Source organism: Myotis nattereri (assembly GCF_964212035.1).
Source record: "Myotis nattereri genome assembly, chromosome: 11".
NCBI classification, from domain to species: domain Eukaryota; kingdom Metazoa; phylum Chordata; class Mammalia; order Chiroptera; family Vespertilionidae; genus Myotis; species Myotis nattereri.
The window spans coordinates 37,382,233-37,526,411 of NC_138086.1; the positions used below are offsets into that span (position 1 = coordinate 37,382,233).

At 36.1% G+C, this 144,179-nt stretch overlaps 1 protein-coding gene and 1 pseudogene across 2 annotated transcripts; one reads left to right on the forward strand and one right to left on the reverse strand.

Annotated features, from left to right (window-relative positions):
• Positions 1–12,148: 12,148 nt before the first annotated feature.
• Positions 12,149–116,133, reverse strand: LOC308526758 (cadherin-related family member 4-like; the record flags this gene model as incomplete). Its single annotated transcript, XM_081101991.1, has 19 exons — positions 12,149–12,283; positions 27,000–27,253; positions 27,430–27,571; positions 54,645–54,790; positions 55,277–55,498; positions 56,252–56,357; positions 64,003–64,159; positions 66,774–66,954; positions 73,400–73,545; positions 74,234–74,346; positions 78,872–78,963; positions 84,818–85,000; positions 86,185–86,330; positions 88,981–89,084; positions 96,067–96,189; positions 97,899–97,993; positions 109,563–109,733; positions 114,748–114,915; positions 116,049–116,133. The coding sequence occupies 19 exons, from the start codon at positions 116,131–116,133 to the stop codon at positions 12,149–12,151; spliced, it is 2,769 nt and encodes a 922-aa protein (XP_080958117.1).
• Positions 104,240–105,691, forward strand: LOC308527269 (F-box only protein 31-like; annotated as a pseudogene). Its single transcript has one exon. The product of its transcript is annotated as an F-box only protein 31-like (transcript).
• Positions 116,134–144,179: the final 28,046 nt, after the last annotated feature.

Here is a 144,179-nt window from a genome sequence, read left to right on the forward strand (position 1 = left end):
CTTGATTATCTACTTTGAATTGAAGTAATTGCTTCTAGGAGATCCTAGCCATAAAAACACATACTCTGAAAGGAGCTTCCCTAAATAATTAGTATAGTACATATGTAAGCATCAGTTGAGATCATTCTTGCCTATACTGAGAGAAGAAGACAGGGAAGGAAATATTACAACCAGAGCTAGGGACTACAAGGAAAGATAGATTGGCACAAATTGACAGCTTAGGAATTCAGTGATCTGAATTCTTCTGTCATCTTTGACAGCTAGAGGTCAAAAAAAGCCAGAATCAGACCTAGGATATATTTACTCAGAGTAATGGAACTTTAGTGAAAAGTGAATTCAGGTCTATGGTAAGTCTGCTCCACCAATGTCAGGACTTTGGGGGAAAAAAGTAAAATTTGGAGTCAAGACATCTGGGATGATACACTTAATAAACTTTAAACTAGTTCTCCGCTGAACTCTGGACCTGTTGAGGATGAGTGCTCCCCATTGGCTTTAAGACAACACCTAGCTCTCACAGCCAGTTGGCCTGGAGGTCAAATCCCTCCCCCCCCAGTATTACCTACAACAATCAAGGCTTAACTACAACAAGACTGCACAAAAACCACAAGGGGGTGCACCAAGAAAGCATAAAAAATGCGGAGACAAAGAAACAGGACACAACTGACAGAAATGGAGGATATAGAGTTCAAAACCACACTTTTAAGGTCTCTCAAGAACTGTCTAGAAGCCGCCGATAAACTTAGTAAGGCCCTCGAAAAGACTGGTGAGACCACCAATAAATATAGTGAGATCCTCAAGAAATCTAATGAGACCCTCAATGTTGTGATAAAGAACCAACTAGAAATTAAGCATACACTGACTGAAATAAAGAATATTATACAGACTCCCAACAGCAGACCAGAGGAGCGCAAGAATCAAGTCAAAGATTTGAAATGTGAAGAAGCAAAAAACACCCAACCGGAAAAGCAAAATGAAAAAAGAATCCGAAAATACGAAGATAGTGTAAGGAGCCTCTGGGACAGCTTCAAGCGTACCAACATCAGAATTATAGGGGTGCCAGAAGATGAGAGAGAGCAAGATATTGAAAACCTATTTGAAGAAATAATGACAGAAAACTTCCCCCACCTGGTGAAAGAAATAGACTTACAAGTCCAGGAAGCGCAGAGAATCCCAAACAAAAGGAATCCAAAGAGGACCACACCAACACACATCATAATTAAAATGCCAAGAGCAAAAGACAAAGAGAGAATCTTAAAAGCAGCAAGAGAAAGAAACTCAGTTACGTACAAGGGAATACCCATAAGACTGTCAGCGGATTTCTCAACAGAAACTTTGCAAGCCATAAGGGAGTGGCAAGAAATATTCAAAGTGATGAATACCAAGAACCTACAACCAAGATTACTTTATCCAGCAAAGCTATCATTCAGAATTGAAGGTCAGATAAAGAGCTTCACAGATAAGGAAAAGCTAAAGGAGTTCATTACCACCAAACCAGTATTATATGAAATGCTGAAAGGTATCCTTTAAGAAGAGGAAGAAGAAGGAAAAGGTAAAGATACAAATTATGAACAACAAATACGCATCTATCAACAAGTGAATCTAAGAATCAAGTGAATAAATAATCTGATGAAAAGAATCAACTGGTGATTATAATAGAATCAGGGACATAGAAAGGGAATGGACTGACTATTCTTGGGGGGGGGGTGTGGGAGATGTGGGAAGAGACTGGACAAAAATCGTGCACCTATGGATGAGGACAGTGGGTGGGGAGTGAGGGCGGTGGGTTGGGTGGGAACTAGGAGGAGGGGAGTTATGGGGGGAGAAAAGAGGAACAAATGTAATAATCTGAACAATAAAGATTTAATTAAAAAAAAAAAGACAACACCTAGCAATTTAACTTGTAGGTCATTTAGAATCAATCTCCACCTTCTCTCCTTGCTTCCAGACCAATAATGAGGGTCAAGCCAAAACATAACTCAGCTGATTCTGCCAGGGGAAGGAAAATGCCTATGCACCAGAGAAGCTGCAGAACCTCATGGGTTGGTATGCTTAAGGTGCTATAACAAAATACCACAAATTGGGTAGTTTACAAACAACCAAAATTTATTTCTCATAGTTCCGGAGGCCAGGAAGTCCAAGATCAAGGCACAGACAGATTCAGTGTCTGGTGAGACCTCACTTTCTGGTTCACAGATGCCTTCTAACTAGAACCTCACATTGTGGAAGAAAGGGTTTAGGGGGCTCTGTGGGGTCTCTTTTATAAGAGCACTAATCCCATTCATGAGGTCTCCACCCTTATGATCTAATCACTTCCTAACAACCCCACCTCCTAACAATATCATTATGAGCATTATGTTTCAACATATGAATTTTAGAGGGTCACAAAAATTTAGATCACAGCATCCAGCTAACATGTACCAGTACAAGCTGCCAAAGTGTATATGCCATTGAATCCTGAGGTGCTGAGGTTGATGGATCTAGAATTCTAGAACATAAAATTGATAAGGCTCAATCCTATATAATAAAAGCCTAATATGCAGTGTCTAGTTGCCCAGTTGTCCATTCAACCAATCAAAGCATAATATGCTAATGATATACTAAGGCTGCTCAACTGCTTGCTGTGATGTGCACTGACCACCAGGGGGCAGACAGTCGACCCATCAACCAGTCTCTATGACATACACTGACCACCAGCGGACAGACGCTCCAACCGGTAGGTTAGCTTACTGCTGGTGTCTGGCTGATCAGAACTGAGCGAGACGGGCCAGACATGCCCTGGACCCCTCCCACAGTCTCTCCCTGGCTGGCCAACCTCCCGCATCCCTTCCAGCCCTGATTGTGCACCAGTGGGGTCCGTTGGCCTGGCCTGTGCCCTCTCACAATCTGGGACCCTTTGGAGGATGTCAGTGAGCCAGTTTCAGCCTGATCCCACAGGCCAGGCCGAGGGACCCCACTGGTGCACTGCCAGGGTTCTTGTTCTGGCATCAAGAAGGGTTCAGGAAATCTGGAGAAGGCTGTGCGTAGATTAAATAGGAGTCCAGAGACGAAGCATAATTTTGAAAGGCATTTGGGGGTCAGAGGAGCCTAGTTTAAAGGAAACTAAGATCTAAATATTCTAAGTTCTCCTCATCTCAGGACCCCATACTTTTTATTAACACAATTTGTCCTGAGGTGAGGTGGAGATATACACTTCAAAGGGTCAGGGATTTTGTATACAAAGGCATTGTCAGAATGGGGCAATTAGCCTATGGCTGTTCAGGTGTTTGGCCAGTAGGAGGCAATAACATGTAGATTAAGATGCCCTGAGCTGTCTGGCAGCCAACAATCAATTTAATGTATCCTATACAGGTTTGGGGAAATGCCATCAGCCATTTCCAACAGGTGACTACATTTGTGAGTCCCCAAGTTCCAACCTTTTGATGAAACTCTTGAAATTATGACATGTTAGAATTGGCTTCTGGCAGTGCACAAATTTGTGCACCGGGCCTCTAGTTTATCAATATGATGATGATGAATAATAGTTTGTCGAGGACCATGGGAAACAGTGTTAACATATTCCTGGAAGCTTAGAAAAATAAAGAGCTATACTAAAGGAAGTAAAAATTGCAGAATATTCATAGCAGATGGTTTAGGAAGGAGTCAAATGGCTCACAGAAATGGTCTTCTAGAGAAAATATTATATATGCATAAGGGTAAAAAACACCACCTCCCAACTGTTCTCCACAAGAGGACTCAGAGAACACTGAATTTTCTACATCAGTAAGGAATCCATTGGTGAGAATGGCATCCCATTGAGAACCTCAATGGTAGCTGTTTTCTGTAGGCCAGAGCTGATGGTAGTGTTTCTGTTACAGAATTTAGCACACTGATTGCCATGGAGATAATAGGATACCAAAATAAGAAAAATCATGTACTTAAGAGTCTGAAGCAAAAAGAATTGTGAGCAACATGGTCAGAGTAGCAGCTAAAAATGCCTGGCACATCGAGAGTTATGGAGATGGTTATTTGGATACATGATTCCATATACAAGTCAGATGGAAAGCCAACTAGGTTATTTCACAATTTATATAATTAAGAGAAGTCAGAGATTCATAATCCAAGACTTAGGGCATTCATCTCAATAAAAAGTTTGATCCCATGCTAGTACCCAGAGCTGATATATTTTGAAGACTCAGAGGGGCATCTGGGTCCTTATGAAAAAGAAAAATACCCATTAATACAACAGAATGTGTATGTGGCAGTACTTTCTCTAGTAGCCTTTCCCCAAGGGAAACTTAGATCATTTTCTTCTATAAGTGATCAGTGTAAAAAGGGAAATAGCAGACATTTGACAACTGTTGGATACAGGGTTCAAGTTGAAATTGATTCATTTGGTCTGAAGCATTGCCATGGCCTGAGTCTTAGGGCTCCTGGAGGCCAGGTAAAAATAGATGAAGTCCCCTCCCAGGTTCCCTTCACTGTCAGCTTACTCAGCTCACACTCCATCTGGAAAGCATTTCCACAGTGCCTAGTGTATAATTGGCATGAACATACTTGGTTGTTGGAAGAATTACATCATTAATTCCTTGGCCTGTTGCAAAAGCCAAAAGTTAGTCTCTGAAACTGCCCCTCCCTGGCAAAAATAGTAAATATAAAACAACAACAAAAATAGTATAATCTAGGAGTAGATGAGATGTGACAGGAATTAGTGGTACCCTTGAAGATATAAAGGATGGTAATAGTTTCCATATAAGCCCCATTTAATTCACAAGTCTTTCCTCCACAAAAATTAGAAAGTTTCTTGTGGATGAGAGGAAATTATCAAACTCAACCTAATTTCAGCTCTTGGGTTAGATATGCTCTAGTAGAGCAAATCAACACAGACTCAGGTAAATAGTATAAAGACATTGTTTGTTGAATACATCATGTTTATCCATATGAGAAATGGGTTTATATTCCTGGAATGGACAATAATATATATTTAAGGTCTTGCTCGGATTTAAGTTGATTCTCTCACTTTTTGTCATAATATCATCCAAAGGATCCAGGATTGACTGGATATAACATCACATCATTTCATTATATCTATGCCATTATATTAATTGTATAGATGAGCAAAGTGGTAAGAAATATGAAGGTCTTGGTTGGACACATGCACATCAGAGGATGGAAGATGAACCTACAAAGATTCAGAGACCTACACCTTAGTAATATTTTTTTTTTTTTAGATTTCCCATGGTTTGGGGTAACTTGGGCATTCCCTTTAAAATAAAGGGAAATTGTTTCACTTTGTACTTTCCACTTGTTAAAATGGAAGCACAACACCTGGTAATAATAGTACACTGATCTATCTATTAGGTGACATTAAAATCTAACAAATTTGAGTGGAGCTCAGAGCAGGAAAGGGCTCTGCAGCGAGTCTAGCTTATAGAGTAAGCAGCCCTGCCTCCTGGGCCATGTGACCCGGCAGGCATCTATAATACTAAGGACTCTGGCGAGAAAGGCATCATATAGATTTTCAGGAAAACAAACCCAAACACAATAAAAGAATGATAATGTAAACCCACAGGTTTTAGTGGCAAGGCGATGCCATCTACAGGAGAGAGCCCTACACCATTCTAAGAAACAAAACCAAAAAACCAAAAAACCCAGCTTCTGGTGTGCTAGCAATAAGCTATCTGACCACGGAATACTAAGTGACCATGTGGCTACAGCTGCCCCTCAGGAGCCAGGTTCTATCAGACTAATAAAATGAAAACTTGACCAGGAGGAGGCAACAATAACTCAGGGTAAAACCGAAGTACACCTGGAATGGTGCATGTTCGGTGCCAGAGCACACAAGTTAGCTGCATGACGGGTGGCCCAGATCTCTGTGTCTTTCATTACTGCTGCACTGGCATTTCTCCCTCAGCTCACATCTATGGAACAGCGTATCCACGTGTTGGAGGAGGAAAGAGGCTGAGTTTGTTTCACTGGTGAGCTGGCTTGATATTTGGACGCACACAGAAAAGGGGCTTCTGTTGCAGCTGGTCTGAAACAACACTGCTATTTCAAATCTCCTTTCCCTACTGCATAGTTTAGATTCCTTTCACTCCAGGCTAGAACCTCAGATGGATCCTCTGTTGTCCCTGTATCACAGATCTGCCTGATTCTGCTCTCAGGACCTTAGGTGCTGGTTCTCAAGGCCTTCCTGCAGGCAAATTGCTGCCTGAGAAATTATTTTTTTCAGGGAATCTGACCTAAGACACTATCTGACTTGGGGTTACACTTGGGAAGAAATTTCATCAAGTTCAAATTTGTTTTTTACTTCAATATTACTATCTATTTTTGCAGAATGCTTAAGCTATTGAGGCATGTTAGGATATTAGAATTTGGTAAGAATATGACATGGTTCATTGTTGAAAAGGTATGAAGTTGTTTACCACTTAGATATTTGATATTTTCTTTTGAAAAAGTGAATCAAATCCAGTTTCTGAGTAGTTTAATAAAGAATTCAGTCTTATTTAATGATATTCTTTTAATTTACATATGATTTCACATTAATGATCTTTATTTTTAAATGTCTTAATTTGATGTTAATTATTGAAATACAAATACAATCTGAACACAATTAGAATCCTCAATTTATTATTCTGTTGGTGATCAGTCTATCATTGTAAAATTTTAAACTAAAAACAAACATCTCCACATCAAGTAAACCTTAGCATCATTGCAACAGAAGTCAGACCTATGAAGATATGTGACAGGTTACACAAAAGTATCTCCTTATTTCGAAATAATAGGTACAGTTTTATTGTTAGAAGCTGTATTTGTAAAAGACCTTTTCAAATATAGCAAGTGATGTGAAGATGTGGTGACCTTTATTCTGGTTAAAGTCAAATGTCTTCCACCAGAATCACTTTTTTTTTTTCTTAATTGCTCAACATCTTGACTTCACCTGTCTGACTGTTGAATAAATATTGCATTCCTGTTACTGAAGAAAAAGAAACAAATACTTGTTAAAATATTTATGCAAACTTGAATGACTGTTAACTATTGAAGTTATAATTTGATCAATAAAAGTTAATAGAATGAGAGATATTTTATAATGGTAATACTTGGGAGAGATAACTTTTATCATTAATCTTTGGTTCAGCAGGTATATATACATTTCAAAAAACCTTGATTGATTATGGTTTTCTGATTCTGGTGGGGAAAAAGAAGATTACTGGTAGAAATAAAACAGAAAGGTAGTGCAAACAGAATCCACTCAATGAAGTCCTATGCAAAAGAATAAAGGCATGACATATCATGACAGATTAGTAATCTATACAAGTGGTGTTATGCTAGAATTAATGGCATATATTTGGGGTTGTATATGTCTGAGAATAGTGAAGATCATGATTGTTTTATTAGCTAAGGATTTTGGAATTTTGGCAGTATGAAGTTGGCCCCCCCATATCTGTTTCCTTATAGGTTAAAATTGGAATAATAATATTACGTCCTTCTTGATGGTTTCATGACAATTGCATATTAAGATTTTTTTCTGGCACTACAGGCCTAGTAGGTAATACATATTCACGTAATGTTGCCCATATTTTATGTTGTTTACATAGTAGCAGTAGAGGCAGTATTTGAAATGTTGAAGAAAATGCAGGATAGAAACAGTGAGGCCAATTAGGAGCATTAAGCATAACCTTGACAGGCAAAAGTGATTAATTAAGGCTATTTAAGTTGGAATGGAGATTAATGGGAGATAACAGTGGCATTTGAATCTACTTGGGACGAGGTTTGTAAATTTTCAGAATATAGGTTTCAAAAAAAGTATCTCAAACATTTAGGAATCATTGTGATTAAGAAAAAATTAAATAATGAATTTTTGAATAGCAGGACAATTTATTATTACAATGCACTTGATCTTTAAACAAAAATAAGCATTTGTAATTTCCTTAATTTATGCATAGTTTGCATAATTAAAACCTGACACCGCATTAATTAATCACTCCATAATTCTTCTCATTAGTATTGTGAAACCTTTTCCATGCTTTTAGAACACTTTTAAACATAGGAACATTGGTATTGTCTTTTATTCTTACCAGGATCAATTGCACGCCCATCATAAACTCTTGATGGCTAAAAAAAGATAATTTACAATTATTATTCTGTTCTAAATTTATTTATATTTCTATATGTAGATGCTGACATTATAAATGACCTTGTATTCCTAATGGGTTTACTATTTTTCAATTTACACTCACTCTACCAGAGTCCTTTTATGTAAGAAATTTGATAACTGATTAAAATTATTGTCTTGTTAATCCTATTATTCATGTATTAAGTAAATATTTTTATAGCATACTGAAAGCTTCCTTATAGTTTCATAGCAATTTACTTGTTGATACTAAAGCTTAACTTGGGCATATCCAAGATACTGGTCAATATTACACTTTGTGCCATGGCAGCAAGAAAGAATATGAAATGGTACCTGTCTATCAGCTCCTGAACAATGTGTTTAGAGAAATCAGAATTAGGCCATATCTCCCCTCAATAGTGGGTCATTTGAGACATGGATAAAGGACCATTTCAATTGAATGATGGAAAATAATTCCTGTTTGGAATGAATGAGTAAATATTTGGAGGCAAGGAATTACATATAGCCAGGCTAGCTAATTTTTTAAAGGTGTTATAAAGAACAGAAATGGAGTGGTTACTGAAGAGAAAAATGGGGTCAAGGGAGGCACTTTGAAAGTAGAATATTATAAGTCATGTCAGGCAATGTGAATGATCTAGGAGAGAGAGGGAGAGAATTTTCCCCATGATAATACCAGAGAGATAGGTACCCGAAGCATAACTGAAAGGATAGCTTTGATAGGAGCAGGACTTGGGAAGGTCAGGCTGTATAGTACTGATGCAGGCGGGTTTGTGGAGTTGGTTCTAGAAGTCTGAGAGAATTTAAAAATCTAATTATTTTGTTTTATGAATTGTGATGAGATATCACAGCTCAGAAGAATTGATCATATGGAGATTTGAGAAAGCAGGAAACTTTGAAATTGTCATCACTGAAAATGGTAAAGTGAATTTATTAGGGACGTGTTGACAGGTGTAGATGTATCGAGCTACATTTGAAGCATAGTCGTAAATCTGAAGTAAGATCAGAATGCATAGTTGTGTCATTGTCAACAGAATCATACTGGTGCTTAAGTGCAATCATAGAGCAGCTCATACTTGGATTTAGAGTGAAGGACAAGAATAGGGCAAGATAAGTTAGAAGTGATCAGAAATGATATTGGTGGATCATTTTGTGAAAGTTCAATATGGCATGAAAAATGGCAAGCAAAGTGGTAGGAATAATCCCTGTGAGCCAGAAATAAATGTCATTGATGAATTCGAAGATAATAATGACAATAATTACTGTTAAAACTAGTGATACCCCAAAGGGCAGCAATTTGTGAAGATGGAGGGAAACATGGTAGAAGAGGAAGAAATGGGGAACAAGTCACTTATTGCATCTCTAGGCTCGCAGATATTGGGGTGTGTTTGGAAAAATAACTTCCACAGTAGTGTTCTTTAACAAAAAAATTATTAGTGCAAGGAGGTGAAAGGAAGAGCATGGAGGGAGAGACTGACACACATGTATTATAGTACAGTGCCATATATGCTGTGATGGAGTACATGTAGGTTTCTGTAGATGCATCTAACTTTGAACTACATCGTGGAATTGGAGAGGGTGGCAGTGAGGATATGAGCTCAGTTCCTAAGTATTAGAAAGACAGAGAAGAAGGGAAACCTGGTCCTTGTGGACAGAAAACTTGTGAAAAGGCTTGGAGTTTGTACACCTTGCTTTATCTCAAGACTGTGCAACCTCTTCTCATTGTTCTCCATCTATAAAAATACAAATTTTCTTCATGTGAACCCCAGTGGTAATTCTTTTTCAAAGTTTCCTCTGACTGGTCTACCTCATAAGGACCTTGATGTTCTTGGAGTCCGTATGGGGATATACATATTGACATAAATTAATATACTACCATACATTACTCTCTACCATATTTTACTTGTATCTTTTCCCAACTGGAATATGGGTCTTGACAAGTGCAGACCATGTTTTTTACTTCTTTACATTCTTTTATTTTTTTGGCATGACTGGAACATATCTTACCTATTCGAAAACATTGGGCCAAATATAGTTTTATGTAAAAATTAGTTCTGAAATTCACTGAAATGTTGTGCTTTGATTTTAATATTTTAACTCCAATGATATTGTTGATATCATCAATGCCAACCACTTAAAGTTGAAAGTTAGGTCTTTACCCCTCATTTTCCATTTTTCACTTTCAACTGATATGCATAAGTCCTCCCTTTTGTCTTTTAGTAATAATTCATTATAGTAATTTATTTGCAAGTGCTTTTTTGTCTGTGTTATAAAAAAATAAGAGAATAAGTATTGTAATACCTATGAAATGATTTTCCCCTTTGTCCTTACCTGATGATTTCCAGGCAGCAAGTTTGACTTTGTGCTTGGTTTTGGGTCACTATTCAAAAAATTGCCATAGCTATGAAAATATTAAAGAATAATGAAAATATTTGTTTTAATCTCTAATACAAAAATATATTTTAGTGCATATAAATAGTTCAATAATTTAATTTGTAAGTAGGTAAACAAGCACTGAATAATGCTATATTTAAACAGACCTTCAATTGGCCCCTGAGAGCCTCTGTCTGATAATAAATCATAATCATGTTATTAAGCACAAAGGGAATTATTTGTATTATATTCATTTTAGATAATAGTTTTTCAAGATAGAGATCATGGATCTTGATGCTGTTCTAAGACAAAAATTTATAAGTTTCATCTTAGATTTTTGAAAACAATTGTATTTGTCCTCATTCTTATGGCATTTATGCCTCCTCATTGTGAGCAAACAAATTCACTTAAAAATAGGGATACCATTATACAGTTGGCAATAGAATATCAGTAGTAGATCTTAATGATTATTTGTACCAGGTAAATATCATTCCACTCTATGCCGGAATAGTATTACACGGTTAATAAGAATTGTTGAATGAATATAGGACTACTTAAAAATTATTTTGATAAATAACTTAAGGATGACATTAAGCCTTTTAAATGCCAAACAACATTTTATGATTCTAAACTTGAAATTTAGTGAAGTGCTAGGGACCCTAATCTTAAAGCCTAAAATTTTGTTCTGTCAAGCATCAAGGCCATCCCTACCTTGGTACCTGCCCAGGCTCCTTGGTCGTAAGCTTTGGTAGGCTCTGCTGATGTTTGTGACAGTGGGGAAAAAATCTTGAACAGGAAGGAGCACTACAGATAAAGGAACAAGGAAAAAAAGAGATATAAAGTTTTTAAAAAAGAAACAGTGCTTATTTTTTCATCAAAATTATCAAAATTAATTCCCTGCTTTGACATTAATCAAATAGCATTAAGTTACCTTGTTAACAAACACTACAGACACACATAAATAATAAAACTTAATCTAAATAAAATGCTAATTGATATTTCTTTTGTATATGGAACTGAAGATATCTTTAAACCATTTCAATAAAGTTTCCGTAAAAAAAGATTAGATCTTTGGGTACTCAAGATATTTCATATTACTCTGCTATTTTTATTCAGAAAAAAAAAAAAACTATGAGTAATGTAGATGACTTTGGGTTACCTGGGAAGAACAAATACTATGTAGTAGCATTTTATAGATTGCTACATGCTCCTCTTAGCAATAACACATCAGACATCCCTTTCCATGGCATATAATTTCAGATCAGAAATTGATTATAGAGAACAGCAGGATATGGGTTCAGCACAGGCTTTTAAACCCACTTATTACACTTTCTTAGTTTGCTATATTTTTCAGATAAATGTTTTTTGTTTTGTTTTGTTTCTTAGCTTGAACCATTTGATTGATTGCTTAGGGATAGAGCATTAGCTTTATAACCAGAAGATTGTGGTTAACATTCTGTTATCCAAACCTAAAAAGCGATGCTGTTATCTATTGCTCAGCTTTGTTGTGATTATCAGCAAGGATAACACCAGTAAAGCATAAAAGTAATAAATGATCAATACATTTTTCCTAATCTCTTTCTCCCCCTCCATCATGGCTTTTTCAAGGCATTCTTGATGAACTTTATGAACAATGAATGAATTCAAATAGAAGCAGTAATTCAAATCTTACTCTTTGAAGAGGCACCATGCAATAGCATAGAGACACATCACAAAAAGAACTCCCGTTAGAGTTAACACTGCAGGGATCCAGTTATCGGGGCTCCAATAATATGAAATCTTTATTAAGACAGAAGTTGTAATCTGATAAATAGAACAAATATTTGTTAAATATTAATAGCAGTGCTGTTGACAAAATTATGAACAGTTTAGGCTGACATTTGACTTTGTTTCTTTTTATATTATTTAAATAAGATTATCATCTGATTCTTATATGAAACATTAAAAAAACACAGATACAGCAAATTATAAGACATAATAAATGAACACCTCTTTCTGCCACTAAAAATAAATGTATTTCTTTAGAAGCAAATGTCTTTGTTCATAATATTGCTTCTGGCCAGAATCACCTTTCCTGTCATGAAGAACTCCAGGTGAACACTTGTCCACTTATCAGTGTTATGCTCCATTGGTGCTTTTGCAAGAGTCGACTTCTTGGTAGAAATTACCATGTCTCCTTGTTCATATTTCTACTGTAATATCTAGAGCAATCTACCGCAATTATTTCATTTAATTCTGATCCTTCTATTAGGGAAAAACTTCTGTTAAACAAAGACCATTAGTTGCTCATGTATAAAGATATGGATTCTTTGTAGTTCTTGCCACAGAGAAGATGTCAATGAGTGTTGGCTAAATGACAGACTAAATGAATCGGCAAGTTGTTTACAGGACAAAGTATTATTTTGAAAATGGGTTGTTGCCCTTTTGAGTTCCCTATTATGAAAGCACAAAACATGTTTTGTTTTGTTTTCCTCAGGTAAATTCTCATCTAAAATGTTACCATTTAAAAAGCAAGTAATATAATTTAATGTATTTCAATTTCTTTGGCTAAGTAACATTGTATTCCAGCAGATGGCAGCATAGGATAGAATACGTTTTGTGAACATGAACTCATTAGGTACACCATTTCTTAAGGCAATGTAAGACATGGAGCTAGTTTCACAGAAATGAAAAAGGGAGGAAATAAACCTTTGCAAATAAAGATCAATCAATAGAGGTGGTAGCAGAAATAGTACTCCTTATATAATTCAGTGACGGGAATCCTGATTACTTTGTTGAATATTGGTAGTTGTTGAGATTAAGTATTATATGACTAAGCATTCTATTTTATGCTACAGCAACCTGGGCATGTCTGGGCAAAGAAAGATCAGGACATCCATGTTCCAGCAGTTTTCGTTGAAATACTGCAGCCTTGTTTTCTTAAATAAATAATATACTTTATTTCCAAATAATAAACAGACCAAAAGGATAACAATTTGGTCATGTCATTTAATCATCTTGCATCTAATGTCATTCAGTTCATTAAAATAATATATCTCCACCAAATACATTTGGCAAGAATGCCACTACTCATTAAAAATAAGCCCTAACCGGTTTGGCTCAGTGGATAGAGCGTCAGCCTGCGGACTGAAAGGTCTCAGGTTCAATTCTGGTCAAGGGCATGTACCTTGGTTGCGGGTGCATCCCCAGTAGGAGATGTGCAGGAGGCAGCTGATCGATGTTTGTCTCTCATGGATGTTTCTAACTCTCTATCCCTCTCCCTTCCTTTCTATAAAAAATCAATAAAATATATTTAAAAAAATAAAAAAAAATAAAAATAAAAAAAGAAGACTCCAGGCCTAACCCTATTAAGTTAACTAGCAAACTTCCTTTTTCTTTCTTCTTTTCCTTTTTCTTTCTTTCTCTCAACAGATATTTATTAAACACCTGCTTTATCCCAAGACATGTACATCAAAATAACTTTATAAAGGAAATTTAAAACTGAAAAGGGTACGAGTAACATTTATTCAATAGCCACTGTGTGCTTTTTAGCTATAGTATATCAGTTTCCCCTGATGCCAATCCAAAAAGAAAGGTGTTCACTGCTTCCAATTTACAAAGAAGGACCGAGGCCCAGGACGTTCTTTCCTATGCCACCTACAGTTGCACAGTTACTAAGTGGCAGAACTGGTGTTCACATACAGACTTGTGTGTTTCTAAAGACCATGTTCTTCCTAATAGTGCTACCTGCCGAGAAAATGAGGACAATGTGGAATTTTGAGGGGGAAAAATTAATTCCTATAAAACATTAAAGTCACTGTAACTTTTTTTCATGAGAATTCAACTGTATAGATCCAATTCAAGGTGTTTAAAAATTGTTTAGTGGTAAGAGGAAAGAATCATCCTTATTTCTTGTACTTGGTTTGCCTGACAAACAAGGTGGATGTCTCAGTTCCTTCATTCTCTTTTTCCTTCCTTTCTCATGCACCCACACCAAAAATATCTAAAGCTTTTATTTAAAAAAACTAGAGGCCCAATGCACGAAATTTGTGCAAGCATAGGCCCTCACAGCCCCAGCTGCCTTGCAGCCCTGCCCCCCTGCCCACTGGTCATTCTGGAAGGTCATTCGGAAGGTCGTTCCAGAAGGTTGTTCCACCGTCTGGTCTAATTAGCATATTAGTTCTTTATTATATAGGATAGTGCATCTGTTTTTTTATATATATATATTTCAAAATCTAAGACAAGTCAGACTATTACTTTTCTTCAGGAATTGATGTTTAAAAAGCAAATTTTTATACAGGAATTAAATATAATATTACTGACTTGTGTTTAAGTAGCATGTTTATTTCAAGAGCTTTCATGTCTCATTTCATTTGATCCTGGCAACATCTTTTGTACTATACACACAGTTATTTTAATCTTTTCAGTAATCCATGTACAGTACACAGAGTAAATATTTAAATATGTATTTGTTGCAAGCTTTGGCTCTCTCAAGTATATATTCTTTCAGTTGCTGATTCAAAACAATTAAAAAAAAACAAATTTGGGTATTAGCATTTGATACTCCATAGCTTACTACATTATCAGTTGATATTTTAGTTGTTTATAAAATTTTTGGAATCCCCAATAGATAAAAACCATGAAGGCAAGGACATTCATTCTTGCCTTACTTCTTGCAATACTGACCTAACTGGTCTTCTTTTCCCCATTCTATCCTCCCCTCTGCTGGTATACTTTTGTCCTAAAACTATTAATTTCTACTCCCCAGGAATCTAAATTGCTTTTGTATTGTCTAAAACAAAGTTCAAAATCCATATTTTTGATGCTAGCCCTGTGTCAATCTATATAACATCTACCTTTCTGGGCTGGTCTCTGGCTGACCCTCCTCAAACGTTCTAGACACTCTTGGCTTTAATTCTTTCAATACCATGTATTCTCAAATCTGTATTCCTTAATTTCCACTATTTCTAAAGGTCTTTGCTTCTTGTTCCAGCCATCAAAGGCCTACATAAAATTCAAATATCTCTTCTTGGAACTTCTCATATTCTCCAAGCCAGAATATTTAACATTGTCTGTACTACAATACAGTTAATCTTCCTTTATAGCACTTGTCATAATGACCTATAATTCGACTGATTTAAAATAAATCTATATGCTTATTGTTGCTTATAAGTAATTGCATGATATAAACCCAGTCTCTTTACTTTATTTCACTCTTTTCTCTAACTCACCACATTCGTCCTCAACCATTTCTCTACCTTTTTGCCAGTCTTCTTGGTTCTACTACTTACTAAGTCTGTGACTTTGGGAAAGTTATTTAAATTCCTGGAATATCAATTTTCTTCTTTGTACCAAAAAAAAAAGTAGTTAAAACTTTGATTTTGAATAAATCATTTTTATTTAATTGGTGTGACAGTTCAATTTGATAGATTTGTAAATATAAATTTCATGATTAGCAAGGAATTTTTTTAACATATGGATATAATTATCTTCTCATAGGAAAATTATGAAAATTTGATGTAATTATATCCTAAAATTCCTAGAAATCATTTTAGCTCATGTATATACTATTGTGTAACATATTCTCTTTTAAAAAATTTATCTTCATTGTTGAAAGTATTACAGTGTCCCTTTTATTTCCTCCATTCCATTGACCCCCTCCACCCTGTCCCGGCCCCCTACGCAGGCCTTCACCATACTGTTGTCTGTGTCCATGGGTTAAAATATTCTCGTTTTATATTTAAATTTTAATTATGAGCCCTAACTGGTTTGGCTCAGTGGATAGAGCGTCGGCCTGCGGACTGAAAGGTCCCAGGTTCGATTCGGTCAAGGGCATGTACCTGGGTTGCGGGTACATCCCCAGTAGGGGGTGTGCAGGAGGCAGCTGGTCGATGTTTCACTCTCTTCGATGTTTCTAACTATCCCTCTCCCTTCCTCTCTGTAAAAAATCAATAAAATATATTTTTTAAAAAAATTAATTATGGGTTGAAACCTTTTTTATTGCTTACTGCTTGCTTAAGCAGAACCCATGAAGATACTTTTATAGTTGAACAGTTGAGCAGTTACTTCTCTCTGGAATGAACATGAGGAGTGATATAATGAATGGCTAAAGATTGACAGGACACTGGACTATGTATGTCATCAGATATTTATCTCACCATTAGGTAAATCACCAGTGAAAACAAAAGAATTTCCCATCTGTTATTTGGTCATGTACTAAGCTTCTTACAGCTGTTTGCAGTTAATTTGGTTTGATTTCTAGCCTTAATTACTTAACTTGTTATATTTTACAGAAAAGACAATAATAACATTCTTCCCTGTCATAAAATCTTTCATCATTGGTTATTAGGGTCACAGCAGTTGTGCAAGGTTATAACCCAGCAGAGTACAATTTCTATATTTCTGCTGACTTTCAGAATATTTCAATTAACTCTTATTGAGGAAGAATTTTTAAAAGTTTGCCAATAAGAAATTCTGGTTCAAGTTTATGTGATAGTTGCTTTTCATGCTGCCTCAAATACTTTAAGTATACACCAAATTTTTATAGAAAATAAGTAATTTTTAGTAGTAAAAAATTGAAAATTTAAGTGAAAATGCTGATGTTCCTCTTTTTACATAGATATACCAAAAAATTAATATTAGCAACTGCATTTCAAAATGTTAATATTATAAAGAAAACATGAAAACTTTTGTTTTCCTTAGAGGGAACTACAAATAAGAAGTAGAGCATAGAGGAGGAAAAATAATTTTCTCTCTATTCTTCTAGGTTCTTGACTGAGAACCCTTCCCTCCCCCTCACATACCCACTGCCTCCTAGTAAAAGATTGACAGGAAAACAAACAGAAGCTTAATAACATATATAACTCTTTGAAATGGTCTAAGCTACCACTTTAAATACCTTCTTCAAGTAAGACAAAAGAAGATATTGAGGGTGGGAGAGCAAGTTATGATAGACAATCAGGAAAAACACAATAAACAAGAGTAAGGTTGTTATGCAGATTTAGGTCCTTACCTTTTCCATAAATTTCTAGAGTTTGGGTCATCCTCCTCTTTCTGGTACAGAATGGGAGACACCCTGCCAAGTGAAGATTTCCCTTATAAACGTAAATGTCTCTTACAAAAGGGTCATTTTTACTCCAATTTCAGAACTTTGCCTGTCTGCTGTTTCTTAAAAATAATCAGCCGAAAATAATCCTTAGGTCAAATAGGCATATCTTGTAGGGGCAAATTCTGCTCCCCTTCAAGGAGTTTGTAAACCATGTCAGTCATGACGTTTGCCTAATGTTTTCATACAAACTGTTTCTGTGTTTTTAGTTAATTGATAAACATCTATCAATTAACTAATATAATGCTACTACATATTAATCACCTCCTATGTTCTGGGCACTGCACTAGGAGAGGCTTATGAAATACCTTTTAATAGTCACTATTGACACATTAGAAACTGAGGCATGGACATGGTAAATAACTCAGCCCAGGCTGAAGGTTACTGAGCAGAAGACCCAGGATTCAAACCAAGATCTGTTTTATTCCCCATGCCACTCTCTTTCTGTTGTGCGTGAAGATTGCCTACTGTCTATTTAAAAACAGTTTTGACAGAATCTATGTGAAATTATATCAATAGCGTTTCTTTCATTTCAAAATTGCATTTGAAAACTTTACTCCCTTTGCATTAAAAGGCCTGGTCATACTATGTGAATGAATGAGTATGGGGAGAATTTAAAAAGGAATGCTGTCATAATGTTTTCTGGGCATTTAGTTATTCTTTAACAATTAACTTGTTTAACCTTCTGTTATGATATTACTCTTAGAGCTTCTTATTAATCCTCATATCTGAGAGGTTAATTAAACTAGTACATATTATACAAATGAAAATAAATGCTAAAAAAGAAAAGAAAAATAAAACAAGGAAAATTGATTCAAAAGTATAACATTTAAAGTATAAAGACAGAAATTTAAAGTTATTAAATGCCTAGCCATGATTTTCTAAGATTGAAAGACAGAACCAATTAGCAAAAAGACATTATTAGAAATGCTAAATAAATAAGTAAACAAATAAATAAATACATTTCCTAAGTTTCTTTAATCAATTTGTCTCACTTTTATTACTCATTTGTTACTTGTGAAGGCATTGTGACCTACTTTATATTTTATAAAGTAAATAGATTACTAGTTTCTAGTTTCTAAATAACTTCTTGAAATAAATCAACTATACTAAGAAACTTATATTCTATCTTAAAATGTGGTAGCATTAAATCTGAGATCCAAGATGGCAGCTGATGGGACAGCAGGCTGCAAGATAGTGTGTAAGAGAACAAAAGGAGAGTGCGTGGACATGTGGGGAGTGTCTTTATTTGTGAGTGAGGGACAGCTATTTTCCACAGGACAGTTGGGGACTGGCGGACCAGGCTCCCCTGGCCAAAAAGCCTCTACTACTGCTGAAATCTCTCCCGGAGTGGCTGGCTCTGCCACAGAGACCACGTCTTCTTGAAAGGGAGACCGGCTGTGATCAGAGGCCCAGCCTTACCTTCAACTGGGTAGACTTCGGATACCTCCCGAGACACTATAACCATATCACCCAGGGACCAGCTGCCTCAGCTGCGAACCTGTAAACACCAAAACTCCAGCCTCCCTGGCCACAGACACCTAAAAAGTTTGTCCAGGGGGAGACAAAGTGGTGCCGAATACGCGGACGGGCCCTGCACCTTCTCACAGAGCAGATAGAAGGAACAGCTGAATTGAACAACCTCCACCTGGAACTGGTGAATTAAACACAGCTGGTGAGGCAAACCATGGATGGAATCGTAATGTAAATATCTGATATGCAGGATGTATTTTCATTGCTACAAATTGAACATAATTAAAGCATTGTGATTAATCACAAAACAATATGTAATTATATATGTGTTTTCTAATGGTCCTAGGCGACCCCTGTGAAAAGGTCACACCCAGAGGTTGAGAATCGCTGGCCTAGAGAGAGCTCTGCCTCCTCAGATTCAGCTGGGTGTTTGTTGTTTGGGTGCTTTTTGTTTGCATATTTTGGATTAGTTATTGTTTGTTGTTTGCATTCATCTCAGAGTGTTTGCTGTTTGCATTTTTTGGATTAGCTGTTGGATTTTTGGCATTTTCTTCCAATATACATATATTTTTTTCCCCTTCTTTTTTCTTTTCTTTCTTTTCTCTCTTACATTTTTTCCTTTTCTCAATATCATTTTTTCACTCTTTCTCTCCCCTAATTCTCCTTTCTCTGGCTCTCACCTTTATTTGAGGTTATTGTTATCATGAATACATTTGTGTTTGGTGCCCTGTGCATTGTGTCTTGTCATGTTGTATTTTGTGCCTTTAAGTCAATGCAGGAGAGAGAAAAAGCTACATAACCAGACACCCTGAGAGGAGTGAACATGGGGAGACAAAGAAATAGCCCCTGTACAAAAGAAAAGGAGGAATCACCAGAAAAGGAAGTAAATGAAATAGAGGCAAGCAATATGTCAGAGAAAGAATTCAGAGCAATTGTCATAAGGGCACTGAAAAGGATGGAAGAAAAATTCAACAATATATGTAAGAACCAAGAGGAAATGAAGAAAAACCAAGAAGAAATGAAAAATGACATCGCTGCAATAAAGAACACAATATAAAGCATCAACAGTAGACTAGAAGAGGAGGACCGCATCAGTGAGCTAGAAGACAAGGTAGGAAAAAATAACCAAGCAGAGTAGTGACTGGAAAGAATACTTAAAAAACAGGAGGAGAGCCTAAGGGAACTTTGGGACAACCCAAAATGAAACAACATCCACATGATTGGGGTCCCAGAAGAGGAAACTGAGCAAGGAATAGAAAACCTGTTTGAAGAAATAATGACAGAAAACTTCCCTGATATCGGGAAGAAGAAAAAACTAACACAAGTCCAAAAAGCTTACAGAGTCCCAAACAAGATGAACCCCAAAAGACTGACACCAAGACACATTATAATTAAATTGACAAACACCAACGACAAAGTAAGAATCTTAAAGGCTGCCAGAGAGAGACAGAAAGTTACCTACAAGGGATCTTCCATCAGACTATTGACTGATTTCTCAACAGAAACACATCAGGCCAGAAGGGAATGGAATGAAATATATAAAGTCATGCAAAGCAACGGTCTGAATCCAAGAATACTGTACCCAGCAAGGCTATCAATAAAGTTGAGAGTGAAATCAGGAGCTTCACAGACAAAAAAGTACTAATGGAGTTTATTACCACCAAACCAGCAATGCAAGAAAAGCTAAAGGGACTGCTGTAAAAAGAAGAAATAGGAAGGGAAGAAGGAACACAGGTATAAAGAATAAAAATGGCAACAAACAAATATCTATCAATAATAACTTTAAATGAAAATGGATTAAATGCCCCAAACAAAAGACATAGGGTAGCTGAGTAGATAAGAAAAGATGACCCATATATCTGCTGTCTACAGGAGACCCACTTCAGATCAAAGGACTCACACAGACTGATGGTGAAGGGATGGAAAAGGTTTTTCAGGCAAATGGAAATGAAAAAAAAGCTGGGGTAGCAATACTTATATCTGACAAATTAGACCTCTCAAAGTGAAGGCCATAACAAGAGATCAGGAAGGCCACTTCGTAAAACTAAAGGGAGCAATTCAACAAGAAGGTATAACTCTGGTAAACATATATGCACCCAATACAGGAGCTCCCAAATACATACTTGGAGGCTAAATAGCATGCTATTAAACAATGACTGGGTTACCAGAGAGATCAAAGAAGAAATAAAAAGCATCCTGGAAACAAATGACAATGAAAACACAACAATCCAAAATCTATGGGACACAATGAAAGCAGTCCTGAGAGGGAAGTTTTTTGAGGGCCTACCTCAAAAAACAAGAAAAACTGGTAATAAATGATCTAACCATACAACTCAAAGAGTTAGGAAGAGAGCAACAAGAAAAGCCCACAGTATCCAGAAGGAAGGAAATAATAAAGATCAGAGAGGAAATAAATGACATAGAGACAAAAAAAAAAAAAAACAATACAAAAGATAAATGAAACCAAGAGCTGGTTCTTTGAAACTTCTGGAGGATATCAAGGGAGAGATTGACAGCAATACAGTCATAGTAGGGCACTTTAATAACCCACTAACACCACTGGAAAAATCCTCTAAACAAAAAATCAGCAAAGAAACATCAATCCTAAATGACTCACTAAATCAGGTGGAATTAATTGACATCTTCAGACATTTCATCCCAAAGCCACAGAATATACATTCTTCTCAAGTGCACATGGGTCATTTTCAAAGATAGACCACATATTGGGTCACAGGAAAAGTCTCTTCAAATTCAAGAGGATAGAAATCATATCAAGCATCTTCTCAGATCACAATGGCATAAAATTAGAAATCCACTACAATAAAAACAATGAAGAAAAATTACATGGCTTATAGATATAGATTGAACAGCAGAATGGTTAAAAATATGAAGCAAATATTTCTGTGTACCCTCATAGGTACAAGAGGACTTTTATTGCTGTGTCACACAAAGGTAAATACATACATCATATCTTATAATACACTTCTGTACTATGAGAGAACAGATAAAAATAAGTGTGTTTCCCATTTATATGTTTCTTTATATTCTCTCTGCTTCTGCCTACTACAAGAGTATTATATTCATCATTGTCAACCTATTATATATAGGTCTCTTTACTGATTTGCTCTTAGAAATTATCTAAGAGAGGGGAATATGTTATAATTCTCTTACTACATTTAAAAAGTTATAATTTAATATATTTTTCCTCTCTACTTCTTACAAAAATAAGGTGAAAACTAGTATGAAGACATCATTCATTTGAAACACAGTGTTGAAGGAGAGCCATTTGAAATATGAACTGTTGAGGACAGGACATTGAGAACATCACTCACTCATAGGGACACAGGAAGTCAGAGTCAACTCAGTAGCACATAACACATGTCAGGCTGGGTGTATGGGAGTTTTTTTCTGTAAAAGTGGTACATGGATTAATCAAGCTTAAAGAATACAGTTGTAGCCTTAGCCGGTTTGGCTCAGTGGATAGAGCCTGGGGACTAAAGGGTCCCGGTTCAATTCCAGTCAAGGGCACATGCTATGCCTGTGTTGTGGGCTCAATCCCAGGTAGGGGATGTGCAAGACGCAGCCAATCAATGATTTTTCTCCCATCATTGATTTTTCAATCTCTCTCTCCCTCTCCTTTCCTCAATAAACATATATTTTTTTTAAAAAAGAACACAGTGGTAGTGGAAGAAAAAGACAAAGAACAAGAATGGAATTTTAGTTCAGAAGTGTTATGTAGTTGGGTGATGTAGCACAATGAACTTTACTTCCTAGTCCAGTGATGGCAAACCTTTTGAGCTTGGCGTGTCAGCATTTTGAAAAACCCTAACTTAACTCTGGTGCCATGTCACATATAGAAATTTTTTGATATTTGCAACCATAGTAAAACAAAGACTTATATTTTTGATATTTATTTTATATATTTAAATGCCATTTAACAAAGAAAAATCAACCAAAAAAATGAGTTTGTGTGTCACCTCTGACACGTGTGTCATAGGTTCGCCATCACTGTCCTAGTCATACAAGGCAGAGAGAGTGTTAAAGCACAACTCACATATTTCCCTAATTTATTCAGTAATTTGGATATATATGTAGATTCATATATATGGATGAATCAAGAAAAAGTACAAGTGGCTTTCATGGATACTCTGACCTATTAAAGTGTGTAGCTACAGTGCTATATTATTCTTTGAAATGAGGCGTGAGAAAGTAAAGTAATTGCTCTTTCATTTTTTTAGTGGCTAAACTTTTGCTTATCATATATAAGTTTTTGCTAATCTCTCTTAAATATCTTTTTTTAAAAATATATTTTATTGATTTTTTTATAGAGAGGAAGGGAGAGGGATAGAGAGTTAGAAACATCGATGAGAGAGAAACATCAATCAGCTGCATCCTGCACACCTCCTACTGGGGATGTGCCCGCAACCAAGGTACATGCCCTTGACCAGAATCAAACCTAGGACCTTACAGTCCACAGGCCGATGTTCTATCCACTGAGCTAAACTGGTCAGGGCTTAAATCTCTTTTTTATTCACTTGAAATTTGTTCTGCCTTTCCAAGTGTCTGTTAAAGAATAAGGTGGGCAGGTTCAGTAGTGTGCTAGTGAATTAACTCTAAAAAGAAAAAAAAAATATCCTGTAGCATTAACCAATTTTCATAGTATTAACATTTCCACCATGATTGAATTCAAACTACTACTGTCTTAGCAATCAGCCTACAAAACTTCTGAATATTTAACATAGACTTTCCTTAACTTAAATTATCGAGTGCCAGCAAACCACTGTTCTAAATTTTCAGCTGAACACAAAGTTTTAGGCACATATGATTGCAAATTACCTTGTGACATATATGCTAGTAAATTATTGCTCTTTGATGAGTCGAAGTCAGCCTTGGGAAAGTATTATGCCTCTGCAATGAGCATAACAGTGTAGAAAATATGGTTAAAAAGACAGAACCCCTTGTCTCTCAGGATATGTTTCTAAGCAGCCATAGGATCCTTAAGATTAGTCTCTGAAGTTGCGATTAAGTGAAAGACACTAAACAATTCAAATTTTGTCATTCTATAGATCGAATGCCTCATTTCTGTTTTCCATTGATGGATTAAAAACCTTTTAATTGTACTAATACACAATATCAAACATGGTTGGTTACCAGGATGAATCAATGGAAAGATTAGACAGTTATTTATAGAGACTCTCTCCTTTGTACTCTTTTATCTATGCACTGTTTATGTTGAAATCAGAGTAAAAACATAGTTTTAAATTAGTATGATTTAAGGTTTCTATTATCTTCTATATTTTGAAAATGGATATTAATTCTGAGCTTTTTATTATGGACTCAATTTGTTGAATGCAGATAGTTTCAGGAATTTTGATTCATAATTCTTTAGGGATTTCATTTGCAGGAAATGGTGTCTAGCCAGTTACCTCATTGTCTCTTTAGCCAATCTGCACTTAAACTGGAGGAGTTCAGTTCAGTTCATGAAACATGACCGTTTCTTCTCTACCTGCCCTGAGAGGGACCTCTGAATAGGCAGGTAGGGATTCAAAGACAAAGGTTAATTTGGAGACAATTTACAACCATTCTGTTTATTTTAGCCTAGGGTTGGGCTTATTTATTATTAGCTTTGTTGATTAAGTCATTCTACATTAAAGATAAAGAATTTTTTTTCTATTTTTTCCTTCCTAAGCCTCAAGGTATTAGTTTACTTATGGTAATATATATAAAAACATGCCAAGTGTTAACGTATTTAAGAAATATATTATGTAAAATTTTCTCTATAGTTATTTTTGTGGCTTCTATTACTTTGTTTAATTCATAATAAAAATATACTTTGCTCATGAAATACTTTTTTACTAATTCAGAAGCAGTAATAAACCTTTGCTTTTAGTCAAGATTTCTTAACCTGGGATCCAGGGATGGGTTTTACAAGCCTCTAATGTTGAATATAAAAGTATATGCACATATACAGTGTACATTGTTCTGGAGAGAGAGAAAGACCATAACTTTCATCAGATTCTGCAACAGTTCATAAATCCCTCTTCCCCCAATTAAGAACTATCACATACCTTTTATATAACATGTGGCATTGGTCCTTTTACTTATCAAGTACCATATTTGGCATTGTAAAGTATGCACGGGTCTTTATTGAATGCCTTCACTAGATTACAATTTATGGGATGGCCTATATTTTTTTCAATGTGAAAAAAATCTACATTTATAGTAAATTTCATGCTGATGATGTCTCCTGTAATATTTATTATATAATTGAGTTTATTTGTAATAACTGAGTTTTTATCCACAGGTCATATTTTTTTTATAACTCATAAGCACACATTGTGAGTAATCTGGCTTTAAAAATGCTCTGTGTTGTAATGGGGTTTAAAGTTATATTTAGAAGCAGAAAAATCCTGGCAGTAGATTCTAACCACTTAAAAATATTTTTAAGTTTTTATATCTCATTTAATATTCTAAAAAGATCTGCCTAGTAACAATAATATTAATAATAATAATAAAACCTAAAGTCTAATAATGGCTAATCCTAAAATAAATTAACTTTCTCACAATATATTGTAATACACAAATTTTAAACATAATAAATAGTGAATTTTATTGTTTGCATAAATTTCAAATCTCGCACTTCATCTCCACATAATCTACCACTGCCTTATTTTAGGATACCTAATTCTCTTTTCTGAATTAAATGATTCAGAAAATAATTCAAAGCCCCAGAGATAATATGAATTTTCTTCTGCTAGGCACTTAGGAACATTACCAGTCCTATATCATTTTAGTCCACCTTATTGTTATCTTTGCACCCAGAATATTCAAATTGTACTATGATGATTTTGTATAGCTAATGTAAAACTTCTGGACCATGAAGCCAAGCAATGGGAAGAATTTTCTATAACTTATTAACAAATAGCTATTTTAATTGAAATATATTTCATTGTGTTAGCTTGGTTATTTGGAGAACATCATAACAATGTTAGTGAGGGCCTGGATATGAATACCTACTTGACTGTTTAAACACCACCTATTTGAAATCAAACAGCATATTCCACATAAAACAGTCCTATCACATCATTGATTTTCCTTTTATTCCCATATTTGCAAAGTTTATAAGGCATCGTGAGGTGTTTTATGCTGCAAAATTGTTATAATTTCATATATTCAGTAATCATTCAAAATCTCATCTTTACATTCAAGATGTTCCATGCACACATATTTTACATATCTACCATGAACTTCATTTTTCCTGACACAAATCTAGCCTCCAGCTTCACTGTTTTCTCAACATTTCACAGAATATATTATACTCTTCCCAGGGGTAATTCTATGCCTTCTTTCTGCAAAGCTTGACTTCTCTTTACATAAAAATATCTGTCTTTAAAGAACTACATTATTATTTTTCTCCTCTATTTACAGAGAACTTACTGCCTGTCTCAACACGGATTTACCTTATTTGAAACCTCAAGGTGAAATAACAGATGCACTACCATTTGGCACTATCTAATATTTTTTTAAAATTGTTTTAAGTATATATCCTGTCTTCCAGTGAGATTGTTAAGTTTTTCAAGGAAACAAGCTTGCCCATTATTTTTGTAAGCCTTAGATGGTGCTATGTGCATAACAAAACCTACATGAGTATTCATTTAAATGAAGAAGCACACTATGATTAGAATTAACTTAATTACTAGACATCTAAGTTAAATACTAACAAAAGTCTATAAAAATGATTAACATTGATATATTTACCTTGACTTAAAATTAATGACTAACAGCTACAATATATTCTCCTTATTCTGATGATGGAAATTCTAATGTATTAAACCAACTGTTTCACTCATCTCTTTCATTGCCAAAATATGAGGATAACTCCTGTGAGAGTTCCCAAATACCTTCTATGTTTATGACTAATTCAGACTACTTTAGAATTCTATTTCATCACCAAGTACTTACTGTAGTTGTAGTTGTTTCAGTGGAAGAAGTTGGCTGTGTTGTGGTCCAGGGAAACACATGAACTATGACTGTTGTAGTGGCTGACAGCTGACTAGCTTTATTCCCACCTAATTCATCAGTAACTTCAATAAGTAGCTGGAAAGTCAGAGGGTCCTGAATCCCTTGAAATGCATCATCCTGGGAATTTTGAGTGATGGTCAGAAAAGGAGGATCAACGCCTTGTCTCCAAAGTGTGAATTGATTGTTTGTGTTTCCTGAGGATGATGAGGTAATAAAATAGAAGTAAAACAACATTGTCTATTGTTATTTCTATTGTCTTAAATTATTATTTAATAATACGTTTTATAATATGTTTTTGACCATTATAAAATATCTCACATGGTTATCTTTTAAATAGCATAGACGTGACTTATTTGAAATCATGTCTTACCTCTTACAATTGAATAGCTCAGCTGTCCCTGTGGAGAATCTTTGTCTGAACATTTGAGCTGAATAAAAGGAATCCTGATGCTGGAATAAATCTGAGTTTCCAAATGTGGTGGATTGCATACAGGAGGCTCATCATTCATATTCTATAACACAAGAATAGTAGCTAGTTTAGAGTCTGTCTTTCAAATAGTACCCTATCTATTTAGTTAATTGTTTAAATTTTATTTCTCATTGTTTTCACCTTCACAATATTGTTCAAACATACTTTTACAATGCATCTTAATCATTTTACATTTAAAGGTTATATTTTAGTGTTTCATCAGATAATCTTTGTTGTTTTGGGTTATCCAGGAGTATAGTTCATGTTCCATTGTTAATTTTATGAATGTGGAATTAATTTTTAACAAATGTTTATTTCCTACATAATATTGCTGAGACAGGTATTCAGACAATCATAAAATTATTTTATTGAAATTAGATTGAAAACTAAATGTTATATACACTAAACACTTCCCTTAAATCTAGAATATATATGTCATCAAGTCTCCTCTTAAAAAATTCCTCACAGAAAGTACTCTCTACCAATTTTACTCTTGGATAGTTTTCCTTGTACAATTCATTTTTATTTATTTCAATTTTTGACTGAAAATCCAACCTATTCTTCCTAGTTTTTGTTCTAAAGAGACTTAAAATCTAGTAGGACATGTGACTTATATTTTAAACATGTGGGGGATTCCAGCAGTTAAATTGAAAGGGTAACTATATTATCTCTGGAGTATTCAAATTCTGAGATTCTTAGAATCTATAATCTAGTATAAAAAGTGTCTGATAAACTACTTGCCACTATCCTCTTTCTCCTTTTCACCTGTCACAGATATGGACAATTACTAAATATAGTAATATCTAGGTTAAAGTTATTGTTATCACAAAAATATTTTTCTTATAATAATCTGTATCATTGAATATTCTTATATTCTGACTTTTTTCCTGACTTTTCTATAGTTGATGACTTTTTAAAAAACTGCTTTCCTTAGCTATTGTAAACTGTGCTGCTATGAATATAGGGGTGTATATGTTCTTTCTGATTGGTGTTTTGGGTTTCTTAGAATGTATTCCCAAAAGTGGGATCACTGGGTCAAAGGCAGTTCCATTTTTAATTTTTTGAGACAAACACATACTTTTTTTTCCCGCAGTGGCTGCACCAGTCTGCATTACCACCAATGGTGTACTGGAGTTCCCTTTTTTCCACATCCTCACCAATACTTGCCATTTGTTGATAAAAGCCATTCTGACAGGTATCAGGTTATATTTCATTGTCGTTTTAATTTGCATTTTTCTGATGATTAGTAACTTCGAGCATTTTTTCCTATGTCTCTTGCCTTCTGTATGTCCACTTTGGAGAAGTATCTATTTAGATCCTTTGCCCATTTTTCAATTTGATTTTCTTCCTTTAGTTAAGTTGTATGAGTTCCTTATATATTTTAGAAATTAACCCCTTATTGGATGTATCATTGGCAAATATGTTCTCCTATGCAGTGGACTCTCTTTTCATTTTGTTGATGATTTCTATTGCTGTGCAGAAACTTTTCATTTTGATGTAGTCCCATTTGTTTATTTTCTCTTTAATGTCCTTTACCTTAGGAGATGTATCAGTAAACATATTGCTATGAAAGATATCTGAGATTTTGCTGCCTATGGTTTCTTCTAAGATTTTTATGGTTTCACAACTTATTTGAGACTTTTATCCCTTTTAAGTTTATTCTTGTGTATGCTGTAAAGTGTCCATCAGCAGATGAGTGGATAAAAAAGCTGTGGTTCATTTTTACATAAGGGAATACTACATACTGTAAAAATGAAGGGACTCTTACCATTTGCAATAGCATGGATAGACCTAGAGAGTATTATGCTAAGCAAAATAAGCCAGTCAGAGAAATATAAGTATCACATGACCTCACTCATATGTGGAATCTACTGAACAAAATAAACTGATGAACAAAATAGATCCAGAGACATAGAAGCATGGAATAGACTGACAAATTTCAGAGGGAAGGTGGGGTTGTGGGAGAAGTGATTAATAGGAGAACTTATAAGCATACGAGGGGCCCAGTGCACGAATTTGTGCACCTTGAAAGGAACTGTGGGCCACAAGGCTGTGGTGGGCACAGGGGCAGGTCTAGGCCCATCCTCCACGCCCCTGCCTGGCCCCTTCTGTCGCAGCCCAGGTCCCCTGTCTGCTGGCAGCCCCGCTTCCACCACTGTTGCTCCCACCTGGTGATGGCACTGGCCCCACTAGCACCCACTAACTGCGTGGAGCTATTGGGGCTGGCGCCAGCAGAGGGTGCAAGCAGGGCCAGCACCATCTGTGGGTGTGAGTGGCAGCTGCTGCCCAGATTGCCCCTCAGGAGCAGGGGGAGGTGGAGAAGCTCTCAGGGGCAATTGGGGCAGGCAGCTGCCACTTGCACCTGCTAACAGTGCCAAGAGATCGAGACCGGTGCTGGGCGCTGGCAGTGGGTGGGACCAGTGGCTCTGGCACTGGCTATGGGTGTGAGCAGGGCTGGCACCAGCAGCAGACGGGACTGTGTACGTGGGAGCAAAGAATTTTTAGTAACCACCAGAGGCTTGCCCTGATGACAGCTACTGGCGCCCCGCCTTGGTCTGGCACCCCCACTAACCTGTTCCACTATCCCACTATGGCCCATGTGCACCCCCTGGTGGTCAGCATATTAGTGTTTTATATATAGATATATAGATATATAGATATATAGATATATAGATATATAGATATATAGATATAGATATAGATATGCATAGCCCATGGACACAGACAGTAGTGTGGTGAAGGCCTGAGATGGGTGGGTATGGGGTGAATGGGAGTCCATGAGGGAATACGGGGGACATCTGTAATACTTACAACAATAAAAAAGAAGTTAACCTAATACTGAAATTTATATAAGTGGTTACATTTAGTGCTTATTAAACTTTAGTATGCTTTCATGAGGCTTTGAAAGAATAAGAGCATGGTCAATTTTAAAAGACTAAAATCTCTAACAATACATTCTTTTTTTAAAGAAAAATAAATAAATAACTGCTTTCATTATAGTTATAGAGAATATCATATTAACGCTTATTTAATTAACTCATGCCCTTAACATTTGATTATTTTCCTTGTACCCACAGAGTGCTTTTTCTTTTCTTAATTACTAAACAATTTTAATTGTGTCTTCATAAATCAAACTATACCTGTAATGATCGTACTCTATTACATATATGTATATATATATATATATATATGTATATATATATATATATATATATATATGTTGTTTTCATCAGAGTACACAGAACTCCACTCAGTAATAGCTATTATTGTCATGTGTAATAAAATGTGTTAATCAAGTTTTATATTATCCTTAAGATCCATATTAGGAAGATTATATTCCTTTCATTATATTCCTTATTAACCTAACATGGAGTAAACAGAGAGAGTCCTTCAGGGAAACATATTATCTGGACCAAGTGGTTTATGCAGTGAGACTGCTCAGTTATGCTGTAGATACTTTGATGCAAACTATACATAGTACCATCACTGCAGGTATAGTTTGAACTTACGAAAACACAATTAAAATTGTTTAATAATTAACCATTATAAACTTTTGAACAATAATAGATACAGAGGCAGAGCTGCCTCAAACAGATTGTCAAACTGCAGCGGGAAGGCCGGGGAGGGTTGGGGGGCAGGAGGTAGGGGGGTAAGAGATCAACTAAAGGACTTGTATGCATGCATATAAGCATAACCAATGGACATAAGACACTGGGGGATAGGGGAGGCTAGGGGACTGTCTAGGGCGGGGGGATAAAATGGACACATATGTAATACCCTTTGTAATACTTTAAGCAATAAATTTAAAAAAAAAAAAAGAGCTATTGTTCTGAGAGGTACAAAATGCTCATTGTAACTCCTGGTGGCCAATATGAAAATTGCCATCATTTCTCTTGATAAAGCAGTCTACTTAATAAAAGTGAGCTTGGTGGTTTTTCTGAACACAAAAAAAAAAAAAAAAAGAAAAAAAGAAAAAGCGCTCTATGGCTATAAGGATAAGAATCAAATGTTAAGGGCATGAGTTAATTAACTGAGTTGAAACTACTCATGAATTTTCTTATATTTTCCTTTAAAAACTAATCCATTTCAGCCAGGATGGTGTTGCTCAGTGGTTGAGCATAGACCTATGAACTAGGAGGTCATGGTTTGATTCTTGGTCTGGACACATGCCTGGATTTCAGGCTCAATTCCCCAGTCAGGGGCATGCAGGAGGCAGCTGATCAATGATTCTCTCTCATCATTGATATTTCTATCTCTCTATCCTTCTCCCTTCCTCTTAAAAAAAAAATAAGGAATACATGTCACAACTTTAATGAAGAATTAACAAACCTAAAAAGAATAAAGCATCACTAAAAATGATAGGAATAAGGACAAACAGTTTTCAGATAGTAATTGTCTAAAAACTTTCTGTGAACAAGGTAGCTTCCAAGTTCAAATCTTGACCTTATTTTCCAGAGCTGCAATTTTCAAAAAGCTTTTTAACATCTTCCTTATGTTTTTAAAGTCAAAGAACATGTTGGAAGGAGGAATTCTTCTTTCTCCAACATTGTTATGACCCGCTTTTAAGCTAGTCTTAACATTGAGCACAAGGAGAACCTGCCAAGCTTGAATCATCAGCTCCTATTTCTGGGGTGCTGTTCCTATGGGTTGGCATTTAATATATTATGACAATCTTGCATGTCAGAATTACTTTTGGCAAGAGAACATCATTATCCTGATTCACGAATCTCCAATTACAGGATAACATAGCACATTCACTTCTCTAAATGTTCCCAATTAAAATATTAAAGTATAACTCTTGGATTATGGAAATTTGCTCAATATATATATACAATGTCTATAGAAGAGGAAAAAAATAAGTTTTAGCTGTTTATACATTTTAAAAGTGTAGAATTATTAAATTTCTAAACTGCTAGTAGATAAATAAAAAGCTCTTTTCACTAAGGAAAATAGGGTGGGTATGTTTCACTTAAAGGTTAGACTTCCCCAAATCCTAGAAGAAAACATAGGCAGTAAAATGTACATTTCTTGTAGCAATATTTTTTCTAAGATGTCTCTTCAGGAAAGGAAAGCAAAGAAAAAATAAACAAATGGGACTATATCAAGCTGAAACATTTTTTCTTAGCAAAGCAGACCATCAGCAAAATGAAAAGATAAGCTATTGAATGGGAGAACTTATTCCCCAGTGATATATCTGATAAAGGTGTAATTTATAAACAACTTATATAGCTCAACACACACACACACAACAATCCAATTAAAAAACAGGCAAAGGAGCCCAGCCAGTGTTTCTCAGTGGTTGAACATCGATCCATGAACTAAGAGGTTACTGGTTCGATTCCCTGTCAGGGTACATGTCTGGGTTGCAGGCTCAATCCCCAGTAGGGGCGTGCAGGAGGCAACCTATCAATGTTTCTGATCGATCTTTCTATCTCTCCCCCTTCCTTTCTTTCTCTCTAAAATCAATAAAAACATATTTTAAAAAATAGGCAAAGGACCTGAATAGACATGTTTCCAAAGAGGACATACAGATGGCCAAAAGACATGTGACAATATGTTCAACATCACTAATCATCAGAGATATACAAATTGTAATTACAATGTTGAATCCCCTCACACCTATCAGACTGGCTGTCATCAATAAATTGATAAACAACAGGTGTTAGCAAGAGTGTGGAGAAAAGGGAACCGGCATGCACTATTGGTGGGAATGCAGATTGGTGCTGTCACTGTGGAAAGCAGTGTGGAGTTACCTCAACAAATTAAAAATGAAATTGCCTTATGTCCCAGTGATTTCTCTTGTGGGAATTTACCTGAGAAACTCAAAACACTAATTTGAAAGAACATATGCACCCTTATTTTCATTGCAGCATTACTTACAATAGCCAAGATTTGGAAGCAGCCCGTGTCCATTAGTAGATACGTGGATAAAAACTGCTATGATAGATTTACACAGTGGAATACTACTCTGCCATAAAAAGAAGGAAAATTTTCTGTATGTGACAGCATATATGGACCTAGGGAAAATTATGTCAGGTGAAATAAACCAGTCAGAGAAAGACAGGCACTATATGATTTCAGTGATATGTGGAATATAATGAACAAAAATGAACTAGAAAGCAAAATAAAGACAGACTCATAGAGAGAGCAGGCTGACAGCTGTCAGGAGGTGGGGTGCTGGTTGGAGGTGCAGTGGAGAGTTTGAGCAAAATAAAAATGGAGAAATAACTCTGATGTGGACAACAGTGTGATGATTATAGAGGGGAGACTAGTGGTGGAAGATGGAGGAGAGTACAGGGGGACTAAATAGTGATGGAAAAAAATAAAATAATATAAATTTTAAAAATTAAAAAAATTGAGATGCACTGATACTACATTATTAATGTTAATATTTTAAATTTGCACTACTAAAATTTTGCTTCATACTACTGATACTTTTGAAATGTAATATAGTAGTTTAAAGGTTATTTGATGGAATAAATGCTCAGAGAATAAACAAATTTTAAAAAATAAATAAAATTTAATTAAATTAAGTAAATTTTCTAGTAACCATGCTATCCTAGCATGGATACTATACACTGATTCTGATTATGCAAAACAGAGTAGTACATATAAAATAATGAAATTAAGAATTTTCTCTGAAAAATCAGTGGTGAGCTTTTAGAACACAGTTTCTCAAACCCCTTCTAACTACTCATATCTTCTCATCCACTAAAATTTTATGTGTGATACTAAAGCCTTATTTCAAAAAATACTTCAACATGTTAAACATCCAAAAGGAGGTATTATATATATAGATAGATGTATATATGCAAATGTATATATTATATATATAATATATGTGTGTGTGTATATATATATATATGTATATATAATATATATATATATATAAAATTTAAAATTCTAGTTTCTATTTTAAAGGCATGGGACAATTAAGTAGAGGAGATGCTTTTGTGCAAAAGCAGGGTAAGGCCCTTCTCTTATTTCTCAAAACAAGCAGAGAACATTAAACTCATTATAACTGTATGTGAGGATAGCTCTGTATCTCTGGAAAGGAACATGAACTAGGACTTGGAGAGAGAAAGGCTATGCCAGAAACCATCTGAGGTAGAGGGTACATAGCTCAAACCAACTAATTCTCAAGCTCATAAACTGAACAATAATTGTGTAATTTTGTTGTTTAAAGTAGTGTGTTATTCTATAAATTAAAAAATAAAATTTAAATGTAATTGCTGTAGTTTGTATGTAATTATATAGATAAACAATCAAAAGATTGTCTAGTAAAAATCACCCTTATAGACTTAGTCAAAATTGTTCTAGAAATTGTGTAAAAACAATGATATATGTCATTAGGACCTAATCCCAAGAGGCTAACATTCTACCTATGAGATACAATCTTGATGTATTAAACTTACAGAAAATAAGTATGCTAAATTATGAGGGTCTGCTATAGGCTTTTAGAAGACAGGGTGATAATATTTAGAAAAGAATTTTTATAGAAAGTAGTGAAGGAGAGGAGAGAACCAAGATGGCGGCATAGGTTAACGCCAGAGTTTGCTGCTTTGAACAACTACTTCAAAAGTGAAACCAAAAAACAGAAGGGACATCACCCAGAACCACAAGAATGCTGGCTGAGTGGAAGTCCTACAACTAGGAGGAAAGAGAAATGCATACGGACACTCAGAGGAGGCGCAGTGCTGAAGTCAAATTCTGAGGTGCAGAGTGCACGGAGCGGGCTGGCGGCAGAGGGCGCGGTTGGCGTTTTCAATAGGGAGGGAGTCGCAGACTCTGAGCTCCAGATCCGGGTGAGTCTTTAGGGACCCAGGCCCCAACGGGAGAAGCGGGACTGTCTGGCTTCGGTCAGAGCGAGTGCAGCTTTCTCTCTGAGGTTTGCAGCCGCTGCTGGGACTCAGAGAGGCAGAGCCCCTGGGGACAGGACTGAGAGCCGCCATAACTGCTCTCTCCGGCCCACCCTGTTGATCCTGTGCGACCCGCCCCGCCCAAGCCCTGCACAGAGGCATTTGCCGGATAGCCTCAGGCAAAGGCTAGATTAGCACCTCCCTAGAGGACAGAAGTTCTCTCACTGCAGACACAGCTGATTCTCATACCCACTTGGCCTGGAGGTCAAACTCTCCCTGGTATTAGCTACAACAATCAAGGTTTATAAGACTGCGCACAAAGACCACTAGGGGGTGCACCAAGGAAGCATAACAAAATGTGGAGGCAAAGAAACAGGACAAAATTGTCAATGGAAGATATAGAGTTCAGAACCACACTTTTAAGGTCTCTCAAGAACTGTTTAGAAGCCGCCGATAAACTTAATGAGATCTACAAGAAAACTAATGAGACCCTAGATCTTATATTGGGGAACCAACTAGAAATTAAGCATACACGGACTGAAATAACGAATATTATACAGACTCCCGACAGCAGACCAGAGGAGCGCAAGAATCAAGTCAATGATTTGAAATGTGAGGAAGCAAAAAACACCCAACCGGAAAAGCAAAATGAAAAAAGAATCCAAAAATGCGAGGATAGTGTAAGGAGACTCTGGGACAGCTTCAAGCGTACCAACATCAGAATTATAGGGGTGCCAGAAGAAGAGAGAGCAAGATATTGAAAACCTATTTGAAGAAATAATGACAGAAAACTTCCCCTACCTGGTGAAAGAAATGGACTTACAGGTCCAAGAAGCGCAGAGAACCCCAAACAAAAGGAATCCAAAGAGGACCACACCAAGACACATCGTAATTAAAATGCCAAGAGCAAAAGATAAAGAGAGAATCTTAAAAACAGCAAGAGAAAGAAACTCAGTTACCTACAAGGGAATACCCATACGACTGTCAGCTGATTTCTCAACAGAAACTTCGCAGGCCAGAAGGGAGTGGCAAGAAATATTCAAAGTGATGAATACCAAGAACCTACAACCAAGATTACTTTATCCAGCAAAGCTATCATTCAGAATTGAAGGTCAGATAAAGAGCTTCACAGATAAGGAAAAGCTAAAGGAGTTCATCACCACCAAACCAGGATTATATGAAATGCTGAAAGGTATTCTTTAAGAAGAGGAGGAAGAAGAAGAAGGTAAAGATACAAATTATGAACAACAAATATGCATCTATCAACAAGTGAATCTAAGAATCAAGTGAATAAATAATCTGATGAACAGAATGAACTGGTGATTATAATAGAATCAGGGACATAGAAAGGGAATGGACTGACTATTCTTGCGGGGGAAAGGGGTGGGGGAGATGCAGGAAGAGACTGCACCTATGGATGAGGACAGTGGGTGGGGAGTGAGGGCGGAGGGTGGGGCGGGAACTGGGAGGAGGAGAGTTATGGGGGGGGGGGAAAGAGGAACAAATGTAATAATCTGAACAATAAAGATTTAATTAAAAAAAAAAAAGAAAGTAGTGAAGGAATATACTACAGAATTAATCACAGGCCAGAGAAAAATAATGTTGTTGTTTTTTTGCTTTTATGAATGAACAGATTAATAACCCTTTCCATAGTTATGATTTGATTTTGATTTTATTAAAAATAAATATAAGTTCAATGTTGGTTAATGCAGAATCCAAATTATATCATAAAATTTAAATGTGAGAATTAAATTAAAGTCATCTAGTTGGGAGTTCTCAGATTGTTTATTTTGGAATTACCTGAAAACCTTAAAAATTAAAGATACTCAGTTTCCATCTCCAGAGATTTTGAATTCATATGTCTGCAATGAGTTCCAAGAATGTCTACTTTGAGCAGGCTACTCATGGGATTGTGGTGTGCACAATTGTAAGAGACTATGATTCATAAAATTGTTAAATAAATCCTAGAACACATAATTGAAGATTTGATGGAATATTCTCAGTCATCACAGTAGGGTTCTAGTTTAAAAACATAGCTACAAATTCCTAAGATTTCTTGTTTCCTAAATTAGATTTTATATTTAAGATTTTTCCCCATTTATTGTTTATGTGCACTCTGTATTTGTCTATTATTGAGTGACAGAATTTTCAATATAAACTATAATTGGTGAGTACTTTGTGACTTTATTTTTTGTAGTGCTATTTTAATGGATGACATACATTTATAACTTACTGTAAAAAATTTTTATTTCTAAGTACTAAAAAGAAGTTTCTGGAACAGTATTGAAATATCTCATTATATGGGTACATGTCAAGTGTGAATGTTGGACATTAATAATCTACATCAAGAAAAGCTATATTAGCAGAACTACTATTTACCTGACACTTTTCATTTAGGATAAGTAAAGTTTCAATAGAGTCCTGAAGTGAATGATTTGTTATCCCCATAAATGTATAACTTGAATTTGGCTTCTTATTCTTACTAAATTTAATACAAACTAATTTTTTACCTACACGGCAAAATATTTAGGTAGCGATTGAAAAATTATCTGGCACATGCATTAAAATAGTAGCATATTGCTAAGTTCCATGCATATGGCTGTGAATCATTCTGTTTGACTGCCATATAGTCATTTGCCCAAGTTCTACTTATCTTCAAGATCCTGAGTATTATTTTGTATGATTAGCTTGAAGGTACTAATTATATTATTAAAAATGACTAATAAAAGCAGGCCATGGAAGAACAATGATAAAGTTATGGATGAAGGATTACAGAAGTGTCCCAGTTTGTAAACTTGATATAAATTTTATAAAATAAGTGAAAAGGTCCTTCAAAATTTCCAGAAAAAATGATAGTAACATCTTCTGCTACAAATTGCCTAAAATGCTGAATTTGATTACGGAGATGAATTTATAGGGGAAAAAAGGAAAACTATAGGTGCCACCAATGGAGAGGAAATTGAAAGGCAGAGCAATAAGAAGGATCATCTGATTTGCACATGGACAAAACAGTAAGAAGCTTGGCATAAAAGTCTGCAGAGGGAGATGGGAGAATAGGCCTTGAGATTGTCTGAGGGAAGGAGTTAAAACCAACAAGTCTGTATAGAATCAGAATTCATGAAAACTGGTCATTTCACTGGAAGTAAGATACATGCATTCTGTCCACAGCAAGAAAAAATTTCTCACCCCAGGGCTTTAGAAAGGAAAAAAGTAATTTTTAAGTTATATGTACTAAATAAACACTATGTCCTGGTGTTTGTTCTAGTGTGGCATTTGAATTCATCCTATTTTTATACTAATGGGATCCTAAAGAAAAGATTTATATAAAGTTTGATCCAGAATACATGATATTTATTGAATGCTGAGCAGAAATAAAGGCAAATCAGTTCTAGGGGAGTGTTTTACAAGCCAATGGACTTTATTAAAAATAAAAATTCCTGCAAAAAGGTAAGAGCACAATAAAAATTTGCAAAACATAAATGGAAGTAATATTCCAGGAAGTGATAATATTATCTATAAGAGACAATAAAAGTTAGTATGCTTAGATTTACTAAAGTAAACATCTTAAATATTATAAACCACAAGGAAAGTGTAAGGCCTATTTAATTTTCTGTTTCATTTGGAAATAATAGTAAAGGCCATATAAAAACATTAATATAAAGGATTAAGTTTATGTCAACTGTAGTTTATAATCTCACCATGGAACTATACTCTGCCTTACTAATTACAAACAAATAAAATAAAAAAATAAATTTCCAAGTACAGATAACTATTTCTCCTATATATTGGGTAACTCCTTACGACTTAAAGTAAATTTGCTACCATCTTACAGCTTTTTTTGAAAGGAAACACAAAAACTAACCCAAAATGCAATATAATACAGGAAACCCATGAAAGTAATTATATACTCTTCTCTTTCTCAAAACTGGTTTCTTTTTTGCAAATAACAAAACAAGATAGCACTCTGTATAAGGTTTTCTAAGAGAACAAGAAATGATACTTGAGTTATTAGTCAAATCTTCCCTCTTAATACAATCTTTTTTTTTTTTTTTTTTTTTTTTTTTTAGGACAAAAGACAGGACTGTACCCTTTAACTGGAATAGTGGAATTCAAAAGTTATTCTTTTATTATGTTTTTCTTGTAGTTTATGGGATCAATTTTCCATATGGTATTTGTAGTTCTTACAAGAAAGTTGTATTTTGGCTTTCTCTCTTGGAAAAAAACATGTTATTGAGTTCTTGGAATAGGATTGAACATCCTCTGTCTCAGAGGATGCCCGGAAGGCCATTTTTATGTTATCTCTGGGGTTTCCACACACAGCCTCAAGCCAGAGACTGGACCTTAATCACTTTAACTTAGGAGGGCTATCCAGTTGTGGGTGGGCATAGATATAATTTTCCCTTTGTCTTTTTTTTTCACAGTTTCTTTGAGCCAAAATAACACAAAAAAGTAATAATAATGGTTCCCACTCATATTTTCATCATGCTGTTAAGATTTGCTTTATTGTAAAAAGAAAAACAAAGTAGTTTGGATTAAACAACAATATTGAAAAAATAGAAGAAAACTCATATTCAAACAAATAACACAAATGAAAACCCAAACCCCTCAGGCTTTATTTCTGCATTTGCTTCTTTTAGCCAAAGAAGAAAAAGTGAAAACGCAGGAAGAAAAGCTCACGTAAGGCTATGTGCATCCAACATTGTTGTCATCCTAACTAATGTTCAGAATCTCATGAGAAATTTTGGTTTCCATAGTGAGTGCAATAGCATGTCTGACACACGGCACTCATACAAGATGTTATGAATGTTGACACACTATAAAGAAAGCAAAATGGCACTGAAGCCAATATAAGAGGATCTGCTAAATCATGATCTGGAATTTCCTTTGTTATGGTCTGGCAAGTGTCCCATTATCAAATAGTGTAAATATAGTAGTACTACTGGGGATTATCCAGTGTTAACTTGTCCAAATCTTTTCCTTGCCCCTTAAGTTTCCAATATTCATCTCTTCTTTCTTAGATATGACTGCATCTACATTGATGAAGCAATCAAAGGTATTCAAGATTAAGTCACTTAATTTTTATCCTCTACACTAAAAATGTCTGCTCCTTTGTCCATTTTGTATAAAATATGTTACATATCTATCCTAATTTACCTTTTATGATGTATAATTTCCTAAGTAAACTTCACAATAGCCCTAGAAGTTAGATGCGAAAGAAAACCTTGTGACTATTTGATGAATAAGGAAACAGAGGTGCAATCTGGTAAGTGATCAGAAAGGCCCCCAGTCACAGGCTTCTTTCTGCCAGCAGCACACAGAACCCGGAGTCAGAATTTTGGGTTAAATTCCTATCTCCATCACAGGTTCGTGGACAAGAAATCTTTCAGGTTTTTTTTTCTTATTGAATAAGAATTTAAAATTCCTGTATTTTAGACTTTTGTGAGAATTAAAAGATACATTAAAGGCAAAGAATTTAAGATAATACCTGTATCATCCTTAATAAATGTTAGGTATTATTATTATTTCCTGAGAAATTGTTTTCTTTCATTCTTTTGAGCCCTAACACACCTACTTATATTCTCTTTCCCATTCTGGTCTATAACTATCTTCCCCCATTTAAATCGTCACTCTACCCTTTCTCTACCTTGGATCTCTTTCTTTCTGTCTGCCAACACAGTCAATATATTTTTCTTATACTCAAGAAAGTAATACCTTGATCAATAAATTTTTTAAAAAAGAAAGCAATCCTTGTTAGTCTCTTAAGTATCACCTTTTTCTCTCTCCATTCCCCTATTTTTTTTTAAGAACCAAAAATCTTTTAATTTTTAAACTGGAAATGATCTTCTAGTTTCTCACTCTTGTTTAAGACATTGGGCACACGGAGCTCAGAGAAGCCAGCCTTCTGAGCAAGGAAAGAAGGCACCACCTTGAAGGAGACCAAAGCCCCGACCTGTCAGACCTCAAGAAAAAGGGGCTCTTTCTCACTCCCCCACTCTTCCTGCCCCCATTTCTACAATTCAACTAACTCATCAGTGTCCTGCCTTTTGGATTTTTGCTCCAACAACTCTCCTAAAAATGAAGACTTTGGCTTGCTTTCTTCAGCATGTAAAATGATTTCCTTTTATTTCTCTACCTTCCAATACAATACTCAATACTGAGTTTTATATTTTAATTCTCCTTTTCAAATGCATTCCTTTTTTTAAAAAATTGTTCTTACTATTCAAGAGAGATGCCCTACCCAATTTTTTTCAGCCTTATTTTCCCACTAAACTTCTACTTTTGGTGGCTGAATTCTCTCAATGGGCTTCAATCATAATATCACTGCAAGTCGTTTTCAAAATGACTTCCTCAGTTTAACCTACATTTTTGAACCAAATGAGACAGGTCCTGTGCCACACACTTGGTATGGAATGAAAAGAGAGAAGATCTGGTCATTCCTAAGCCTCAGAGAACCGACAGACTGGGGAGCTGCTATGTAACGACTGAACTCTACACTCCTGCCCAAAGGGCAGAGTGGGGGGAGGGGGCAGAAGCAATAACAACACAAAACAACCCCCCTCCAAAAAAACCCCATCTGATTTATAGAGATTGCCAATTGTATGGTGTAAATATTTTGCAAATACTCTGGACATAGCTGACTTCAAACTCCTGTGAAGATGGTTATTCAATGGGAAGTTGGGGAGAGACACTAAAACAGTGAGCTATTGCAATGTAGAGCTGTCTCCAGCATAGCAGTAAAGCTATGGACATCAAACGTAAAAACCCAAATAATAAATACTTACAAACTACATAAGAGCTGTATCCAAATGTGACTTCTTTCACAAGTATTTACAAAGAGCTATGGTTATCTTTTCCATTATAGATCATAAATCCTCACAACACTTATGCTATATTTGTATTTTTCTCATTCTTTTAGGGGAAAACACCAAACAGCTAAGTTTAAAAAAATACAATTGTTACTACAACTATTATTTGGAAGTAAGTCACCCCTTGATCTGTGAGGAATTTTTAGAAATAACTAATAAGCCATGTGTTTCAGAGCAGTTTAGGTTTATACCAAAATTGAATACAAGGTACAGAGAGTTCCCTTATAAATCCTGCATCAGCACACACAAAACCCCCCTCACTATCAGCATCATGTGGTATGTTGTAACAATTGATGCAGCTACACTGACACATCAATATTACCCTAAGTCCATAGTTTACATTACAGTTCATTCTTGGTGTTGCATATTCTATGGGTTTGGACAAAGGTGTGATTATAAGCATCCATCATAGTAGTATCATACAGAATACTTTTCCAACCCTGAAAATCCTCTGTACTCTACCTAGTCATTCCTTCTTCCTCCATAATCTTGGAAAGCAACTGGTAATTTTCCTGCACCCATGATGGGAATAATAGTTTATAGTAGTTCCCAAATTCCCTTTCCAGGATGTCATATAGTTGGAATTACATAGGATGTAGCCTTTTCAGGTTTGCTTCTATCACTTAGTAATATGTATTCGAGGTTTCTCCATGTCTTTTCATGGCTCCATAGCTCACTTATTTTTAGCATTTTACATTTAGATCTGTGATCTATTTTGAGTTAATATTTTATCTATTTTGAGTAATGTCTCTGTCTAGATTCACTTCTTTGCATGTATATGTCCAATTATTGCAGCACCATTTGTTGAAAGGAATATCTTTGCTCCATTATCAAAGATGAATTCACATATTTATGTAGATCTATTCCTGAGATCACTATTTTGTTACATTGATCAATATAGCTCTTATTTCACTACTGCCATGCTCTCTTATTTACTACTAGAGGCCCGGTGCATGAAAATTTGTGCGCTGGAGTGGTCTCTCAGCCCAGCCTGCCCCCTCTCACAGTCAGGGAGCCCTCAGGGGATGTCCTACTGATGGCTTAGTCCCATGGAGCTGGACTAAGCCTCAGTCTGGCCTCCCTCTGTGGGAGGCGACTGGCCAATCAGGGGAAGGCAATGCCCCCATCACCCCCTCACTGCTGCTGCCTCTGGCCTCCCTCTGTGGGAGGTGACCAGGCCAATCAGGGGAAGATGATGCCCCCATCATGCTGCTGCTGCTGCCACTGCCACTGCCAGCCACAGCTGCTGCCTGAGCCTTGGCCTGGCCCTTGCAGCAGCAGCCGCCATCCGCCGCTTGCCTGAGACTCAGCTGCGAGGGCCGAGGCGCAGGCAGCTGCTGTGGCTTTGTCTGGGAGACACTGGGTCTAATTAGCATTTTACCCTTTTATCAGTATAGATGGCTTTATAATAACTCTTCATGCCAGTTACTGTCAGTCCTTGGAAGTGCTTAGCATGGAAGATGATTGTGCTGGCTAATCTAAGTCTTTTAACCCTCAATATAAACTTTAAAAACCACTTTATTGATATCCATAGAATAACTTTATGGGATTTTGATTGGTATTACACTGAATCTATAAATCAAGTTGGGTACAACTAACTCTTAACAATATCGAGTCTTCTGACCAAAGCATTTTTATTTATAAGTTTTAGTTCAAATAATTACAAGAGCAAAATCCCTAAAGTTAATCTCCAGGATACTATAATAGATATATTTTAAAAATGTATTAATAGTAAAAGTATATGTCTAAGATATTAGATTGTTCACTAGTATTTGGATAATTTAAGCCACACTATTATACTGAAATTTATTTTAACCTCAATCACATATTACTTGTTGTACATTATTTCTCAATGCATGATCTAAGGAGCATAACTTTTCACAATATGCCATATGGACAGAGTTTAGGAACTACTATCAACCATTATTCCCATTGCCCTCAGAGATTCATGTGCATGTTAGTTTACTAAATACTCTGAGAACCTGAGTAGAGGATTAAAAAAGTTGATTATAGTATTGATTCTTTATTCTCCTGTCTATCTACTTATCTATCTATCATCTGTTTATTTACATTTTGGTTTCATTCTAAATGAATTATATTACTGAATTCTGATCAAATTTTTAAAATAACTTTTACCAAGTATATTTATTATGTTAACTAGGTAAATCCATATGATATTATGGATAGAATTTCAGTCCTTGTGAATGGAACCATTCAATGAAAGTTAGTTGGAATTCAGAAGTCTTAGTAGCAGCCAAAACAATGAGAAACACTAAGCTGTAATTTGTATTTATATCCCTAGAACTGGGAGTATGAATCATCTCCCAAACTTCTGAAGTGACTACTATCATTAGCATGTATTACTTGTGAGGAAACTAAAGCCCCAAGAATTAAGTACTTTTCATAAAGTGTACAGTCCATGCAGGCAAAATGGTGATTTCTAATAGGTTAATCTGCTAGAATTCATGTTTATAACTACTATTTTAAACTTTCTTTCCAAAATAGAAATTGAATTGACTAAGATGACATGTGTAATTATTATGGGTTGAATTGCCCACCCCTCAAAAATATATGTTCAGCCAGGCCAGTGTAGCTCAGTGGTTGAGTGTCAACCTATGAATCAGGAGGTCATGGTTCGATTCCTGGACAGGGCACATCCCTGGGTTGTGTGCTCAATCCCAGTGTGGGGCATACAGGAGGTAGCCTATCAATGATTCTCTCTCATCATTGATGTTCCTATCTCTCTGAGATCAATAAAAATATATTTTAAAAAGACATGTTCAAGTTCTATCCCTTGATATCTGTAAATATATATATATATATATATATATATATATATATATATATATATATATATATATATTTTAAATATAGTCTTTCAGATGGAGTTAAGACCAAGTCATATTGGAGTAAAGTGGGCCCTTAATCCAATAATAAATATATATATATATGCCTCAGTGACTGTTCAACCATCTGACCAGTAGCTATGATGCACACTGACCACCAAGGGGCAGACACTCAATGCAGGAGCGGAAACCACAGGCATGGAAACATGGAACAGACTGATGAATCTCAGAGGGAAGGGGAGAGTGGGGAGGGCGGGAAGAGATTAACCAAAGATCTTATATGCATACTAGAGGCCCGGTGCTCGACCTGCATCCTCTTGCAATCTGGGGCCCCTTGGGGGATGTTGGAGAGCCAGTTTCAGCCCGATCCCCACAGGCCAGGCCAAGGGATCCCTCATGCACCGGGCCTCTAGTATCCTTATAAGAAGAGGAGAATAGACACAGAGAGAGATAAGTAGAAATAATACCATATGATGACAAAGGCAGGGATTATAATAATGCATCTGCAAGCTAAGGAATGTCAAGATTTGCTGGAGCCAGCAGAAGCTAAGAGAAAGGTGTGTAACAGATTGTCCCCCAGACATTTAGAGAGAACATGGCTCTGGTGACACCTTGAGCTTCTATCTTCTTGACTGAGAAAATATATTTTTGTTGCTTTAAGTCACCCAGTCTATGGTACTTTGTTATGACAGTCTTTGAAAGCGAACAGAGAATATATATATTCTCTGAACCAAGCACTAACAGAGAATATTAAATTCAGTACTTAAAGCTAACAGGATATACAAATTTTCATATTTGCAGACAAGCTTACATTGATACAGAACATGTCACATTCCTGAGACTGCAATATAATTTAACATAATTAAAAATATTTTCAAGTTTTAATTAAAATAATATACTAATTCTCATTCAGAAAATATATGTATATTTTTCATTTAAAATATATATACATGTTTTTATTTTAAAATATATATGCTTGTTATGAATTTTGCTCAAATTCAAATTATATAAAATATTTTGCATTTCTGGTTCACAATATATTGCAGGGAATAATTCCTGTGATTTACTTCTTTTTTATTTGCCAATGTAAATACTCAGAGAAGAATTTTTAATTGTTAATACAGAAAACGTCGTTTTATATAGTTCATTTTTATGTCTTTTATGGTTTTTGCTTAAAATGATCATCAAATCCATTCTCTCTCTCAGCTCTCACAATTGTGTTTTCCCAGAAATATACTGGTTTTTGTAATCATATATAATAATCTTGTATAACATTGAGTCATTACCCTCAGGACAATTGTAGTCCAGTACAAATAAAAGATGAGAACAGATTAGAGAAATGTTAATCTTAAGAAGTGGATCACACAAATCACTTAATATTGGAATAAAAATGTCAATATAGATAATAATTTAAATAATTGCATATATTTAATCTAAATTTTTGTGGTTTTCAAAACACATTATCATGGTTTGTTCTTGTTAAAAATGGAGATATTGTTTACTAAAATAATTAATTATGAAAATTTATCAACCTCTAAGCTTTTTAAAAATTGTATCCTTCGCTAATACTGGGAAAATTATCAAGCAGTTAGAAATGCATATAATTTTAAAGAAAACTAGCTGGTAAAATTTATATTGATGATTTTTCCAATAAAAAGTTTTTCATATAAATGTTTACATACTCATAACTTAAATAAAACCATGAGAGCATGCAAGTAGTACATCTTGATGTTATAAAAAGATTGTTGCTTATTCTCAAAGCCATAGGGATATGAAGATGGAAAGAAATTTGAGAGAATTCCAACTATTTGGGAGAGTCCAACTGTTATCCAGAAAAAAATTCTGCATTAGGCACAATTGGCTAGACAGTTTGCAATAACAATTACAATGTAAAACATGATTGATTTAACATGGAACAAGGTTAATTTTTGCCTGTATCATCATCAGACATGTTCAGTGGGTCTTCTTGGAAGCTCTTTTTCAAGAAGTGACTTTCATCTTATAGTGTCTTCACCTTTGAAAAACGGCCTTTGAAAATCACATTGCAAAGGGAAAGAGGGCAGTTGTTGTGGGGATTTTATGGCCAGGCTTAGAAAAGCCCTTCAGCCCACTTCCCAGTTACATGGCCCCAATCTCACCGAAAAGTAGTCAGATAATGTAATCTTCCTGTGTACCCAGAAAATAAATCAGGATCTGTTCAGCACAAAGCAATGTATCTGCCATTGCCTCAACTTCAAAGCTACGCATTCGGGGAACCATTTATAATCACAATGTTTCTCAACTTTAATAAGGCCGAGTCTCGTTGGTATAAAATGAGAGGAGAGAAACAGGTTTTTCTTAAGTTTTTCCAACTCCAGAATTCTCATGTTCAATTACAATAAGTCCTTAGGCCCTAATGTATTTTTTCCTACTCAGAGTTGTTATTGAATTTATAGTCACGTAGATATTACGTAAAATAATTAAGGAAATCCTATGCATAATAAATTTCAAAAGATACATGATAAAGAATCCTGCCTTCAAGAATCTAATGACTAGATTAGATTTTTAAAAAATGTTTTTTTTTTTATAATGGAAGCCAGAAAAATTTAACTGTCAAAATAAAGGTATAAAAAACATTGGAACACTACAAAAAGAACAATTAATTTTCAATTCAGTGTTCACTAAAACTGTGCTGGATGAGGTAGTTAGCTTTACTGGATCATAGGATGCTCAGATATCTCCTTAAACATTATTTCTGAGTGTATCTGAGAGGGCATTTTCTGGATGAGATTAGTATTTGATTATGTAGACTGAATAAAGCAGATTGTCCTCTCCAAGATGGGTGAACATCATCTAATGTGCTTAATGTGACTTTCATCTTATAGTGTCTTCACCTTTGAAAATGGCCAAAGTCCTGAGTAGAACAAAAAAGTGAAAGAAGGAAGAATTTGATCTTTTGCCTGACTCATGAGCTAGAACATTGGTCTTCTCTTGCCCTCAGACTGGGATTTACACCATTGGTGCTCATGGTTCTCAGGCCTTCAGAATCAGGCAGTAACTATATCTCCAGCTTACCAGTGACAGATCATGAGACTTTGCAGCCTCTATAACCTCATAAGCCAATTTATTATGATAAACTAGATGCCCAGTGCATGAATTTGTGCATGGGTGGGGTCCCTCGGGGTGGCCTGCAGGGATTGGGCCCCAGCTCGCACCCCCAGGCTCACAGCCTAACTCATGCCACAGCCTCGCAGCTCTGCCTGGCACCCCACTGTGGCCTGGGTGCTGCCCCCTCACCTGCTCCACCATCCTGCCTGCGATGGCAATTGATCGGGGCTGGGCCCCCCACCCAGCTCCCTCAGCACCTGGGAGCTGGGTGGCAGCCCAGCCCTCCAGCACCACTGTTGGGTTTGAGGAGCAATCAGTGGGGCGATCGGGCCCCCGCTCGTACCCGCCTTGGCCTGGCACTGCCCACTCACCTGCTCCACCATCCCACCGTGGTCCTGCTCTTGTCAGGGCCCATCAGAGTGAGCAGCACTGCCACTGCCACCTGCTGCCAGTGCCACGTCACCAACGCCTACCATGTTCTGCACCACCCCCTGGTGGTCAGTGCATGTCATAGCGAGCGGTCGAACTCCCGGTTGAACAATTATCATAAAAGCATATTAGGCTTTTATATATATAGATATCTTTATATAGAAAGATAGAAATATAAGTAGATAGAGAGATATATAGATAAATATTTCTCTGGCGACCTGTAACTAACAGATTTTTTTTCCTTTTGCTTCCTTTAGTTTACATTATTTAATTTTTTTTTCTCAAAATGTGATCTCACACATTTTATAAATAAAAATCTGGTGTGGGTTAGTTCTTTATGCTATATTTTAAGATTCTTTAAGTTATGGCATATTTAGTACATTAAAATGGACTTACAGTTTCAAATTTATAATAATATAAATAATTCAAGAAGCATTGTTTTTTAAAAATATAAGTTTAGTGACTTGTACTTTATTCCATAATCTGCTAAAAATAACATTTGAAGTTCTTATCAGTTATATGTAAATGGTTTCTGGACTTTGCTTTGATGATTAAATGTGAAAAATCTAATTTTAGTCAATTATGTAAACTCAGTAAAACAAATTTCCATCATTTTTTTCCAGTTGTGGAAAGAGTTCTAGTTTATTTATTTACCAAACACTCATATGGTGCTTACTATGAGCCCATCAGTGCATTAGAAATACTTTCAAAAATCTTATCTCTACCTTCGAGGGTAGGCACTATTATTATCTATATCTATCTATCTATATCTATATCTATATCTATATCTATATCTATATCTATATCTATATCTATATCTATATCTATATCTATCTATCTATCTATCTATCTATCTATCTATCTATCTATATATATATGTATAAAGCCTAAGACTAAGTAACTGGCCAACCAGCAGACCATTTGGTAGCTATGACGCGCACTGACCACCAGGGGGCAGATGCTCAATGCAGGAGTGGTAACCACAGGCATGGAAACATGGAACAGAATGATGAATCTCAGAGGGAAGGGGGAGTGGGGAGGGTGGGAAGAGATTAACCAAAGATCTTATATGTATACTACAGGCCCGGTGCATGTGCACTGGTGGGGTCCCTTGGCCTGGCCTGTGGGGATTGGGCCAAAACCGGCTCTCTGACATCCCCCGAGGGGTCCTGGATTGCGAGAGGGAGCAGGCCAGGCCGAGGCCTCTAGTCATTTTATAATGAAGAAACAATAAAAGAGAGGTTCAATAACTTGATCCAGGTCATAAACATGGTAAGCAGTGAAGCCCAGATTCAAGTCCAGGCCATCTGGCTAAAGAAGCTGTGCTCTTAAACACCATACAGTGTTTTAAAAGATATCTGGCAATGCCATTATCTCTAAATATATGTGGATATAGTTACCAGCTCTTATGGTTAATAGGCATCCAGGTTAAATACATGAATAGATCCAATATCTATTTTGTTGTCACAGGAAGCTCTCCAACTCTTGGCATTTCAGATGGTTGTTTCTGCACTTTTTAATACCTCTCCACTAGAAATCCAAGTTCGTAAAATTTGCCCCCCATATTGTTTATTTATAAAATCAGATACACTTAGGGTGACCATTATTATTTTCTTACATGTTCCTTTTTTTTTAAGTGTGGCAGACACGTTTTTTTTCTTTTTTAAAAAATCATTATTGTTGAAAGTATTACATATGTCCTCTTGTTTCCCCCATTGACCCCTTCTAGCCCCCCCCCCCCATCCCAGGCCTTCACCCTATTGTCTGCGTCCATGGATTATGCATATATAGAACAGAAATGAATTCTAAGCATTTGAGTACCCTTATAATCACATTCAAGGAAAAGAAAACATTACTTTATAAGTTGTTGGCTCTATTAATATTTTAATGCTAAAAAATGGCTTGTATATTTCATGTTACAGAAATAATGTAAGCATCTGGCCGTGGGAGAGCCCCTGTTCTCTAGTTTGAAAAATAAAAGGACTGTGTTTGCTAATAATTACTTCAAAAGAATCACTGAAAAGACAATGATGATTTAGGAACTATCCTCTGAGGAAATGTATCATGTTCTTTGCAGGAGACAAAACAGCTTTCAATTTTGTATGCAAATTCTTGTCAGCAAGTACAGGATGGTGTAATAGATGATGTATGATCAAACTCAGAAATTTGTTTATTATATTTTTTATATCAGTAAAGAAATTCCTGTTTTTTTTTTGTTTATTATTTTGAGATCCAGGTAGTGACATTATTGGTGAATATTGACTTACTTTCCTTGAGTATTACAGCTGCAAAAAGTTTGTCTCTGACTAGATAAAAACATTTATTTTAGTTATTTGTCTTGTTACAGGACAGGCCTCTTTCTAAGCTCACACAAGACACATCACTAACAGTTAACTGAAACCACTCCGGTCATATCCAGTTAAAAGGACAAGTTTTTCTATCCTTTTAAAAACTCATTTCCGATATCATGGTCCAAATCATAAATTACCACTTGATAAGAAAATCTGTTGAAACTTCTTTGATGCAGCAAGTCTCAACACCATTTGTCAATTTTTAATGAATATGTTTCTCTAGCTATTTAAGCACCACATGAGGCTCCTTGTCACATAACAATGCAATTTGATTGGATTCTTGCAATAAAAACTTCTCAGCCAACACATTACTAAATGAGCTCCAGCTTCTCTCACTACAATAAAACAGTGCCTTTTTAAACATAGGACCACATCTAATGTTGACTCCTGTGCACTTGGTTAAAACGTTCAGAATGCCTAGATGATTTGAGACCAAATGCCACGCAGGCATTGTAGTCACTAAATCATAACCATTTCCATTAGACAAGTGATCTATTAACACTTCAGGTTTTTTTCCACATATGTTCCTTCTACAAAATTCCAATACTAGAGTTATGCAGATTTAGCAAAAGTAAACATTACACAATATGTTAATAAGTAACACCTAAATGACAACAACTAGCAGCTTACAAATCATATCATCCTTTGTACATGAGTCAGAAACAGACTCCACAACACAGGTAAGTAAACCATTCCTGGCTGTGGAATCATGCCACAAAGGTATGCTAGGCTCTGCATCACACTCAGGGCCCAAACCATCTCACTCCAGTCATTTCAGCCTACAGCCGGTGAGCTGGGCATGAAGTAACTGTGCATTGGTGAATTGTGTTCTGCATGTTGTGGCCTTCTTCAAAGTGAAAGCATATCCCCCCAACTCTTGCTTGAAATATTCATTTTCCAACAAACAAGTTTGTTTTCATGATGCAGTTTATTATCATAACCTAAGAGTTATCTTAGAAACCCAAGATATGATCCAAGAAGAAAATTATTCCAGAAAGAAGAGCTATAGATCAACTAGTCAATGGACAATGGCAAATTTGAATTTAGCAACAGCTAATGATGCCTATAAATTCATCTCCCTAAAATATTTTGAAATACATTTTGAAACTAGTTTATCTTGAAGGCTATAGCAGGAGATCGGTATACATGCTTCTGAGTTTATTAGTTATAGGTTTGTTAGTTATTCTAACTTCACTTATGTGAGAATTTACCATAAATCTTCAATCTTATATCTTCGATCCTAGACTTCCTAATATGTCTCACTGATCTAGCTGCACATCTATTATTTACTGGGAATATGTATTTTAATAGTATAGTTTATAACGTTTTTATGTTTGTTAAAACAAAGTGGTTTTTGTCTTAGGTTGGGCTTACACAGCAAAATACTATAGGCGGGGTTGCTTAAACAATATCAATTATTTTTTCAAAGTTCTAGAGGCTAGAAAGTCTAAGATCAGAAAGTTCAGAATGTTTTTATTTCTGGTGACAGCTCTATTCCTGGTTTGCAGATGTCTGCCTTCTTGCTGTTTTCTCACATGGTGGAGAAAGAGAAAATTCTCTGCTTTCTCTTTCTATAAGAAAACGAATCCCATCAATCAGAGCCTCATCCCCATGACCTCATCTTATCTTAATTTCATTTAAAAGGGTCTATCTTCCAATACTACCACACTGGGAATCAGGTCTTTAACATAGGGATCTTGGTAGGACACAAACATTCAGTCCATAACAGTATTCATCCTTTATTTTGTATAATATATCAACTTTTCTTGTTTGTTCACCCTTCCAAATAAAATTTAGATTCATTCATTTACTTCCAACTTAAGTAGTATTGTTCTATTGTGTTTATTTATTATTTTTTTAAATATATTTTATTGATTTCTTACAGAGAAGAAGGGAGAAGAATAGAGAGTTAGAAACATCGATGAGAGAGAACATCGATCAGCTGCCTCCTGCACACTCCCTACTGGGTATGTGTCTGCAACCAAGGTACGTGCCCTTGACCGGAATCGAACCTGGGACCTTTGAGTCCGCAGGCCAACGCTCTATCCATTGAGCCAAACCAGTTAGGGCTATTTTGTTTATTTTTTATATGAGCTTCATTCCTTATTGGAACAAAGTCTAGTATAAAAATAGTTTTATCATACTTTGAAATTTTGGTCTTATTTTATTTTTCTGAATAGAATATTTTTTATGCCTTTCACCTAAATTTTGGTTGGAAGTCTCTATAGGGGAAAGGTATTTGAATTCAGCAACAATATTTTAGTCAACAGTTTTATGGTAGGAAATGTATAGTATTTTACCTAGTCCCAAGAAATAAAATATTCATTCCTGAATAAATCCTTCTAGCCCCGAAGGAGATAGAAATGTGAATGCTTTTAAGGCTGAAGAACAAATACCTTTTGTTTTATATCTATTTGAATATAGGATGGAAGTGGAAACGATCAGTTATAAAAGTCCAAACAAAATGGAAGTGGAAACAATCAGTTATAGAAATTCAAACACAAAAGATATCTACTAAAACTTTTAATATAACTTAGGGTGCACTTGGGGTGTATTATTGGAAGCTTGCTTAAAGACAGCAGGTTCATTAGCTTATGACATCCTCTGAGTCATTGTTGAAACCACTCAAATCACTTCATTAAATTTCTCTCCACAAAGGTTTTTGGCCTGCTTCATTGTGTTTTCCAGACATAATGAGTCTATATTGGGGATTGTAACACTGAGTCATGGGCCCTGTTAAGTATTTTAGTTCACCAAAAACACATAGGAAAGTGTTCATCATGTAGGAGTATGCACAGACTCTAAACACTGCTTTTGGTTTTACATCGTTTTTATTAGAAGTCATTGCCTGCTTCATTAGATCCACTGTTGGAATTCTCACTGCTCTCAAGTAGCAAGAAGGAGCAGAGTTATAAGATAAAGAAAAGTTAACACTATCGTTATAAAGGGGGATATTTTTATATCTCTTTCAATAAAAAGAATGCACAGAATTATATTGATGTAAGTCTTAAACACACCAAGTCAAATATATTTTTGCTTTAAATATTTAAAAAGTATTTATGTTGCCCAGCTGATGTGACTCAGTGGTTGAGCGTCAACCTATGAACCAGGAGGTCACAGTTCGATCCTGGTCAAGGGCACAGGGCAGGGTTGTGGGTTCTATCTATAAATAAAAATATATGTATATTTTTTAAAGTATTTATGTTACCAGTTCTTGCCTCATTACTTCATGTTTGTGAATGTCTGTGGCTGATCTCTCAGAGTCTTGATTAATTAAAATATTAAAATATTTCTTAAGTGAAAACCAGAGAGGCAGAGAACAACCAAATGAGCAGAGAAACAGCTTTAGTTTCAGTGTAATTTCCTAAACTCTGGGATATAAGTTTGTTTGGTTATGGAAGTACATGTAATGACAAAATGAGCCTTACAAGAACTTCTTAAATACAACTTCAGTTTTCAGGCACTCTTAACCTAAGTTCAGATTTGTGAGACGATCAAAGTCAGAACTCACACTGATATGGTACAGTTACAATGTTTTTGAACCCAATATGTTGCTCTCTGAATTAGGTCCATGCAGACGGCACTTAACTTTAATTATTCGCAATTATCCCTGTGTTTATTTCCCAAGAATATGTTTCCTAAGGGATGAGAGCATTATAGGCAGTGACTCATTCTTACCAGAACATTGACGGTCACCTGAGCAGTTCCACTCCTCTGTCTGAGGGGGTCGGGAACAGCGTCATTGTCCAAATCTGTAACTCTCACAACTATCTTGTACTGTGGTTCCGTTTCCCTGTCTAGTGAGCCCAGTAGCTTTATCATTCCTGAAACAAAAAGTAAAAGAAAACTGTTATCCCAGGATTGTGAAATATCTTCAATTCATGCTAAATTACAAACTATGTAAATGAAATAATCGCTAAAATAACAAATGGAAATGAACTAATGCAAACCAACTTTGGTAATATATTTATACTCCCAGCGTGTAATTCATCAGCAAATGATGGCAGATCTTAATTTGCACACCAACTTAATCATCTGCTATACAATCTTACATACTAGTATATGGCAGAAGTACGTGTGCATGGGCTTTCTGAAGCTCCATTTGGCAAAGCACAAAGCTGCAGTGCTTTTTCTGCAGTAAATAAGCAATGGTGGATACAGCTGACAAACCAATGTGAGCATTACATAGTTTAAGGGAAAGTTGATTTCTAAGAGGTTCCGATAATTATAGTTTCTCAATAAAATAAATTCCAAATAAGTATGCAAGCTCATTATTTTATTATCAATTGATATCATCAATTTTACAGTACCTGTGTCTGGTTCAATGTAAAATTTGGGAGGTGATCCCAGATTGCCTCCAACAATGGTATATTTTACATTATTAAATGGCCAGTCTGCATCTGTAAATGTAATTTTTCCAACTAGGGTATCAACTGGACTATTTTCAAATATATTGAAGATAAATGTTGATATAGTTCCAATTGGATTCAACTCATTTATTCGAATCACTCTTATGATGATTGTAATAATTGCTAGGGAGGAAAAGTACATATAAACGTAACTGAGGTAATTATGTATCTTCTATAATTCTTCCTTTTTCTTTTCCTTTTCAATTAACATCAACATTATACATTAAATTCTAAGTGTATAAATTACACACACATACCTAAATGTTAAGTTCTGTTATTAAATTATTATCTCTTCAATTATTGAGCATTTGGAAACAAGTTTTGGATTAAAACACTCTATTAACTGATTTTTGAATACCCATCAAATCAACTGCCTTTTATAATGTGTTTATATGTAAATACTGTTCTTAATTATAGGTCATAGTTTCCAATAGCACACATTGTTTGCTAATTGAAATATGATTAAAATATCTCCACATGACAATGTAATAAAGAAATATAAAGAAACTGCAATGTATTATGATCATAGGAATATTTATATTTTTTCTAATGTAAAACAAATTCAGTCCTCAGAAATTTTTTAAACAAATATTTCAGAAAAATTTAACTTTGACATTGCCTTAAAAGAGTTGCAATGTGCTATAATAAGATTTGGACATCATTCTCTCACTCATGTCTCAGTTTTTATTTGGACTTTCTTTTTTAAAATAATAGTACATAGGCACTAAATAAGCCAATATCAGAGAAATAATTTAAAACTTTATTATAACATCATCAGAATATTTACAAGCATAATATACTTCTAAGAACTAATTTTTAAAATTACTCATTATATATAACTTAAAATATCGATATTGTAAATTAATAACTTCTTACTTGATAATACAGGATTTCCTTTATCAGACACTCTCACAAACAATGTGTATTTGAAGTGCATTCCTGCAAAAATAGCATTATCATAATCTAGATGTGTAGGCCCAACCTGCAAATAAAATATTATATTGATGAATATTGTTTTTAATTAAAAATCTTGCTTACCATGTATGTGAATTTAAAACCGAGATATTTAAGCTGTGGTAAAAAAAAAATAGTGAAAATGGTATTCTATCTAGCAGTGCTCTTCAATAGGGATATATTAAATAGTAATGTGAGCCCCAAATGTAAGCCTCATATGTAATTTTAACTTTTCTAGCAGTGACATTGCACATCAACATCCTAAAAGAAAAAAATTCTCAAAATAATACATTATATCAATAGATGCCAAAAAGCATTTGACAAAATCCAACACCCATTTATGATAAAAATTCTAAGTGAACGTCCTCATCTTCATAGAGAACATTTACAAAAATATATATTTTTCCAAAACTATGATAATATTTCTACATATCCTGGGACTTTGTAATTATCACCTCATATTGTAGAAGTATACTGTTGGCAAAATTAGGGTTACATAGTTGATCTGCATTTGTCTACACTGCTTCATTTGCCATAGATTGCCTTCTCCTACTCCATACATTTTCTTTATAAATACATGCTCTGGTGTGTATTTAAGATTTTAAAAACTAAGTTGTCAAGAATTTATTTGCATTTTTAAAAAATGAGTTAGTATTAGCAAGAATAATCTCTCAGAAGCAAGCTTTAACTTGCAGCCTTAGAAACCATTCAAACACAGAATTTGAGATCCACTCTGTGAGAGAGGTTAAAGTATCTCATATTTTTGCTCTTTCACTTTCCTCTCCTGGGAGGGATTGCAGGGCAGGCATGATGCATTCAGGATCTTTCATAATGTTAAAGGAAAAGGGTGATGTTAAGAATCTCCCCCTTCACTGCTCATGCATAATCACACAATCCTCAGGGTGGCCATAGCTGAAGTAGGTCTGAGGCCATCCTAGAGGGGTGGAAGGAATGCAATTGCGTGCTGTGTCTCCAGTTCCTCTGAGGTCCTTTGTGTGCTTTAGCTACACTCCCATTAATTATTTTCCTTAACAAACAGCCAGCACCTATTAGGGAGGGAATTTATGTGTAGCAACTGAGTGATGAGTTGGTGCAGAAAAGCATAGGTGAATAGCATTGTTTTCTTAAGAACCTACAATGTTTCAAGAATTATAAAAATTGGGGTCTGTAAATGAGTTGTCAAATGGGAATAAATAGTTTCTGCATGAATGAAGTAGAATATTAGTAGTGTATTAGAATGTACTTTTCAACCCTATAATTCTGTAATCTATATTCTAAGTATATATAAATAGAGGTGGCATGAAGAACACAGATGGCACTGAACCAGGTATCAGCAGAGAAGCTAAAAGCAGTGTTACTATTAATTTACTATATGCCTCCTCTCAACCTATTACATTAAAATAATTTGAAAAAATAGAAAGGAATTGAGCATTGAAAATAACTACAACAAGAAAATAACCAAAGGCATACACAAACATACACAAAAATTCTATTTATGCCAGAGAAGTCAGTGCAGGCCACTGTAGAAATAAAACTGTGGGAGTTGGTATTACAAATGATGAAAAATATTAATTGAATTCCTACTTCACTCCACATCACAAAACTAGTTCCCTGGTGTTTAGAAACCTTAAATATGAAAGAAAGGCCACTTGCTAAAATATTTCAGGAATATATAAGATATTTTTCAGAATATATAAATATATCATACAAATCAATAAGGAAAATATATAAAACAAGAATTTGTTAATACATGTCCATGCTTTTTACACAACAGAAACACAATTATTTCATGGTGTGTGTGTTTTTTCACACAATTGATGAATGTATGAAAAGATGTGCAACCTCATTACTAATCAGGCAAAATCATGTTAAATGTGTAAGAGCACCAGATACTGTGATAAGTATACTGATCAAGAACAAAGCTTACACATGGCTGGTGCGAGTGGAAAGTGAGGCAACAATTTAGCACTACAGTCACTACACTACAGGTAGGAGTCATGATGAACACAACAACACGAGATTAAATCAGACTCAAGAGAAAATGAAGCACTCAGGAGATGCCCTAAACAGGTCAAGTATGAGGCCACTGTCAGAGCAACACAGCATATACTGTTTTACTGCAAATGTTTGTCTTCTAAGTAGAAAAATATACTCTGAAAAATAATGATAAAAATATAGTATAGTAAATGCATAAACTAGTATTATTTTCATTTATTATCATCAAGTATCATGTACTGTACTGTAAGCTATACTTTGATAGTACTGACACTGCAGTAGGTTGTTTACACTGCATTGTGTTATGATGTTAAGATGTCTATGCTGTTACCAGGTGATGGGGATCTTTCAGCTCTGTTAAAATACTATGGGTGCACTGTCATATATGTGGTCTGTCATAAACTGAAATGCTGTTAGGAGGTACATGATTGAATCCAATGTAGATGACCATTTACCTACACTATGACATGCAGATTTGTTCTTAAGTAGAGAAGGTGTTGCATGTAGGCAGCAAGAGAAATGCTGAAGAATATTCATCGTATCCTTAAGCAAAATTCAGAAGGAAATCCAAATCTCTAACTATGTGAGTGAGAATGGTTATAGTCACACAGGGAATATTAAGACATATAATGAAACTGTACAGCTACTAAGTAGCTAGCTAGATAGATAGATAGATAGATAGATAGATAGATACTCATCATACATAGATAACTCTTAGAGATATAACATAAATGAAAAACATTAAGTCACAGGAGACTGAATAGGATATGATACCACTTTTTTAAAGCTCAAGAGCTAAGCAAACCAACAATGTTATTCAGGAATATATACATAGATGATAAACCCATAAAATCCCCCAAACAATGACAAATACAAATTCAGGATATTGGTTGTTTTTGAAGGTCAAGCAGTAGGTAGGGATGAGAAAATATAGTAACACAGCTGTTAGGAATGTTCTAGTTCTGAAGAGAGGTGATGTGCTTAGGGGTTTATTTTATTGCTATGTGTCATAACTTGCAAATATATTATCTTGTAAATATCAAATATTACATCATAAAATAGTAATTAAAATGAATTGACTAATAAAAATATATGGTGGTGATGTTTCAGGTCAAGGCTCATTAAAGAGAAATGATCTAATAAAATATATGATTAGCAATGCTAATATAAAGAACCATTCATTTTATTATTTTATTAATAAGTTAAACATACATGAAATGGTTTGGATTCCTTATATAGCAATTAGTTGTGCAACACTAAAATTACAGGTCTATCATGGGTAGTCTGGTGAAGGTCACTCCTCAATATTTTAAGATATATTCAGAGTTGATATCCGCTAGTCTATTAGAGCTTCATTCATTATTTTAACATAAACTCTTGGTGCTTATTATAAATCCCAGTTTTGAATGACTGCTAAGTCTCTTTCTCTTTTTTTCATCCTTTAGAATATACATGCAAATGTATGGCCATCTAAGAACAAATTTTATTTTTTAAAAACTAGTGTCTTAAAACTCAAACATTGTTGGAAAGCCATATAAATATATGTTCTATGTTCTTTTGACAAAGGCTTTATTAACTAAGCATTAAAATTGTGTCACTAGCTTCTCTTGATTGGCTGCTGTAGCAAAATAAGAATATTGCCATATTAATAACCCTTTCAGCATTTTTTTTGTTAATGCTCATCCAAGGACATTTTTTTCCATTGATTTTTTAAAAGAGAATGTAAGGGAGAGAGACAGAAAAGAGAGAGAATGATATGAGAGAGACACACATCGATTTGTTGCCTCCCACGTGCACCCCAACAAGGATAATGGATTGAACCTGCAACCAAGGTACATGCCCTTGACTGAAATCGAACCCACAACCTTTCAGTCCATGGGCCGACTCTCTATCCACTGACCTAAGCTGGCTAGGGCATCCTTTCAGTTTTTAAGGAAAATACAATTATTCTCATTCATATATATATATATGTATATATATAGATGATAAACCCATAAACCCATTGTGTATATATATCTATATCTATATCTATATATCTATATATCTATATATCTATATATCTATATATCTATATATATATATATATATATATATATATATATATATATCTCCTATCTAATAAAAGAGAAACATGGTAATTAGCGTACGACCACTACCCTTCCCATTGGCTAATCAGGGTGATATGCAAATTAACTACCAGCCAAGATGGCAGCCGGCAGCCAGGCAGCTTGAAACTAACATGAGGCTTCCTTGCTTCAGTGACGGAGAACTCCAATGTTCCCCGCCTGCCGCTGCTGGCCTCTGAGCTGCAACTCTAAGCAACTATGTTACAAATATAGAAGCTAAACAAAACCCCAGAAACCTGCTTTAGTTCCCGGGCTTCAGCCAGCAGGATCGCAACATTGTTTCAAATACAGAAGGTAAACAAAGGCCAGAAACCTGCTTTCAGCAGCGGAGGCCTAAGAGCTGGAGCCTCAGAGCTAAAGCTGGCCCAGAATAAAAGAAGAAAAAAAGAAAAAAAGGAGCAGTTGGGAGCTTCAGTCACCTGCCAGCCTGAAAACAGCCCTCAGCCCATCACCCAGACTGGCCAGGCACCCCAGTGGGGACCCCCACCCTGAAGGGTGTGTGACTAACTGCAAACAGCCATCATCCCCTCACCCAGGCTGGCCAGGCACCCTAGTGGGGACCCCCACCCTGATACAGGACACCCTTCAGGGCAAACCAGCCGGCCCCCACCCATGCACCAGGCCTCTATCCTATATAGTAAAAGGGTAATATGCCTCCCAGCACCGGGATCAGCGTGACAGGGGGCAGCGCCCGAACCCCCTGATCACCCTGCGGCTCTGTGTGTGACAGGGGGCGGGGCCACAACCTCCCTATCGGCCCTGCTCTGTTCGTGACAGGGGAAGGCGCCCCAACCCCCTGATCAGCCTTGCTCTGTCCCTGATAGGGGGGAGCTCCCCAACCCCCTGATCGGCCCTGCTCTGTGTGTGACAGGGTGCGGCGCCCCAACTCCCTGATTCGCCCTGCTCTGTGTGTGACAGGGGGCGGTGCCCCAACTCCCCTATCGGCCCTACTCTGTGAGTGACAGGGGGGAGCTCCCCAACCCCCTTATCGACCCTGCTCTGTGCGTGACAGGGTACGGAGCCCCAACCCGCCTGATGGGCCTTGCTCTGTGAGTGACAGGGGGCAGTGCCCCAACCCCGATTGACCCTGCTCTGTGTGTGACAGGGGGTAGCGCTGCAACCTGCCCATCGACCCTGCCTTGAGTGTGACAGGGGGCGGTGCCCCAACCCCCCAATCAGCCCTACCCTGAGCGTGACTGAGGGTGGCATTGCAACCTCCCAATCCGCTCTGCTCTGTGCATGACAGAGGTGGTGCCCCAACTCCCCAATCAGCCCTGCTCTGAGCCTGACCAGGGGCTGCACCTAGGTATTGGGCCTGCCCTTGCCACCCGGGAGCAGGCCTAAGCCAGCAGGTCGTTATCTCCTGAGGGGTCCCAGACTGCGAGAGGGCACAGGCTGGGCTGAGGGACCCCCCCTTCCCTCCGAGTGCACAAATTTTATATATATATATTTTTTTAATGTGCCCAGCTGGCATGGCTCAGTGGTTGAGCATAGACCTATGAACCAGGAGGTCATGGTTTGGTACCCCGTCAGAGGACATGCCCATTTCTGCAGGGGGCTGTGCAAAAGGCAATTGACTGATAATTCTCTCTCATCATTGATGTTTCTTTCTCTCCCTCTCCTTCCTTTCTGAAATCAATAAAAATGTATTAAAAATAAAAAAGGGGCTTGTATCATATATCGGTAATTTTGAAGCAGGTCAGAATTCCATAATTTACAGAAAAAGTTAGAAAAAGTCATCATGACCCAATTCAATTCTGCCCAATTGTGCGGCAAATTTAACAGTTTTTGTCAAAATTAGAACAGGTCCAACATAATTTGTCTTGTTGCTTTTTGTTCATATATTTTGTGTGCTTGTTTTATTTTATTCTTATTGAAAGTTGCTTGAATAAGGAGGAATCAAAGAAAAGTTATACGCTTTCACAATCTGTACGTTATTAATTTAAAATATTTTTGATATTTTATTATTTCTATCATTATCAGGGTATAAATTAATATATAGTTTATGAGGAAGTGTTGTAGCATTCTGGTCAGATTAATAATGAATTTCAGTGGCAAAGAATTGTGAAAATGTGGTATGCATTTGGGAGTAATTTGTTACTAAATCCTGTCAAGTCATAAAACTATTTCACAATCTAATGTTGATTTATTACTCATTAATTTAGTCACTGATTAATATAAATCTAACAAGTACTGAATGGGTGCCAATCATGAGTTTAAAAACAGATTTTTTTTCTTTTCCTGTCTAATTGGAAGACAGAGATGTTCTAAGTATTTTGGGAAAGAGATAAAAAAAAAAAAAAAAAAAAAAACCAAAAAAACTCTGTGAGAACCCAAAGAGAAGCACCTGTCCCAGATAAGAGGGAGAAGAAATATCCAGAATGACTTGCTATAAGAAGTGAAGTCCAGCTGAAACCGGTTTGGCTCAGTGGATAGAGCGTTGGCCTGCGGACTGAAAGGTCCCAGGTTCGATTCCGGTCAAGGGCATGTACCTGGGTTGCGGGCACATCCCCAGTAGGAGATGTGCAGGAGGCAGCTGATCGATGTTTCTCTCTCATCGATGTTTCTAACTCTCTATCTCTCTCCCTTCCTCTCTGTAAAAAATCAATAAAATATATTTTAAAAAAAAAAGAGAAAAAAAGAAGTGAAGTCCAAAATGAAGTCTGTGCAAAAGTGTATGGATAATGAGGGCAAAAAGAGCTGGGGTGCATTTTCTAGCAGCAAGTACAGTGTGAACACTAGGACTAAAAGTCAGAGCTGAGAGACAGCACAGTGTTTTAAGGCTGTGAAAGTGATCTGTGCACCTCGATCACAGAGTGTGGGGCTGCGGACTGAATAGTAAGGGTGTTAAGGGTTTGCATGAAATGCAACTTGGGGCTTGGGTAGTAGTCCAATTGCAAGAGATTGTGTCAAATCAAGGCCTCATAAAACAGATTGTTACATATCTAAGTCTTTACTTATCCAGGCCATGTCTGTTGTCTTAGCCAGTTGGTGAGCAATTTTTATCATAAAAATTCCCAGCTATATTAGCCATAAATAATAGCCATGAATCCTGTTTGGACACAGTGCCTAATCCAATTCTTCCTACTCTATTTAAAAAACATGACCAAGCAACTTTGGTCTCAAAAATTACTAAAAATACAATTTAGGTTTACTGAATTGGTAAGAGAGTTAAGCTATTACATGTTCCAAGATACAGTGATAAAATATGCATATTTATTCTGTTGTATGTGTTATATAACATGCTTATTAATGGCAATCACAGTAATTGCAACACATACAAAGAAATAACAAGACCTTTCTCACAGAAATATTTGTTCTAGGAAATTTACAACCTTCCTAGTTCAGTTCCCAAGATCAAAATTGCATTCCAGCATTTATCCCAAAATAAGCTGTTTTGTTGGCAATTTAAGGTTCAGTTAAAAATACAGGAACAAATTCTGCCATCAGCTATTTGAACTACTGTACTTCATTAAGAATTCTATTATAATATTTTTTTTATCTAAGGTTAATCATAGGGCCAAAGTCAGAGAGCAACTTGAAAATACTTACTTTCAGTTCATTGTTCATGAGAGTAAAAGTTTCATTTGCAAAATTATCTAAAATCAAATGATAAGTAATATTGTTATTGGGAACAGTTCCATCCTCATCTGTACAAGTTAGAGAGACTAAAGGAGTTTCAACTGGAATGTTTTCAGGAAGTTCAGTTCTGTAATGAGTCAAATATGAGAAAAAAATGTGGTGAAGTATGTTAATCTAGATGTATACAGATGATAATATTTCATTTTAAAAGGTTTTAAAATGTGCTCATATTTTAAATAACCACTTCTGCCAATAATAAAATTATCGTGTTGGTTAAAAGTTGTGAACGATAAGGAAATATTTGGCATTCTTGCTAAGGCCTAAGGAAAATGACCTGCTATTATATTGGGTTAATAAGCAGCAAATTTAATAAGAGACACACATAAAAATTGTCAGTTTGTACCTCAAATTCATAATTTTCTATCTCTAAATCTTAGACATAAAAGTGACCTATAATTACTCCATACTTTTGCTTTTAGGCAGGTGGTTACTGGATTGAAATTCTGAATGCTCACAAAACGATAGCTGTGATTTAGTTCTGTGAGAATACTGCTTTGAAATTTGTGGGAGGTAAAAAAGGGAAACTGAGATTGGAGATATTCAGGTAACAGAAGCACAGACAGATGATTCATTGTCACAATTTAATTATTCACAAGTCCATTTTCCTTACCTGTGCTTTTCACCTATCTATTCAGTTATTCTAGTTTTAAAGTAGTGTTTTGTCTTGTGTCCTTGAATGTAGTTGTATAACATCACTTGGGTCATTATCAGAACAGTTTCTTTCAGAAGTTACCTTTGCCTTCTCTCTCCTCACTATGACTTCTCTACAAGTCTTCCTTTGAATAATCATTTTTAAAAACATAAACATTTAAAATGTTTTTGTTTGGGTTACCTTCTGGGATTTCAGTTCCTCAAAAATAACTTTTTACAATGGGAAGTAAAGAGCACTGAACAAATATGAAACTTTAAAAAAATTCTGTTTGATAGGGAGTTCCTTAAATTAATATTACACTCAAATTAATGAATTGATCTCCACACATAGCTTAAGCTATAGTTATCCTACTGCAGAGTGTCTGTTATATCTATTTGCCAGTTAGCAGGGACTGTCAATTTTTACCAATGTTCGTTCGTCCCTGTCTATATCCCAGTCTCCCTACAACTTTCGCAGGCTGTGGGTGCGAGGAGGGGAGAATGTCCTCTGGGGGTGAGGGGAGAGGAGAATGTCCTGGCAAATGAAGCGTGATGGGAAAAGCTGTGTACATCAGCATAGACAAGGTGAATAAATATTTATGGTACCTTCCACATGCTCTCACTCTCTCTGATCTCTTCATGTAGTTGAAAGCAAATGGCAACAACATGGCAAAGCCAGAGGATCCAATAAATGAGGACTCCTCAGTCATAGCAAAGAGGAGTGCCACTCAGGAGAGCCAAGCCAACTTCCTTGCTCTTTGCATAAAGGACAGAGAAATGCTTATTGGGTTTAGCCACTGATTTTGTTGTTGTTATGGAACTAGTGTTATGTTTTATGGTGGTTTTTTTTTTAACCAAATTAGGTATTGTTTTAAAATAATATTTCTAATTTTAATTACTTGCAATACCTTAGGTTTGAAAAATAATGGAATAAAATGTAAATTGTCTTATTTGTTAACAGACTTCTAACATACCTCCAGTAAGAATCTATAGACTACTAGCTAGAAAAGAAAGTAAGAGCACTTTACAGTTAGGGTGGCTACAGAATGACTGTTTATTATTTCTATCTTTGTATTTTTTAGTAAAACATATCTCTGACAAAAAGTCTACAAACTGAAAGTCGATTTTTGAAGTACAACAGGGCAACGGCAGTGTTTCTATGTGTGGATTTTGGATTATGTATTGTAACTACAAAGTGATCAAATGTGTGCCTGCAATAATACTAGTAAAATATTATTTTAAGTAAGAATTAAGTTGTTCAAGAGCAGACCACCAAAACACTTTTATAGCATTGTTTAAAACACTGTGTCTGCCACATGAGTGAAAATTCTGATTAAGCTGGAGCTGCCATTGCTCAATTTGCAGGACTATCAAAATTCTCTCCATTCAGCTGATTTTAACTCACATTGGCTTGATGATATAAAGCACACATGTCTATGGTTTTCTTCAGGTGTGGACTATTACACACACTGTTGGAATGGAATATATAATCAGAATACCAAAAAAGAGCACTAAAGATCAGAAGATTAGTGTTTCAGGATTTAGTTTACTACTAATTAACGTAAACTTTATATGTAAATGAAGTCTTATAGATTTGATACTCCATTTATATAATGCTAATAACATATCATGACTGCATTTTCAAATCTCTATGTAATTAAAAAAGAAACACCAAGGCATGTGGCTTTGAAGTAATCTTTAAATTAATGTCAATAAAAAATTAAAAATGAATTTTAACTTTGTTATATTTTGTACATATATGCATACATTTAAATGTGATCATTGTTTAATCACCCTGAAAACAAGGGGTACCAAAGTTATAATTTGAAGTATATTTAATTTTCATTTTTATAAATTTTTGAGACAAAAAAAGGAAGATCCAATTGTATCAGGGAGGAAAAATAGAGAGGCTGCAAATTGTTTAAAATATAGTAATGAAGAAATAAAAGTCTTACTCTTCATTCCAAAAATGGTATGTCGGTTACCCATTTATTTTTCTCTTTTTCTCTCTATGCCAAAATCTGAAGGCCAAATTTTTAATAATAACTTACATGTAAATATCCTGAATGCATTGAGGTGGATTGTCATTAACATCTTGCAGAATCACTGTGAGTGTCCCAGTTGTGGAATGCACTCGTTCATTGTCATAAGCTCTAAAATATAACACCCAGGAATGTGGGGTGGCTGTGTCTTCATAATCCAAAGGATAGGAGATTGTGACTTCTCCTGAATCTAAAAGATAGACAAATGCGACTCTGTTCAACATTTGCTAGATGAATATATTATGAAATTAAGTAATGACATGGATAAAATAGTTCTAGAGATAAACTATAAAGGACAAATCACAGTTTCTGGCCTGATGAAGCTCATAATTGAGGATCCGTAGGGAATGGTTAGCGATGTGGAATAGTGAAGCCTCCTACACTTATAGACCAGAAACTATTTTGTGAGAGGGTCATGATGGATAAGGTGAATCCTAGGCCGAGTGTTGAAAAATGAGCGCAGAAAATCAGAGAAGATTGGGGTGGAGAGAGGTTGCAAGGAGGCAGTTATTTATGGTAAAGGGAAGCCAAAAGAGAGAAATAAATAGGATCCAGACAGGTGCAACAGCCACATGGAAAGGAAAAAAAATACATACAAGAACAGATGATCATTATGAAAATAGTAAATTGCCTAACTGAAGACTGGGTGAGATATGTTGATTGCAATAGTGATGCAAAGAAAGGATTTTAATTCATATGTAGCAGGTAGATTTGATAAACGTGTTCTGGCTGATTAGCCATGTGTAATTGAGGTGGGGTAACAAAGGTGGATTGAAGGCAATGAAATTCTTTATATCTTTACTATAGTATTCTACCCACTTCTAAAATTACGTTATTTTAAAGATATCATTTATTGCAATTGAAAAATCAATTATATACTCCTATTATGATGGGGCATATACTTCCCTGGCTAAAATAATATTTATTTTAAAAATTTACAAATACAAGAGAATAACACAATAAAACCCTATGTACACATCACTAAGTTCAATGATTACAATTGATGGCAAATTTTGTTTCATTTATAGCATTACATACTTTATCCCCTACCTGAATTATTTTGAAGAATATCGCAAATAACATATTTCTTTATTTGTAAGTATTATCTATTCTTATTAATATATTTATTTATTTAATCCTCATCCAAAGTTATTTTTCCATTGATTTTCATAGAGAGTGGAAGATAGAGGGCAAAACAGAGAGAGACATCGATGTGAGAGAAACACATCCATTGGTTGCCTCCTGCATGTGCTGACCAGAGCCTGGTCTGGGGAGGAGCCTGCAACCAAGGTATGTGCCCTTGACCAGAATCAAACCTGGGATCCTTCAGTCCACAGGCCTAGGCTCTATCCACTGAACCAAACCTGCTAGGGTTGTATTATGTATTCTTTTTTTAAATATTTTTTTTTTTGATTGCAGAGAGGAAGGGAGAGGGAGAGATAGAAGCATCAATGATGAGAGAGAACCATTGATCAGCTGCCTCCTGCAAGCCCCACACTGGAGATCTAGCCCACAACCCAGGCATATGCTTTGACTGGGAGTTGAACTGTGACCTTCTGGTTCATAGGTTGATGCTCAACCACTGAGCCAGGCCAGTTGGGCAGTATTATCTGTTCTTACAGGCAATAGACTCTTCTTTTAAAATATAACAATGATATATTTACATACCCAAAACATCACATTAATTCCTTAGCATCATCATATATCCAGTAATGATAAAATTCCCTGGATTTTTTTTATTATGTTTTGTTTCTTTTCTAATTATCATCTAAGGAAAATCCATACTTTGTAATTGTTTGTTTCCTCTTAAATCTCTTTACTCCATAAGGTTCTCCAAAATTTTAAAAATTTTGTTTCATATTCTGGTGGTCTTTACTTGATCAATTAAGTGGTAACACACATGCACACTTGCCCCCTCGATCTATCTTGAAAATTATTGCATAATAATATGGAGAGGTGCCTCAATTTTTGGTAGGTACATATTGTTTCATTGCTTACATGTATCATGGTTTATACAACAAATACCCTATGGGTATTTTCAATAGTTATTAAATAATGTTTCAATAAATGTCATGTGCATATGTCTTTTTATATTTTTGCCAATGTATTTGAGATGTTTTCTAAGGTAGGATTATAGTCAAAATATAAATTCATATGCAGTTTTCCTATATTCTGCTAAATATTTCTTCATAAGAGTTTAGTATTTTTCACTTCATCAGCAGTATATGAGGTCTGTTTTCTCACTGCCTCACCAACAGAAGATATTGTCTAACACAAATTTTTGCTAATATGATAGGTTAAAGCAGTCTTTCCACTTACATTTCATTTGTCAAAAGACACTTATTTCCTTCCTTGCCCTACAGCCATTCCAAACTTTTCTGCCTCAGTTTCCTTTGCTTATTTTTCAACACTCAGCCCAGGCTTCACTGTTCACCATTTACCCCCACCCACCATGACCCGCCTATAAAATATTTTCTAATCTATGCAATTCAATGTGCATCCAAACCATTTGGAGATTATGGACATCAGATCAGAAATTTATTATCAAGTGTTTCAGAAAAATTTTCCCACGTTTGTGATTATTTAAAACAGTAATATTTCATTTTCAATTTTGAGCAAGATTGAGAATTTTTTTATATGATTGAGAGTCAATTTCAGCTCCTCTAAACTGTTGATTCCCATCTTTAAGCCATTTTCATACACAATTGTTACTTTTATTTCTTCTAATGTGCAGATATTTCCCAATTTCTTATTTATATTTTTACTTTACTTATGGTGACTTTGTTTGTCTGCCATAAAGTTGTCATGATGATGATGATAATGGTGATGATGATGATATAATGATTACATGACATTCATTCATTTGTAATCATGTGGTTTCTGGATTGGAAGCTGTAGTTATAAAAGTCTTTCCCATTCGCAGGTTTGTAAAGAAATTAATTAATACAGAGTGGGGCAAAAGTAGGTTTATAGTTGTTTGTGTAGAAAATAATACAATAATTAAATAATAATAATATAAGAATAAACGGTGTTTTTCGTACTCACAGCTGTAAACCTACTTTTGCCCACCCTGTGTTTTCTATTATCTGTGTGGTTCCATTTGTAAAAATTATCTTATATATTCAACTTTTTTGATATACAGTATAAAATATTTTATTTTTCCTAATGCTATCCAGTAACTACAAAATTTATTGAAATGTCATTTTTTCTGCACTTTTACTGAATAATACATTTTCATGATCACAGGACTTCTATCAAGATTTCATATTCTGTTCACTATGTCTAACTGCTTAATCGTGTGTCAGCATCACATTGTTTGCAATTCAGAGGCATTGTAATTTGTTTGAATATCTATTAGACTCAGCTTGTCCTCATAGCTCTTCTGTTCCAATTTGTTTCCTTACTATAAATGCTTTTTGTTTCTTTAGCTCCAGGGAGATTAGGGTTCGGGTAAGGAACTATATGCAAAAAAAAAAAAAAAAAAAAAATCAATAAAAATCTGAAATTTCTATTAAGTTGCTTTTTAAATAATGTTATTATATCTATGTTTGCAGAACATTTAGCCTTTACATGCAATACACTCTCTTTGTGAACATTATTTATTTTTAGTTCTATAAGTGAATATATATTTAACTCTCTGCATTATTTCTTATGCTGATATCACTCCAGTTATTTAGATTGTCTGGAGTGCATTCTCTAGTGAGTTCTCAGGAAGAGGAACAATATATCCTGACTGTCTTCATGTTTCTAACATTTTTATATGCTTTCTTTACCTATAAGGTCATTTTCTGTGTATAAATTTCTCAAGTCACTTTTTATGTCCTTGAGTTTCCTGAATATGTTACTTTAGTAACTTGTGGAAAAAGTGTTGTGGAAAGTAATGTTTACAATTTGATTATCAATCTTTTATAAATGAGTTAACCTTTTGCTTAGGGGCTCAAATATTTATTTGGTTAATATCTAATAGTTTACTAGAATATGATTCAGATCCAGCCATTCTGTATTGATTTTCCAGAAGTCTAGTTTACCTTTTTTGATACATAGCCTCAAATCTTTTTTTTATATTAGCAACATTTTCTTCTGTGACACTTTTTAGTATTTTTTATGTTCCACAACTTTTGTTTGCTTATTCAGGAATTTTTAGAATATGATTTATGGTATTGCCTCTTCTCTGCCTACCTTCTATATCTATCATCTTTTTTTCTATTCACTTCTATTTTTGGTCTTTATAAGTATTACATGTTCTAAATAATCACATACGTGGTAAAGTTTTTCCCCTGAATCATTTGAAAGACCTGATGTTCATCATCTCCAAGTACTTTTAAGATATGTTTCCTAAGAGCATTCTCCAACATTACCACAATAAAACGACAAAATCTAGAAGTTCCCATCAAACACTTATTGCTGAAACCCCCTTTCAAATGTCACCAGTTATCTCAGTGATATTTTTACATCAGAAGATCCAGTTCAGAATCATTCATTGTCATGTCTCCTTCAATTATGAAAGTTCTTCAATCTTCCCCTAAGTTTCATGACCATTTTGAAGATTAAAGGCTGGTAATTTTGGAGAAGTTTCCCAAATCAGATGTGCCTGATGTCTTCTCACAGTAAATTTGGGTTATGTAGTTTTGATTAAATATCACAGAACTTATATGGTGTTCTTATTGCATGCTATCAGTTTGTCTTGCAATGAGGATGTCCACTTTAATTTCTTGACTAAGATAGTGCTTGCCAATTTTCTCCACTTCAAAGTTGCTATTTTACTTTTTGCAATTAATAAGTATTTTGTGGTGAGGTATTTTGAAAATATGTAAACATCATGGTCCCCATCAAACTGACAATTTATGTGTGTATTTATATCTCAATGGATTCATGGTGTCCCATTGTATATAGTGGGCTATAATCTGCAACTATTGATATTCATTTTGATGTTTAAATTGCCCTGCATTGGCTAGAGAAAGCCAATACAAGCTGATTTCTATGTCTTTTCTGCATACCCTTGTCAACCTTTGAGCATGTTCTTGCTTTCTGTCACAACCAGATATTTCAAGATTATCTCATATTTTAACTCTTGTCACCTAAAAACAACAACAACAAAAAAACACCTTTTCTAAGGAGTTCTTACATTGTGAAATGGCATTTAGAAGTCAGTATCTGCACATTAGATGTGCTCATTGCTATTCTGGTGTCATCCTCCAGATGTAGCTACAGAAATTCATTCATGTGTCTGTGCCTATGCAATTATATCAATATTGTGTGCACACGTGTGTGTGCGTGCACACACACATACACACACCTTCCTCTACGCATACATATAAAGAAAAACTTAAGTTCACTTTAACACCTTTGATTTTAATTCATCCTCATATTGTTCATTCCAGTTTTTTCATTTTCTATAATTGTAACTCATATCTGATAGATGAAACTAGTGTTTATTTACCTTTAACATGGTTGTTTTATGAATTCCCCCAATCTTATATAATAAAAGGCTAATATGAAAATCGACCAAACAGCAGAATGACCAGTTGCTATGATGCACACTGACCGCCAGGGGACAGACGCTCAGTGCAGGAGCTGCCCCCTGGTGGTCAGTGCGCTTCGACAGGGGGAGCACCACTCAGCCAGAAGCCCAGCTCATGGCTGGTGAGCGCAGTCGTGATGGCGGGACCCTCTCCCACCTCCATGGCAGTCGGACATCCCCCAAGGGCTCCTGGAATGCGAGAGGGTGCAGGCTGGGCTGAGGGACACCCTCCCACACAAGTGCACGAGAATCAATTTTGTGCACTGGGCCTCTAGTATGCAACTAATCTTCTATCTGCTACCACTCTCTTCTCCTCATGATGGGCTTGGACACCCTTTTCTCTTTGTTTAAGCTGTGACATGCCATAGACCTTGCCCTCCAGAGGTCATCTTCCTCACCTCTCTGATTCTACTCCCTAAATGGGAGCTCTTCCTACTGGTATAATAGACAGTATGTGTTTAATCCTGCTCTTTTCATGTATGAAAATGTACCTCACCTTTTAAAAAGAAGAAACTTTTCTCCCCTTCCCGTGCTTTTTTCCTGGGTTGTTAGAGGCATGGACTCCTAATTATTGGTCATATAGAATGTAATTAGAGTTGCAAATACCATAATCAAGTACAGGTTCTGCCATGCAAATTAGCTGCAGGGTTTTGGGTAAATGAAGATTCCTCTCCAAGCATCACATGTTAGATGAGGATTAGTATAATAAAAACCCAACAAAGTTATTGTGCTTACAGAGCGCTTAGGAGAATGCATGATACAGAATAAATATTCAGTTCATTTGAATAGTGCTGTAGTTTCCATGAGAAAATCCACTTCTCACCAAAAAAAAAAAAAACAACAACAAAACCATACAATACCATCCCAGGGAACCCTACTGTGTATCTGAGTTGTTTGAGAGTCCTCTGGATCTGACAGACTGTGCAGACTATTTCCATACTTCTGAGAAGGAAGGAATGATCACTGTTTACCTCATATAAAATATGCTAAATATGTCCCTAAGTATTTTAAAGATTCTTTTTCCTAGTAGAATGATCACCAGGCTTATTTTTAACTAGTAAAAAACACACTTTATATTATACTTTATGAAATGACTAGCAATAGAAAAGCGTACCTTCACTTATTGAAAACTCTTTTTGTGTACCTATAAATTCGTAATGTACGGCGTCCCCAATGTCTCTGTCAGTGGCTGTCAACTTGATGAGCATTGTTCCCACAGGCAGATTTTCATAAATATTTATAGGTGCATCTGGTATGTATCTGTGGGACAAAAGGATTTTTTTTTATCACTCAGTGTAAACAAATGTCTCTTTTCATCTATGTCACACAACATATATTTTACATTTTGTGATACACATTTTTAACAGTTTCAAGACCCTGGTTTTAAAAATACACTATACATTTTAAAAAATTACTATATATACTAGAGTAAGTTTATGTATTTATAAAGTAAAGTTAAAAGTTTCCTTCTATCTCTAGGCCTTCTCCTGACTGTTAAATTATATTTTAATTCAGATAACAAAATAGTACAAACATTTTCACAGTCACTTTTTTATTTCAGATATGTTTGGAAATATTTCTATATCAACAAGTACTTATTGCCCAAATTCTTTTTAATGGCCACATTGATTTTACAATAGAACTGTATCAATGTGCATTTTCTGCAACATGTTACTTATTACAGATAAACAGCAGGAAAATAGAAAGTTTTGAATTCTTATTCCATCAAAAAAGACACTCTTCTGTGGTTTCAAGAACAAAATATAATTGGCTATTAAAATAATTAATAATATAAGTCTCCTAGAGGTTTGCTTCTAGGTCAGTTGGAATGTTTGTAAGAATCTTGGCAATGGAAATAATACTCAAATAACACTGATATATACCCCATTATAAAAAAGTTTTAAGGGTTAAATCTTAGCATTTAAATGTTGCATTGCCCATTGCTTACCCAAAAATAGGGCTCTCGTCATTAACATTTCTGATATTTATAGTGATGGTGCCAGTGCACGACTCCAGAGACAGGTTCCCTCTATTTCTCACGGCCACCACAAACTGGAAATGCTAAAGTAAATAGAGAAGACAGAATATTTATGATGCTCAAAATATGCAATTCTCCTTTACATTAAATAAAATTGAAAAAAAAAAACCTTTAAAAAGTTGCAAACATAAGAATGTGTAGATCTAGTCCCCAAACATCTTAAGGTCATTTGTTGAGAGGAATATGTCCTATACTCTCATACATATTTCTGTTACCAATGCTACCTACCACTTGTTATGGAGCTTTGTCATTGGTTTTGGCAATGTAGTCAATTTAAATTTAAGGCAATATAGTCAATTTAAATTTCTTTAAGTACCTAACAAAAAAGAGGAACTTATGTTTTACTGGTTAAGAAAAAATATTATGTAAAGCTAAACAACTATCTTATTTTTGAAAATATTTGAAAAACCGTGGATACTTTAGAGACTTCAAAAAGGTAGTAAAACGTTTTAAAAGCTTATATTCTAATGTGTAAAAAATAAGAAATATTGTCTAATGTAATAGCTAATCAGTTTAAAGTTAAAGTGATTTTAATTTTTCTTTTATTAAACTTAATTCTATAAGTAATAATTATACTATGTGTATAAGCTTCAAAGTGCCTTTACTTATATGAGAGTGCACCTTTTTGAGACTTCTATTTCAGAAATATTTTAAATAAATGATAAGAAAGTGAAATTACAAGGAATATTTAACTAAAATGTGGCTTAACTAAAAACACATTGCTATTAATTTGCGGGGTGGGGTGTATAAATTGCTTTAAAGGCAAGAAAAAAAGAATGATTTAAAATGAAAATCTTAGACTGTCTGGAGTTGCTTGGTGGTTGAGCATGGACCTATGTACTAAGAGGTCACTAGTTTGATTCCTGGTCAGGGCACACGCCTAGGCTGTGAGCTCCATCCCAAGGGCTATGCAAGAGACAGCCAATCAATGATGTTTTTCTTTCATTGATGTTTCTATATCTCTATCCCTCTCACTTTTTCTCTCTCTAAAAATCAATAAAAACATATTAAAATGAAAAGTTTATTCTCAAATGTGTCAATGTTTCCCTTCCTTGACACAGTCTTAAAATATTGGGGTTCCCTATAACAGTTCAGCTATTCTGAATTAGCCATTTAGCCATGTGTTCATTCATTCTCAGTATATCCATCAAGAACCAAACACTGATATTTAAAATGAGCAGCACACATTTTCTACATGGCCTATTCAGACATGACAGCAGAGCACAAAAGGGAGGATACTAGCAGCTTCTCAGAAGAGATGACAAGCAAACAGTGGCAAGGTAGCCTAGTGGTGAATAACTGTATTAAAGTTAGGCTGCTTTTGTTGGAATCATGATTCATGTATTTGCCAGAGGGATAATGTTGGGTAAGTTATTTATTCAGATTAGTGTCTTCATCTGTAGAATGAACATAATAATTGTATCTACTTCACAAGGTTTTCGTAAAAATTAAGTAAGTTATTATTTGTACCGCCTAGCTCATACTCAACATAATGTAAGTGTTTTGTTTCTTTAGAAAAAAAATAAGATGAAAATAAATGTGAAATGTCTTAGAAATCAGGTCAAGGGTACCAACACAGTAGTTGGCATACAGCAAATAGTGAATGTTTTTGAACCAAGGAACATGTATTGATTCTCAATATTTTAAGTCTTAACAAAGCACAGGAATCTCTGAAACTGATGAAGTAGATGCTTTCAATTAGAAATATTTTTTGAACACTAACTATTTGATGCCCTGTGCAGTCCCCAAGAGGCAAAAACTAAATTAGAAATAACTTTAACATGGAGAAAATCACATTCTAATAGAAAAAGACTGGCATGTAAACAAAGGAAGGTGAAATTCTATCCAACGAAGGTTTGCTTTTGGATCAGTTTGACTCCATTGGTGGATGGAGTTAGGTAATTTGGCAGAATCCTTTTAGAATATGACTGGAATAAAATTATTGGGTAGGAGAGGAGAGAGAGACTCATTTGGTTAAAGATTAGCCCATCCATGAAATTAACATATAAACGTTCCTGAGGCCAGTGATGCCCCAGGGAGCCCTGGTAGAGTCAAAAGGTTAACTAACCCCTTTGGAGGTACAATTGCTCAACACTGTCCAATACGGAAACATGTAAAGCTTTTCTTAAGGGTGAACTTGTGTAGGAAAAGTGTAATTTTACTTAATTACCCAGAACATTGCCTCAGTTCTATGCTTTTGAATATGGAGACAATTCCTTCTCCAACTTTTATACAAACCTGAAGAAGCAAAGACAAAAACTGAAATAATATTTAAATAAATTCTAATGGATAAAAGTAAAATGAATCAAATAAACTTCTAAATTTATTTTCTTAACATGAATTTCTGCTTAATCTGTGGGAGTATAAAAAATGCAATTACATAAATTTGGCATGTTTATTTCAATTTAAATAAGTTTAAAAATATTGTTGAAATATTGAAAATTATTCATATTTAAAAATATTTATCATTTTAATGTTACAATTTATATTTATTCTCACCTTAGGATTTGTTTCATAGTCCAAAAGGGGTTTTGTGGTTTTAGAAATGACACCATTATATGAATCCAAAGCAAAGTAGGCAGTGGCATTAGCTGAAGAATTTAATACTAAGAACTTTAAAACACACACACAAAAATGGTTAATCCATTAGTGAAGAAACATGAATTTTAAACTGACAGTTTTGATGCCATTATATGGCAAAACCTAGCTAGACCAATATTAGTTGTCTCAAGACAATGCCCATAAAATAAATGCTAAACTTTCTTTCAATCCCAGACTTCAAAAGCAATCTGAAAATTCTTTCACACTTTTTGGTTATATTTTTCCAAAGATTTTTATACTTAAGTATTAGACCATTTTTGGTAAATAGCTATCATTTGGTTTATAACTAGTACTTTCCAGTGTTGCATTTATAGTTTTCTAATATACAAAAAAAGTCATTTCCCCTTGTACACTCAGGAAGTGTACCTAAAGGAGGCATATGTACTGAGTTACTTGGAAGAAGCCATTTGACGTAATCTCTGCATTGACTGTCTCCATGATACAATTAAATATTGTTTTAGACAAAGTTTATTTTTCATGAGCATCAGCATGTTCCTCTTATTGTTATCACCCAGGATTATAACTGGGCTCAGGTTCAAGATGAATATTAAAGATTGTGAGAAGGATTTAGTAAATACATTACATATTTTAAATTTACATCCAGAGAAAATTATAAAACCCAGGAGACATGATATCCAATGCCATTTCCCCCAAAAAATTACAACCATTTTGATGGGCATATTAACTGATTTTCCTGTGGCTCTAAGTGAACAAGCAAAGTTGGCTTATTTTAGACTAAGATCCATAAAATGTTCTCATGGAAAAATCTCCTTTTCTTTGTTTCTTTCCTTATTATTATAGCTTTGGATTTGTTTAAAAATTATTGTTTTCCAAGTCTTTGTATAGCTTTTATTTCCCAATGATTTCTAAAATAAAACCCATATATTGTAATTTTAGTTACAGAAAATATACAGGTACACACATAATAATTTATTATTACATACACACCCATCCTTGACACATATGCATGTATCATGACCTAAACTCCCACACACCTAAACACACATATTCCAAATCCTGACCCCCCATCCTTTCCCACGCATTCACACACCCATATACATGGAGCTTCTGAACCTGGTAAAACAGAAATTATGCTCTCCTGTGTTGTCTTCTGTCCTGAGTATAAATTTCACACAAGCAAAAACAAGTAAGGAAAGAAACTGGGAGTGCTGACCAATGCCTAATTATAATCAGGTCACTAGAAAAATTATATACAAACTAAATTCTCCAACTCGCCTAAATGCTCATTTCAACCCTATTCTCCAAGCAGTGCTTATGAGCCGTTTGTTAAAAGTATGGACAAAGGGCAATAAACAAAAACTTTAGGTTGCTTTAATATGATTTAGACTGAGGATTACACAATTTTGGGCAGAATATTCCAGTGCAATAGTATGATTTCTAATATATTATATAATCAAGATATCATTTTTTTCTTGTAATATAATAACAATATAAGTCATACATATACCATGAAATTTTCTAAGAAAATCTAGTGTGATGAATTATCTTGTATTTCTCCTTGTTTACCTCCTCTTAACCTGAAGCTATTTTGTCATCCATTACTGATTAATTTGCTATTGTTAATTATTGCTGAAACCAGAAATAATATGAAGATATAACCTACTTTGTTCAAATGATGTGTATAATAAAGAAAATACTCCTATGTAAATGTAATCAGATAAATGCAAATGAATGTAAGTTCTGGTTTTTCATGTGCTTTTGGATCATTTTAAAAAGTCTATTCTTTTTATTTTAAAATCATACATTTTTAGTCTATGTTAATATATTCAAAGGTTTAATTTTCTTCTTTCATATCAATGACTACCACAAGATATCAATGATAATTCAAAGCCCGATGATATAATTTTTTGCTCATTGAAAATTTGAGCACTCCTTTTTTAACCAAAGTTGGAAAAAAAAATAAATAGATGACAAAAAAACACGTACTTCAACTTCTTGTCCTGGATCTGGATCTCTTGCAAGAATCATGTATATAAAAGCAGATGCAGGGACATTTTCAGGAACAGACACTGAAACACCTACACAATTATATAAACCATGAACAATAATTTATTTTATTTTACTTATATATTCTTTAAATGTGGAACCTGAAAACATTATTTATCTTCTAATACTGTTACATTTAAATCCCACTGGTCTATGTTTCACTTTGAGTGAATCTTTTACTCATGTATAATGATCACCATGTACATGTCACTCAGAAAATATTGGTTCACCAAGCTGAAGAGATCTCTTAGTTCTTGACATGTTTTCAGTTGAAGTTTTCCTTTTTTTTTCCGGACTTTTGTAAGCCCTAGAGTCAAAGAAGTGTAATGTTGAAAGTAACTTTGGTGATAATCTAATAAGATGCCTCTCTTTTGCTGTCCTTGGAACAGAAAGGTTAATTTATTTATTCTAAGCCACCCAGTAACTAAGTAAGGACTTGTACTTGGTCTCCAAAATCTCAACCTAAAAACCTACTTGGAGTTCAAATTAGAGTAGGAACAATATTTTCTTACATATTCTCTTTCACCTGGAATCAGGTCTCTTTACTTTTACCAAAGAATGGAAAAGTAAATATACCTGATATTGCAAAATAATCTTTTTTAACTAACTACAATTTATTTTCCCAGCATAGCTAAACATTTTTTAAATATTATTTTGTTTATTGCATTTATTTTACCAAACACTTAAAAATAGTTTTTATAACATTTTAACTTTATTTTTAATTGACTTAATTTCCAAAAGCCCTAACTATAAGAAATTTCAACATTATATTGCCTTATATTAACCCTTTTTAAGACAAACTTTTTTTATATATATATATTTTATTGATTTTTTACAGAGAGGAAGGGAGAGAGATAGAGAGTTAGAAACATCGATGAGAGAGAAACATCGATCAGCTGCCTCCTGCACATCTCCTACTGGGGATGTGCCCGCAACCCAGGCACATGCCCTTGACCGGAATCGAACCTGGGACCTTTCAGTCCGCAGGCCGACGCTCCATCCACTGAGCCAAACCGGTTTTGGTGATTTAAGACAAACTTTAAATAATCCATAATAATTCAGTTTGCACTTTACTTTTCCAGATGTCTAAAGAATCAACAATAACATTAGACTATATATATATATATATATATATATATATATATATATATATATATACTGAATTACAATTAAAATGTAGCAAACCTTCAGGAGATATTCTTTTAACTGAAGCTATTCAGTTTTCCCAGGAAAACATCAGTCTATGCCTAGAACACTCTCACTTCTCGTGGCCAGTTTAAAATTTGCCTGGGTACATCTACTTCCATATATTTGCTAAATACTTAAACAGAGTAATTTGTGTTTGCTATAAATTACTTTTACTGAGTGCCTACTATAGTTAAGATATATGTGTGTACATGTGTTTGTGCACACACACATGTATTTTAGATTATGAATCAATTGAGAATATAGCAAATGAATTATACTGTAAAATAGGGGCCCCCAATATAGTAGCTTTCGGAGGTACTGGCATGGCCAATTAAGGAATCCTTTAGTGATGAGATAGGATGCAATGAGTGAATAGTATCTCAAGAGCTATTTTGTAAGGTCTAAAATCTTCTATTAGAACAGGTAACAGTCAATAGGCATTGTTTCCTTTTCATCGTAAGTCTAGTATATTAAAATTATACTATTGCAATTTGATGTGCTTATGTATTATTTTCCTAATATTATAGGAAATTTAAGAGCTTCTAAATATTCAGTCCATCACTCTAGCTTCTGATCTATCTTCCAACACTTTGGGAGAGATAAATGAATTTTTTGCTTTTATTTAATTTTATGAAAGTTAATTTTATAAATATTTTGGTTTAAAATAATTACAGTCCTTTTTTCCTAATGATTAAAATCTCAGTTTCTCATACCTGTGCTCATCTACTTATTTTGAACAAAATAATCGCCAGACATATTTGACTTTAATCATAACATTATTACAGAAAAGGATATCATAAATAACTAAACCTTACATCTTGAATTATACTTGTACAGCTACCTAAACAAAAATATAGTATAGTAATTAAATATGAATATAAATAAAGTTACTGATAAGTATCGCTTATTTCCTAAAATAGTTTATAAGAAAAATATTAAGGGCAATGTTTCAAAATTTGAGACCAAGTATATCATTTAAACTTTCGTGGCTTCAGTTGTCAAATTACTGGGTTATTGAATAACGTAAAATGCTTAGAAACAATGTTTCATTTAGCCAGTCCTCTTTTCCTAAGAAATCAATAAGTGTTACTCTCTAGTTCTCCCTTAAGTTCCCCTATGATATTACTGATCTTTAACCTTTGCAAAATCAATACTTTTTCTAATGCTCACTTAGTATTTGTATCACAGAGATGTTACTGTGGCCCATTAATAATAATTTAAATTCAAACATTCTTCCACCACCTCTGTTGTCATTCTGTATTTCTCCTTACAGTAGTTTTTTAAAAAATTATACTCATTTCAGAAAAAAAGACCAAAAATAATTATTGCCATTAACACCCATTTTAAGAAATAACAATATCATTTTCATATTGTTACATTTAAATTTGGGGCTATTGAATAGAATGGGATATAATTGCTCAGTGTCTGACACAATGTCAATGGTCGGTCATTAAGATGTGATTTCAACTGTGATTTCTTAAATAATTGAAGCTTTTTATCTCTTTTTACAATAATGCACAAAAAATAGAGCAAAAGGGATAAAATACATCTTCTATCTGAGAGTAGTTCTGAGGATTAAATAAAAAGTTATATATAACACATCTCACAAGTGCTCAGTAAATGTTAATTACTTTTCCTTTCTCCAACCACTATTCCTTATCTTCCTTTAAACATAACCACTTGTTATTCTATTTCACCTCAAAATCAAATAATACAAATGCACACACAGTTAAAACAGACATAGTTTCTTTACCTGCTATATAATTTAGCAAATGATATTCTTTTTTAAAAAAGAGTATTCCTGCTTTCTGTGCTGTAGAATCTTGGATTTCATGTCCAGGAAACATGGCATTATAATCCAGATTAGGAAATCCTACAAAAGCCTCATATGGTTTGTCTATTTCTAAGAATGTAATAGGACACTTATGTGAATGGGTTTGTTTAATTTGAACCTTTGTTTCAAACTGAACATGTGTAAGTAGATTCGCTAATTTAGTGCTTTGTTCTAGTTAATGAAGGCACTTGGATAATTTCATACAATAAATGAAATGAATATGTATGTGTTACATCAGCCACCTGGAAATTGTATCAATTCCCTGTTTTGGGTAACCTCACAGACACCCACAGATTTACCCAATTTTTTAAAGAAAGTGATATCTTTTCTGCTACTCCTCTGTCCCAACGACCACAAACCCCCAGGATGGACGAGAAGGGCATCTTGTTCTTGATGCTGCCTAAGAAACTCATGCTGGTTCAACCAAGTCTATGGTAGAAGTCAGGTCAGGATGACCTCTTTGGGATCCATGTGTATCTTTTTTAAGTTTTGTTAAAAGGAGGAGACCAAAAGGAAATTGCAAAGAACATCAGTTAAATTGTCTCTTTTATATTGACAAGGCCTACCTAGGAGACTCTTCTCTCTTAAGTGTAGCCTCTGTGAACAGGTTCCTTTCACACAAATTTTTATTTCAGATATATTTTTACTACACATAGCAAAGGTATGTTTTGGTTCAAAGTAAGAGGTGTGCGTGTGTGTGCTTGAGCACACGTATACATGTGTGTTTTGAAACTTAAAATTTCCTAAGATAGTGATATTTCTTGAAAATGGAGAAGACATAATGCTCGTGGTGAGAAATGGATAGAGAGCAGCAATGGACAGGAATCTGGAACAGAAAAACTATTTTAATGGAGTTTGCCTTGTCCTTTGCCCTCAATTTCATTTTCCTGATTGTCTCGCAGTTAGCTGGGTAGTTGTTCATAATAGAAAGAGCAAGAGTGTTAAAATGAATCAAAATAGAGAAGGTAGAAAGAATAGAGAGGGTTTAATATGACATATAAGTAAGCAAGTAAAGTTAGAAATAAATGAAGGGTAGGAAATGGAAAAACTAATTAGCACACCAGATACAACTGATGAGATCAAGCTGACCCAACCAAATTCAAATCAAACCAATTTGTATTTTCTGAGGTTCTACTATGTGCAAAGTCTCAAGTACATTCAAATGTTTGAAACTTTTTAGTTTTAGGTCTTCATGAAATCACAAACACACATAAGGGTGAAGTCAGTGAGCAGTATATGAGATTACAATTTGTATGGCTCTGGTGAAAAGAAGAGCATACTTTATTATTTTACTCACATGGGTATACTGATTCCAATTAATAGGTTAGGGATATTTTTATGGGTAAAATTTAAAAAATGAAATACAATTGACAAAATTTTAATTGATACCAAACTTCTCAGGGACATCTATTTTACTTATACTGAAGGATACCTCCATATATTATTTTAATTATATGTTCTAATTTATATAATTAAAATCCTGTTGAAAGCAAAAACTCTTTTGGGAGCAAGACTATCAGATGAAATAACTATATACTATTAGGACTAATAATGATTCTTATTCAAGACGTTGAAATTTTGTAACTAAAGCTAGAGTTTTAATTTGAGGAACAAAAAAATTAACAGTAAAAAATGTTTATTACAATGTTCAAAAATAAAGAGTAATTTCTTGTAATCATACAAAAAGGAGATAACAATGGTTTAATATATATTTATATATAACTAGAGGCCCAGTGCACGAATTCATGCACGGGTGGGGTCCCTCGAGCTGGCTGGCAATATGGCTGGCAATCGGGGACAGCCGGTCAGGGGGAAGGCCCACAGGAGGTTGGCTAGCCAAGGCTGGTTGTCTGTGGAAGCATACTGACAACCAGGGGGCAGCTCCTGAGTTGAGCGTCTGCCCCCTGGTGGTCAGTGCATCGTTATAGTGACTGGTCATCCGGTCAGGTGGTCGACTGGGCATAACAGTCTCTTAGGCTTTTATGTATATAGATGATATGTGTTTATAATTGTTAATATCACATATCATTATGTACAATAAAATGAAGGAAACTTTTCACAGTTTGTATATAATCTCATGCTTATTTTTGAAAGATACTTTTCAATGGCGAGACAGCATTTTATCAAATGGATAGACCATCTTTTAACCAATTTCTTCTTGTTAGACATTTTGGATATTTCAAACATTATGCTACTACAAATATTAAACATAAATCTTGACTGTATGCCCCAAAATTCTGTAAATAAAAACTTTGAGAGTGCTTGCTTCGGCACCACATATACTAAAATTGGAATGATACAGAGAAGATTAGCAAAGTCATGAAACATTCCATATTTAAAAAAAAAAACTCTACTAAAATAAAATTATAATTATTCTAATATTCTTCTAAATGTTTACTAAAATAGAATTTGGGGAGATTATTTAAATCCCACTTTATCAAAGTGTTATTTTTTTATTATATCTTAGTCAACACTGGTATTTTCCCCCTATTATTGTTAAACCATGGTCAATTTAGTAGATGAAAATTATATTTTGTTGTCTAGATTTTCATGTATTTGACAACTTGTGAACTACCTCTTAATTCATATGTTATATATAAACTTAAAATAATTTTGTAAGTACTCCTATACTTAATCTGCTGCACAAAGAAGTATTTGAATGTTAATTTAAATTACACTAAATCTAATTACTATTTTTTCTTTTAGAAGTATATCTGTCACTTTATGTACTTGTCTTTTGTGAAACTAAAGAGAAAGAAATGCTTGAACTATAAGAAACAAACTATAATTCCAAGTTTTATTTAAAATTTTTCTCACACTATCATTGTTTTATGAGTGTTATAAAAAATTGATTTGTAATATACCTGCTGCTGTTGAAAAACTTGAGTCACAGATAATTGGATCATCTACATTCTCCACAAAAACTGTAAACATATAGGTACTGGTATTATTTCCATTATCTCTGGCCTCAACATCCAAAGAGTAGGTTTTAGTGTTATTTGGGTTATTGAGATTCAAAGGCTGAAGAAGAGTGATTATGCCTGTAACTAATGAAAAGAAGTAAAATGAAAAAAAATACCAAATTAAAATAATTAAGCATGTTAATTTATTCATATTGATGGTGTTTTAATTCATTTAATGATACACATTTTAGTGAATAAGAAAAGCAGTGTTTACCACTAAAAATATTTATTTAAAAATGCCCACTTGCTTTATATTTGCTTATCTTTAAATCATAATTAAATGTCATAAGTGGTTTCATCACATTTTCCTCCGATCTCTAAGTTGTCATTTATGAATCTACCAAGCATAGGTAGGATCTCTATTTAAAAATTCTAGGCACAACCCACTGTATATTAATTGCAATAATAAAGTTATTAGTGTTTTTGAGGATGAAAAAAACTAGCCAAACCATATTAAAAGTTTAATCATGTATTACTTCTGCAATCTGATTTAATCTTATTGTATAAAAAATGAAAAATGTGCTCAGAGGTCAAACTTAGGAACTTTTGTGAAAACAGAGTTGACAATTTATTCCTGACAACACCAAGGAAGATTCTTGGTTGACTGGGAGAGTGAAAAGCTAGCAGCAGCCTTTTGAATTCTTACATGTGTTTTTGCTGGCCCATCCCCTGACCATTGGCGTGGAGTATGTATAACTGTCTACCCGCCTCCGGGTCCTCTTTCAGCTTATCTGACTCTTAGAGCAAGTGTGTGTGCTCCACCTTGTGATAAAAGGCCCTAGCTTCTGCAGGATACTCACACCACCAAGGTCAGAGGCAGCAAGAACTGACAGCGATTTCAGTCCATTCTCCTGGAGTCCAGCACATGCTGATGTCCCCACTTTATATCCCCTGTCCTTCCTGACTTCCTGCATTGTGGACTTCAGGCTCCAGTATCACACACAGAGACAACAGCCTTTCAGGGAATGTTTAACCACCTTTCACATTTCTGTTCCTGGTGGGGTTTTTTTTGTTTCCCTGTGGTTGAACAGAATATCCCAACGAGCACAAATGAAATTAAGGAGACAGATGTGACTTAGTTGTCGTATAGTTTACCAGAAATTCACAGATTAGCAACTATCATAGGCTGCATGTTTTTGGTATGTTTCCATCCTCACACTTGATTTAATTTGGGGGTAGTTTTATCAGGCCAACATCTAAAATAAATGCAGGAATTCGATAGTGAATGTTGAAGAAAAGTGGGGTCAAAGTGGGCATTTAAAACTTACAAGGGTCCAAGCTGAACATGTCCTGCTGAGTTTTAAAGGAATAAGTAATGCTGCTGTCTTCATCTAGATCTGTTGCTTTTACTCTTGCTATAATTTCTCCAACAGGTTTATCTTCAGTCACATTAATTGTATTTAAAGGAAATGGCCTAAAGAAAAAATATGATGATGAAGAATGTTGAAAATGCAAACTTGTATGCATATATACGCTGAGTTAAGATAATCTAAATCATCTTTTAGATTTGTGATGTCACCGCCTTCATCTTGTCAAGAAGTTAAGATCCAAAAGTATTTAAATGTTAAGAAAACCCATTTTTGGCACAAAGTTACTTAATTTTTGCATAGGCATTACTTTTTCATCATCTAGTCTCTGGTATCATGCCAGAAATCAAGGATATTGTGGCAAAAAGATGAAACATTGAAATACTGCACCTCTATTATTTCAAGTATCAAATGTATGGAATCGTTGGCAACTGAACATAAGGGACTAAATATAGTCATTTTCATCTTGTTATCCAGTGTGATGAAATGCTGTCCAAACTGGTAACTTATAAAAGCAAATGATCAAAATATTTCTTATAAATTTATTGCTCATCTTTTTAAATCCTAAAGTTCCTCATCAATTTCCAGAACATTCCTGAAACTTTTTTTTTTAACTTAACCTACCATTCAAGCATCGGACATTTATTGATAGCCTACAGTGTGTCGTTCCACTTTTACACCGAGTTCTAAATCTGCGCCTGCTCTTCAGGACTTGACTGCTTGTGTAGGACACAGATTCAAAGAACTATAATGCTATGTGATAAATACCATAACTTTGTACAAATTCAAACAGAAGGAAAGACTAAACCTGGGGTTGAAAGAGATATTCAAGGAAGTTCTCAAAGGAATGTAATCAAAGGAAAAAGGAGGTGAATGGCTAGCGCTATTCCTCTGAGCAACCTTGTTGACCACCACAATCCAGTGTGGCTTCCCCTCCACAGTGTGGTTATTTCTTTAAACCATAATGTAATATAACTCACAATACTAATATTTTAGATCACTTAAATAATTTCCTTCTCTGTTTCATTGTCCTTTAACATGCTATGTCTCTTAAGAGATGAAAACAATATTTGGGGGCAATATTTTAGTGATTTGGGTATTGCTTTTAATATCTAGCATTAAATTCTACCAAGTAAAAGCAAAAAAAAAATAATAATAATTCTTGTTAAAGGAGTGAAGGCAACAGAAAAATGTTCAAAGAAGTTGGCGGTACCTTAACTGCAAATGTAGGTTGAGAGTTAGGGTAACTATCCCCAGAAATAAAGGAGAAACTAGCTCCATATTTGCTTCTAATTTAAGTTAAAGGGACTTTGAGGGCTCAAATAATGAATGCTCTCCTTCACCTATAAAGATATAACTTAGTGATGGAAGAAAAAGAATTTAAATACTACTATTTTTCTTTTTCTCTTTAGCAGTTTTAGGTATGAAACATTTGATTATTCTTAGATTATAGTCCTATATTTGCTACATTTTGAAGTATAACATCCACCCGCCATTTATAATCTGCAAATGTTTTCCAATGTCACAATTATATCTCAGAGTATGGGAGTAAAATAGTTTAAATTAAATATTTAATTATTTAAAATTAATGTATTTATTAAAAAGCAATGTAAGAAGGTTACAACACCTTTGGGGGAAATATAAAAGGGAAAAAAGACACACACAAATCCTTTCTCCATATTACAATGTTGGTCATTTTTATATTTTTACAGTATTTTACTGTGGAGAGCCGATATAGGGTTAAGCCTGGGACTGACCTGTTGGCAAAGTCACAAACAGGGCTTCCAAGTCTTAAACAACCCAATCTGAGAGGTAGCCGCTGATTTACACATGCTATCATTTAAAAAATAAAAAAGGGCTAATTTGCCGGAAGCTGGTCCATCCTTGCTGCTTGACACAGTCGCTGCAGGGAAGAAACATTTGCACAGCAAATGTTTGAAGGGACCTGGCGTATATGGCATACTGTTCTTAATATGTTTGCTCCCCTTCTTAGAGCTATGTGTTTTAACCAAGGTCACCTCTCCTGGAAAGGTTGTTTCCCCAGGTGGGGATTTTTTTCCCTGGAGTTAGGGATTAACAGGACTAAGGAAGGGAATAAAACCCCTTAACTAAGTGCCAGGCGGGTAATTAATCACCTTAACTACAAACAATCACGCTTAAACTACATAATCTTTACTTAGGATAATCTCCTTCAGTTACTTCCTTGTAGCTTAACAGAACAGTAGAGTAGTGACCTTGGAATGGAGATAACACCTTTGGAATAGAATGGATAGGATTAAAATCAACAGAACTAGATGGAGAGGGGATTTTTTGGCAAAGGTCAGATAAACTATGGACATGAAACAAGGAACTGTAGAAGGTTAAGGGAGGACCCAAAACATACCATGATGTAACTACAGAGGCATGCTTATAGGATCAAATGGTATAAATACAGATGTAACAGGAGAATAAAAAGAGAACCTTGCTATGCTGATCAACTGAACTCTGTTTCCGTGTCATTCCTTCTTCGCCGACTCCGTCCACACCTTTGGGAACCCCTGGACCTGCTGGGGCTGGACCCCAACATTTTACAGTATTTTCTAGTATATATTTTACTAGATATAAGTATATGTTTTAATCATGTATATATAATCATTGATTTTTAGTATAACAATATAAAATATTTCTACGTAACTACATAATCTTTATTATTCTTATGTTATAAGTAAAAAGTTTAGTCATTTTCTTATGATTCTACTTTAAAATAAATATGCTTACTCAAATTGAGGCTTCTCATCATTTATGTTTCTGATTTTTATAATTAGTGTCCCTTGGCAAAACAGACCTGTTGTATCTGTTGCTCTCAATGCAAGCTGGAAAACCTGGAAAAGAATTTTCAAAAATGTTATAATATGCTATTTTGTAATATGTATCTATATGGCTCCTGCTAGTTTATTGTTTTATTATGTTTTATTTTGTTTTAACATTCTTCTAACATATATATATATATATATATATATATATATATATATATGTTTATTGTTTTTCTTCTAGGCCATTGAAAAAAATACAACTACTTTCTTAGTTAAATATACATTATTTGTATATTTCAAAGTGGCTTCATTTTATTTTATTATTTATTTATTTATTATTATTTTTTATTTTTCTATTTTTTTAATTAAATCTTTATTGTTCAGATTATTACAGTTGTTCCTCTTTTTCCCCCTACAGCTCCCCTCCACCCGGTTCCCACCCCACCCTTTGCCCTTACCTTCCCCACACTGTTCTCATCCATAGTTGTACGATTTTTGTCCAGTCTCTTCCTGCACCCCCCATGCCCCATTCCTCCCGAAAATTGTCAGTCCACTCCCTTTCTATGCCCCTGATTCTATTATATTCACCAGTTTATTCATTCATCAGATTATTTGTTCACTTGATTTTTAGATTCACTTGTTGACAGATACGTATTTGTTGTTCATAATTTTTATCTTTACCTTTTTCTTCTTCCTCTTCTTAAAGGATACCTTTCAGCATTTCATATAATACTGATTTGGTGGTGATGAACTCTTTTAGCTTTTTCTTATCTGTGAAGCTCTTTATCTGACCTTCAATTCTGAGTGATAGCTTTGCTGGGTAAAGTAATCTTGATTATAGGTTCTTGCTATTCATCACTTTGAATATTTCTTGCCACTCCCTTCTGGCCTGCATAGGTTCTATTGAGAAATCAGCTGACAGTCGTATGGGTACCCCCTTGTAGGTAACTAACTATTTTTCTCTTGCTGCTTTTAAGATTCTCTCTTTGTCTTTTGCTCTTTAATTATGATGTGTCTTGGTGTGGTCCTCTTTGGATTCCATTTCTTTGGGGTTCTCTGTGCTTCCTGGACTTGTAAGTCTATTTCTTTCACCAGGTAGGGGAAGTTTTCTGTCAATTTCTTCAAATAGGTTTTCAATATTGCTCTCCTTCTGGCACCCCTATAATTCAGATGTTGGTATGCTTGAAGTTGTCCCAGAGGCTCCTTACACTATCTTCATTTTTTTGAATTCTTTTTTCTTTTTTTTTTCCAGTTTGGTGTTTTTTGCTTCCTTGTATTTCAAATCTTTGACTTGATTCTTGTGATTCTCTGGTCTGCTGTTGGATCTCTGTATAATATTCTTTATTTCAGTCAGTGTATGCTTAATTTCTAGTTGGTCCTTTTTCATATCCTCGAGAGTCTCACTAGATTTATTGAGGGTCTCACTAAATTTATTGGCGGTTTCTAGAAAATTCTTGAAAAATGTAATAACCATGGTTTTAAACTCTATATCCAGTCGTTTGCTTTCCTCTACTTCTGTCGTTTGTGACCTGTTTCTTTGGCTCCGCATTTTGACTGTTTCCCTGTGTTGACAGAGTGCCTTTCTGTGCTAGGTGTCCTATAGGGCCCAGTGGCTCAGCCTCCCCAATTACCTGAGGTGGACACTCTTGATACACCCCTTTGTAGGCTTTGTGCACAGTCTTGTTGTAGTTAAGCCTTGATTATTGTAGGTATCACTGGGAGGAATTGACCTCCAGGCCAATTGGCTGTGAGAATCAGCTGTGTTTATGGTATGAGAACTTTTGTGCTGGAGATACCCTTCTGGGGCAAGACTTGCTTCAGTGGGGCTTTGGTGCTCACTGAGTCTGCCCCCTGAGTGTGTCCCTTATGGATCTGAGGAGCTGTAATCTGGATGGTCCCACTCTGACCACTGGATACACTGGTCCTTGGATCTCTAAGGAAGTGCTAATTTAGCCTCTTCCTGAGGCTACCCAGCAGGAGCTACGAAGAGATCTGCAGATTCCTCTTCCTTGTTTGGGATTTGGAGGTGCCCAGATGAGGCCCAGCTGTGAAGCAATGCAACCTGCTGTGGGGCCTTGGGCCTTCTCTTGGATGTTCTGGGTCTCTCTGACCCAGCTGCAGTTTGTTAGGTAATTTTAGATTGCAAAGGGCCAGGTCATTCATATGCAAAAGCCTCTGCACACAGCGTGGGTGGGGTGGGGTCTCAGGGAATCAACAGGGTGGAGCAAACAGCTATGGCTGATCCTCAGCCCTGCCCTAAGAGCCCTGGGTCTCAGTTTCCCGAGGTAATTGCTGCCAGCACCTCTGAGAGAAAGCTGCCCTGGAGTTCCGCCCGCTGCCAGACAGCCCAGTTTCTCCCCGTATGAGTCTGGGTCCCCAGAGACTCACCTGGAACTGGACTTCAGAGCCTTCAGGAGCTTGAGACACCCTCCCAATTGAAAAAGACAGCTACATCCTCAGTTGCCAGCCCTTTTCACCTGTACCTCCATATTGCTTTACTTTACTTCTACACCTCCTCTGAGTCTCAGTGTGCTTTTCTCTTTCCTTCTAGCTGTAGAATTTCCACTCAGCCAGCCTTCCTGTGGTTCTGGATTATGTCCATTTTGTCTTTTAGTTGTATTTTTGAAGTCGTTGTGCGAGGCAGCAATTTCAGGTGTTTACCTATGCCACCATCTTGGTTTCAAGTGGCTTCATTTTATATGCAATTAAATTTCACTCAAAGGTCTATCTAACTTGGCTAAATATAGATTAAATGGAACTAAAAAGATAATTAATGAATTTCAAATTCAAACATAAACCCAAAGTACAATGCCTTGAAACTATTTAAAGAAGGCTGTTTGATGTTAACCCCTAGAAAATGAGTTACTTTTCCAGACCAAGAACAGAAGGTAATTTCTGAAGAGTTGAGAATGTCATCAAATCTCAAATATTTTCCTCATCATCCTGTCACACATCTTACCCTTTAAGTATCATTTATTCATACATATCTTCAAGTGTCCTTTAGGGAAAAAAAAAAAACCACTGCTGAGGCTGTAAGATATTCACTAAAACCTTCTTAAGCAAACGTTTAATAAGGATTTACAATGTACAAAAAGAGCCTGAGACCAGTAAGGGGCTGATAATGATTGTACCAAAATCTCTTGGATGGTACTAGCATATCAAATGTCATAAAATGAATTGGTTAGCTATGTAGTGGCAAAATGAAGTAGGTCTTAAAGGACTTAGCAAGTCCTTGGTTGTCTGTGTATTGTGGCAGGTAGGAGATGTGAGACAGGAAATGGCCAGAAATATGGAACTGAACTGCTTAATATGTGGCTCATATGCATAACCTCCATTTTTTTCACCTAATTTTAACCTCATATTGTAGTCTATCACACAAATTGCTTAAAGATATGTGTCATTAGCATCTCCACCATCCTGTAACATTCAATACATCCAAACTGAAACTGAAATAGAAACCATTGGCTTTTCTTCCACCATTTATGCTTTTTTTAGTTTAGAAAGTTGAGGTCATCTTCAATTATTAATGCTTCTTTCTCCTAAATATCTGTTCAGCAGCATATTCTTTATTTTTTCTGTCAATACTTACATTTCCCCCCTTATGGTTATTTTCTCAGTTACCTCGTTGAAATAATACATGTGGAGAATTTCTGGAAATGACAATGTTTTACTGATACTACTACTACTAATAATAATAATGTATCCCTTTACTTCTCAGATCTAATACCTCATTTCTTAGTGGATAGATTATCTCTAGCTACTATATTTTTAGTCAGTCTGTCCTATTTACATATTCTTCATTATCCCACTCAGAAAAATCTTCCCAACAATGCTTTCCTTAAATGGCCTTTCTGGTGGAAATACCAGAAATTGTTCTTCTTTTCTACCACATTAGTTTCATATTCCTTTATAAGGTTTATACCCACTCTAACCTTGGCTACCTATATGCTTTGCCAACTTAAGTGGGGCAGGATATGAATGCTCAAATAGTTTCAATATTAAAATTTTAAGGTTTTAAGTTTATTTTATTTATTTGATGTTCAGAATGATTTAAGTTTTATTGATTTACTGATTTAGTTTTTCTGATTAGAAAGCTACTTAAATTTTTTTCTTTAAACTTCTTTAGATAGATCTAAAAAGTTAAGATGCAATCTCAGTTTTTAATAACCATTGGCTTTAATCTAGACCAGCGGTTCTCAACCTGTGGGTCGCGACCCCTTTGGGGGTTGAATGACCCTTTCACAGGGGTCGCCTAAGACCATCAGGAAACACATATATAATTGCATATTGTTTTTGTGATTAATCACTATGCTTTAATTATGTGCAATTTATAACAATAAAAATACATCCTGCATATCAGATATTTACACTACAGTTCATAACAGTAGCAAAATTACAGTTATGAAGTAGCAACAAAAATAATTTTATGGGGAGAGAAACCAAGATGGCGGCATAGGTAAACACCGGAAATTGCTGCCTCCCACAAACAACTCCAAAAATACAACTAAAAAACAAAACGGACATCATCCAGAACTACAGGAAGGCTGGCTGAGTGGAAATTCTACAACTAGAAGGAAAGAGAAAAGCACTGAGTCTTAGAGGAGCTTCAGAAGTAAAGTGCAGAGGTACGAAGGCGCACGCAGCAAGGGCTGGCAACTGAGGACGTGGCTGTCTTTTTGAATCGGGAGGGAGTCACAAGCCCCTGACTGCTCCGAACTCCAGTTCTGGGAAGTCTCTGGGGACCCAGACTCATACAGGGAGAAACTAGACTGTCTGGCAGTGGGCAGAACTCGGAACTCGAGGGTGGCTTTCTCTCAGAGGTGCTTGCAGTGATTACCTCGGGACACTGAGACCCAGGGCCTCTTAAGGCAGGGTGAGGATCAGCCATAGCTGCTTGCTCCACCCTATTGATTCCCTGAGACCCCACCCCACCCACGCTGTGCACAGAGGCTTTTGCATATGAATGCCCTGGCCCTTTGCAATCTGAAAATTACCTAACTAACTGCGGCTGGGCCAGACAGACCCAGAACTTCCAAGAGAAGGCCCAAGGCCCCACAGCAGGTTGCATTGCTTCACAGCTGGGCCTCATCTGGGCACCTCCAAATCCCAAACAAGGAAGAGGAATCTGCAGATCTCTTCGTAGCTCCTGCTGGGTAGCCTCAGGAAGAGGCTAAATTAGCACTTCCTTAGAGATCCAAGGACCAGTGTATCCAGTGGTCAGAGTGGGACCATCCAGATTACAGCTCCTCAGATCCATAAGGGACACACTCAGGGGGCAGACTCAGTGAGCACCAAAGCCCCACTGAAGCAAGTCTTGCCCCAGAAGGGTATCTCCAGCACAAAAGTTCTCATACCATAAACACAGCTGATTCTCACAGCCAATTGGCCTGGAGGTCAATTCCTCCCAGTGATACCTACAATAATCAAGGCTTAACTACAACAAGACTGTGCACAAAGCCCACAAAGGGGTGCACCAAGAGTTTCCACCTCAGGTAATTGGGGAGGCTGGGCCACTGGGCCCTATAGGACACCTAGCACAGAAAGCCACTCTGTCAACACAGGGAAGCAGCCAAATTGTGGAGACAAAGAAACAGGACACAAATGACAGAAATGAAGGAAAGCAAACGACTGGATATAGAGTTCAAAACCACGGTTATAAGGTTTTCAAGAATTTTCTGTAAACCGCTGATAAATTTAGTGAGACCCTGGAGGTTATGAAAAAAGACCAACTAGAAATTAAGCATACACTGGCTGAAATAAAGAATATTATACAGAGATCCAACAGCAGACAAGACGATACCAAGAATCAAGTCAAAGATTTGAAATACGAAGAAGCAAAAAATACCCAACCAGAAAAGCAAAAAGAAAAAAGAATACAAAAATATGAAGATAGTGCAAGGAGCCTCTGGGACAACTTCAAGCAAACCAACATCCAAATTATAGGGGTGCCAGAAGAAGAGAGAGAGCAAGATATTGAAAACCTATTTGAAGAAATAATGACAGAAAGCGTCCCCTACCTGGTGAAAGAAATAGACTTACAAGTCCAGGAAGCGCAGAGAACCCCAAACAAAAGGAATCCAAAGAGTACCACACCAAGACATATCATAATTAAAATGCCAAAGGCAAAAGACAAAGAGAGAATCTTAAAAGCAGCAAGAGAAAAACAGTCAGTCACCTACAAGGGAATACCCATACGACTGTCAGCTGATTTCTCACCAGAAACTATGCAGGCCAGAAGGGAGTGGCAAGAAATATTCAAAGTGATGAATAGTAAGAACCTACAACCAAGATTACTTTATCCAGCAAAGCTATCATTCAGAATTGAAGGTCAGATAAAGAGCTTCACAGATAAGGAAAAGCTAAAGGAGTTCATCACCACCAAACCAGTATTATATGAAATGCTGAAAGTATTATATGAAAGTATTCTTTAAGAAGAGGAAGAAGAAAAAGGTAAAGATAAAAATTATGAACAGCAAATACATATCTACCAACAAGTGAATCTAAAAATCAAGTGAATAAAAAATCTGATGAACAGAGTAAACTGGTGAATATAATAGAATCAGGGGCATAGAAAGGGAGTGGACTGACAATTATTGGGGGGAAAGGGTTGTGGGGGTGCAGGAAGAGACTGGACAAAAATCGTACACCTATGGATGAGGACAATGGGAGGGGTAAGGGCAGAGGGTGGGGTGGGAACCGGGCGGAGGAGAGCTATGTGGGGAATAAAGAGGAACAACTGTAATAATCTGAACAATAAAGATTTAATTAAAAAAATAAAATAAAATAAAAAGAAAAGAAAAAAAAAAGAAAATAATTTTATGGTTGGGGGTCACCACAACATGAGGAACTGTATTAAAGGGTCGCGGCATTAGGAAGGTTGAGAACCACTGCTCTAGACCTTTGATGAACTGCACTAATTCTCATAAAAGAATCACACAAAATATTACTTTCCCATTAAAATAATAATGTGTTTAATTTTTTAGGCAGAGGTGAACATTGTAAAAAAAAATCTGTCACTCTGTGTAAAATAATAAATAAATATATTAATTACTTGATATCCAGCATCAAAATCCAAGGTATCATTGCCTCTCAAGCTAACAATACCACTTACAGGATCCACTCCAAAACAATTTGCTCCTTTTTTTGGTCCAGATAACTGTGTCTCAGTGGTGTACTAGAAAATTAAAATATGCATTAGTCACATCAAAATAAATGGGAAGGTATTTGGGAGATCATTAGGATATAATGATAAAGCAAATATGTAGATAGTTTTCTATTTTCACACTAATTATTCTTTCTCTATGATCTATTTTGTATTAAAACCTCCAGCATATACTGATGCAGAATACAGGAAACAAGAGTTGTTCAGTATATTAACACAAACTTTTAAATATATTTTTATAGAGCTGCACAACACTATACAGATTTTTCTGAGATTTTTTTAAATGCATAAATTTAGAAAGCAAAACAGAAATTATGATATAAACCAATTTTGAATATTAATATAGTTGAATATGAAGTTTTAAATTTATCACATCTTTTTCAGTATTATTTGTTTAATCCTCACCTGAATGTATGTTTATTGACTTGAGAGAAAGAGGAAGAAAGGGAAACATTGATGTGAGAGAGAAACATTGATCAGTTGCCTCCTGCATGGACCCTGACTGGGGATCAAACCTGCAATGTAGGTATGTGCCCTGACTGGGAATGGAACCTGCAACCTCTTTGGTGTACAGAACAATGCCCAAGCTGTTATTTGCCATAAACTCTGAGAAGAAGTGAGAGTAGATATATATTTACACAAGTATCTGAAAAAATGTAGTTGGCAATGCGGTAAAATTTTTGTTAATGAAAAATTCAATTATATCTGCATATTTTAAAAATCGGATAAAGCTCTAACCTTTAACAATGTTACTAGTTCTCAAAACCCTAATTTTTAAAATAATACCTGCTGGGTCCCTATCCTATTGCTGCAAATGACACAACTGGTAGTAACAATTTTCACCTGGACTATAGCTTATTGTTTTAATCTATTGGAAAGACTTACTTAATAGAAAGGGTCTCATATTTCTTAACAATTTAATATGAATTTGATATTGGCTGGTCTACAACTAAATATTTTTGAGCAGGGATTTTGAATACTTTGACTGACAACAGCCACATCTCACTGAAGGTTAACTGTGGAAGTCAAGGCTGAGAGGGATTAAGTGACTTCCCAAGGATCACATCGCTAGTTACTGGAAAAGTCATTATTTGACCCAAGTCACCTGACAGCTCCATTACTTCACCCTGATTCAGTGCTCCATTACTTCATACTGTGAGTTACTAAATTAAAAGTAGTAAACTCAATACATGTCTAAAGAGAACAGCTGCAGAGCCAAGCATGCTGACTTTTGTAGTCCAACGTACCACTAAATTCTCCAGATAGAGCTTTATAGGTTTATTTTATTTTGCCAAATCTCTAAAAGACTTTATAACCAGGAATCAATTATGAGAAAAGCAAATCTAGTACAGTTAGTAATTAGGATACTGAAACATCAAAAAAAATATAATCACATTCACATGTGTCATTGAAATAGCTAGAGAAGTGAAACAGTTCTCAAGAACATCCAAAAGTCAAAGCACAGTTTCAGCTCAGCATTGATGTCTTTCAACCAGCTGCCCACCTCCCTTAAAAGTCATATAAATTTCTTGTACACATCACAAAAAGATCTTCCATAAATGCTATTTCTAACACAAATAGTTCATTATAGTGGTTATCAACTTCATTATACTCTCTCTAATGATCAAATTAAATGTATTAACTTCTCTTGAAAAATATATCCGAAGCATAGAGCTGTATGCCAAAGTGATATATACATCTCCCACAATATCCACATTTACCATCAATCTATCACCATGTGAAGAGTCCTCATCTGTGGCTGTCACTCTGTAAATGGGCTGAAATAATGGGTAGTCCTCATCAATTTCTAAGGTAGCTGTGAAGCCAAAATTAACATGTTACATAAAAAAAGTTAAAGCATATGATGCAATACTAATTTTAGATTGTATGGTGGGTTTCAGATAATACTTTAAGATAGCTAAATATTCTTATTATATTTATAGTTTTTCCTTTGGCTTTCTATCATCTTTTCTGCACCTACAGAGTGCTTTTTCTTACTTCCTGGATCTGTCTGTGGCAAGTATAGCTTAAAGAAGAGGAGCATGACATATATGCTGACAGACTGTCCTGTGGGGAGCTAAAGGGGTAGCCTCACAAAAGATTCTAGTGCTCCAGTTTCTAGACCTTATCTGCCATGCATGGAGGAGCTTTTTCTTAGAAATACATTTGCAGACAACGCTCACATATCTCCTTTCCACAGTCTTGACCACATGTGAAAAACCTAAACCACATATAATATGGGTGGATTGACGAGGAAAGACTCAGGTTAATTGTTTAATTTGTTTTTTTTTCTTGTGGTGTGTGTGTGTTATTACAGTTCATACAGTATGTGTTTGAGAGTGTAAGTCAAGTTGATTAATAAGACATTTTAAGATTTTGTATTCCTTGCATATACTTGAAGACCAAATTTATCCTATATAATAAAAGCCTAATATGCTAAGTGTCTGGTCATCCGGTTGTCTGTTCAAGCAATCAAAGCATAATATGCTAATGATATGCTAAGGCCGCTCAATCTCTCGCTATGACGTGCACTGACCACTAGGGGGCAGACACTCCAACTGGTAGGTTAGTTTGCTGCTGGGTCCAGCTGATCGGGACTGAGCGAGATGGGCCAGACACGCCCTGGAGCCCTGCCATGGTTCCTCCCAGGCTGGCCCACCTCCCACATCCCTCTCCAACACCAGCTGTGCACCGGTGGGGTCCCTTGGGCTGGTCAGTGCCCTCTTGCAATCTGGGACCCCTCAGGGGATGTCAGAGAGCCAGTTTAGGCCTGATCCTGCTCAACGCAAGAGCTGCCCCCTGGTGGTCAATGCACTCCTACAGGGGGAGCGCACCTCAGCCAGAAGCCGGGCTCACGGCTGGCGAGTGCAGCAGCAGTGACAGGAGCCTTTCCTGCCTCCGTGGCAGTGCTAAGGATGTCCTAAGCCGGCAGTCAGACATCCCCTGAGGGCTCCCAGACTCCGAGAGGACACAGGCCAGGCTGAGGGACCCTCCCCCCACCCCTGAGTGCATGAATTTTGTGCACTGGGCCTCTAGTATATTATAACAAATTTAAATTTTAACAAGTTGCCCAACTATATTTAATTGATATGTTTTCTAATGTAATTGCATTTAAAATGAGTTACCAGGAGATTTGGAGATGAAGAAAATAAAATAATAAAGATAAGGATAGCTGCCTAGAAGCATGTCTCCCAATATTTTCTCAAAGAGCATACTGAAAAAAAAAAGAAATAGAATTCCACAAAAGCCTACCCTCAGTGTAACTTGAAGATAGAATGTGACCAAACTTTATAATAAAGTTAAGTTTTTTTTTAAAGAAAGGAAAAAAGTTTAATAAATCCTGGCAAATAATGTCTCAAGTTTCCATCCTACCATGAGACCTTGTGTTATGCAAAGGGTAACACATAAAAGCTGTTGGGAAAAGAATAAGGGAAAGCAAACTACAGACCTAAGAGTGATATAAAATTGCTGCCAGAAAGAATAAGTCAATGTGAAAAAAAACAACAAAAAAAACAAGAATCAAAACTTCTATTATGTTGAAAGTACCATGCTTGCAAGATACATAAGTTAAAAAATCAAGTTTCATATCTTCCAATTTTGTTTTGTTAAAGGCAAAGACATAATTAAAATAAAAGTGCTTTTAAGATAAATATTTTTAAACAAAACAATAAATGAAGTACATGTGTTAGAAATACACTGGCATCTATAACTTTTCTTTGACTCAAATAATCTGAAAATTGAGTTTAAATTGTTTTTCATTATTTAACATTAAAAAAAGTCAGATTTTGTGATACTTTTGTATAAGCCTGAACTATTTAATGCAAAGAAAATTAATAGAGGAATAAGTGTATAGGACCCTCAGTGCTCTTAAGCAAGTCTCTGTTCTGTTTATTTAACTTTCTACAACAATTATTTCAAACCTTGCTCCTTTGCCCCAAATCTCTTCCCCTGTCCCTTCTATCTTACTTCCCACAGGGGATCTCTCTTCATACTGTACAGAATAAATAGAAACTTAGACTAGTGATAGCTCTTCTTTTCCCGTAAGATCTCTAATCTGGTTATTTTTTAACAGGAAAGGAGTAAAGGGAAGACTAAATAATATAGCCATGCCCTTTATACAGCTTTGCTAATCTAACACTCGCCAAATCTATTCCCAGCCGATCAAAGGGGGGAAGGACTGGACAAAGGCAGTTTAGATGAATGCCCAGTAAGGTCTGTGTGACATGGGAAGTGCTTACCTGGCTGTCAATCACAGCTGGGAGCGAGTCAGTGGCCAGAACAGGTGTGGCCGCTGCAAGGGCTTGAAAACTAAATATTTAAACTTCTAAGCAAAGGAAGTTCTCTTTCTCGGCTCTTGCCTCTCCTGCCTGCTGCACTCCTGTGACTCCTGTTGCTGCCTGTGCCCATGAAGCCCTTGGCTGTGTGGGGCCCTCATAATGGACTGATGGGCTTTCATTTGGCCTGACTGCTGAACTGGACCCGGCTGCAATATGGAACAGAAGCTCTGGAGGCTGGCTTTCCTTTTGGCTTCGCCGAATCCACAGTTGTTCCTTTTGCAGGACTGGTTTAAAGGGCATGGGACTTCACAACCTGAGGAATGTAACTCCATGCAAATAAAGTCTCCCACCCATACCTCATTCTCCAGTGGGAGTTTCTGAAAGTGCTCGTTTCAGCAGCTCCCCAAGAGCCCCTCTCCCACTGACAATGGAGGAATCCCACTCGTGTACTCCTCCGATAGCACCAACATCTGGACCTTTCCCCTCCTCTTACAACGAAAGGAGGATATTCATTAATGATAACACCTGTCCATTAGCAGGTGTCTCCTCTCCCACTGACAATGGAGGAATCCCACTCGTGTACTCCTCCGATAGCACCAACATCTGGACCTTTTCCCCTCTTACAACGAAAGGAGGATATTCATTAATGATAACACCTGTCCATTAGCAGGTGTCTCCTCTTCCACTTCCTTAGGAACTTGACTCTGACTTTATTTTTCATTTTCAAAATACTCCCTCATTACTGTCTAATTTCCATTAGCATGTCCATTAAAAAGAAAAAGAAAAAGAAGTACCTGGCTTCAAGCAAATTTTAACTATGGCCCTGTCTATATCCTGCCCTTCAAGGCGGGGGTTTTGTGTATTTCTTCACCTCCCAGTAAGTCTTTAGTTCACTCTGCTACAAGCTCTGCCCCCACTACAAACACTGAAACTTCGCGAAGTCATCAAAGGCCTTCTCCATGCTGCCAGACCCAATCGATACTTAGTGTCCATCTTAACTTTTCTTTGGTGTTTACACAGTTGACTCTTGCTTTTTCTCTTGGCACAAAAAGATCACTGCAAATCTAGAGGATTTGCTCTAAAACTTCTGAGTACCTCTAAAAATATTGCCTGGGAAAATAAAACTTGGCAAGGTTCCTAGACAACCATTAAGTCTTCAAATCAGACCAAAGCCTCATGATTGCTTTTCAAATCATTGTGTTTTTTTAAAAATATATTTTTATTGAGTTCAGAGAGGAAGGGAGAGGGAGAGAGAGCTAGAAACAGCAATGATGAGAATCATTGATCAGCTGCCTCCTGCAGAGCCTCCACTAGGGATTGAGCCTGCAACCCGGGCAGGTGCCCTTGACTGGGATGGCTGATGCTCTATCTACTGAGCCAAACCAGCTAGGGCTGCTTTTCAAATCTTAATCAACAATTTAACAATCTTCTGTCTCTGTTGTCCACCAACCTATTTGGCCATCCCTTAGTGCACACTTTTACCACCTCATATCCTGGACAACACTGGGAATGGAAAACAAGGACTCAAGGGTCCTCAGTATGACACAGAAGGGGGCTTCAAGCCCAGGAGAGTCTGGAGAGGTTGCTCAAAGTATTTCTCCTTGATAAAGAGGAAAGGACAAACAACAACAAAAACAATGCAGGTATTCTAGTTACTTATGCACATTCATAGCCAATATCATTATTGAACAAGTATACATATGTATGTGTGTACATTTGCTATAAAAATAACTGTACATGGTTATCAAAGATTATTGCCTTTAACAGTGAATATTAGAAAAAATACTTTTGCATTAACATAATAAACATTACATTTCTGTTTGTAATCAATGTCCTTTTTTAAGAAAAAGAATGTGATATTTTAGCACAGTATAATAGAGATGCATGTAGAAAAATCCTATTTACTTTTACAATCAATTTAAAAGATACTTATTATGGCAATTAAATTTAATGAATGATTTGTTTTGTTTTATATGGTCCAAATTTCAAAGTAATAATTTTAAAGTTATTTTATATAGTTTTTTAAAAAAATATTATCGATGACTTTTTCAAATCAAGAGATAATGATGAATTCTTTCAAAATAATATATTTGAATACCAATGATAAAGAAAATTTATTTCAGGCACACACTTAAATAACCTGGGACCCTCACTTCACTAGCACTTTTTCAGAAATTAGAAAGTACCATCGGAAAGGAGAAAACTTAAAGCTTCATGGAATTTTGAATTTTCTAAATATAAAAATAAAAGTGTAAAGATTGGTATGTAAATGTTGATATGATAAATGCTTGATTAATTGATTCCCCCTAAACTTTGATACCATTTCTCTCTTACTTTCTTCATCATGTATCTTCAACCACCCAGTCAACTGTATTCTCCCCATTTGTTTGTAACATTACCCCAAAACTCTTTTAATCCAATACAATTTTGTCACTGCTTTCTCTCCATTTTACATGCTAATTTCCTAAAAAATGGCTTTTATTTTCACAATCTCACTCCTAAGTCTGCTTCTTTTTGGCTTCTACTCCTGTAAAACCAATAAAATAGTTCTCAGTAGGCTCATTAGTTATCACTATCCCCATATCACTAACCAAATGCAATGAACATTTTAATACCTCATCTTACTTGAGTCTAGAATTCAAGTCTACTAACCACTGGCACCCTCTTTCAACACTCTTCCTCTGCCATTCAGGATATAACTCTTTTTTTTCCACCACCAGTTTAGCTGTTCCTTAATCTCCTTGGCTGGCTGAGTTTCTTCCTCACATCATTGAGTGTAGGAGTTCCTCAAGGTTTGGCCCTATGCCCTCCTTTCTTCTAATTCTCTACTCACTAGCTGAATAATCTCATCCAAATCCATGGTTTCAATTAAAAAACAGTTCTAACCTTAGGCAAGACCTCTGAGCTCAACTGCTTACTTAAATCTCTCCTTTGAATAACAAAGACATATCAAACACAAGATGTTCAAGAATGAACTCATAATTTTTTTCTCCAAATTTGGTCTATTTCTAGATAGCTTAACTGAGGATCTCCAAACCACTTATATAAATCAGAAATCTCCATTTTCTGCTTTTCCTTACATTAACTTAATAGCAGGTTCATTTACTATTTAAGTATCTCCATACTATTCTTTTATCTTTATCTCCATAACCTTCCTAGGTCAAACTATACTATTCCTTGCCTGGATTACTGAAATAACCTGATAATTACACTTCCTCTCCCTATTCCATGGGTCTTCAAACTACCACCCATGAACCAAATTTGTATTGCTGCCTGTTTCTATATGGTCTTTATGCTAAAAATGGTTTTTACATTTATAAACGGTAAAAAAAAAAATGAAAGAATAAATTTACATGGAATTCAAATTTCAGTGTTTAAGTGTACTAGAAAACATACATATGTAAACCCACTTGTTTGCATATTGTCTATTGCTGCATTCTTAGTATGGTGGCAGTTTAGTAATAGAGATAGAGACCTTATGTGGTGCTCTCATTATTTCACATATTGTACTGTAAATTGCATTAATCCAGTCATCACAGCATTGAGAGTACTTATTACTTATTGCCAGGCCGACCTATCATTCATGTTTTTGTTTTCGTTTTTTTCCGAACAATAAAGATTTAATTCAAAAAAAGGTAAAGTCCTACAATTGGCACCTCTCCGAGGGGGCGTGGCTAGGCCCTGGGGGCGTGGCCGGGACGAGCCAGCTTAAAGCCTGGCTGAGGTGCACAGGCCCAGGCTGTTGTGGCTGTTACCTGTGGAGGTATGGCTGTTGCCTCTGCTGAATGGGCTCTTCGCAGGGATGTAGGTGTCCTCAGAAGCACCAGCGCCCAGCTGAGATGGCAGCGGCAGATGGCAAGCCGGCCCCAGCAGAAAAGCACCTCGAGGGGGACGCGGCAGCGCGGTGCTGTGCGGGGAGTGGAGGAATCGCGAGCCCCACGCCGCCCCCGCTGCCCCCGCTGCCCCCGCACTGCTCGCTGCAGGACCTGCCGGTGGAGATGCTGGTGGAGATCTTCGCCTGGGTTCCCGCCACCGACGTGCCCAGCCTGGCCGAGGCCTGCACCAAATTCCACCAACCCTGCACATTGACAGCATCTGGAGACGGCGCTACCGGGAGGAGTTTGGCGTTCGTGAAAACTTGCAGAACCTGGAGATGATCGGTATGTCTTATGGAGAAGTCTATACGAAGCTGTTCCCGTACAGAAACATTTTGGGATTGTGGCAGCTAGATCGTAGCTATAGAACACTAGTGAATGTCGTGGTGGACGGCTTATGCATTACTGGTTGGAAATACAGGCCTTCCTTGCACACCCATGTGGGTGGGTGGCCCCATACATTTCAAGCCCGTGTTCAGAATTCGCCTGACGGAGAGGAAGTCAGCCACGGTGGAGTGCATGGAAGGCCTCCACAGCAGGCCCCACCGCCGCCAGGTGCTGATTCAGAAGGACAGGTTCACCACCCACTGCAACCAGACATACCACCGAAAGGATTGAACAGCGAGTCTTAGGGATGAATGGTGCGGGCGCGCTGATACGGGAGGACAGAGAGCGGTATGACTGCCTGCCCTACCGCCGCCTCTACCTCCCGCCGAGCCACCCAGAGGACCTCATAGGCCAGGCCTCTTCCAATACTACTTAGATGACTTTGGCCTAAAGATTGCCATGCTCAGCTTCCATGGGAAGTATGCCCGGGTCACCGATATCACGGGAGACTCCAAGAAGACATTAGAGATCCACCTCATGCGCCGCATCCAGCTGCGAGATGGCGAGATCTTCAGCAACTTCAACGAGCTCTCCCGCGTGGTCCAGGAGATTGAGGAGCAGGTGATCCGGGAGCGGCAGCAGCAACAGCAAGAAGACGGGACTGAGGAAAGCGAGGGCCTTGGCTGGAAGAGCCCTGCCCAGCCCAGCGTCTGGGAGTCCAGGGCTGCAGCTCGGGAGGAGCAGCCTGTCCCGTTTGTTCTGCCTGTGGGCGTGCGCTCAAGAGGCCAGAACTACCCCGGAACCTGCAGGATGTGTTTCTATGGCGTGGACACTCTTGCCATAATTGGCTCATCCAACCGCAAGAGCTTCCCTGGAGTCTTCATCTTGTTCGATGAGAACCACTTCGGGTTCATCTGGCGAGAGGAGAAACGCTTCGTCCTGTACAGCAGAGTCCAGAACACCTTCCAGAATGTGGACGCACCATCCCCGCAGGCTTTCCTGGAGATGCTCAAGAACATTCAGTCCATGCCCTAACTTGTTTGGCTCAGTGGATAGAGCGTTGGCTTACCGCCTGAAGGGTCCCAGGTTGGATTCCAGTCAGGGTCATGTACCTGGGCTGCGAGCACATCCCCAGGGGGGGTGTGCAGGAGGCTGCTGATCGATGTTTCTCTCTCATTGACGTTTCTTTTTTTTTTTTAATTAAATCTTTATTGTTCAGATTATTACATTGGTTCCTCTCTTTTCCCACCATAACTCCCCTCCACCCAGTTCCCACCCCACCCTCCGCCCTCACTCCCCACCCACTGTCCTCATCCATAGGTGCACGATTATTGTCCAATCTCTTCCCACACCCCCACACCCCTTTCCTCCCCAAGAATAGTCAGTCCATTCCCTTTCCATGTCCCTGATTCTATTACAATCACCAGTTCATACCGCTCATCAGATTATTTATTCACTTGATTTTTAGATTCACTTGTTGATAGATGCGTATTTGTTGTTCATAATTTGTATCTTTACCTTTTTCTTCTTCTTCCTCTTCTTAAAGGATACCTTTCAGCATTTCATTTAATACTGGTTTGGTGGTGATGATCTCCTTTAGCTTTTCCTTATCTGTGAAGCTCTTTATCTGACCTTCAATTCTGAATGATAGTTTTGCTGGATAAAGTAATCTTGGTTGTAGGTTCTGGGTATTCATCACTTTGAATATTCTTGCCACTCCCTTCTGGCCTGCAAAGTTTCTATTGAGAAATCAGCTGACAGTCGTATGGGTCCTCCCTTGTAGCTAACGGACTTTCTTTCTCTTGCTGCTTTTAGGATACTCTCTTTGTCTTTTGCTCTTGGCATTTTAATTATGATGTGTCTTGGTGTGGCCCTCTTTGGATTCCTTTTGTTTGGGGTTCTCTGTGCTTCCTGGACTGGGAAGTCTATTTCTTTCACCAGGTAGGGGAAGTTTTCTGTCATTATTTCTTCAAATAGGTTTTCAATATCTTGCTCTCTCTCTTCTTCTGGCACCCCTATAATTTGGATGTTGGTATGCTTGAAGCTGTCCCAGAGGCTCCTTACACTATCTTCGCATTTTTGGATTCTTTTTTCATTTTGCTTTCCCGGTTGGGTATTTTTTGCTTCTTCATATTTCAAATCTTTGACTTGATTCTAGTGATCCTCTGGTCTGCTGTTGGGAGTCTGTATAATATTCTTTATTTCAGTCAGTGTATGCTTAATTTCTAGTTGGTTCTTTATCACAACATCGAGGGTCTCACTAGATTTCTAGAAGATCTCACTACATTTATCGGCAGTCTCACCAGTCTTTTTGAGGGCCTAACTAAATTTATCGGTGGCTTCTAGACAGTTCTTTAAAGACCTTAAAAGTGTGGTTTTGAACTCTATATCCAGCAGTTTGCTTTCCTCCATTTCTGTCATTTGTGTCCTGTTTCTTTGTCTCAGCATTTTTTATGCTTCCCTGTGTTGATATAGTGGTTTTCTGTGCTGAGTGTCCTCTAGGTCCCAGTGGTTCAGCCTCCCCAATTACCTGAGGAGGACACTCTTGGTGCACCCCTTTGTGGGCTTTGTGCACAGTCTTATTGTAGTTAAGCCTTGATTGTTGTAGTTATCACTGGGAGGAATTGACCTCCAGGCCAATTGGCTGTGAGAATCAGCTGTGTCTACGGTGGGAGAACTTTTTTGCTGGAGACACCCTTCTGGGTCAAGCTTGCTTCAGTGGGGCTTTGGTGCTCACTGAGTCTGCCTCCTGAGTGTGTCCTTTATGTTTCTAGGGAGCTGCAAACTAGATGGTTCCACTCTGACCTCTGGGTTTCCTGGCTCCTGGATCTCTAGGGAGGTGCTAATCTAGCCTTTGCCTGCGGCTATCCAGCAAAAGCCTCCCTGCAGGGCTTGGGCTGGGCGGGTCCCACGGGATCAACAGGGCGGGACTAGCAGTTATGGCTGCTCTCAATCTTGCCCTCAGAGGCTCTGCTTCTCAGTGTCCCGGTAATCGCTGCAAGCCCCTCGGAAAGAAAGCTGCCCTCGGGTTCCGACCGATGCCAGACAGTCCTGCTTCTCCCGTATGAGCCTGGGTCCACAGAGACTCGCCCAGAATTGGAGCTCAGAGCCTGAGACTTCCTCCCGATTGAAACCGACAACCGCGCCCTCAGCCGCCAACCCACTCCACATGCACCTCCGCACCTTAGTATTTTACTTCCGCACTGCGCCTCCTCTGAGTCTCGGTATGCTTTTCTCTTTCCTTCTAGTTGTAGAATTTCCACTCAGCCAGCCTTCCTGTGGTTCTGGATGATGTCCGTTCCGTCTTTTAGTTGTATTTTTGAAGTGGTTGTTCGAGGTAGCAAACTCCGGTGTTTACCTATGCCGCCATCTTGGTTTCTCCCCATTAATGTTTCTAACTCTCTATCTCTCTCCCTTCCTCTCTCTTTTTCAGCAGCCATCGACGTTTCTCTCTTTCTCCCTCCTTCCCTCTGTCAGAGCTGCTTCTTCATTCTCCTTTCCTGGATTCTCTTCTTCCCATTCATGTTTTTATGTATTACCATGCCTACCTATCATGGCTAAACAAAAAGAGAAATGTGAATTTTGAATGCTGCACTTTTAAAGCATGATTGAGTATGGATTAATTGGTACTGAATTATGTGGCAAAGCATTGTGTTTTTGATAAAAAGTCACTGTAGGTGTCATAAAAGAACATGATGTACATAAGAATTATAAGACTGAGAACTCATCACAATATTCCCTTTTGGCAGGAGAACATTGGTCAAGGAGAAAAAATTTAAAGATAAATGATTTTATTCACAAAAATAAATTTAAATTAGGCTACAACAAAAATAAGATCCTAAGTGGCTCATTTCTTAGCTGACAAGGAAAACTATTTACTGATACCTCTATTACAAAATTATAGCCAATTGTTACCATTTATATGTTTAAAATTTTGTCAATAAAAATTTATATAAACTTTTTTCCTACATTGCTATATAAATACTGCATAAATAATGTCTTTGATTTTACCTTTTAGCTTTCAAAACCCCAAATATTTGCCATCTGGCTCTTTACAAAATCTTTTGACACCTCCTCTAAGTTTGTTTCCTTCCAATCTTGCTCTACTCTCACCAGATGAATCTATTGAAAATACTTAACTGCTTAAAATATTTAAAAGGATTACCACACCCTTAGAACAAAGACCAACATTCTTAAAATACCCATATTACCTTTCAACAATTATTTTGAATTATATTACTTACATAGTGCTCCCTCCTTTGTAATCATGGTAGAAGTTCCAATTTTACATTTTATGTGCCTCTAGGCATTTGTACATACAGTTCCTTCTACATAAAACACTGTTCCCTCTCTTCTTGCTTATTTACTAAAATAAGAGTTTGTACCTACAATATTGTCAATTCTTTAGAGGAAGCTTCCCTTATGTCGCTGACTTGATCAACCCCCATACACAAACCCACACATTATTTACTGTTATAGTATGAAAATACCCTTTGAACCTTAAGGGTATTAAAGTCAAATATTCTTTGTGACATTTTCATAAGTAAACATTTAAATTTATGTACAAAGTTGTCAAAGCCTTTTATTTTTTTCTCTACTGCCTCACATATTTTACACGTCTTTAGAAGAATCTCTATTGCTGTTTTTAATTTATTTGCTCTCTAATCTCTTAATGGCAGAGTGAGAATTTCTATCTGGCAAATATATTTTTTTCCAAACAGTTTGATAGAGATAGTATATGTTTTCTTACATGCATGAATAGCTGCACATATTTTGGTATATTTATATAAACACACATTAGGTACATACTAAAAATCACTAGTGTTTCCAACTAGAGACATGTGCCTAGTCTCATTCATTATCGATAGCTGTTAAAAGTAAATTATAAGAGAATTATGTATCATACCTGTGCCTAAAGCAAACCGGGGGTCAGCAGTACAGTCTGGAGGTTCCGGAACATTAATGATATTAATGGTCAGAACATGTCTCACAAGCCCTCCAGTATCAACTATCAATAGAAACCTTCTAGGGTCCGTTTCATAATTAAAAATTTTGGTAGACGTGATTATCCCAGAACCTAGTAAACAGATAATTCACGAATGATAATTCACATAAATATATAGAAACATATTTTTTGAGTCTTGAAAGATTTTAGAATTACCCATTTTTATTTTTGCTACCTCCCAAGAGAAGATTTAAAATATGAAAATACATAAAAAACACTAATAGTTGACTTATTTTTAATGTTAGTTTAGACCTATTTTTAGTAAGCTGTATTTTGTTTTCAAACATTTTCATTGAAAACCATTTCCAAAGATTAGAGACTATAAGTGACAAACATCATATTGTGATCACAATATATATCTACTTTTTATTAACCGTAAAAAAAAAAAAGGTGTTTGTTTATATCCAAATTCATTAATTATTGTGAGTTTACCTGAAATCATATAATAGGTTTGGTATAATTTTGAGCAGACATCTTACCACAAAGATGTCTTTATTATCAAAGGAGGCATGGTGCCTCCAAAAAGGTACTTTTACATGCTATTTACTGTAAATGCAGCCAATTCCTTGCTGGGTTAGCCTAAGACCTGGGTGTAAAATAATTAACTCTTTTAAGTAAAGACAAGAAAAGAAAGTATAGGTAAAGGGGAGAATAACACAGATACTAATAAAAATAGTATTTTGTTGTACAGTTAAAATTGTGGGCATTTTAAAAGATAGTCATTAATATCTAACAAAAATATCTCTTAGAATTAATGAAATATTTGTGATATTCTTAGAAAGCTCTGAGTCACAAAGGCTATTGTATTAGAGGGGGCAAATATTATCTCTAATTCTGGGAAAATCACTCTTATCTATAGGCAACTCTTTTAAAAATATATACTAACTGATCTTAGCAAATGGATTCAATATAGACAAAAAAGTTTCTCTGTAACAAATAAGACTTACTTTAAATTTTTGAGCCCTGGCCGGTGTTGCTCAGTGGATAGAGCGTCGGCCTGCGGACTGAAGGGTCCTGGGTTCGATTTCCGGTCAGGGCAATTAAAAAAAAATTTTTTTTGCAACATTTAAAAAAATTATATTGAATAAATGCCCAGCTGGTGTGGCTCAGTGGTTGAGTATCAACCCCTGAACAGTTTAATTCCTGTCAGGGCACATGCCCAGGTTGCTAGCTCAGTCCCCAGTGGCAGATGTGCAGGAGACAACTGATTGATGATTCTCTCTCACTGATGTTTTTATTTCTCTCTTCCTCTCCCTTCCTCTCTGAAATCAATTTAAAAACATTTAAAAATAAATAAAAGGTTTAAAAATTATATTGATTAGTCAAGCAAAATCATAACAAGAAACAAGAACAACCCAATATTGAACTTCTTTCTAATTGAAGTAGAGCTTGTATATCCCTTCCCAAATAGGACAATAAACAATCTCAAAGTGTAGTAGTGGATCAAACCTAGAGGGAATATTAATAGGTTCAACCACTGGGTGGTTATTCTAATGCAGTGGTCGGCAAACTCATTAGTCAACAGAGCCAAATATCAACAGTACAACGATTGAAATTTCTTTTGAGAGCCAAATTTTTTAAACTTAAACTATATAGGTAGTACATTGTTACTAACTTAATTAGGGTACTCCTAAGGCTTTGGAAGAGCCAAACTCAAGGGGCCAAAGAGCCGCATGTGGCTCGTGAGCCACAGTTTGCCGACCACTGTTCTAATGTTTCCTAATAGGTCTCCTCCAGTCAGATTAATGGGACTAAAACTTTATTGAGTAATCCTGTGAGTCTCCCTTGACCCCTTTATCCAAGCAAGATATTTTTAGCCCTCATCTTTGGTGTAAAGGATATAAGGGAAGGAGAGTCCCAGGGTAAGTCTTGACAATGTATTAAAAAACTTGTGATTTGATAGAATTAGTTAGATTTATGAGGGGCTAGAATTTGATAGACTAGGTTTCAGAAGTTGTCATGCACTTTCCTTTGAAACAGATGTGAAAACTTTTGGAATTCAGCCTTATCAGTGAACTCAAGCAAAACTAGAAAAGCCAAGCAGAAAAATAATTAATCCAATTCACAGAATTATGAAAAAATAAAACTCATCATTTTAAGTAGTTATATTTTGGAATGGTTTGTTATGAAGCTTCAAAACACTGACATAGGGGGCATGTAGATTTGAGGAGTTGGGAGAAGAATTAGAAACACAATCAAGAATCTTTTAATGTAGGAACATATACACAGATACATAATCAAGACGTCAAACAATTGAAGTAGGCATAGTCATTTTGCTTAAGAGATTCAACTTGAAGGGAAAAATTGCTAAAGAGTGATTTAAAAATACGAAGAAGGACATTTTACCTAATGTTGGAAGCAGGATGGATGCTAAAATTACTTCCCAGAGGAAATTATTTCTGACTAATGCCTGATAATGTGTAGGAGTTGGTCAGGTGGAGAGGAATAAAGGAGAAAAAAAGACATGATCTTTGCAGAGTCCCACAGAAAGAAGAGATTTTAGGTGAGTAGGAGATTTGAAATGAGATTGGAGAAAATTTAAAATAGCCAAGTTGACAAATTAAAAAGAGATATAACTAGAGAAATTTAGAAGGATTACCAGAAAGTATATTTGGCCAAGTGAAATTTAGTGTTAATATACTGATTTATGTGATTTCTCTAACAAAACTCATCAGCCCAGGTATAATAGGCAACATCAACTATTTGTTCTATTTCATGTTGGAGTTTTGCTAGGTAAAATTTATAGAACAACCAGCAAATTATCTGAGGATATTGTCAAGGAAGGGTTGAAAGATAGGTCATAATACTGGATAGAAAAGAAAAGAGAAGAGGTCAATGATAGAATTAAAAAAATCAATGAATTTGTGGCCTTCATGATATCGACAAAACAGCATAGTAGGGAAAAATGGAATAAAAAGCTGAAGAAAGTATAGGAGAGGTCTGAGATTAATAGTAGAGAAGAAGAATTGTTCTAGGTACTGATGAGGTTCTGATTGCAGCATTGAGGGTGTGTGGATAAAAGTAGTTTTTAAAGTCACAGGGATTTAGGGACAGGAACTGACACTAGGTAAGGTAGAGGGATTGAAGATGCTGGATGGGCCATTATGTGAATACTGAAGTAACCTAAGAAAAGGTGGCAGAACTGAGATAGGGAGAAACAGTATAAATAATATATTCAAGTCCCCAGGGCTAGAGAGGGAGTGATTGGCATGTTTTGTAAGGAACCAAATATCCTCAAAATGAGCAAGGGGATCAGAGTAATGGTCAGGAATCAGCTTGGGAAGTCAGAAGAATGCCGACTTCCCACAAACTAACTGATCCAGAGATATGAGACGTGTGGGTGAATGAGTAACATCAGCTGGAGGCGTGCTGTGGTTGTTCCACACTACAACAAATTTTAATTAAAGTAAGAGGTAGAGAAATGCCACAGGAGAGGTTTGCTTGTTTACGTATGTGTTTGCCACATAATGGGGATTTCATAGACTATAATTGAAAGATATAAGAATGCAACAAGAATGTGAGATTAGGTTATGGGAGAGGAAGCTTGGAATAGTATAAAGATGAGAAGAGACAAGAGGATAAATATATATTTGCAGGGAGCTTTCATCTTAAGCAATGATCAAGGATAACAAATATATGAGAAACAGGGAATTTAAGTGGGTACAAATTCTTCATGTAATTAGATTCAGACATTTTCACATTATTAAGGAACCAGTGTGCAAAGAGAATGGGGGATTCTTCTGGGATTTGGGCCAAGGTCTGTGGTATCACTCCCAGCAGACCTCAAATAGAAAAACAAAAAGTCTTAGGTCCAAAAGGCAGCAATGAGAGAGCCTGAGGAGGTGGACATTATTGCTTTCTGACCACAAGGAATCAGAAACTCTCCCATCAAAGGAAGGTTTCCAGTATCTTGGCCCTTCTTGTGAGGTAACAGAGGGTCTAGGGTTGCTCAGATATTTGGAATTTGTAGATTTAGGGTATAGTCCTAGGCACTGAGAGGAAAGGGAGCAAGTGAGTTCACTGAGCTTAGAATTGACTTCTGAGGAAAGTTGGGTTTATTCTGAGTGTGGGACTGTGCTGAACCACAAGCCAAGTGTTCAAGTGAAGCAACACTGGGCAGACAATGAGACAAAATGCTGTCTATTCTTGTTTGCAAAACCATTTTGTTTAATTTGCAAAAAAATAAGTTGGACAATATTTTAACATTTCCTAAGCATAACACACACACAAAAATACATACACATTATGATGACTATCTGAAACATGGACAAAAGTTATGCTATCTTAGGTCTTCGTTTAGAATGAACGTCTAATTATATACCTCAATAGAAATCATAATCTGAGCAGAAAACACCCACTTAAGAAAATAGGTGGGCTCTATTTCAGAGGAATTCAGGAACACATTTGTGCTTGTAACTGGATTTGGTTGGATTATTGATTGTTAAAACAGAGCTTTTTGGATTTTGGTTTTAACTGAAATATGCAATTGCTTTTTTCCTTTAAACCCACCGAGGCCCTGCTGTGCAAAACACCTGGTTAGACACAGGGTGCTGTGGGGAACACCAAGCACAACATATTCCCTGTTCGAACTGACTAATGTCATCTTCCTTTGCACAAACATTTTAATTCCCTTGACCAGTTTCATGAATTTTCTGTTTTAATTTATTGATCATTTGAGTCAATTTGTTTTGCATCTTCACATAAGCTATATTTTTCATGTAAATTTGTTGCATTATGCTTATTATTTTTTTGACGTTAGTACAAAAATATATATCCTGGATCATCTTTCCTATTATTGAAAAACATTTATTTTGCTTGAAAAGAATAGGGTGACTCTCATGCCAAATTCATGCATAATAATTTTTCTTTTTTCAAGAAATATTTGTAGCAATGTTGGGATATCAGGAATGTGGAGTACGGTACTAATGGGAAGCGCCTTTACAAATTGTTTATATAACTACCTGCAATAGGTTTTAACCCAGAATTACAAAAAAAAAAAAAATGCTTCGTTTTAATTTAAATATTTTTTCAAGTCTGAATCTTAAAAGTAATAAGTATAAAAATTAAAATGTCAAAATGTATTTACTTGCATCGATGATAAAGTCCTTTGTTTTATTCAGAAAGCGGTAGGCATCTGCTTTTCCAACAACGTCCTTATCATAAGCTCGACTTAGTTGAGTACCAGGACGCATGTTTTCAGGCAAATTTATTGGGTTAATTAATAACTGAATTTCTGCTGCAGTGTATGAAAGTGCTGAGGAAATAACAGAGAGACTTTTAAGTAAAACCACGTTAAAATTAAAAATGAACAGCTTTATTAATAATTATTCCATATATTTGTCCTTATAAGTTAAATTCACAGGTATTTATGATTTTGAAAAAACTTTCATCTAAAACCAAGTCAATATTTTTTCTTTAACTCATATTTCAATATTTTTGTGTGTTGTACAGAACAAATTTGAAAGAACAAATTGAGATCTCAGATTTCCTACATCTTTCTTTCATTCTTTCATGAACAACTTCTATGTAGAATGGTTATTTCAGTTAAAAGCCAGTTTCATTAATTTCTTCCTTTACTTTACTGATCATTTCAGTCAAATTGTTTTGCATGCTCACATAAGTTATATTTTTCATGTCAAAGTTTGTTGTATTATAATTTAAAATGCTAGCTGAAAGAAATCAGTGCAACCTACTTTCTGCATTTATTTACTTATTTTCATTGCTTTTTCTCTTATTAGAAAGAAAAGAGGCTCTGTTTTTGGTTAAATTGTGACTCATTGTAAATTGTGTTATGCTGTACCTCTAAAGCAAAAAGCAGAAATAGGCATATACTATAACTCACTCCCAGAGTATGTAGTTTGACTGAAAGGAAATATAAATTATATTAAAAAGCCCAATATTTAAAAATAGCCTTATATTAATAAATAATATTTGATATGACATTTTGTTATAAATGAAGATTTTATATAGCAAATTACTTTAAGAAGACCCTAAAGAAAAAAAAAACAGACCAAAAGTAAAATTCTGTTTGAAACAATACAAGATTATGTAATGAGCTTTTGTTCTGTATTTAAACACACAAATGTGCACCCATAAAGAAACTGAGAATGAGAGAATAGTATTCCATGAGTGAAAAAGGATCACAACAGGAATTCAAATTCCTTAATTTACAAGTAAACTTAAGTTTCTTTTTTTCCCCTTTATTGAATAAGATATTACAAATGTGTCCTTATCCCTCCAATGTCCCCTCATCCCCCCAATCCTGCCCTCACCCTCACCTCCTGTTGTCCACATCCATCACTTATGCTTATATGCATGCATACAAGTCCTTTGGTAGATCTTTCCCCCTCACCCCCACGCAATGGAAATATCCGAAGTTAAACAAACCTGTGCACATTAGTAAAATCTTGAAGATGTTCATATCTACATCAGCTTTCCTAATGTCCATGGCAATGTCTACTAACAGATGCATGGCTTTGGCTATATATACAAATGTAATCTTTATTATAATTAAGCCCACAGGTCAACAAATTGTTACTCAACATTGAACCCAATCATTTTATTCTGTTTAGTGAGTGATTGTGCACATAGGTCATATTTCAGTTTCTGTGTCTGTTTCCCATATTTATCAGGTGAGAGGATTATCAGCAAAGCCAAGATCATTATAAGTATTTAGAGTTGAGTAGGGTGTTCTATGGAGAACTTTTGGCAAGTAATCCAGGTGATTTGCTCTTTAATCCTTGTTTACCTAACAAAAGGTTCTGTAATAGGATAAAGAGTTATTTTTAACATGAGACTCCATATGTATTTGCAAATTCACATTTTTCTTTCTTTCTTTCTTTCTTTCTTTCTTTCTTTCTTTCTTTCTTTCTTTCTTCCTTTTTATTTTTTGCTGCAAAAAGCTTTATTGTTTCATTTGGTTTAATGTATGGGAGAGGGCTTCAGGGTGGTTAAAAGAATGGCTAGTAGTTTCGGGAAGAGGCTCAGGTAAAAGCCAGACACTAGGGGAAGGCAGAGAGGCCCCTCAAAGGCCTCTGGGCTCCAAAGGCTCCTGGTCGAGCTTGAGGGTGAGCCTTTCAAAGAGATACTCGCCCAGCCCAGCCTGCGGATGTTAGTCAGGTGTTGCCCATCTTCCTGATGAGTTTCACCTCCCCACCCCGGAAGTGGTTCTCCAGGAAGTCCCAGAGCTGAGAGTCTGCGAAGGTAGAACCCAGGGCCTGCCGCTCCACAAGGGCCTGGTTCAGGTTCCTCTCCAAGGCCAGGGCGGTTTGCATGGCATCCTGAGTTTTGCCACTCACCTTGGGGAGGCTTCAGCACGTCCTGGAAGAGAATGCGGCCACCGCGCTGGTTTTGCATCTTTAAGAGATGCTCTGTGCCCTCGAGCTTCTCTGCCAACTCGTGATAGAAGCTGCCCGCACCCTCCAGAGCCACATCCTCGATGGAGGTTGAAATAGAAGCCCAGAGAGAGGTAGGTGTGGGAGGCCCGCAGAAGCAGGCTGGCCAGGGGGTTGACCGCAGCCTCCACCTCGGTGGAATAGTCCTGATGAATTTGGGAGCTCATGGTTGTTCGGCAATAAGGAGTTAAGGTAGAAGAAAGAAAACGGTGTGTTGGCTGGTCTCAGAGGTGGTTCTGAAGGTGGTGACTGGATAATAAGACACAGGATAGTGGCCTGAGGCTGGAAGAAGGGGCATCCCTGAGTCTGTTCTGTCCAAACACTGTTGACACAAGAGACAGACCTGGGACCGCTGAGGGCACTGCCAGTAAACACATATTTCTGAGTGTCACAAACTATGCATTCACTACTTGGTGAAGACTATTCAGAGGTGAGCACAGGCCATTCTTAGGTAGCTCGTAACCTAGCAAAGATAATGAATAGATTTTAAAAAACTATACCAATTGTCTAAATGTACCACGGCTTTTTAATTCCTTCATCTATTGGTGGGCACTTGGGCTATTTCCAGATCTAGGCTATTGTAAATAATGCTGCTATGAACATAGGGGTGCATATTCTTTCTGATTGGTGTTTCAGGGTTCTAGGACATATTCTAGAACCAAAGAACTTACATACTTATATGCATAGCCCATGGACACAGACAATAGTGGGATGAAGCCCTGGGGTGGGGCAGGGGTTTGGTGGAAGGGGGAAAAAGGGAATAAATAGGGAACATGTACAAGACTATCAACAGTAAATATTAGAAAAAATTTAACAGGCATAGCAGGTGATAGGTTTCAGTAAAATTATATGAAAGTTAAAGAGAAGGAAAAAAAAAACACTTCCAAAAAAGGGGAAAGAGAGAAAAGTTCAAGGAGGAAGTGGCTTTTATAAAATGAAGCTTGAAACTATAAAGCCTTCTGATAATAGCAATGTATTAGTAAAATGGTTTTAGTGTTATTTCCCAATATATGTCCATTTATATATTTGCTAGAGGCCCAGTGCACAAAATGCATGCACTCGGGGGTGGGGGTCCCTCAGCCAGGCCTGCCCCCTCTTGGGAGCCCTTGGGGGATGTCCAACAAAGGCTTAGGCCCCCTCCCCTCGGGCAGCGAGCCTAAGCTGGCAGTCAGAAGTCCTTAGTGCTGCCACGGAGGCAGGAGAGGCTCCTGCCACCATAGCTGTGCTTGCCAGCCATGAACCCGGCTTCTGGCTGAGTGGAACTCCTTCTGTTGGAGTGCACTGACTACCAGGGGACAGCGCCTGCATTAAGCGTCTGCCCCCTGGTGGTCAGTGCATGTCATAGCGACCAGTTGTTCTGTGGTTTGGTCGATTTGCATATTAGCCTTTTATTATATAGGATAAATTATTCATATGTAACACAGCATATTATATGTGCTCATAAAATATAAATTAAAATCAATTTAAAATAATGATATAAGGTTGGAAAATATATCACATCTATGTAAAAAAGAATTTTCATTTTTATTCCCTATCTCTTTACAAAATTATGATTCTTAAAGATCCATTTCCTCATTCCAACCTACAAAGTAGTCATATTGATAACCTGTTTCCATTTCTGCCTTAAACGTCATTATTGCTGCAATAACTTGCCTATCAATAATGCAAGTGAATGTATTTCACATATGATGCTATTTTTGTAAGCTAATTTTTGAATTATTTGTTTATTTTTAATTCTGGTCAAACAGCCATTTTATCAGAGATTATGCTAATATGTTTCCCCCAATATTTTACTTTGAATAGTTATATTTCTTGAGAGCATTTTTCTTCTTTTTTCTTTTTCTTTTTCAATTACAGTTGACATTCAACATTATATTAGTTTCAGGTGTACAGCATAGCTATTAGACATTTATGTAACTTAGAAAGTGATTCCACTGATAGGTCTGGTACACACCTGGCATAATATTATTGCTATATTATTTAGTAAACTCTCTTTAGTGGTTCCAAAAAAAGTGATTTTTTAATTTTTTGTTGTGGTTACAACAGAATCTAACAAGTACCGTAAACTGAGGCATGTTGGAAACCTGTGCTTTCCTTCAACTATTGTGTATACCTCTCCCACTAAGTGATTAGTTCTAATAATTATTTCTTTAAATTTTTAACATCTTCCAAACATTTTGATAAAGCAATTTTGTTCACTTTGTCTATTATTTCACATAAGCCCTTTTAGTTATTTTTTACTGCATGAATAATTATTATTAACTCAATCATATGTGGTTATGAATTTGTACTATACATTTATTGCTAATTGGTAAAGTTTTGTCAGGTTCCATTTGTACCTCTAATTTGCAACATTGCTAAAATTACTGCGTAATTTTGACCTCATGTTCTGGGTACCAAATTTTAACCATTTGCTAACTGTGATGTCTTTAAGCTACCATGAGCTAATATTTCCAAGAATATATGTACTTGGGTTGAAATTCATCATTTGTATAGTACATGTAAGTGAATACTACAGATATTTTTTTCTGAATAATAGTGAATTTTTTGGCAACTTCTTGGAATATGAGATCAATGTTTAGCTCCTACTACTAGCAGCAGGCGTGCAAATCTAATGTCATTTTTTGCCCTTCCCCCATTTTTCCTCCATTGTTTTTGTATTTAATTTAAATTTATTTTGTAGAGATATTTAGTTTAAACAATATGATATAATGCATAAATTCATTTCATCTACATTTACATGAAGTGCAAATGAGATCAATATGCTGGACATAAACACGCATAGGAGAAGGCCTTAGTCTGTACAATGGAATTCCCCCCTGCTCTCCGTGTAGCACATAACTCTTTGGTATGAGGACCCAGTAAGAATGCCGCTGCATGAATATTAAAGCTTAGTTTCTCTTTTGTATATGAGATTTTAAAAATAAGGGTAAACAGAAGTCCTAACAGTATTTTCTTCCAGCACTACACTAGATTGCTTTCCAAATTCCTTCATGTATGAGAATCACACTGTGGAAAAAATTAATTTAATTTACTTGATTTGTATAATATATTCTACCTATAAATATTTACCCATTTATCCATTAATTTATATATTCATGCAATAAATGGAAGAGGAAAAGGGGAGAATGAGACATTGGTGAAAAGGTCTGTATGAGCAAAAGTAGGATAGTAGGAAAAATTTTAATGAAATACATAGAAGTCTCATTATTTGCTTCTGAATAAGGCTGTGACATATGTATATTACAAACAATCATATATCTGTATGTAATGATAGGTAGTCTTTGCTTTACATGGCATTGCAGGACTGGAAGGATGCTGGGCAAGATGAAATCATGCAATTCAATGTTGATAATCAGTAACAATAATACAATTGTTCCAGTACTTTTAAATATTTTGCCAAATATGATAAACTCTCCTATCATAGGTGGGGAATTTTTAAAAGAGCAAATAAATATTTATTTGATATATGGTAGTTTAAGTAAGAATTAACCATTTGTTCCCATAAGCACCTATAGACGCTAGCAGCGGAACTTTTTTTATTAAATTCAAAATAATGTGGCAGTTAACTGGCCAAAGTGGTTTTTATTTATTTGTAAGAAAACAGCAAGAGTAGTCTGAACAGTGCTTGCTTTCTTATCATCAAATAACTTAAGATAAGGAGCAAAGATCTTAGCAAATTGTCTTATTTCTTTCTAGGTGTAGATCAGCTTCCTATATGTTATCATTTGTACTTTTGGTGTTCTTAAATGTCTTTGAGATTTCCTTTAATGTGAACTATTTTGAAAATGTCCCACTTCCTCTGGGGCATCTTTATTCTATTTGGTCACAGGACTTTCTTCCTTTATGTTGTTAAGTCACCTTTACTAAGTTTCTCTGACTGTATATCTAGAATTCTATAAATTTTGGCAGTCAACATGCCCACAATCAGCTATTCTATTAACTCCATTTATGCTCGAATCTACCAAGGAGTAAGAGTTTTATGTAATTTGATTAAAAATCAACTCCACAGAGACTTGTTCATCACATAATGAAATCTGCAAACTTTTATATGGCTCTGCAATATCATTTGCATAGTACAGTAAATGCTTCTGCCATACAGCATCATATTATACACAATTCCTTTTATCTAGATGCTCTTATTTCAAATGCATGCTTTATGTCACATTTCATCCAAAGTGCAGCTAAGAAAAGTGCATGATGTTAGTTGTGTGAATAACCTGACTGAAAATCCATCTTAAGGTATAGGCTTTACAAGTTGAAATGTCTCCTTGATCTATTGACTGGAATAATAAAGTTTTATTTGGTGGTAAAATGAACATTTTCACATTTTTATTCACATCTCTAAGAAAATCAGAATGATGTGAAGCATTATCCAGCAGTCAACGTACTTTAAAATAGTAAATTATTTTGCCTACAGTATGTCTCTATCACTGAGAACAAGGGTATGTGCAGTTCAAATAGTAACCGTGCTAACAAAATACTTTGACTGAGACCTTTGACTGTGGTATCAAAATCTACCAAGGAGTAAGAGTTTTCTGTATTTTGATTAAACATCAATTCCACAGAGACTTGTTCATCACATAATGAAATCTGCAAACTTTTATATGGCTCTGGCAGTGGAATAGAACTTGGCTTAAATTATCCAAGTGAAGTTCTAGGAAATGTTTGCATTTCCAGTCTGCAGTGGGATTCCAGAAATATAAAATGGAAATGGTGGTTTGTAAGGCTTTCTCACATATCCTCTAGCACAGGTTTCCTATGGGTGAGATGCTGGGAGACAATCCTCCATGAGCTTCTTGCGTTTCTCTAGGTCTCCCAAACTAATGATCTGACCTGACCACCTTTGTTCTATGTTTGCAAGGAGTCTTGCATAGGAAATCATCTGAAAGATAGAAGCAGTATCCCTCTCTAAAACAAGGGATGGTTTGTTTCCTGTCCAATAAAATATAAATATAGTTGTCATGGAAGGCAAAATTCAGGTAGACTTAATGAATGCCACTATAAAAGGTTCAAGTTTTCTTAACTCACCCCAATGCATATGCAGACATGGATGGCATGGTCCTCTGCATTATTTTTTGGGACTTGGGACTTAAGGAACCAGTATGAATGCTGACACTCCAGCTTCTGCAATTCCCTTGAGTAACAATGTCCTTTGTTTTTGACCTCAGTCTATCATGCTTTGTATCAGCAACCATGAAGTGTGGGAAGTAAACCCCTGTGCCTCTGCAAGCAAGAGAAAAACTCATACCCCTCACAAGTTCTTGTCATGAGAAACCTCAGTATATCCTTCCAGTCACTAACACAGGTCTCAGTGCATAAATGAAAGCAACTTCAAAATTTGTAGAAGAGAAAACATCAGATGTATGTTGTGCTTTAATGGGAAAATACTGCAGACACAAATACGTGCCAGATTTTCAGAGAAGTAGTATAACAAAGCACTTGCAATCAAAACTACCTGATTCCAATAAGAACTGCTTTAGCTATTATGTTACTTAACCTTCATACATATCATTTTCCTCATTTATAATATGTAGGAAGTTATAATGACTACCTCAGAGTTGTTTTGAAGAATATATGAGGTAATGCATAAAAGGAACGAGCATACTACAGGATATACGAGAAGCACTCAACAAATATTTTATATTGCTTTAGAGTTACTTAGGATACCTCATTAAATAACCTAAAGTCTAGAGTGGAATCTTGTATACCCACATATTGTACACCCCATAGGGTTGTGATTTAAATATTTTCGGAAGTAACCTATCCTGTTCTGAGTTCTGTTCTACATCAACACTAGCAGTGAGGTTTCTACGTAATGTTATAAAGCTTTCCCTGATGAATTAAGTCATCTTTATACATGTATTTACAGAGATCTCATGACTAGCTGGTAACTGTAGAAAGTTGTCTGAATGGGGCAATCCATCCTCTATGTCCACCATCAAATAATTCTAATTTACAAACCTGATTATGTCAGTTTTCTACAAAAATATCCTGACAAATGAGAGTCCAAAACAACTTAGTATTTCGTACCTTACTCATTTCTACTTTTCCTTCTCATATACCTGTGAAATCAAGACTTCTTCATAATCTTTTCTATACCTCCATTTTTTACAGATATGATCCTGCGCCCAGAAATACCTCTCTCTTATTTCTTCCTTGTGAAATCTTACTCATTCTTCAGGAACCAGATCAAATATCACTTCCTCAGTGAAGCTATTCATGACTTCCCCAGGATAGTTGGTCACCACTCTACTATCATCCAAAAGAGTTCTGTAAACATGCACGATTGTGGAACTTATGATGTGAAATGTAAAGATTTGCTTACATAAGTGTTTCCCGATTGTCTAACACTTATTTGTGTTTCCAGTGCTCGGGATAATGAGAGGCTTAGTATTCATTTGTTTGGTCTCTGAATGAATAAATGAATGAACAAAAGACTCTGTGTTTGCTATGATAATCTGGATTAAATTCTATCTGAAAATTTACTTCCTTGCAGTCTTAAGGATGTGTATTCTCTTAGAATCTTATATTAAAAGCCCACACTTTCTGGCAGGCACATTGTGTGAAACACACTTGACCTAACCATTCTCCCTGCCTGCGACATTCTCTGACTGAAAGTTCACGTATTTGATCCATTATCTCCTTCAAGTTTTTGCTCAGTTTTCACTTCTTATTGAAAGTACAACATCTAATTTAAATAGGAACTCCTCCTTCTCCCCTTTCCCTGTCGAATTTTTTCCATGGTAGTGATCATCCTGTAACATATCATGCAATTGCTTATAGTATCTCTATCGTTGATTTTCACTCACTGCTATGTAAACTATACGAGGACAGAGATATAGCTCGTTTTCTTTTCTTGAAGGAGGCATCTCCAGTAACTGAAAGAATATCATGCTGAATGATTTTTGAGAATAATAGCTATAAGGGACAAACTGTGACAAAGATTTCCCATTGCATTCTTTCCCAAGTCAGCATCCTACAAAACCTACTTCAGAGAAAAGTGTAAGGATTTGATTTATGATATTAAAATGAATTTTGGACTGCTTCCAATATAGATTTCACAGTTCCTTCCAAAACCTGGATGGATAGATGGATGGATGGATAGATAGATAGATAGATAGATAGATAGATAGATAGATAGATTTATATAATTTTTTTTCTCTCATTGATTATGTTAGCTCCTTCTAGAACAGCCGTGGGCAAACTACGGCCTGCGGGCCGGATCCGGCCCATTTGAAATGAATTAAACTAAAAAAAAAAAGACCGTACCCTTTTATGTAATGATGTTTACTTTGAATTTATATTAGTTCACACAAACACTCCATCCATGCTTTTGTTCCGGCCCTCCGGTCCAGTTTAAGAACCCATTGTGGCCCTCGAGTCAAAAAGTTTGCCCACCCCTGTTCTAGAATATAGTTTAATATATAAGCTAGGTATAGTTATTAAAGCATCATAGCCAAGAATTGAGATAAGCAATGGAAGGGGATGCTAAAAACAAGCAATTAATTTGTATGTTCTGGCTAAGCAGGAGAGAACAGAGGGGACTGGGGGATGGAAAGAAAACTGCTGGCTGTTATTAAGCCTGTGAGTCACTGGTTGCATGTCTGAAAAATACAGATCTTTCGTGAGTAACTCAAGCTCTTTTGAACCAAAGGCTTAAGAAACCCTTGGGGGAAATGGGGGTTTATAATTGGTCTTATAACTGGCACAAACCTATAAATACACGAATTTCATCATTTCAGATATCAAACTAACAGATATAGGTATATGTTAACAATGTAGCAATTTCTTTTCCTCTGTTGATATGTCTATTTTATTAGGACTAAAAGATCATGCAGGTAATTGCTTATTATTTGGTTGAATGGTGGGTTTTTAATTATTTTATTTTTACTTCAAAATCTCCCCAAACACTTCAAAGACCCTATTCTTTTAAATTCTAATTTACCTTATATAGGGAAGGTATAGGCTAAAAGGCACTCCATTTGTTTTGTTTTGTTTTCCTGAATAAAGTGTTTATATTGACAAATGGAGAATAAAGGGAAGAAAATCAAGGGCAAATACTTTTCTTCTTCTTGCTTTTTAAAAAATGTTCTTTTGAAAGTTTCATTGTTTATGCAGTTTGGAGAAATAGGCAGACCTTAAATTAAAATTATTGACTAGTATATGGGTCACACCCAATCAATCTGTCACAAAATGAACACTGGAAAGGATTTTGCTGAGTTTTAAATACACTGTTAAAAAGTCAAAGTTAATTACACTAGTTCCTCAACTTTCTACATTGTGATAAAATAATTCATTAATACACTCAATTATGTCAACTGAACATGTGAATACAATCTTGGTTATTTTGATGTTATGCAAATAGATGATGAATTTAATAGGAGAATGTGAGGCAAAGGGGTATACTTTGGAGTTGGAGAAAACATAAGTATCATTTCTAATGTTTTCTTTGCACATAAGAAAATCAAGATCATGAGTGGATGTGTTTGACATTTTATTTATTTTTTAAGTACTCCATTTATATACATTGTTTGATACAGAAGATAACTGGAAGGCTGCTTTCCACTTAATAGGTCTGTTATTTTTATCTTCTGGAAATCTCTCACTAATATTCTCTTTAATATAAAGATAACATTTTCCTCAAAGATTTTTAACATAAGTGTTTTTAAATTATTTTTATTTAAGTATACTGGCATACAATAATATATTGGTTACATTAGTTTCAGATGAACAATACAGTGATTTGACATTTTTATACCTTGCACTGTAATCGCCCCACTAAATCCAGTAATCCTCTGTCACTCTGCAAACTTATCACAATAATTGACTATATTTCCTCTTTCCCTTTTCATCATCCCCTACCTCCTCCTTTCTTATAACCATCCCTTTGGTCTCTGTTTCTGTTTTGTTTGTTCTTTTTTTTGCTGTTTTAGACTTCACATATAAGTGAAGCCATGTGGAATTTGTCTTTCTCTGCCTGACTTATTTCTCTTAGCATACTACCTTCTAGATCCATCTATGATTGTTGCAAATGGCAAGGTTTCACTTTTCGTTGTTGCATAATATTTTATTTTATATATAAACCACATCTTATTTATCAGTTCATGTATTGATGACACCTAGGTTGCTTTCATATCTTGGCTAATCCTGCACTGTACATAGGGGTGCATATATCTTTCAAGTAAGTGTTGTCATTTTTTATTTTATAAATACACAGAAGTTGAATTGCTACTTCATATAGTATATCTACTTTTAGTTGTTGTTTTTTTGGGGGGTGGGGGTGGGGAATCCCCATGTTGTTTCCCATAGGGGTTGCAATAGCTTGCAGTCCCACTTACAGGGCTCAAGGAAAATTGAAGAGTACATACATAAATGGAAGGATATACTGTGCTCATGAACTGGAAGGATTAATATTGTTAAGCCTGCCTGGTGTTGAGCGCAGTGGTTGAGCATTGACCCCTACACCAAGCGGTCACTGGTTCAATTCCTGGTCAGGGCACAGGCCCTGGTTGAGGGGTCAATCCCCAGAAGGAGTATGCAGGAGGTGGCCAATCAAGGTTGTTGTTTCTCTCTCATTGATGTTTGTATCTCTCTCTCCCTCTCCCTCTCCCATCCTCTTTCTCTAAAAATCAATAAAAACACATTTAAAAAATAAAATGACCACACTACCCAAAGCAATCTACAGATTCAATGCAATTGAATGCCAATCAAAATGCCAATGTAATTCTTTTCATAAGTAAAACAAATAATCTTACAATTTATATATATCCATAAAAGACCCTGAGTTGCCAAAGTAATCTTGAGAAAGAAAAGCAAAGTTGTAGATGTCAAGCTCCCTGATATCAAACTATACTACAAAGCTATAATAATCAAAACAGCATGATACTGGCACAAAAAAACAGACACATTGATCAATGGAACAGACTAGCGAGTCCAGAAATAAATCCTTGCTTGTATAATGAACTGATCTTTGAGGAAGGGGGTAAAAATATACAATGGAGTAATGACAGTCTCTTCAACCATAAAAAAAAGAAACTGGACTATTCTCTACATACAAAACAAAAACAAAAACAAAAACAAAAGAAAAAGAAAGAAACTGGACTACTCTCTACACCATATACAAAAATAAACTCAAAATGGGTTAAACGCTTAAATGTAAGGCCTGAAAGAATAAATTCCTAAAGAAAACATAGGAAGTAAATCATTTCACATCAGTCTGAGTAATATTTTTTGATATGTCCCCTACAGCAATAAAAACAAAAGCAAAAATAAACAAATGAGGCTTCATCAAACTAAAAAGCTTCTGCATAGTGAAGGAAACCTCCAACAAAATAAAAAATCAACCTACTGAATAGAAGAATATTCTCAAGTGATATATCTAATAAGGGGTTGATGTCCAAAATATATGAGGAACTCATACAATGCAATAACAAAAAAATAATCAATCTCATTTAAAACTGGGCAGAGGACACAAAAAGCCATTTCTCCAAAGGAAGAGACATACAGATGGCCAACAGACATATGAAAAGATGCTCAACATCACTAATCATCAGGGAAATGCAAATCAAAACCACAGTGAGATACCACCTCATACCAGTTAGAATGGCTATTCTCAAAAAGTCAACAAATAACATGTGTTGGCAAAGATGTGGAGAAAATGGAACCTTTTAATATAATTATTATACATGGCATACATATGACATATATGACATTTTTTGGCTCATAAAGTTATGTATGTTCAACTTCATCATCCCCAATTTTTTTCTGGATATAACATTAAACAAGCCTCATTGCAATTTATTGTTTTATGAATTTGAAAGGGAACCATTTTTTAAATTATTCAATTATTCTATTGTCTAGGTTAAACATTACTAAATCTGTAACTTTTTTTTAGGTGATGTAATCTCAGGTGTTCTACAAAATGTAGTTATTATTTCAAAGGACATCTATAAATTTCTGAAATGCAGTGTTTTGAACTCTACTCAATACCTGCAAGGAAAGATTGATTGGTTCCAAGTAGAGTATAATTATCTTGAGATGTTCATTATACTTACATAATAATGGTAGGATGGCAATGATATTTTATTCTTTACTAACTTTTGTTTATATTCTTCTGTAGTAGAGAAGAAAATGGCTTCCAATAATTATATTCAGCCTTGGCCTGGTGGTTCAGTTGGTTGGAGCATCATCTTGTATGTCAAAACAATGATGGTTCCATTCTGGGTCAAGGCACATACCTAGGTTGCAGGTTTCATCCCTGATTGGGGTGCATACAGGAGGCTACTGATAGTTGTTTCTCTCTCTCTCTCCTTCCTTTCTCTCTCAAATCAATAAACATATCCTCAGGTGAGGTTAAAAATATAATAATAATAACTATTATTATATTCAGGGAAACTTAGATTTGAATATAAACTGCATATTCAAAGCCTACAATATATCCCATAGTTTCTATTATATTATTAAAATCACAAAGCCTACAATATATCCCATAGTTTCTATTATATTATTCTGGGAAATGCTGACTTTGTTTAAGCCTCATTTGTCTTTTCTGTAAAATAAGGTTGTATTAAGTATGGGTGTTTAGTACATGGAATAAACTTTAATAGTGATATTAGCTGAAAATTATCGTCATAATTTTATTTTCATCATCAACGTTATGGAGTGTTCTAAGAAGCTACATGCTTTTAACTAATTTACCCTATATTTTTTAAAGAAACTAATCTTGAAATTATAGTTTTGAAATATTCCTTTTCTTTTTAAGTCATGATAATTTTAAACTGTGAAGTCTTTTCCTTGAAGTTGGGGAAATCTATACTTCTAATGTATAGGAGATATATTTAATCACACTCAATGTTTCTACTTTGGCCATCACACATATTAAAATGGCCTGTCACCTTTTCTCCAAATAGCAGTAATGTTATTTAATCCTCATTTTTTCAGACTTAAATCCAAAATAATACCTCTACCAGTTACTTTCTTTACCCTCTTGAGAAAAAAAATCTCTAAAACAGAATAAAAATATAATAAATAAAATTTATATTTGCTATCTGGATTATCAAATTTCCATATTGCAAGTAGTTCTTGACTGTGACTCAGTTTTGTGATCAAATCTTTGTCATATCATGTAGCTCACCCATCAAATTCCATTACTTTGTATTTGAAATGACTGACATTTATTTTAATACCAAGCAGCGTATGGTATATTTATTTTTCCTTTTCCTAAGATTTTTATCAAAAGTTTTCCCCACCACCCTGTACCTTTTTATATACTTAGACATTTTCTTGATATAAAATATACTCATATATGCCTCTTTGGAGAAAAATATACCTTTTCTTTGAAATACTATAGGCATGGGCCCAGCACAATCAGTATTAGTGATTTTTCTGATTTATCATTTTTCAGATAGTATACATAAAAACACATGTATGTCTGGAACATGCATACTATTAAATACTTCAGTGATTGGTGATAAAATGACTATCCTCTTGTTGGCCTGGGATAGTCCAGGTTTGTATTTACTATCCTATCATAATTACCAACTATTCTTTCACTCTCAAATCATGGCCATTTTAGAAGATAAATTATACAATTTCTCTTATTGAGACTATCAGTCCACCTAAAAATTTATAGCATATTGATATACTACTAAAAACTCAGCACAAACAAGATATTTTTAGTTAGGTTATACTCCAAATAACCATACATATGATTTCACAGCTAATCGTTTTTGAAACATTCACTTATTCCCATGTATCCTGACTTTTCTTTAAAGAGTAAAATACAAGCCGAAACCGGTTTGGCTCAGTGGATAGAGCGTCGGCCTGCGGACTGAAAGGTCCCAGGTTCGATTCCGGTTAAGGGCATATACCTTGGTTGCGGGCACATCCCTAGTAGGAGATGTGCAGGAGGCAGCTGATCGATGTTTCTCTCTCATCGATGTTTCTATCTCTCTCCCTTCCTCTCTGTAAAAAATCAATAATAAAATATATTTAAAAAAATAAAATAAAGAGTAAAATACAATATTGATTTTAGTGCAAACATTCTAAGGCAGTGGTTCTCAACCTGTAGGTTATGACCCCTTTGGCGGTCAAACTACCCTTTCACAAAGTTCGCCTAAGACCATCCTGCATATCAGATATTTACATTATGATTCATAACAGTAGCAACATTACAGTTACGAAGTAGCAAAGAAAATAATTTTATGGTTGGGTCACAACATGAGGAACTGTATTTAAAGGGCCAGAAGGTTGAGAACCACGGTCTAAGGGAAGCTGCCATCAGATTCATTCAACAATATGTTGTCTCAACAAACAGTTAATGAGTAACGTGTGTATATACTAGTAGTGCTGTGACAGTTGATACACTGTACAAGGATGATTATTATGGATTCTATAATTCTAAAGTGTAATTGAGGAGAATAGTCAAATACATACATATAAGCAATATGCTAATAAATATAGATATGATAATATGACCCATGTTCCTATTTAGGAATAAATGTTCCATCAGATATTGTTTATTCTCACTGGTCTATATCTTTTGGTTTCTACCACTCCCAATAGCATCTTCTGTTCAAGCCATGTGGAATTTTTCAGGTTTCTCAACTGTACACTGCTGTGTTAAACCTTCTAGCCTTTCTATATATCATGCTTTTCATGTATTTTCTCCCTGGCAAGTTTGCAGTTATAATTAAATACTATCCTTTTATAGAGTTAATTATGCCTTCCATTATTAATGCACTTATCAAAAACATTTTAATTGCTTGTTAGTATGTCTCTTTTCAATATCAAATTGAAAGCAGGGATAATTTATTTTTATCTTTGTACTGTGTGCATTGAACATAATATGGAATTCATTGAATGATGGAAAAATGAATGAATGTATGGAATACATGAATGAATGAGTAACTATAGGGATGGACCCAGTACAATCAGTGTTAGTGAATGAAACACTAAATGTGTAGTGGTTAATAAATGAGTAACACAAACAAATATGAAGAATGTCTCTATTTCCAGTCACAAAAATAAATGAGGGGCCAAATGGACCTCATTCAGGCATTGCCCATTAGAAATCCCTATTGTTTAGAAAAATGTGAGTAAAAATACCATTAATTAAAAATCTGCATATTGCACATTAAAAAAAAATTAAACATTCCTAAAAAAAAATGTGGTAAAAAAAAATAAACATTCCTAACTTCCCTTGGAAAATCATTAGAATCGGCAACACGCAGTATGTGCTCCTACATGACGCCCATTGACTCATGTTAGATGGTAGCTGCCCCCTTTAGATTGGCACATACAGTCCTTGTCCTTATAGTCTTTTCTACAGAATTCCCTCATTCACTGCTAGTACATGAATTTGACCGTGGGATTCTCAGTGAGTTTTATTAGAGCACTAACCTGGGATTGTTTTAAGTTAAACACCACTATTTTTAGTAAAAGGGAGTAATAGACATTTTAGGGAGGGGAGAAAAGAGGAGAGAAATATGTGAAGATAAAGCACAGGTAATAAAAATGAAAAGAATATAGAGCATGCTAAAAGAAGTAACATAATGCAGTGCTTCAGAGCTTGAACTTTGAATTCACAAATCTGGCCTGGAATCCTGCTCCATGGGGCAAACTACTTAACTTTTCAGAGGTTAAGTTTCTTCATCAGAAAAACAGGAGTGATAATAATAATATTATTTCAGATATGCCTCTTAGATTTGTTGTAAGGATTAAATTAGGTGCATGCTTACTTGAGCATAAATGATTTAGTCGTGCATCGACATGTGCAGACATTTATAAGGCCTAGATAAGTACCTGAGCCCTACGGAAAGATGGGATGTCTAATGAGGGTCTCTGAGAGATAAGAGGAAACAAGCAGAAATGCTTGAGAAGAGTGGTGGAATATGCCATCCTAAATATGCCACTTTAGCATATTTTGAGCTACAGACACTTGAAAAACAGCAGATGCAAGAAGAGCACTCTGATCTCCCCTTTTGTTTCTGAAAACAGGAGATAAATCTCTTATGTAAAAGATTCCCTCCCTCTACCAGGAGAAAAGAAATATTCTTATCACCAGAGATGGGGAATTGAGGTCAAGAGAAAGCTATACAAACAGACCATGTTAAAATTACATTTATATTCCTTTAGTCTTCTCATATATTTTAGTTATTTTACCATAATTGCAATTTTTTTCAACTTAGTATATAATATATAAGCATGCAGGTCTATCAGCTTTTGGGTCTTCATTTTTCTATAGAAGCTCTCACATACATGTGAAAATGGGTATGCTTTTCCAGTGTTAATCTGTCTCACGTCCACTTAATTCTCAGGCCCAGGCAAAGACTCTAGGAGGGTAGAGGTAAAGTTTTGCCTCCCTTCCACCTGGATACACTTCTAACAACCTTTTACCCATTTTGCAACAAAATACTGTGAAATATGACATCCTATAGGTCTATGCTATCGTGTTTTCAAATGTGCACAATATGTTTAGACACAGCACAAACCAGTGGTGGATCCATCAAAAGATGCAGGTAGATGTAGTAGGAAGTAGCACATAATGAATGGACCTTGTGGTACTCAGCAGCCTGTCTAGCAGATAAAAGGTGGTGTGGCAGTTGTAGGTTTTTCCAGGAGTACCTGTGAGACATTTTTAGAAGCATACTTCAGGGTTAATTTATAGGTAGTCAGTACCCTATGTGAGAAGGAGAGGCACAGTCTAGTGACATATATATATAAAATCCTAATATGCAAATTATCCCCTCGGGAGTTTGACCTGGAGACCAGGAGTTTGATCACTTGCTATGACATGTGCTGACCACCAGGCAGTGGCATGGAATGAAGGAAGGCCCCAGCCAGCAGCTGGCAGCTGGGGAAGGGAGGCCCCGGCTGGCAGCCAGAAGGCCCCGATCGTCCCTGATCACTGGCCAGGCCTAGGGACCTTACCCGTGCAGGAATTTCATGCACCGGGTCTCTAATTTATTATAAAACTAGAGGCCTGGTGCACAAAAAGTTGTGCACTCGGGAGGGTCCCTTAGCCAGGCCTGTGCCCTCTCGCAGTCTGGGACCCCTCGGGGGATGACCACCTGCTGGCTTAGGCCTGCTTCCCAGGGGATTGGGCCTAAGCTGGAAGTCAGACATCCCTCTGGCAGCCCGAGAGACCTCGGGATATGTCCACTTGCCAACAGGGAGCAGGCCTAGCTGCAGTCGACCATCCTTAGCCCTGCTGAGGAGGCGGGAGAGGCTCCCACCACCACCGCTGTACTGGCAGCCATCAGCCTGGCTTGTGGCTGAGCAGAGCTCCCCCTGTGGGAGCACACTGACCACCAGGGGGCAGCTCTGCATTGAGCGTCTGCCCCCTGGTGGTCAATGTGTGTCATAGAGACCAGTCATTCCCAGTCACTCTGCTGTTAGGGTCAATTTGCATATTACCCTTTTATTATATAGGACTAGTAGCCCAGTGCACAAAAATTTGTGCACTCAGGGGTGAGGGTGAGGAGTGGGGCCAGACCCCTCAGCCCGACCTGCATCCTCTGTCATGTTCTGGGACCCCAGCCACTCCTGGCCTAGGCACAGGCCTACAGGCTTGGGCAGCCTGGCTCCCGAGGCCCCAATTTATCAAGAGAACAAAGTCGGCATTAGTTACAGCCCTCACAGAACCCAGTACACTGTATCTGTGCATACAACTGCCTTGTTCATGTGCCTGCTTCGCCCTACTGAATTACTAACATCCTGAGGGATATCTCGCTGATTAGCCAATGGGAAGGGTAGCAAAGTTACGGTTAATTACCATGTTTTTCTATTATTAGATAGGATAGAAGCCTGATGCATGGGTGGGGGCCGGGTGGTTTGCTCTGAAGGGTGTCCCGGATCAGAGCGGGGGTCCCACTGGGGTACCAGGACAGCCTGGGTGAGGGGCTGAGAGCCATTTTTAGACTGGCCACACCCCCTTCAGAGTGGAGGGTTCTGTTGGGTTGCCTGGCCAGCCTGGATGAGGGGCTGATGGCTTTTTGCAGGCTGGCCAAGCCCCCCTGAAAGGACCCTCACCCCATGAGGGTGTGGCCATCCTGGTTGAGGGGCTGATGCCTGTTTGCAGGCTGGCCACAGCCCCCAGCCACCCAAGCTCCCAGTGGAGGTTGGCTAGAAGCAACAATCTGGGATTTATTTAGCTTCTATAATTAAAACGTTTTTGCCTTTTGTGGAGGCTACAGCTGGCTCAGGGCAGGCAGGAAGCTTGGCTTCCTCCATCGCCCAGGCAACCAAGCCTCCTGCTTGCTCCAACTCCGAGGCTGCTGGCCACCATCTTGGTTGGATTAATTTGTATATAGTTGCTCTGATTGGCTGGTGGGCATGGCTTGGGCATAGCAAAGGTTTGGTCAATTAGCATCTTCGTCTTTTATTAGTGTAGATTAGAGACCCGATGCACAAATGTGTGCACCAGTGGGGTCCCTTGGCCTGGCCTGCAGGATCGGGCCATAACCAGCTCTCCAACATCCCCTGAGGGGTCCTGGATTGTGAAAGGGTGCAGGCCAGGCCAAGGGACCCCATGGGTGCATGATCAGGGCCGGGGAGGGATGCAGGGGAGGGACCATGGGAGGGTTCCAGGGTGTGTCAGGTCTGTCTTGCTCAGCCCCAATCAGCCAGACCCCAGCAGCAAGCCAACCTACCTGTTGGAGCATCTGCCCCCTGATAGTCAGTGCACGTCATAGGGACTGTTTGACCCTCTGCCCCCTAGTGGTCAATGCATGTCATAGCGAGCAGCTGAGCAGCCTTAGCATATCATTAGCATATTATACTTTGATTGGTTGAATGGCAGACTGGATGACTGGACACTTAGCATATTAGGCTTTTATTATATAGGATAGTTAATATGGTGTTGTTCTGACATTTACATTATATGTATAATGAAATGTAAAATATTGTGTTTTAATAGTTGAAAAATGTTCTGTTTAACTCCACTCCTGAGTGTAGCAGAGATAACTTTGCATTTACCAAAACCCGTATCCTATTTCTCCTGGTACACAGCTAGAGTACCAGAGTCTTCCTTTTACTAGCTGTGGCCAATGAGACCTGGAAGGAAGTACAGTACTCAATTCCAGGCCTGGCACCAAAAATCTCCAGTATGATCCTGTAAACTCTGTCTGATGAGCAGATACAGAATAACCTTCAGTAGTCTTGGAGCCCTGCTGTTTGAGAGAGCCACATGATTGAAAAAAACTAGATCCCTGAAAGACAATATGGAAGCTGCCCACCAACCAAAAACATGAGCATTGGGCTTCAATGAAAGAGAAACTTCTATTGTGTTAAGGCACTGATATTTTGGGGTTACTTGCACTAAGAAATAAACTTAGTTAACCAAATGCTATAGTCTGAAATTCTGACTCTTCACATCTTTTCAGTTGATTATCCTTTTGAGTCAATGTAAATAAGAAAAAACAAAACAAAACCAAAACTAGCAGAAACCAGAAACCACAAGCAGTCTTTGTTCACAAGTAGCTGTTTGATCTGTTCCACAACCATCATTATTTCAGTCTTTGCATTGTCTACCTGAAAACTATCAAAATCACTATCTGTCATATTCTGTTCCTTGTCTGGAAGAAAGTAGACATGTTCAAACCTCCATGGTCACTCCAGCAGCATTGTTAGAAATCACTGAACACTCACAAATCTGTACTTTCCTTCCTAAAAAAGGGTGCTGACCTCAAATGAAAACAGTTTTAGGCCAGCTACATATATATGGGTGACCATGTGTGGCATAAAATAGATTTTCCAGCTTGCGTTTATTTGGCAATGGCTTAAAAGTACAACCAGATGTTTTCATGGAGAACAGCTCTTTTAGCCACAAGTGTTTCCAATTTAAATACGTTTGTTTTGACTCTACTTTGCTGCAGATGGAAAACATCCATTTTTTTTTTCTTTCCAGTGGGGATAGACAGTGAACGTTGGCAAATCTCATAGAAAATGATTACCAGTGTAGACAAAACTTCAGTGAAAGCTGTGTTTCCATAAGGAGAATTTTTAAAAGACAATTTTGCATTTTAAACAGGTTGGCTCTTTAAGACAAAAATTTTCCCCTCTAATTTGTACCATAGGTTTTAAACATCTGTATGTATTTGATCCAAGGGAACTACCTTACTTTTAAGCAATAAGTCAGGTGGATGTATTCAGAATGACAGCATAGCTTCTGTATGTTGCATCAATAGCTGCTACGTATAGATATATAAGAACTTCTTATCAAAATGTGTGTTATGTAGAAACTCTTTATCAAATTTACTGGCAACTGGTAGGTTGAGAAAAATAACATATAAAAATATCATATAAAAATAACAAAAGAAAGATTTTCTTATTTCTTCAAAAGCAAACTAATGCGTGTGTGACAGTCTAAAAGATCTTGGCAAGAGTATAAATTTGTTTTAAGAAACTAAGAGTTTTAATTCATAAAATATGTTATTGTCCTTAACCACATTATTCTTACATTTGCTATTATAGTTTAACTCTATGATATGTAAGAGCTTCTTGAAAGACCAAAAGAAGCTTTATTTTTTTCCCCCCTATCTTAGGTATTTAAATGAGTTAAAAAGAAATCTAAATACTGTTTCAAGCAGCAAAATTGTAATTATTACTTTTCCCTCTGAAAGAGTGTAATCTCTAGCAGCCAGAATATAATACTTCCATAGACTGAGCACTATGAAATACAAGTGTTATTTTAAAAATATAAAAATTTTAAAAAGGAAGTAAAAATGCTAAAATAAATGTTAATGTTTATGTTAGGCATTAGATTAATGCAAGAACCATTGTTTGTTTTCCCCACTAGTCTTTCCACTTTCAAGTGTCTTTATTTAAAATGTCATTTTTTTGTCTAAAATATTCTATTCATATTTTATTTCCAGATAACATTGATATTTACGTGCTATATATATTTTGCTTATTCTCTTCTGCCATTGAATTCCCTAATATAATTTCAGCATCGTCAAACAAAGGTCATGTTCCTAATACCTACTCATTCTATGTTAACTACTTAGGTTTTTGCCAACCAATATATGACCATTTTGGCATTAGTTATAGGATATTGGTCTCATAGTGCCTACTTTTGGGGGATAAACTGAGTTCTCTTAGATTCCAGTAAAGGAAAAGAACACTGACATCTTGGCCCTATTCCGAAACCCATCCAGTGGCTCCAATTTGATATGACTGGGGAAAAACTTAATTCTTCAGATCACAGAGCTGAATGGGGCCCTGACATTCAAATGTGGAATAGTCATAGACTATTTAAATGACCCATTGGAATTGGCTATTGGCTGAGAAAATTAAAAGGCACTTTTTTAGCAGCAGAGTTTCAGATATTACCTGGTGTTACCTAGAAAAAAAAAAAGCAATATTTGTCCATGAATATTTTTCTTTAATAACGCTATTTTTTTTATTTGTAAATTACAGTGATGAATAGGAAATATAACCCTTTCCCTAATACTTCAATTTGATATATTATATATGATGGGAATTTTGATGGGAGAATATTAACAGAGAAGAATATCTCCTTGTTTCATTAAAACTAAATAGATAATTTCCCTTTTGATTATTTCTTTCACCCATTGGTTGTTCAGGAGTATGCTGTTTAATTTCCACATATTTGTTAATTTTTAAGCTTTCCTTCGGTTATTGACTTCTAGTTGCAGAGCATTGTGGTTGGATATGATATCAGTCTTCTTAAATTTGCTAAGAAAAATTTTGTGGGCTATCATATTATCTATCCTGGAGAATGTTCCATGTGAACCAGAGGAGAATCTTTATTCTGCTGCTGGTGATAGAATGTTTTATGTATGTTAGATTTATTTGGTCTAATGTACAGATCAAGCTCAACCGTTTCTTGTTGATCTTCTGTCTGGATGATCTATCTACCCATTGCTGAAAGTAGTTATTGTTGTCTTTATCTCTCTTTAGATACGTTAGTATTTGCTTAATATTTAGGTGCCCTAATGTTGGGTGCAGTACACTTATAATTGTTATTTTTTTCTTGACAAATTGACCCTTATATAATTGTATAATGGCCTTCTTTGTCTCTCATTAATGATTTTGTGTCCCTAAAGCTAAATAAGTCTCCTGTGGCAGCATATAGTTGGTTCTTTTTATTTATTTATTTTTTATCAATCCAAGGCAGTGGTTCTCAACCTGTGGGTTGCGACCCCTTTGGCGGTCAAACGACCCTTTCACAGGGGTCGCCTAAGACCATCCTGCATATCAGATATTTACATTACAATTCATAACAGTAGCAACATTACAGTTATGAAGTAGCAACGAAAATAATTTTATGGTTGGGTCACAACATGTGGAACTGTATGTAAAGGGCCAGAAGGTTGAGAGCCACTGATCCAAGATCTTTATGTTGTTTTTTAATTGCAGAATTTAACCCATTTACATTTAGAGTAAATATTTATATATGTATATATATATGGACTTACTAATATTATCCTATTGTTTTCTGTTTTTTTGTTTGGTTGGTTTGGTTTTGTAGGGGGGAGTTGTTTACTTTTCCTATCTCCCACTCTTGTGCCTTTCTTTGTGAATTGATTTTTTTCCTTCTGTTTATCTCTTTTAAATATACTATAGGTTTTAGCTGTGTGGTAATCATGAGGCTTAAATAAAACATCTTATAAATATATCAGTGTATTTTACACTAATAACAACTTATCTTCAATCACATAAAAAACTTTACCCTTTTAATTTTCAACCCTTTTGTGTTTTTGATGTCACAATATAGCTATTTTTATATTGTGTTTTTATTAAAAAATTATTGTAGCTATTGTTTTTAATATTCTTGGGACTTGTGAATGTAAAGTTGCTCTCCTGTGAATCAATATTTTTCTTAGAATCTTTGCTTTCCCTATTTCATATGCACCTAAGAATAAGTTGAGATACATTTTAGAATTTTTGAATCTATTAATATAATTTTCACTTATTCTCATTTCTGTCCTTTATAAATCAGAAATTCAAGGGGATCCAATAGATACTTTATAGTTACAAATGTAGTTACATTTCATGATTATTTGAATTATTAAATAATCTCCAAACTACACAGATGTTGAAAATCAATGTTCCATGCTCTATGAAAATGAAAATAACTTAATTTTAGGAATTTCAATAAGAGTAAATTGGTGACATCATTTTCCTTTATACTAAATTTAGAAAGCTGTTGCTTACAGTACAAAAAAGATTATGATGGATTTGTAAACAATAGTTTCCTTTCATAAACGACTTCATGGACCTATGGGAAATTACTGGGCTCTACATCTGATGGTGACTAATGTTGAGCAATCAAATCAGAAGATCTTGAGTCAGTAACATTGCATAACTTTAAAGAAATTAAAACCTCCTACAGCAATTCAGTGTTAGTCGATAAAAAAAAACTAGGTCCCATAAAATCAAAACACTTGCCTTTGAATTCATTTAATAAACCTCTACCTAAATTAATTGAAATATGTGAAAAATTAAAGTCCCTATTACTTTCATCACAAAGAATTATTTATAAGTCAATGTATCAGAAGCCATCAATTAGAAAATATAGTGGTCCCTAAAATAAATGAGGTCCAAACAAAAACTCAAAAGCATAATTGAGAACTTGATAAACAATAGACTCTCACTTTATGACTAATCTCCTTAGTCATTGATTTATACCTATACTTTGGCAAATTTGGAGAAAATAAGGATAAATTAGTAAAACTATCATTCATTTAGTAGTGATTTTGGCCTATTCATCATATTATCTTATCTTATATTCTCTACCTTTAAAGGGAAATCATGGGAGCTTATTTCCTTCAAATCTAGATTTGGCCTAGGTTCTTTTTAACCTCATTTATACTTTCTCAACACTTTACCCTATTTCCTACTTCCAGAAACAGCAAAAATAACAATTATTTTAAAAATATATTCTCACGTTAATGTATGTGACACTCTACATTGGGAAGAATTAGTCAACTGTAAATATGTATCAATTGATAATGAATATGAATATTATCAGATCTTCAAGAAAAATAGAAAGCTAGTTAATAATATAAAATAGCAACATTATTCAAAAGTTAATGTAGGTAGTATTCTCCCTATATACAAATAGTCCAAATGACTCAGAATTCCAAAAGCAAGGTGCTACAAAGGTGCTTGATCTTTATAACAGCCTCAAAAGGTCACATAGCATTTCTTCTGCATACTCTATTGGTCACAGCAGTCATAGCCCACTCAGTTTCAAAAGGAAGGAACATAGACTCAACTTCTTTATGGGAGAAATGTCAAAGAATTTGCTGCCATCTTTTCAAATTATGCAGTATGCCTTCTGACTATAGTTATTAAATACCTCCCAAAAGCAAATGTACTCATTCCCTTTCAAGACCCTCCAAAAGTCTTATCTAGTGACCACATAGCTCATGGTCAAGAATGCCATCATTTAAATCAGGTAGAGATACAGATGAAGCTCCTCAGGTTCAAGTCTTTAGTTACAGTTCCTCTTGATCTGCCCCTGCCTCCTGTCACCACCACCATGTTCAACATTCAGTGGCGAGACAGCATAGGTATAGTAGTCAGAAATCTCCAGTGAAACCGGATTGAAAGGAGATAGAGATGGTAGAGATGGTAGAGATAGAGATTAGATAGAGATAGAGATAGAGATAGAGATAGAGATAGAGATAGAGACAAAGATAGATTAGATAGATAGGTAGATAGATAGATAGATAGATAGATAGATAGATGATAGATAGGTAGGTAGATAGATAGATAGATAGATAGATAGATAGATAGATGATAGATAGATAGATAGATAGATAGATAGATAGATAGATAGAAAGCAATCACAAAGGCAGACAAGTCTCATAGTCTGCCATCTGCAAACTGAAAAACCAGGAAAATAGTAGTATAATTTGATCTAAGTCTGAAGGCCAGAGAATAGGGGGGTGAGAGGGGGGCACGAAAGTGTAATGTCCTGGTGTGAGGTAAATAAAACAACCACCCAGAAGCAGGAGCACCAATGTTCAAAGGCAGGAGAAGATGGATGTTTTCACCTAAAGTAAAGAGAGTGAATTCACCCTTTCTCCAACATTTTGTTCTATTTATTTAAATCCTCACCCCAGGAGAGAGAGAGAGAGAAGGAGAGAGAGAGAGAGAGAGAGAGAGAGAGAGAGAGAGAGAGAGAGAGAGAGAGAGAGAAGAAGAAGAAGAAGAAGAAGAAGAAGAAGAAGAAGAAGAAGAAGAAGGAGAGAGAGAGAGAGAGAGAGAGAGAGAGAGAGAGAGAGAGAGAGAGAGAAGGGGAGAGAGAGAGAGAGAGAAGGAGAGAGAGAGAGAGAGAGAGAGAGAGAGAGAGAGAGGAGAGAGAGAGAGAGAGAGAGAGAGAGAGAAGGAGAGAGAGAGAGAGAGAGAGAGAGAGAGAGAGAGAGAGAGAGAGAAGAGAGAGAGAGAGAGAGAGAGAGAGAGAGAGAGAGAGAGAGAGAGAGAGAGAGAGAGAGAGAGAGAGAGGCATGGATCAGTTACCTTCCATTCCTATCCAGTCAGGTCAGACATGGAACCAAATCAGCAACCTTTTGGTGCACAGGACTTCACACAGCAATCTGAGCCACTCAGGCTAGCCAGGTTTTGTTCTATTTAGATCCTAAACAGATTAGCTGATGCCCAAGGGCTTTGGTAATAGTACTCTCTTTACTCACTCTACTAATTCAAATGCTGATCTCTTGCCCTGGCCTGTGCTGTTCAGTTGGTAGAGCATCATTGTTCCATGTACCAAAAGGTCACCAGTTCCATTCCTGGTCAGGCTATATCCCCGGTGGGAGGTGACCGATTGATGTTTCTCCTTTCTCTTTCTCTCTCTCTCTCTCTCTCTCTCTCTCTCAAAAAAATTAAATAAATCAATAAAAACATTTTTTAAAAAGAGAATTTTCAAATGTTAATTTCTTCCAAAGACACTCTCATAGACCCATTCATAAATAATGTTTTACTAGCTATCTGAGCATCTCTTAGCCTGACACATAAAATTAACTATCACAATAGGATTATCTGAACAGACACATTTTCAAAAGTAGATATTAAAATAGATCTCAAAAATTCTCATCACAAGAAAAAAGTAATTATGTGTCGTGATGGATGTTAACTAAACTTATTGTGGTGATTATTTTGAAGTGTTTATACACTAAATCATTATGTTGCACACTTGAAACTGATATGTTATATGTCAATTATATCTCAATTTTTAAAGAGTAGAGAAAAGACCACTTTTTCATTTTACACTTTATCTATCTCTTTCAGTGCAGGCGGGTATAATTCCTTTAAAAACATTGTCTTTTTAAGTGTATAATTTGCAACTCAATTCATTAAACAAAAACAATGACTACAAATATTTTCTACTTAAGCCACTTTGTGCTTGTTGTATGACAAAACCCAAAGATTCTTAGAAATTCTATAATTTAACAGTATATGCAAGACCTACTTCTAAGATCCTCTGAAGGCCTTTTGTCTTTCTGAAAAATCTATGAGAAAGTACCGTAAGTATTTTGAGACCTCAGCAAAGAATTTTTCTCTCAAACCTTGACTTTGTTTTTCCCAGGAGGCCATGCTTTCTTTTCAGGGTTCTGGATTTGATTTTTTTTTTTGCTGTCTTTTTTATATTGAGACTCCTTCGCAGACTAGAAAGAGAGTCAAAGATAAAAGTCCCCTTCCCTTAAGCTTCCAATACATTTTCCTCAATTCCTTTCAACCTTTCATAGATAGGTTCTTCTAGGATTGGCAGGTTTCCATATATTTGATCCCCAAACCAGTATGTCATAGTGGGGTTTTTTGTTTGTTTTTTGTTTTAATGTAACTTCCCAGATTTGGATTCTACTCCCAAATTATCTTCTGGTTTTCTATTTTTTAAATAGTAGTATTATTGGTGGAATTAGAGTTCTTGGAGTGCCTCTAGGAAAAGAATTTCCTGAGGCCCCACAAGAGGATGGGTTTTCTTGGAAAGCTTTATTGATGATGTAAAATTAAGGGGGTTCCTTTCCAAGGTCCCCTCTCTGCCCAACCTATCATGGAAAAAGTCTAAATGTGTATTCAGCAGGACCAAAATAAACGCCACTGCCCATAGTTTCTGCTCCATATTAAAGTACAGTCCAGTTCAGCATCCTGTGTGTGGAGTATGCATGGACATGGGCCATGCAGCTGCTAAGGCCACATGGCTATTGAGAGAGAACACATGAATGGATGGGCCAGTGTGGATCATGGAACAAGAGAGAACAAGAGAGAGAAAGCTCCTTAGTCTGAAGTTTTAACCAGGAGCTTCTTCAAATGAACGAATTAACTTTCCAATATTTCATGTGCTTCTTGGATGAGTTCCACCCACTAGTTAATCCACTGTTCCCCAGGTTAGACTGGCAACCACTTCCCCTGCACCACCCTGACTTCTACTGTGCATGTGCCTGTCTCCGCCTTTACCCCCCAATAAAATAGTACCAGATAGGGGAAGAAAGGGTTATTAATCCCTTGGAGAAACAATGCTATGCGAAGCTGTAGCTTTCTGGTGAAGTTTCCCAGGTGATCGTGCTTACAATGTTTGACTTCTCTTTTCCTATTACATATTAGCCAGGCTATTACAACAGCATCAGTTCTCTGGGTCAAGACAATTTTAAGGCAATCAGAAAAAATACATATTAGGATCAAAGAGTAACAAAAAAATCTAATCACTAACTTCTCAATACGTATAATGGAAAATAGAATTATCATTTAATTCTATTAAAGAATAGGAATTGGCCCTGTTCTTAGACATTCTCTACCCATTCTTTACCTGTCATGCTTCAAGAGTTCCAGGTGGCCTGCTGTGAGGCCAATAGCTAATTTGGAGTGCTGACTACAGAATTAAGCCAGTTCTAATGCAACTGACTTAATGGCCATTTCTCATAAATTATTTGTGTTTGTGTGGGAGAGGATCTAGGTATCAGAATGGGGATGAATTTGAAGTTTAAAGTTTAAGCTAGAACTAAGATAATGTGGTCTTCTTGCTCTCTGTTTAGACAGGCTTTAAAACTAATTAAATTTACATAGAGACCAGGCCAGATAGTGTGTGTAATTTATGGCTGCTGAGCTGCAGTGACTTGGAAGCTGCAGTTCTTAGATGATGCACATAGAACCA